Source organism: Larus michahellis, unplaced genomic scaffold (genome assembly GCF_964199755.1).
Source record: "Larus michahellis unplaced genomic scaffold, bLarMic1.1 SCAFFOLD_159, whole genome shotgun sequence".
Lineage (NCBI taxonomy): Eukaryota > Metazoa > Chordata > Aves > Charadriiformes > Laridae > Larus > Larus michahellis.
Genome location: NW_027436126.1, coordinates 160 through 139379, shown reverse-complemented (window position 1 = coordinate 139379; position 139220 = coordinate 160). Strand labels below are relative to the sequence as shown.

The 139220-nt window shown below is 55.5% G+C and overlaps 4 protein-coding genes, 1 long non-coding RNA gene and 2 pseudogenes across 5 annotated transcripts; 4 read left to right on the top strand and 3 right to left on the bottom strand.

The window, feature by feature from the left end:
* Window positions 1-39078: 39078 nt before the first annotated feature.
* On the top strand, window positions 39079-41562 carry LOC141737057 (olfactory receptor 14J1-like). Its single transcript, XM_074571669.1, has 2 exons — window positions 39079-39118; window positions 40607-41562. Exons 1-2 carry the CDS (start codon window positions 39079-39081, stop codon window positions 41560-41562), a joined length of 996 nt encoding a protein of 331 aa, XP_074427770.1.
* Window positions 41563-60317: 18755 nt separating this feature from the next.
* On the bottom strand, window positions 60318-61229 carry LOC141737056 (olfactory receptor 14J1-like; annotated as a pseudogene).
* A 7452-nt stretch (window positions 61230-68681) lies between these two features.
* On the bottom strand, window positions 68682-71690 carry LOC141737055 (olfactory receptor 10AG1-like; annotated as a pseudogene).
* A 3004-nt stretch (window positions 71691-74694) lies between these two features.
* On the top strand, window positions 74695-75609 carry LOC141737061 (olfactory receptor 14J1-like). The gene has a single exon (XM_074571673.1). It carries the CDS (start codon window positions 74695-74697, stop codon window positions 75607-75609), a length of 915 nt encoding a protein of 304 aa, XP_074427774.1.
* Window positions 75610-100882: 25273 nt separating this feature from the next.
* On the bottom strand, window positions 100883-116245 carry LOC141737063 (uncharacterized). Its single transcript, XR_012585132.1, has 6 exons — window positions 116142-116245; window positions 103024-103125; window positions 102260-102292; window positions 102102-102134; window positions 101498-101566; window positions 100883-101016 (listed from the first exon to the last, which is right to left on the bottom strand). It is a non-coding gene; the product is annotated as an uncharacterized LOC141737063 (long non-coding RNA).
* An 86-nt stretch (window positions 116246-116331) lies between these two features.
* On the top strand, window positions 116332-119442 carry LOC141737054 (adenylate cyclase type 10-like). Its single transcript, XM_074571667.1, has 6 exons — window positions 116332-116367; window positions 116429-116526; window positions 117214-117272; window positions 118253-118291; window positions 118693-118836; window positions 119162-119442. The coding sequence occupies exons 1-6, from the start codon at window positions 116332-116334 to the stop codon at window positions 119440-119442; spliced, it is 657 nt and encodes a 218-aa protein (XP_074427768.1).
* Window positions 119443-120238: 796 nt separating this feature from the next.
* On the top strand, window positions 120239-125133 carry LOC141737059 (adenylate cyclase type 10-like). Its single transcript, XM_074571672.1, has 6 exons — window positions 120239-120284; window positions 120867-121021; window positions 121135-121256; window positions 121850-121926; window positions 122030-122208; window positions 123283-125133. The coding sequence occupies exons 2-5, from the start codon at window positions 120875-120877 to the stop codon at window positions 122083-122085; spliced, it is 402 nt and encodes a 133-aa protein (XP_074427773.1). The 5' UTR covers window positions 120239-120284; window positions 120867-120874; the 3' UTR covers window positions 122086-122208; window positions 123283-125133.
* The last annotated feature ends 14087 nt before the right edge of the window (window positions 125134-139220 follow it).

Below are 139220 nucleotides of genomic sequence, written 5' to 3'. Positions count from 1 at the left end.
GCTTGAAGCTGTCCCGTGGGCAGAATTCTGTTGGTGCTGCTCCGGCAACGGGGTTTTCCACATTACCCCTTGGAAGGATTTTCAAGCTCAGCCCAGCAGAGGTGTGAGAGGGCTTTGTGTTTCGGCTGCTGGTGGCCCATGGGAGGAACTGTTTTTTGCTCCTCCTTTGGTGGAGGATCCCTCCCCGTGCCCCCCAGGTACACTGCCCGCTACAACTTGTAATGGAAAAACAGGAGAGAAAAGGCCCTATCGAAGCTACTCTAAGCCCCCCACCCCTAAACACATCCCCACATCTCTCAAAATGCATTACCCCACCTCCAAATGCACCACCCTCCCCCAAACACACCACCCCCCCAGACACAATCCCCTCCCTTAAATCTGCCCCCCTCCCCTAAATACAACCCTCCCCCACATCCCAGCTGCACCCCCCCTCTGCCCCCCATCATCTCTGTCTCCTCACTGGGGTGGTCTCTTCCCCCCTGCCACCTCCGGGCAGCCTGCCAGAGCCCTGCGCTTGCTGGGTGGTGGTGATGGGGGGCTCGGCCCCCGCTTTGTCCCCCGCTTCTCCGCCACGGTGGGCTGGGCCGGCAGTAGCTCCATCCCCACGTCCCCGCACAGTTCCTGGGACTCTGTCCCACAGAGGGATTCTTCTAGGATGCGGATGGCCTCCAGGGTCTCCTCCACGCTGTAGTACTCGAAAGGCACCTTCTGGGGCACTGCAAGGTGGCCGTCCTTGTCCCCGAGGGCTTGGCTGTGGGGGACAGCAGAGGCGCTGCTGGGGACATCTTTCTCCCAGGAGATGTCACTCTCGGAGAGGTTGTCGCTGCTCCAGAAGGTGTCACTCTTTAGGGAGATGATGTTGCGGTCTGAGCTGTTGTCTTCTGAGGAGATGTCGCTTTTTGGGGAGAAATTGTGCTCTGGGGAGGTGTTCCTCTTGGAGGAGGTGTTGTGCTCTGCGGAGATGTGGCGCCCCGAGGAGGTGTCACTCTTTGGAGAGATGTTGTGCCCGGAGATGTCACTCTCAAAGGAGATGTTGAATGCCTCTGGGGAGATGTTGTGCCCCGAGGAGATGTCACTCTTTGGAGAGATGTTGTGCCCTGTGGAGATTTCACCCTCAAAGGAGATGTTGCTCTCTGGGGAGATGTTACGCTCTAAGGAGATGTCGCTCTTTGGGGAGGTGTTGCTCTTTGGGGAGATGTTGAACGCTGAGATGATGTTGCTTTTTGGGGAGATGTCACGCTCTGAGGAGGTGTCGCTTTCTGAGGAGATGTTGCTGCCCAGGGCTGTCTGCGTGGGGGAGGCCCTGCTGGAGCCATTGGTCACTGAAGAGCATTCCTCGGTGTTTTCAGAGGCAGGGATGGAGGTTGGCAGCTGGGTGGGTGCTGGGGCCACCGCTCTCCCCTCTCTGCTGGCGCCACTGCGTTCCCCAGGTGTGGGGACAGCGGTGTCAGGGTCCTGGCCGACCTGCACTGCGTCTGGGGAGGAACCAAAGAGCCTGAGGGCGTCTTGCAGGAGCATCTCCTCGGTCACTTCAATGTTGGCATCCAGGTCGATAGGAGCTTCTTTGTGGGGGGCTGCAATGGGTCTGGAGGAGACGCAGGTGCCCGTGGGGATGCGGCTGGCAGTGGGTGTGTGCACAGGTATGGCCGTGCCGGAGCTGTTGGTGCCTGCAGGCTGTCCCTTGAGGTGCTGGCATCCAGGGATGGAGGTGAGCAGCAGCGTGGGGGCTGCGGGCACCGCTGTGCCCTGGTGGCCGTAGTCTGGGAGCTGCGTCATGTGGGGCAGTGGGTGTATTCCCTGGGGGGTGCCAGGGGCTGCCCAGGCCGGGAGGGTCCCGCAGCCCCCGGGGCCCCACAGGGCAGCGCCTGGTGGAGCAGCAGCGGCGTGGCTGATGGTGGCGGTGGCCGGCACAGACACATTGTTGACCGTCCGCTCGATGTGGACGAAGCGTGGGTCGACGCTGTAGCCACCGCGTGGGGCCCTGTACAGCCCTGTGTGGGTAGAATGGAGCCGTGCTGGGCCGTGGGCACCCCCCGGGGCACCCGCCGAACCGCCCCCCATGGCCATCAGGGCGCTGATGGTGTCAGGGTGGCAGAGGGGACAGGGGTGCCATACCTGGTGGTGGGACCTGTGGGGCTGCCCCCACTGGGGGCGCCCAGGCTGCAGGGAATGGCTGCTGCTGCCCGGGCAGTGGGAACAGGGTGGCTGCGCCTGGAAGAGAGACAGGAGCCACGGTCACCTCCTGCGCTCTTGGCCCCGAGAGCATCCCCGGGCTGTGGGTCGGGGTCGTTCCCTGCCTTGGGGGTAGAAGGTTTGTGGGAGCACGAAAGCCTGATGGCCCTGGGGGGCCGGGGGGGTGCGGGGGCCGCGCAGTGGGCGCCACCGAGGTGGCAGCGCCATGGTGGGTCCCCTCAGTCTCTCGGCTGCTAAGGACTCTTTGGCGTCTCCAGGATGGAATGTTGGGGCTCCCTGTGCTCCGCCCCCTCCCAACGGCCCCCCAACAGCCCCCCCAGCTCCTGCTGGGGAGGGAAGGGGCTCGGGGGGGCTGAGGGCCTGCAGCCCCTACGGGCAGCTACCTGGGGGCTGTGGGTGCAAGTGCCTTTGGCTGGAGCCTTGGTGCGTTCCCAGAGCTGGGGTGTCCTTGGGGTGAGTGGGGCTCGGTGGGGTGGTCCCACAGCTGCGGGGCTGCGCTGGAGGTGCTGGGCTGTATCAGGGGGGTGGCAGGGCAAGGGTGGAGGGGTCGCACTGTACCCAAGGGAGAGGTTTGATGGTCCAGCCACGATGGTGCAGTGGGGGTCTGCGACCCATCGCCCAGCCAGGATGCCGGCACTGAGGCCGTGAGTCTCTGAATCTCTAGGGGATGAGGAGACACCTCTGTGTCAGGAGCCCTTCTCCTTATGGCAGATTTCGTCTTCCCAGACAGCATCTGGGAAGCCCCTGGTGCTGTGAGGAGCAGGGCTGGGCAGTTCCTGCAGTCTGTGGGAGATGGGAACTTCTTGTCGGCAGCGCTCAGGGGCCATCGAGGAAAGATGCCCTGCGAGACATGGTGGTTGTGAGCAGAGAAGGACTCGTGGGAGACGGGAAGGTCTTGGCTGCAGACATCATGAAATGGTTGAGTTTCAAATTGTCAGAAAAAGGGCGGGCAGAGTTGCTCCCCTGGATTTTGGGAGGTGAATGCCCCATTAGGAAGGTTGCTGGTGATCCGAAAGTGAGAGGTGCTGTTGAGTCTGTTGAGGGCCAAGAGGCCTTGCAGAAGGCTCTAGATGGCTTGGAGCGTTGGGCAATCCTGAGCGGCGTGAAATTGAACCAGTCCAAGTGCCGCGTTCTGCAGGTGGGAGGGAGGGAGTAACAGCGGCACCAGTGGGAATGGGGAGGGGGCGTCTGGGGAGCAGCCCTGCAGAAAGGGGTGTGGGGGTGGTGAGCAGCTCAGGAGGAGCCAGCAGCGTCCCCTGGCACCAAGAGGGGACCAAGAGGGCAAGCGCATCGTGGGGGGCATCAAAGACAGTAGAAGCAGGCGGCCAAGGGAAGGGATTGTCCCGCTGTGTTCAGCGCTGGCGCGGCTTCACCTGGAGCACTGTGTGCGGTGCTGGGCAGCCCTGCAGTTAACTCGTGGTCAGCCCTGCAGTTTGGGTTCTGGTCTTTCTCTTCCCTTTTCCTCCTTCTCTGGCGCAGAGCAGCTCCCCGCGGCCCCCGGGAGCTGCGGGCAGTGGCGGTGCAGCTGCTGCAGGGGACGGGAGTTTTGGGTGCAGGAGGGTGCTCGGGGCGGGGGGTTGGGAGGCCGGACGCGGAGCAGCAGCGGTGCTGGGAGCTGCGCCGGGCCGTGCCGAGGCCAAGGGGACTGCGCCCGCCCGGGGCCCGCAGCTACTCCCCCTCCCCCGGCGGCGTCACTCAGGCAGGGGCTCAGCCCCCGACGTTGGGGGTGCCCCGACGGGGAACAGGGACCTCCCCCCGCACCTTCTGCGCGCCGGACCCACAGAGGGGCGGCCGCTGCCCGAAGGCGCCCTTGGCTGCGTTGGCCCCGGGCTGTGGAGCTGGGAGGGGGAACGGGCAATAGAGAGCTGGGGTTTCCAGGCATTTTTGGCCCCTGCCGTGATTTCTTTATTTCTTTCCTTATTTCCCCCCCCACACTGCTGGTGTCGGGGCTGCCCAAGGTGCAGGCAGAGAAGGGGAGGAGGGTCCCTGCCTGGCCGGCAGCTCCCCCCTGGCCGTTGTGGGGTGATTTGGGGTGATTGGGCAGCGCAGGGAGGCAAAGCCGGGCTGTGGAGCCGCAGACGGGGGTGATTGTGCCGAGGCTTTGGGGGCTTTGCCCCGAGCCCTGTCCCCGCGGGAGGGGACGCTGGCCGGGGTCCAGCCGATGGCCTGGCAGCCCCTGTGGTCGTGTATGTCCGTCCCCTCCCACTCCCCAAGGTCTGTCCTTGTCCCGGGGGCTCCGTGCTGCTTTCTGCGTGGGGCCGTGTCCGTGGGTCCGGCGGGGACCCGTCTGTCCTGGCTGCCCCTGGGGAAGGGGACAGGGGAGTCCCCTCCGCCACTGTCACCCCACTGGCTTTGACTCGGCCCTGGGGGCGGCTCGGTGCCCTTCGGGGTCCCATGTGGGGCTGTGGCACCTGGTGGGGGCCGATTCCCGCTGTCCCCCGCACTCCCTCCCCTCCCAGACAGGCACGGAGCGGGGCTGGAGAAACAACTTTTAATGGAAAAACACGAGAGAAAAGGTCCTATCGAAGCTACCCTAACCCCCCCTCCCCTAAACATATCCCTCCCCCCAAATACACTGTCCACCACAACCTTTAATGGAAAAACACAGCAGAAAAGGTCCTGTCGAAGCTACTCTAACCCCCCCTCCCCTAAACTCACTCCCCGCATCTCTCAAAATACACTACCCCACCTTTAAATGTACCCGCCTCCCCTAAACACACCCACCTCCCCAAACACACTGCCCGCTACAACTTTTAATGGAAAAACACGAGAGAAAAGGTCCTATCGAAGGTACTCTAACCCCCCCTCCCCTAAACATGTCCCTCTCCCCACGCCCCCCAAACACACGCCCCCCCCCCGATACAGTCCCCTCCCTTAAATCTGCCCCCTGTGAGAAACAAGTTCCGGTCCGAATGAAATAGGCTCAGGCAGCATCCTCTGTGAAGCACATTTTTATTCACGTTCTTGCAAGAGCGGGTGACCTAGCAAGTAGGCACACTTCCAGTTCTTGAAACACACCTTTTTATTCCCTAATCCCGGCCGAATTTTTCCCTCCCCTGTTTCCCATTGGTTGGGTACTCCAGGGTTCACAGTCTGTCCGAGGTGCCTAAAATTCTTCCCACATGTCCTGCCTCTGTTTACTTCTCTTTATGCTACACCTAAAGGGATTATCTGACTAGTTTATTTCTTTCCTTTTTGGTAAAAGATTGCTCAATGTCATTAGCCCTGGTTAAATGTTTGACTCCCCTTCTAGACACTAATCCAGGAGGAATCAGTTTGTCCTTTTGTCTGTGTGATAAGAGATGTTCTACAAGCCTTTGCTGGAGCCTCTTTGTCTTAGTCATTCCCTTATCGTGTCACCTCTGATGGAAACGGCTTTTCTCCTCTGCAAAAGCAATACCTGCCTTTCTTACACTTACTGTTAAACAAGCATGTACTTTTGGATTACTAGACTGGATTTTCGACTGTTACTGGGGTAGTTATTCTAAATCAATGTCAGCCACATACACTATTTCAACTAATTCCCATGAATCAAAAGTACTTACTTTGGCAAAAAGAATTTGCTCTCCCAAGATGCATACAGCTTCTATAACTCCGGCACGCTATCCTCTGTGATACTCGATGCATTGATTAGGAATACACTCCCGAACTGCAAATTAGCAGTTCACAGAATCACAGACTGGCAGGGGTTGGAAGGGGCCCTCTGGAGATCATCTCCTCCAAGCCCCGGCCAGAGCAGGGTCACCCAGAGCAGGTGGCACAGGAACGCGTCCAGGCGGGTTTGGGATGTTTCCAGAGTTGGAGACTCCCCCACCTCTCTGGGCAGCCTGTGCCAGGGCTCTGACACCCTCAGGGTAGAAGTTCCTCCTCGTGTTGAGATGGAACTTCCTATGGTCAAGTTTGTGCCCATTACCTCTTGTCCTGTCGCCGGGCACCACTGGAAAGAGCCTGGCCCCATCCTCCTGACGCCCCGCCTTGAAGTATTTATAAGTGTTGATAAGATCCCCCCTCAGTCGTCTTTTTTCCAGACCGAAGAGACCCAAATCCCTCAGCCTTTCTTCAGAAGAGAGATGTTCCAGGCCCCTCAGCATCTCTCCAGCACTTCCCTGTCCTTCTTGAACTGGGGAGCCCAGAACTGGACACAGTCCTTTTGTCAATGTTGGAGGCAGGTCCATGCCCTGTAGCAATCTGGTACTTCTCCCAGGCAGCTTTGGAGTGTTTTGACCTTGGCTGGAGACTGCTGAAGTCCTGGATAACAGCCACGTACGACTCCTCTCTATGTAGTTATCTGAAAGGTTTTCTTCATGTGTAAGGCGGGTCCAGACTCAAAAGAGGCATTAACACATCAAGCGGCCATTTGCTGTGGAGAGGAGCTTCAGGGCAGGTAAGTCTGCTCAGGGGAAGCGATCTGAAGCCAAAAGGGCCGTCAAAAATCTCTTTTGGGGGCTCTTAGAAGCTGGGAGAAGCGGTGTGCCCATGCTGGGGGCCGACCGCTTGTGGGGGGGACCTGCTGAGCTAGTGTGGGCGGGCCCAGCAACACCCACCGCTCATCAGACTATAACAAGACTCTGGGAGGGCAGCAAGTGCTGCCCACAGAGCACCAACTGAGTGTGGGTGCGGTGCTGCAGCTGTTTGCAGCTCGTTGAGCTGTTTCAGCTGCTGTTTGCAGCTCGTTGGGCAGGACACGAGGTGCTGCACTTCACTCAAGTGAAGATTAGTTGTGCTTAGTGAAGGTTAGCCCTGGCGTCCACCCACAAGAAGGTGGTGTGCTCAGCCTCAACCAGAAAGGATGTGGGAACCCAGACGGGGCTCCCCCAGAGACACGAAGCCGTCCAGGTCACCGGGGGCAGGGAGCGCTGGAGCCTTTCGCCGACAACGGGAGGCAGCTGTGGGAACCGCCACGCGTGTTGCGAACAGGTAAGTGATGTGCTCAGCCTGGTGGCAGAGCTGCGAGAGGAAGCTGAAAGGTTAAGAAGCATTGGGGAGGCTGAGGAAGAAATAGACTGGTGGAGCCAGGCTCTGCCCTCCTTCAAACAGCAACAGGAGCACCCAGCAGGAAGCAGCCGGGATCTAGAGGCCCCTGTACCCTGCTCCTGCCACGCAGAAGGCAGAAGCCTAAATGAAGGGAGTGAATGGAGGCGAGTTCATGGTCGGGGCAGTGGGCGAACCCTCTCCTTGCCCCCCCTGTTGTACCCGGTACCTCTGAACAACAGCTATGAGGTACTGAACGAGGAAGGCCAGTCGAGTGAGGGTGTGGATGACGGGCAATCTACACTAGAGACACCTCCACAGTCAGAAAGGCGTACTGCCTGTACTATCACCACAGCCCCAAGAAAGAAAAGAGGGGTTGTAGTCACTGGGGCTTTGGAATCTGAGGGCCAGGCAAATGAGGATGGGGAGGATTGTCCATCTAGTGAGTCACACAGGGCTAATCACTCACCCCCATGACTCAGGACCTCCTCAACCAAGAAAAAAAGGAAGGCAATTGTAGTAGGTCCCCTTCTGAGGGGAACAGAGGGCCCTATCTGTCGACCAGACCCATCCCACAAAGTAGTCAGCTGCCTCCCTGGGGCCAGGATCAAGGACATGGAGGAAACTCCCTACCCTGGTTCGGCCCTCAGATTATTATCCACTACTGATATTTCAAGTAGGTAATGATGAGATAGCTACCAGAAGTCTAAGGGCAATGAAGAGAGACTTCAGAGGCCTGGGACGGCTGGTTAAGGGATCAGGAGCACAAGTAGTGTTCTCCTCTATCCCACCAGTTGCAGGGATTGATGAGGGGATAAACAGGAAGAGTCAGGAGATTAACTCCTGTCTCAGAGACTGGTGCAACCGACAGAACTTTGGTTACTTTGACCATGGGTTGATGTACAGGACACCAGGCATGCTGGCAACAGGTGGGGAAAGCCTAACCCAACGGGGAAGAAGGATTCTAGGACAGGAGTTAGCAGGACTCATTGAAAGGGCTTTAAACTAGGTTTGCAGGGGGGCGGGGATGTAACCAGAGTGACTAAAGCGGTGCCTGGGAGCAGCACGCCAGCGCCGGTGGGTAAAAGTGCTAGCAAGGTCTTGCAGCCTGTTGTTGCAGTGGAGGTGGGAGATGATGACCCACGTGCTAGCAAAGACATGAGGAGTAGTGATGGGTTGGCACCTGCAGAAATGTCTGAGCATGGACAGGTGGGAATAAGGGCTTGTCCCCCCAGTCAAGTGACAAGGCAATTAGGCCAGCTGAAGTGCATCTACAGGAATGCACGCAGCATGGGCAACAAACAGGAAGAGTTGGAGGCCATTGTACAGCAGGGAAAGTATGACATAATTGCCATCACAGAAACGTGGTGGGAAGACACGCACAACTGGAGTGCGGTGACTGACGGCTACCAACTCTTCAGAAGGGCTAGGCAAGGAAGGAGAGGTGGTGGGGTGGCCCTCTAGGTCAGGGGCAGTCTTGAATGCCAAGAACTTAACAATGTGCATGACGACATTGTTGAGCATTTATGGATGAGAATCAAGGGGAAGGCCAATAAGCCGGACACCGTGGTGGGAGTTTGTTATAGACTCCCCAACCAGGATGTAGAGGCTGATGAAATATTCTATAAGCAGCTGGCAGAGGTCTCACGATCGCTCACCCTTGTTCTTGTGGGGGACTTCAACTTCCCAGATGTCTGCTGGAAATATAACACAGCAGAGAGGGAACAGTCCCGGAGGTTCCTGGAGTGTGTGGAAGACAACTTCCTAACACAGCTGGTGAAGGAGCCAATTAGGGAAAGTGCCCTACTGGACCTGCTGCTTGTTAACAGAGAAGGTGTGGTGGTGTGCTCTCCCCTTTCCCCCCCCCCCGGCTCCTGCTCAAGCCATGGCCATCAGCGGGAGTTGTGATGAGTCGCACTTGAACTGTGGGAGATGGCTGGCAACATAACCAAAACCCTGTCTGGAGTGGGAACCTGGGTATCTTGTTCCCATGAGAATATGACTGTAGGTCAATTCTCCTACTCCATAAACAGTGGACAGCCCAAGAGCCCTTTGAGCTCTCCTGCACGGCAGCGGCTGCACGACAGGATCTCCTCTGGAGTGGGGACGCTCGCTTAAGGTTCTTCTCCTCGAGGTTGAGAGATTCCTTGCCGCAACAGATTCTCGGTAAGTGACTAATAGCATGCTAAACTTTGAAATCTTAGCTAAGGGATCTAAGGATTGATTGCGCATATAGAATCCTTTAGACATAAACCGTCGACCAAGTCTGGGACTAGGATTGGATCCAGCCGCAGCCAGACTCCTCTCTGAGAAGGAGTTTAGAAAGCCAGGGGGTCCTTTCTGAACCTCGGGACTCAACGGGAGGGTCTCCCTGAGAGCTTGTCTGACCCCGGCCTCTATGCAGTAAATAATCAAGTGTGCCCTGGCATCGAATCTCGTAAAACACTGTCGCATTCACTGCTAACTTTGTTAAATCACTGTTTTATGTTAATAAACATTTCACTACTCTCTTACAAGTGAAGTTATTCACTCCGCCCGCGACAGCAGATCCTAAAATGATGTTAGCCAGTTCCATTGGGATCAGATCTATCCTTCCTTAAGACTTCAGCTATTTCACCCTTTGGAACACACATTGTATTTTCAGTGCAGAGCCATTTTCTTTACAGTCAAGGAGGCTTACCTTATTTCCTGGAGGCTGCTTCAACACAGCATCACTACAACTTTCCATAAGACATGTCAGAGAGAGAGTGGCCCAGCAGGGCACAGAACAGCACAGCAAGAGCCTGAATCTGCAGCCCAGAAGCAGAAATGGAGTGTGCTCAGAGAACCCTGCTCCTGGTTAGCGTCTCCTTCAAATGAGAGTTAAGGAATAAACCTAAATTGCTTTGAAATGTTGAGTTCTTACAGCTATAAATGTCTGTTACCTGGCACTGTAAAGACCACAGGTTACAAAGCTTCGTGCAGCCTAATGCAGGCGGGTTCCGCCTGGAAAATGACAGTTAAGAATTTGGATCCCACTCGATGTACTGGTAACGTGGTTTCAGGCAGCTGTTGCCAGCACTGACCAAAGGGATGAGGATTGGCAAAACCAGAGAAGGCCGTAGCCATGCTCTATTTCTGCTAATCTCTGTTTCCCTGAGACGCGAAATAGCAGCTGGCTGCTCCCCAGCTCTCCTTTTAGCTGCCTTTGAGCTTGCAAAGTCATTTCAAGCCAGTGCCTGAGGACTCGTAGGAGTGGAGAAAACCAGTTTCCTGCACTGTGTTGTGTGAACTCAGAAATCGGGTAATGAAAAATGGGGAAAACGCTCAGCTCTCCTAACCTGGGGATGGGCACCGCTTCCTGCTTGGCATCTCAAGACTTGCAGCACCTCAAGACTTGCAGAAAAGGGTCCAAGTCCAAATAAAACCCCACAGCCCCTTCCCTTCCAACTTCTGCCTGCTGCCAGGGAGACACAGCTCACCATTCCCTGCTCCTGGATCAGCTTATTTGCCTTCTCGCTGAGGTCTAGTGCCCATAAATGAACCGGGAGCTCTGGATCAGATTGGCAGGAGCAGATCGGGTAACAGGAGATGAGGCAAAAGACAAGCATCTATTGAAGGAGGGAAAATGCGCTTCAGAACGTCTTCTTACCTTCTTGTAGACCAGGTCAATGCGACACCCGACATTGATGTCCACAAAGTCCACTTCAATTGTCTGGTTCGGGAGCTCTGCGCATTTGATCATCGTATCTGGATGGAGGAGCCATGGGACAAAGTCACCTTCCCTCTGGGGGCTGGGGTCGTTCTCTGACATGGGCTGTAGCCAGCACAAAGCTCACTGCAGATGTTTGGTGCTGCCACACGTTCCTGGTGGGTGTATGAAGGAGGCTGTGCTGCTAATGCAGCGAGCAAGGGCTGGTGCTCGTGAGAGCGGCCGGAGTGCAAAGTCTGTCCTTGTGTTTGGTGTGTGGGTGGGAGTTCAGACTGAAAGACAGAGTGATGTGACAAGTGTGGGGTGCTTGGTGTGAGATGGCACTCGCTGACCTCTGCTTCCTGCCCTCTAGCTGCCACATCTTCCCCATGTGTTTGGGACCCCGGTTGCAGCCTCTCCAGCTCCATAGTCATAGAATCGGGTCATACGGAGGTTGGAAGCGTGTCCAGGGGAGCGAGGAGCTGTGAATCCTGTGTTGCGGCTGCCTGAGCTGGAAGGCTTTCATGGGCGAGTACAGTGCTTGGATCGCCAGAGCTGTCGCTTCAACATCCTTCAGCAGCACTAAAGCAGCTTTGAAGAAAACCACTAGCCAAGAACTCGCTGGGAAAGGCCAAGTCAGGAGAAAAGGAAAGGCTGATTGCAGGAGAGTGTGATGTGTATACAGGGAGAAGTAAGTCAGAAAAAGTTGAGCTGCTTGAACGTCCAGGTTAAACAAGGGACAGGTATGAATGAAAATACCCTTTCAGCGGGGCTGTGGCACCTGGTGGGGGCCCATTCCCGCTGACCCCCCCGTGCTCCCTCCCCTCCCAGACAGGCACGGAACGGGGCTGGAGAAAGAGCTTTTAATGGAAAAACACAAGAGAAAATGTCCTAAGAAAGCCACTCTAAGCCCCCCTCCCCTAAACACATCCCTCCCCCCACCCTCCCCAAATACACTCCCCCCCGCCCCCCCAAATACACACTGGTCCTCTAAACACATCCCTCCCCGTGCCCCCCAGGTACACTGCCCGCTACAACTTGTAATGGAAAAACAGGAGAGAAAAGGCCCTATCGAAGCTACTCTAAGCCCCCCACCCCTAAACACATCCCCCCATCTCTCAAAATGTATTATCCCACCTCCAAATGCACCACCCTCCCCCAAACACACCACCCCCCCAGATACAATCCCCTCCCTTAAATCTGCCCCCCTCCCCTAAATACAACCCTCCCCCACATCCCAGCTGCACCCCCCCTCTGCCCCCCATCATCTCTGTCTCCTCACTGGGGTGGTCTCTTCCCCCCTGCCACCTCCGGGCAGCCTGCCAGAGCCCTGCGCTTGCTGGGTGGTGGTGATAGGGGGCTCGGCCCCCGCTTTGTCCCCCGCTTCTCCGCCACGGTGGGCTGGGCTGGCAGTAGCTCCATCCCCACGTCCCCGCACAGTTCCTGGGACTCTGTCCCATAGAGGGATTCTTCTAGGATGCGGATGGCCTCCAGGGTCTCCTCCACGCTGTAGTACTCGAAAGGCACCTTCTGGGGCACTGCAAGGTGGCCGTCCTTGTCCCCGAGGGCTTGGCTGTGGGGGACAGCAGAGGCGCTGCTGGGGACATCTTTCTCCCAGGAGATGTCACTCTCGCAGGGGTTGTCGCTGCTCCAGAAGGTGTCACTCTTTAGGGAGATGATGTTGCGGTCTGAGCTGTTGTCTTCTGAGGAGATGTCGCTTTTTGGGGAGAAATTGTGCTCTGGGGAGGTGTCGCTCTTGGAGGAGTTGTTGTGCTCTGCGGAGATGTGGCGCCCCGAGGAGGTGTCACTCTTTGGAGAGATGTTGTGGCCTGAGATGTCACTCTCAAAGGAGATGTTGCTCTTTGGGGAGATGTTGAACGCAGAGATGTTGCTCTTTGGGGAGATGTCACTCTTTGGGGATAAACTGTGTTGTGGGTAGATGTTGCGCTCTGGGGAGATGTTGTGCCCCGAGGAGATGTCACTCTTTGGAGAGATGTTGCGCCCTGAGGAGATTTCACGCTCAAAGGAGATGTCGCTCTTTGGGGAGGTGTTGCTCTTTGGGGAGATGTTGAACGCTGAGATGATGTTGCTTTTTGGGGAGATGTCACGCTCTGAGGAGGTGTCGCTTTCTGAGGAGATGTTGCTGCCCAGGGCTGTCTGCGTGGGGGAGGCCCTGCTGGAGCCATTGGTCACTGAAGAGCATTCCTCGGTGTTTTCAGAGGCAGGGATGGAGGTTGGCAGCTGGGTGGGTGCTGGGGCCACCGCTCTCCCCTCTCTGCTGGCGCCACTGCGTTCCCCAGGTGTGGGGACAGCGGTGTCAGGGTCCTGGCCGACCTGCACTGCGTCTGGGGAGGAACCAAAGAGCCTGAGGGCGTCTTGCAGGAGCATCTCCTCGGTCACTTCAATGTTGGCATCCAGGTCGATAGGAGCTTCTTTGTGGGGGGCTGCAATGGGTCTGGAGGAGACGCAGGTGCCCGTGGGGATGCGGCTGGCAGTGGGTGTGTGCACAGGTATGGCCGTGCCGGAGCTGTTGGTGCCTGCAGGCTGTCCCTTGAGGTGCTGGCATCCGGGGATGGAGGTGAGCAGCAGCGTGGGGGCTGCGGGCACCGCTGTGCCCTGGTGGCCGTAGTCTGGGAGCTGCGTCATGTGGGGCAGTGGGTGTATTCCCTGGGGGGTGCCAGGGGCTGCCCAGGCCGGGAGGGTCCCGCAGCCCCCGGGGCCCCACAGGGCAGCGCCTGGTGGAGCAGCAGCGGCGTGGCTGAGGGTGGCGGTGGCCGGCACAGACACATTGTTGACCGTCCGCTCGATGTGGACGAAGCGTGGGTCGACGCTGTAGCCACCGCGTGGGGCCCTGTACAGCCCTGTGTGGGTAGAATGGAGCCGTGCTGGGCCGTGGGCACCCCCCGGGGCACCCGCCGAACCGCCCCCCATGGCCATCAGGGCGCTGATGGTGTCACGGTGGCAGAGGGGACAGGGGTGCCATACCTGGTGGTGGGGCCTGTGGGGCTGCCCCCACTGGGGGTGCCCAGGCTGCAGGGAATGGCTGCTGCTGCCCGGGCGGTGGGAACAGGGTGGCTGCGCCTGGAAGAGAGACAGGAGCCATGGCCGGCGGTCACCTCCTGCGCTCTCGTCCCCAACAGGTGGCCCCAGGTATTGGGGAAATTCTCAGGAGCTGGGATTCACTGGGCAGGCGAGGGCAGGGACACTCAGCCGGGCTTGCTGAGCCCCCGTGCCAGAACTGCCGGGGGGGGAACAGGGGAGGTGGGATGGTGAAGGTGACCATGGAGAGGGGAGGGGGAGGCTGAAGGTGCCCAGGGTTCTTGGGTGCCAAAAGGTGTTGGGGTGGCCGAGGGGACAGGGGTGCCATACCTGGTGGTGGGACCTGTGGGGCTGCCCCCACTGGGGGCGCCCAGGCTGCGGGGAATGGCTGCTGCTGCCCGGGCAGTGGGAACAGGGTGGCTGCGCCTGGAAGAGAGACAGGAGCCACGGTCACCTCCTGCGCTCTTGGCCCCGAGAGCGTCCCCGGGCTGTGGGTCGGGGTCGTTCCCTGCCTTGGGGGTAGAAGGTTTGTGGGAGCACGAAAGCCTGAAGGCTCTGGGGGGCCTGGGGGGTGCGGGGGCCGCGCAGTGGGCGCCACCGAGGTGGCAGCGCCATGGTGGGTCCCCTCAGTCTCTCGGCTGCTAAGGACTCTTTGGCGTCTCCAGGATGGAATGTTGGGGCTCCCTGTGCTCCGCCCCCTCCCAACGGCCCCCCAACAGCCCCCCCAGCTCCTGCTGGGGAGGGAAGGGGCTCGGGGGGGCTGAGGGCCTGCAGCCCCTACGGGCAGCTACCTGGGGGCTGTGGGTGCAAGTGCCTTTGGCTGGAGCCTTGGTGCGTTCCCAGAGCTGGGGTGTCCTCGGGGTGAGTGCGGCTCGGTGGGACGCTCCCACAGCTGCGGGGCCGCACTGGAGGTGCTGGGCTGTGCGGGGGGGTGGCAGGGCAAGGGTGGAGGGGTCGCACCGTCCCCAAGGGAGAGGTTTGATGGTCCAGCCACGATGGTGCAGTGGGGGTCTGCGACCCATCGCCCAGCCAGGATGCCGGCACTGAGGCCGTGAGTCTCTGAATCTCTAGGGGATGAGGAGACACCTCTGTGTCAGGAGCCCTTCTCCTTATGGCAGATTTCGTCTTCCCAGACAGCATCTGGGAAGCCCCTGGTGCTGTGAGGAGCAGGGCTGGGCAGTTCCTGCAGTCTGTGGGAGATGGGAACTTCTTGTCGGCAGCGCTCGGGGGCCATCGAGGAAAGATGCCCTGCGAGACATGGTGGTTGTGAGCGGAGAAGGACTCGTGGGAGACGGGAAGGTCTTGGCTGCAGACATCATGAAATGGTTGAGTTTCAAATTGTCAGAAAAAGGGCGGACAGAGTTGCTCCCCTGATTTTTGGAGCTGAATGCCCCATTAGGAAGGTTGCTGGTGATCCCAAACTGGGAGGTGCTGTTGAATGTGTTGAGGGCCAAGAGGCCTTGCAGAAGGCTCTAGATGGCTTGGAGCGTTGGGCAATCCTGAGCGGTGTGAAATTGAACCAGTCCAAGTGCCGCGTTCTGCAGGTGGGAGGGAGGGAGTAACAGCGGCACCAGTGGGAATGGGGAGGGGGCGTCTGGGGAGCAGCCCTGCAGAAAGGGGTGTGGGGGTGGTGAGCAGCTCAGGAGGAGCCAACAGTGTCCCCTGGCACCAAGAGGGGACCAAGAGGGCAAGCGCATCGTGGGGGGCATCAAAGACAGTAGAAGCAGGCGGCCAAGGGAGGGGATTGTCCCGCTGTGTTCAGCGCTGGCGCGGCTTCACCTGGAGCACTGTGTGCGGTGCTGGGCAGCCCTGCAGTTAACTCGTGGTCAGCCCTGCAGTTTGGGTTCTGGTCTTTCTCTTCCCTTTTCCTCCTTCTCTGGCGCAGAGCAGCTCCCCGCGGCCCCCGGGAGCTGCGGGCAGTGGCGGTGCAGCTGCTGCAGGGGACGGGAGTTTTGGGTGCAGGAGGGTGCTCGGGGCGGGGGGTTGGGAGGCCGGACACGGAGCAGCAGCGGTGCCGGGAGCTGCGCCGGGCCCTGCCGAGGCCAAGGGGACTGCGCCCGCCCGGGGCCCGCAGCGGCGCCCCCCAACGCTGGGGGTGCCGCGGCGGGGACCGGGGCCTCCCCCCGCACCTTCTGCGCACCGTACCTGCAGAGGGGCGGCCGCTGCCCAAAGGCGCCCTTGGCTGCGTTGGCCCCGGGCTGTGGAGCTGGGAGGGGGAACGGGCAATAGAGAGCTGGGGTTTCCAGGCATTTTTGGCCCCTGCCGTGATTTCTTTATTTCTTTCCTTATTTCCCCCCCCACTGCTGGTGTCGGGGCTGCCCAAGGTGCAGGCAGAGAAGGGGAGGAGGGTCCCTGCCTGGCCGGCAGCTCCCCCCTGGCCGTTGTGGGGTGATTTGGGGTGATTGGGCAGCGCAGGGAGGCAAAGCCGGGCTGTGGAGCCGCAGACGGGGGTGATTGTGCCGAGGCTTTGGGGGCTTTGCCCCGAGCCCTGTCCCCGCGGGAGGGGACGCTGGCCGGGGTCCAGCCAAAGGCCTGGCAGCCCCTGTGGTCGTGTATGTCCATCCCCTCCTGCTCCCCAAGGTCTGTCCTTGTCCCGGGGGCTCCGTGCTGCTTTCTGCGTGGGGCCGTGTCCGTGGGTCCTGCAGGGACCCGTCTGTCCTGGCTGCCCCGGGGAAGGGGACAGGGGAGTCCCCCCCGCCACTGTCACCCCACTGGTGGTGACTCAGCCCTGGGGCCGGCTCGGTGCCCTTCGGGGTCCCATGTGGGGCTGTGGCACCTGGTGGGGGCCGATTCCCGCTGTCCCCCGCACTCCCTCCCCTCCCAGACAGGCACGGAGCGGGGCTGGAGAAACAACTTTTAATGGAAAAACACGAGAGAAAAGGTCCTATCGAAGCTACTCTAACCCCCCCTCCCTCAAATGCGCCCCCCTCCCCTAAACACATCCCTCCCCCCAAATACATTGCTCACCGCAACCTCTTATGGAAAAACACAGGAGAAAAGGTCCTATCTAAGGTACTCTAACCCCCCCTCAAATGCACCCCCCTCCCGTAAACCCACCTCCCCATCTCTCAAAATACACTACTCCCCCTTTAAATATACCTGCCTCCCCTAAACACACCCACCTCCCCAAACACACTGCCCGCTACAACTTTTAATGGAAAAACAGGAGAGAAAAGACCCTATTGAAGCTACTCTAACCCCCCCTCCCCTAAACATGTCCCTCTCCCCAATCCCCCCCAAACACACCACCCCCCCAGATACAGTACCCTCCCTTAAATCTGCCCCCCACCCCCCTCCCCTAAATACAACCCTCCCCCCACCCCCAAAATGCACCCCCCCACACACGCCCCTTCATCTGCGTCTCCTCGCTGGGGGGCGTCTCTTCCCCCCCGCCACCCCCGGCCTGTCCGCCAGAGCCCTGCACTTCCTGGGTGGCAGCAACGGGGAGCTCGTCCCCCGCTTCGTCCCCTGCTTCTCCGCCATGGTGGACTGGGCTGGCGGCAGCTCCATCCCCGTGTCCCCGCACGACTCCTGGGACTTTGTCCTGGAGAAGATATCTTCTAGGTCAACAATGGCCTTCCGGGTCGCCTCCACACCGAAGTACTTGACGGGCACCTCCTGGGGCACTGCAAGGTGGCTGGCCGCGTCCCCAAGGGCTTGGCTGTGGGGGACAGTAGAGGGGCTCCTGGGGACATTGCTCTCAAGGTGGCCGGCCACGTCCCTGAGGGCTTGGCTGTGGGCGACTGCAGAGGAGCTACTGGGGACGTTGCTCTCTGTCCCATAGAGGAATTCTTGCAGGATGCGGGCACCCTCCAGGAGCTCCTCCATGCTGCAATCAAGCATGAGCAGATCCTCGGGCAGTGAGAGGGAGTCGATGTCGCAGACAGGGGCGGCTTCACCGATGCCACCATGGTCACAGTCCAAGAGCCTCAGGGCCTCCTTGAGAGACCCCGCGTGGGGCACAGCAAGGTGGCCGGCCACGTCCCCGAGGGCTTGGCTGTGGGGGACAGCAGAGGGGCTGGTGGGGACGTTGCTCTCCCAGGAGATGTCGCTGCTCGAGGAGGTGTCACTCTTTAGAGAGATGATGTCGTACTCTGAGATGTCCTGCTCTAAGTAAGTGATGTTCTTTGGGGAGAAGGTGAGCTCTGGGAAGATGTCGCTCTCGGAGGAGATGTCGCTCCTTGGAGAGATGTTGCTCTTTGGGGAGCTGATGGTGCTCCAGGAGATGTTGCTGCCCAGGGGTGTCTGCGCGGGGGAGGCCCTGCTGGAGCTGTTGATCTCTGAAGACCATTCCTTGGTGTTCTCGAAGGCAGAGATGGATGTTGGCAGCTCAGTGGGTGCTTGGGCCACCGCTCTCCCCTCTCTGACGGTGCCACCGGGGTCCCCAGGTGTGGTGATGCTGGTGTCAGGGTCCTGGGCGACCTCCACTGCATCCAAGGTTGAACCAAAGAGCCTGAGGGGCTCTTGGAGGAGCATCTCCTCAGTCACATCAATGTTGGCACCCAGGCCGCCAGGAGCTTCATTGTCGGGGACAGCAGCGGTTCTGGGGGGGACACAGGTGCCCATGGTGACACAGCTGGCAGGGGGTAGCCCCACGGTGGTGGCCGTGCCGGAGATGTTGGTGCCTTCAGGCTGTCCCTTGAGGTGCTGGCGTCCGGGGATGGAGGTGAGCAGCAGCGTGGGGGCTGTGGGCACCGCTGTGCCCTGGTGGCCATAGGCTGGGAGCTGCGTCGCTTGGGGAGGTGGGTGTTGTCCCTGGGGTGTGCCAGGGGCTGCCCAGGCCGGGAGGGTCCCGCAGCCCCCAGGGCCCCACAGGGCAGCGCCTGGTGGAGCAGCGGCGCCGTGGCCGAGGATGGCAGTGGCTTGCGCAGGCCCGTTGGTGGTGGTCCATTCGATGTGGAAGAAGCGTGGGTCGAAGCAGCAGCAGCCACATGGGGCCCTGTGCAGCCCTGTGTGGGTAGAATGGAGCCGTGCTGGGCCAGGGGCACCCTCCAGGGCACCCGCCGAGCCGCCCCCCATGGCCATCAGGGTGCTCATGGTGTCAGGGTGGCAGAGGGGACAGGGGTGCCATACCTGGTGGTGGGGCCTGTGGGACCTGTGGGGCTGCCCCCACTGGGGGTGCCCAGGCCATGGGGAAGAGCAGCTGCTGCTTGGGCGGTGGGACCAGGGTGGCTGCGCCTGGAAGAGAGACAGGAGCCACGGTCACCTCCTGCGCTCTTGGCCCCGAGAGCGTCCCCGGGCTGTGGGTCGGGGTCGTTCCCTGCCTTGGGGGTAGAAGGTTTGTGGGAGCACGAAAGCCTGATGGCTCTGGGGCGCCGGGGGGATGCGGGGGCCGCGCTGTGGGAGCCACCGGGGCGGCAGCGCCATGGTGGGTCCCCTCAGTCTCTCGGCTGCTAAGGACTCTTTGGCGTCTCCAGGATGGAATGTTGGGGCTCCCTGTGCTCCGCCCCCTCCCAGCGGCCCCCCCAACAGCCCCCCCAGCTCCTGCTGGGGAGGGAAGGGGCTCGGGGGGGCTGGGTGTCCCCGGATCCCACCATGGGCTCTGTGTGCAAGTGCTTTTTGCTTTCAACAGTATTTTTCAGGGGGCGAAAGGACCAAGTTGGTTCAGCCGAGCTTTGTGGGGACGAAGCTGCACCCGCAGCCTCCTTGTGCCACACGGCAAATGCCTCTGTGACTGTCGCCTGTGCTGCGCTGCCTGGAGTGACGCAGAGACAGGAACAAGGACCTGGAGGGTGCGAGGGAAGGTCACGCAGCATCCCTCGGTGGCACGCTCCCCTGCCCAGCCCTCCCTCAAATCCTGCGCTCGGGTCTTTTAGTCTCCTCATTGGGAAACAAGCAGCTCTGGGTCCCCCTCGGAGGGGGCTGCACTTCCCCTGGGTGCGTGACACCGGGAGGAGACGGTACCCACCGCTGCATGCTCCCAGAAAAGGCCGGGATTCTGCACAACATCCGATGACGAGATGCTGGGTCTCTCTGTGCTCTGCAGGACCCCAGGGACTGGGTTAGTTCATCCCCTCCTGGCACTGGGGAGGATTTGGCACTACCAAGGACACCCCGGTAGGAACACAGGCCTCTCACTCCCGCTACGTGAACAGCGTGTGGCGTGGGGGAGCCGGGACAACTGCCGTGAGCTGGAGGCCAGAGATCCCTCCTGGCCTGTATCCTGTTCATTAAACAGATTGCTCTCTGTTAGCGAGGCACCTCTGGCTGCAAGATCGTGTGAGACCATCTGCTGTGTAACTTGTGGCAGGGACCGATGCTGGGGGCGTGAAGGCAACTTCTAAAAAACATAAAACTTTCATTTCATTTCAGAGCGCAGCTGAACAACCCCGTTCCTCGACACGCATCGTCCTAATGCCTCCTATTGACCTGACGCCACGGGAAAGGGCCTCCTCAGCCCTATCTGTAGGAATTTGCCGTGTGTTTAGGCAGGAAGGTGAAGTTGGTAGCTACGGCTCCCAGAAGCAGCTCACTAGAAGAAAGAACAAAAACAAAGCAAAAAAAAGCCAAGGAGAGGTTTGTGTCCAGTACAATAGAGCCACCGGTACCCGTTGCGTCGCCCTGTGGCTCTACAGCGAAGGTGATGGCAGTCAGATGTGTCAAACCAAGCCTCTACCCTCCTGAAAATTTAGGGCTGCTGCACAAAACCGCCTCCGGTGCTGAGCTTTAACCTGCTCCTGTCATGATATAATGACAGCCTGCGGAGGCATAATTTAGCCCTGACCTGAAGACGTCTGCTTTAAGGTTAAAAAGTCCTCCCAGCTAAAATTTATCCAACAGCAGCAATGAAAAAATCAACTTGTCTGGTATTAATTTGGGTTCCTCTCGTTAAGGTAGCCACGCAGGATCACAGCCCGGAGGGTCCGTCTTTGCTTTATCCCAACTTCCCATATCCACTGCAAGGTTTAATTGGTTTGATGGCACCGGATCCCAACAAGGATTTAAAATGATCCGGTTGCTAACAGACCTGGTTGCTTTAACCCTGAACCCCAGCACTGGAGGGACGCAGCCTCCCGATAAGGACAATGCCCCTGTTGCTGGGCAGTCACCCAGAACCGATGCCAAAACGGGTTCTGAAGTTTGGTGACCTGAAGACCAGCCTCACCCCTGGCAATGCCATGCCGAAAGTCAGCAGGAGCCACTGAAAAGCTCCTCCCCACCTCTCGCCGTGCCTGTGCAGAGCCAAAACCCTGCCAGTGCCAGTAGGCATTAAGGGCAGATGTGGCGGTGTGCTCTTCCCTTTTTCCCCCCCGGCTCCTGCTCAAGCCATGGCCATCAGTGGGAGTTGTGATGAGTCGCACTTGAACTGTGGGAGATGGCTGGCAACATAACCAAAACCCTGTCTGGAGTGGGAACCTGGGTATCTTGTTCCCATGAGAATATGACTGTAGGTCAATTCTCCTACTCCATAAACAGTGGACAGCCCAAGAGCCCTTTGAGCTCTCCTGCACGGCAGCGGCTGCACGACAGGATCTCCTCTGGAGTGGGGACGCTCACTTAAGGTTCTTCTCCTCGAGGCTGAGAGATTCCTTGCCGCAACAGATTCTCGGTAAGTGACTAATAGCATGCTAAACTTTGAAATCTTAGCTAAGGGATCTAAGGATTGATTGCGCATATAGAATCCTTTAGACATAAACCGTTGACCAAGTCTGGGACTAGGATTGGATCCAGCCGCAGCCAGACTCCTCTCTGAGAAGGAGTTTAGAAAGCCAGGGGGTCCTTTCTGAACCTCGGGACTCAACGGGAGGGTCTCCCTGAGAGCTTGTCTGACCCCGGCCTCTATGCAGTAAATAATCAAGTGTGCCCTGGCATCGAATCTCGTAAAACACTGTCGCATTCACTGCTAACTTTGTTAAATCACTGTTTTATGTTAATAAACATTTCACTACTCTCTTACAAGTGAAGTTATTCACTCCGCCCGCGACAGCAGATCCTAAAATGATGTTAGCCAGTTCCATTGGGATCAGATCTATCCTTCCTTAAGACTTCAGCTATTTCACCCTTTGGAACACACATTGTATTTTCAGTGCAGAGCCATTTTCTTTACAGTCAAGGAGGCTTACCTTATTTCCTGGAGGCTGCTTCAACACAGCATCACTACAACTTTCCATAAGACATGTCAGAGAGAGAGTGGCCCAGCAGGGCACAGAACAGCACAGCAAGAGCCTGAATCTGCAGCCCAGAAGCAGAAATGGAGTGTGCTCAGAGAACCCTGCTCCTGGTTAGCGTCTCCTTCAAATGAGAGTTAAGGAATAAACCTAAATTGCTTTGAAATGTTGAGTTCTTACAGCTATAAATGTCTGTTACCTGGCACTGTAAAGACCACAGGTTACAAAGCTTCGTGCAGCCTAATGCAGGCGGGTTCCGCCTGGAAAATGACAGTTAAGAATTTGGATCCCACTCGATGTACTGGTAACGTGGTTTCAGGCAGCTGTTGCCAGCACTGACCAAAGGGATGAGGACTGGCAAAACCAGAGAAGGCCGTAGCCATGCTCTATTTCTGCTAATCTCTGTTTCCCTGAGACGCGAAATAGCAGCTGGCTGCTCCCCAGCTCTCCTTTTAGCTGCCTTTGAGCTTGCAAAGTCATTTCAAGCCAGTGCCTGAGGACTCGTAGGAGTGGAGAAAACCAGTTTCCTGCACTGTGTTGTGTGAACTCAGAAATCGGGTAATGAAAAATGGGGAAAACGCTCAGCTCTCCTAACCTGGGGATGGGCACCGCTTCCTGCTTGGCATCTCAAGACTTGCAGCACCTCAAGACTTGCAGGGATCAAAAAAAACTCAAAGGGACTCAAAAAAAACCCCACAGCCCCTTCCCTTCCAACTTCTGCCTGCTGCCAGGGAGACACAGCTCACCATTCCCTGCTCCTGGATCAGCTTATTTGCCTTCTCGCTGAGGTCTAGTGCCCATAAATGGACTGGGAGCTCTGGATCAGACTGGCAGGAGCAGATCGGGTAACAGGAGATGAGGCAAAAGACAAGCATCTATTGAAGGAGGGAAAATGCGCTTCAGAACGTCTTCTTACCTTCTTGTAGACCAGGTCAATGCGACACCCGACATTGATGTTCACAAAGTCCACTTCAGTTGTCTGGTTCGGGAGCTCTGCGCATTTGGTCATCGTGTCTGGAAACGCTCCCTCCGGCTGCCAGAGGGGGACAGGCTGCATGAATTCAAGCAGCAGCTTTTCTCCTCAGAAGCGAGTTATCATTTCTTTGGTTCTCAAGATGACAGCACCCACCCGCACCCCAAAAATTACCTTCGGTGTGATGCCGTTTGAGGAGAGCCCACTGGGAGGACTGGCCCTGAAGCAGGTTTGTGCACGCAGCCGTCTCTCCACAGGTGACGTCTGCCCCAAAGCGCTCGCATCGCCTTCGGAAAGGGAGGTTACCGCCCTGAAAGAGACAGCAGAGAGATGGTTTGTCAGGAGATTTGCTCTGTTCCAGATGTGGCAATGGCAAATTTGGACAAAAGGAGAGAATTATCCACCTACCGTGGTCAGCGGAGCCCAGTAGAGCTTGCCTTGGATTTCCAGCTGGAAAGCAAGAAGGATGGAGGAGCACGTCAGGAGAGCTGAAGCAGCAGTGGTTAAACAGAAGGATATTCCAGGTAGCAATTGTAGCACTTGCCTTGGCTAAACGTCAGTGGGAAACCCAGGAAATCACTGGTTTTTCTTTGAGATCCCCAACTATTCCAAGAGAATGTATCACTTGGAGAAAAGAACCAGAAACTGGAACCGCTCCGTTTGTTTTCAGTGCTCACCTTGGAGAAAACTCAAAGCAGTTACAGATCTAGAGGGATGCAAGACTGGCTAAAGGATGAACGCGGAGAGGGGCCAGAACTGCTCCAAGCACCCGTCGCTCCCCGGGTGATGTTGGGTGCCCCACGAAACGCTCCCAGGAAGCCGACTGCTGTAACGTGCCGCAGAAGGGCAGTGACGTACCCACTTGAGGGGACATTTTAGCACTAGCGCTTCAGGGAAGCTGAAGCTTTACTTGTCCCGCTCAGCTCATCCTGCTTCACCCTCTCCCAGGCAGCCAACGGAGCTGGTTTTGTCAGCGCAGCCCCCTGCTACGCGCTCCCTGCTGGGAGCCTGCCCTGGTGCGTCTCTCTCTTCAGTGTGCTTCCCTAGACTTCCAAATCAATGCAGCCCTGGAGGGATCACCGGGGTCCCAAATCCCCCACCCCAGAGCAGCGCAGAGCAGGGCCCCCGCACCCTACCTGCGTTACCCACGGGCACAGCCTGCTCTGCTCGTAGTGCTTGGGCTTCGTACACGGCCTGCTCTTCTTCTGCCTCCGGGCCCGCTTCCGCTCCACGGGCTCCTTCTCTGCTGCTCCACCATCCTCTCGGCTTTCCCCGTCCTGACCGAGGTCCTCTGACTTCACTCGTTTGACGGGGGGCTCGCTCTGGCAGCTGCCGACCTCCTCCTCCTCCTTGACCTTCTCTTCCTCCTCCTCCTCCTCCTCCTCCTCGCCCCCGCCGCTGGGCTCGCCCCGGGCCCGCAGGTAGGCATGGAACTGCTCCTTGGAGGCGAGGAACCTACAGAAACATCCCACCCCTGTCACCCCAGCCATGGGGGGCGCGGTGTGACAGGGCCATGGGGGACAGGGGGCTGCTGGGGGGACAGCGGGGCCGGGCATGTACTGGGGGGGCAGTGCAGAGGCTTGGCATGTACCGGGAGGGGGTTATGGGGGGGCCGTACACGTAGTGGGGGGGTTATGGAGGGCCCTGGCCCCTACCAGGGGGATTATGGAAGGGCCATACCTGTACCCGGGGGGTTATGGGGAGGTCTGCGCATGTACTGTGGCGGTTGGGGGGGGGCCTGGCACGTACCGAGGGGGGTTAGGAGGGGGCCCGGGCACGTACCGGGGGGCGGCCGGGGCCGGGGCCGTCGTGGGCCCGCACTCACCGGGGGCCGCCGCCGCCATGCTGCCGCACGCGGGGATGAGGGCAGGGGCCGGGCGGGCCACGTGACGGGGGCGCGTGCGCGGGGCGGGTATAAAAGGCCCGGCGGCAGCCAGGCTGCCTCAGAGCGGCGGCGGGGCCGGGGTTTGTGTGTGCCCGGGCCGGGGGCGGCGGCCGGGCGGGCTCTGTGAGGGGTCGCAGCGCCGCTGAGGTCAGTGTCCGTCCGGCTGTGGGAGGCTCTGAGTGCTCTGCGGGGGAGCAGGGCCTGTGGGCTGGGGGCGGCCCTCAGGAAGGGCCTGGCCGTGGGGGCAGGAGCCCCGGGGGAGGGGCTGTCCGTGTGGGGAGGGGCGGCGCGGCCGGTGTGTGGGCCTTGCACCGGGGAGAGGTGTCGTCCCGTGTTGTGGCTCCCGAGGGCCTGTGTTTTGGGGCACCTCCTGGGTGCTGACCTGCGAGGCGTTCGGGATGAGCAGCAGCTGCCGTGCCGGGGGAGCAGGGCTCATCCTGGCTCGAGGGACAGAACAACCCCCCTAGAGGCCCCCATCTGGTGACCTCTGAGGGGTTCTGTGCTTTGGGGCTTTGGCTCTTCTGCCTCTTGCTGGCTGTCAGCTGGAGAAGGTGGAGCTCTCTGCAGAGATGCAGGGCGCTTGGTGTGGGCTTTTTTAATGTGGGGTTTTTTGAAGCAGTAAATGCAAGGCCTGGTTGCTCAGGGCTCAGCTGTCTCCCATTGCACAGAGGTGTAAATCTGCTTGAAGCTGTCCCGTGGGCAGAATTCTGTTGGTGCTGCTCCGGCAACGGGGTTTTCCACATTACCCCTTGGAAGGATTTTCAAGCTCAGCCCAGCAGAGGTGTGAGAGGGCTTTGTGTTTCGGCTGCTGGTGGCCCATGGGAGGAACTGTTTTTTGCTCCTCCTTTGGTGGAGGATCCCTCCCCGTGCCCCCCAGGTACACTGCCCGCTACAACTTGTAATGGAAAAACAGGAGAGAAAAGGCCCTATCGAAGCTACTCTAAGCCCCCCACCCCTAAACACATCCCCACATCTCTCAAAATGCATTACCCCACCTCCAAATGCACCACCCTCCCCCAAACACACCACCCCCCCAGACACAATCCCCTCCCTTAAATCTGCCCCCCTCCCCTAAATACAACCCTCCCCCACATCCCAGCTGCACCCCCCCTCTGCCCCCCATCATCTCTGTCTCCTCACTGGGGTGGTCTCTTCCCCCCTGCCACCTCCGGGCAGCCTGCCAGAGCCCTGCGCTTGCTGGGTGGTGGTGATGGGGGGCTCGGCCCCCGCTTTGTCCCCCGCTTCTCCGCCACGGTGGGCTGGGCCGGCAGTAGCTCCATCCCCACGTCCCCGCACAGTTCCTGGGACTCTGTCCCACAGAGGGATTCTTCTAGGATGCGGATGGCCTCCAGGGTCTCCTCCACGCTGTAGTACTCGAAAGGCACCTTCTGGGGCACTGCAAGGTGGCCGTCCTTGTCCCCGAGGGCTTGGCTGTGGGGGACAGCAGAGGCGCTGCTGGGGACATCTTTCTCCCAGGAGATGTCACTCTCGGAGAGGTTGTCGCTGCTCCAGAAGGTGTCACTCTTTAGGGAGATGATGTTGCGGTCTGAGCTGTTGTCTTCTGAGGAGATGTCGCTTTTTGGGGAGAAATTGTGCTCTGGGGAGGTGTTCCTCTTGGAGGAGGTGTTGTGCTCTGCGGAGATGTGGCGCCCCGAGGAGGTGTCACTCTTTGGAGAGATGTTGTGCCCGGAGATGTCACTCTCAAAGGAGATGTTGAATGCCTCTGGGGAGATGTTGTGCCCCGAGGAGATGTCACTCTTTGGAGAGATGTTGTGCCCTGTGGAGATTTCACCCTCAAAGGAGATGTTGCTCTCTGGGGAGATGTTACGCTCTAAGGAGATGTCGCTCTTTGGGGAGGTGTTGCTCTTTGGGGAGATGTTGAACGCTGAGATGATGTTGCTTTTTGGGGAGATGTCACGCTCTGAGGAGGTGTCGCTTTCTGAGGAGATGTTGCTGCCCAGGGCTGTCTGCGTGGGGGAGGCCCTGCTGGAGCCATTGGTCACTGAAGAGCATTCCTCGGTGTTTTCAGAGGCAGGGATGGAGGTTGGCAGCTGGGTGGGTGCTGGGGCCACCGCTCTCCCCTCTCTGCTGGCGCCACTGCGTTCCCCAGGTGTGGGGACAGCGGTGTCAGGGTCCTGGCCGACCTGCACTGCGTCTGGGGAGGAACCAAAGAGCCTGAGGGCGTCTTGCAGGAGCATCTCCTCGGTCACTTCAATGTTGGCATCCAGGTCGATAGGAGCTTCTTTGTGGGGGGCTGCAATGGGTCTGGAGGAGACGCAGGTGCCCGTGGGGATGCGGCTGGCAGTGGGTGTGTGCACAGGTATGGCCGTGCCGGAGCTGTTGGTGCCTGCAGGCTGTCCCTTGAGGTGCTGGCATCCAGGGATGGAGGTGAGCAGCAGCGTGGGGGCTGCGGGCACCGCTGTGCCCTGGTGGCCGTAGTCTGGGAGCTGCGTCATGTGGGGCAGTGGGTGTATTCCCTGGGGGGTGCCAGGGGCTGCCCAGGCCGGGAGGGTCCCGCAGCCCCCGGGGCCCCACAGGGCAGCGCCTGGTGGAGCAGCAGCGGCGTGGCTGATGGTGGCGGTGGCCGGCACAGACACATTGTTGACCGTCCGCTCGATGTGGACGAAGCGTGGGTCGACGCTGTAGCCACCGCGTGGGGCCCTGTACAGCCCTGTGTGGGTAGAATGGAGCCGTGCTGGGCCGTGGGCACCCCCCGGGGCACCCGCCGAACCGCCCCCCATGGCCATCAGGGCGCTGATGGTGTCAGGGTGGCAGAGGGGACAGGGGTGCCATACCTGGTGGTGGGACCTGTGGGGCTGCCCCCACTGGGGGCGCCCAGGCTGCAGGGAATGGCTGCTGCTGCCCGGGCAGTGGGAACAGGGTGGCTGCGCCTGGAAGAGAGACAGGAGCCACGGTCACCTCCTGCGCTCTTGGCCCCGAGAGCATCCCCGGGCTGTGGGTCGGGGTCGTTCCCTGCCTTGGGGGTAGAAGGTTTGTGGGAGCACGAAAGCCTGATGGCCCTGGGGGGCCGGGGGGGTGCGGGGGCCGCGCAGTGGGCGCCACCGAGGTGGCAGCGCCATGGTGGGTCCCCTCAGTCTCTCGGCTGCTAAGGACTCTTTGGCGTCTCCAGGATGGAATGTTGGGGCTCCCTGTGCTCCGCCCCCTCCCAACGGCCCCCCAACAGCCCCCCCAGCTCCTGCTGGGGAGGGAAGGGGCTCGGGGGGGCTGAGGGCCTGCAGCCCCTACGGGCAGCTACCTGGGGGCTGTGGGTGCAAGTGCCTTTGGCTGGAGCCTTGGTGCGTTCCCAGAGCTGGGGTGTCCTTGGGGTGAGTGGGGCTCGGTGGGGTGGTCCCACAGCTGCGGGGCTGCGCTGGAGGTGCTGGGCTGTATCAGGGGGGTGGCAGGGCAAGGGTGGAGGGGTCGCACTGTACCCAAGGGAGAGGTTTGATGGTCCAGCCACGATGGTGCAGTGGGGGTCTGCGACCCATCGCCCAGCCAGGATGCCGGCACTGAGGCCGTGAGTCTCTGAATCTCTAGGGGATGAGGAGACACCTCTGTGTCAGGAGCCCTTCTCCTTATGGCAGATTTCGTCTTCCCAGACAGCATCTGGGAAGCCCCTGGTGCTGTGAGGAGCAGGGCTGGGCAGTTCCTGCAGTCTGTGGGAGATGGGAACTTCTTGTCGGCAGCGCTCAGGGGCCATCGAGGAAAGATGCCCTGCGAGACATGGTGGTTGTGAGCAGAGAAGGACTCGTGGGAGACGGGAAGGTCTTGGCTGCAGACATCATGAAATGGTTGAGTTTCAAATTGTCAGAAAAAGGGCGGGCAGAGTTGCTCCCCTGGATTTTGGGAGGTGAATGCCCCATTAGGAAGGTTGCTGGTGATCCGAAAGTGAGAGGTGCTGTTGAGTCTGTTGAGGGCCAAGAGGCCTTGCAGAAGGCTCTAGATGGCTTGGAGCGTTGGGCAATCCTGAGCGGCGTGAAATTGAACCAGTCCAAGTGCCGCGTTCTGCAGGTGGGAGGGAGGGAGTAACAGCGGCACCAGTGGGAATGGGGAGGGGGCGTCTGGGGAGCAGCCCTGCAGAAAGGGGTGTGGGGGTGGTGAGCAGCTCAGGAGGAGCCAGCAGCGTCCCCTGGCACCAAGAGGGGACCAAGAGGGCAAGCGCATCGTGGGGGGCATCAAAGACAGTAGAAGCAGGCGGCCAAGGGAAGGGATTGTCCCGCTGTGTTCAGCGCTGGCGCGGCTTCACCTGGAGCACTGTGTGCGGTGCTGGGCAGCCCTGCAGTTAACTCGTGGTCAGCCCTGCAGTTTGGGTTCTGGTCTTTCTCTTCCCTTTTCCTCCTTCTCTGGCGCAGAGCAGCTCCCCGCGGCCCCCGGGAGCTGCGGGCAGTGGCGGTGCAGCTGCTGCAGGGGACGGGAGTTTTGGGTGCAGGAGGGTGCTCGGGGCGGGGGGTTGGGAGGCCGGACGCGGAGCAGCAGCGGTGCTGGGAGCTGCGCCGGGCCGTGCCGAGGCCAAGGGGACTGCGCCCGCCCGGGGCCCGCAGCTACTCCCCCTCCCCCGGCGGCGTCACTCAGGCAGGGGCTCAGCCCCCGACGTTGGGGGTGCCCCGACGGGGAACAGGGACCTCCCCCCGCACCTTCTGCGCGCCGGACCCACAGAGGGGCGGCCGCTGCCCGAAGGCGCCCTTGGCTGCGTTGGCCCCGGGCTGTGGAGCTGGGAGGGGGAACGGGCAATAGAGAGCTGGGGTTTCCAGGCATTTTTGGCCCCTGCCGTGATTTCTTTATTTCTTTCCTTATTTCCCCCCCCACACTGCTGGTGTCGGGGCTGCCCAAGGTGCAGGCAGAGAAGGGGAGGAGGGTCCCTGCCTGGCCGGCAGCTCCCCCCTGGCCGTTGTGGGGTGATTTGGGGTGATTGGGCAGCGCAGGGAGGCAAAGCCGGGCTGTGGAGCCGCAGACGGGGGTGATTGTGCCGAGGCTTTGGGGGCTTTGCCCCGAGCCCTGTCCCCGCGGGAGGGGACGCTGGCCGGGGTCCAGCCGATGGCCTGGCAGCCCCTGTGGTCGTGTATGTCCGTCCCCTCCCACTCCCCAAGGTCTGTCCTTGTCCCGGGGGCTCCGTGCTGCTTTCTGCGTGGGGCCGTGTCCGTGGGTCCGGCGGGGACCCGTCTGTCCTGGCTGCCCCTGGGGAAGGGGACAGGGGAGTCCCCTCCGCCACTGTCACCCCACTGGCTTTGACTCGGCCCTGGGGGCGGCTCGGTGCCCTTCGGGGTCCCATGTGGGGCTGTGGCACCTGGTGGGGGCCGATTCCCGCTGTCCCCCGCACTCCCTCCCCTCCCAGACAGGCACGGAGCGGGGCTGGAGAAACAACTTTTAATGGAAAAACACGAGAGAAAAGGTCCTATCGAAGCTACCCTAACCCCCCCTCCCCTAAACATATCCCTCCCCCCAAATACACTGTCCACCACAACCTTTAATGGAAAAACACAGCAGAAAAGGTCCTGTCGAAGCTACTCTAACCCCCCCTCCCCTAAACTCACTCCCCGCATCTCTCAAAATACACTACCCCACCTTTAAATGTACCCGCCTCCCCTAAACACACCCACCTCCCCAAACACACTGCCCGCTACAACTTTTAATGGAAAAACACGAGAGAAAAGGTCCTATCGAAGGTACTCTAACCCCCCCTCCCCTAAACATGTCCCTCTCCCCACGCCCCCCAAACACACGCCCCCCCCCCGATACAGTCCCCTCCCTTAAATCTGCCCCCTGTGAGAAACAAGTTCCGGTCCGAATGAAATAGGCTCAGGCAGCATCCTCTGTGAAGCACATTTTTATTCACGTTCTTGCAAGAGCGGGTGACCTAGCAAGTAGGCACACTTCCAGTTCTTGAAACACACCTTTTTATTCCCTAATCCCGGCCGAATTTTTCCCTCCCCTGTTTCCCATTGGTTGGGTACTCCAGGGTTCACAGTCTGTCCGAGGTGCCTAAAATTCTTCCCACATGTCCTGCCTCTGTTTACTTCTCTTTATGCTACACCTAAAGGGATTATCTGACTAGTTTATTTCTTTCCTTTTTGGTAAAAGATTGCTCAATGTCATTAGCCCTGGTTAAATGTTTGACTCCCCTTCTAGACACTAATCCAGGAGGAATCAGTTTGTCCTTTTGTCTGTGTGATAAGAGATGTTCTACAAGCCTTTGCTGGAGCCTCTTTGTCTTAGTCATTCCCTTATCGTGTCACCTCTGATGGAAACGGCTTTTCTCCTCTGCAAAAGCAATACCTGCCTTTCTTACACTTACTGTTAAACAAGCATGTACTTTTGGATTACTAGACTGGATTTTCGACTGTTACTGGGGTAGTTATTCTAAATCAATGTCAGCCACATACACTATTTCAACTAATTCCCATGAATCAAAAGTACTTACTTTGGCAAAAAGAATTTGCTCTCCCAAGATGCATACAGCTTCTATAACTCCGGCACGCTATCCTCTGTGATACTCGATGCATTGATTAGGAATACACTCCCGAACTGCAAATTAGCAGTTCACAGAATCACAGACTGGCAGGGGTTGGAAGGGGCCCTCTGGAGATCATCTCCTCCAAGCCCCGGCCAGAGCAGGGTCACCCAGAGCAGGTGGCACAGGAACGCGTCCAGGCGGGTTTGGGATGTTTCCAGAGTTGGAGACTCCCCCACCTCTCTGGGCAGCCTGTGCCAGGGCTCTGACACCCTCAGGGTAGAAGTTCCTCCTCGTGTTGAGATGGAACTTCCTATGGTCAAGTTTGTGCCCATTACCTCTTGTCCTGTCGCCGGGCACCACTGGAAAGAGCCTGGCCCCATCCTCCTGACGCCCCGCCTTGAAGTATTTATAAGTGTTGATAAGATCCCCCCTCAGTCGTCTTTTTTCCAGACCGAAGAGACCCAAATCCCTCAGCCTTTCTTCAGAAGAGAGATGTTCCAGGCCCCTCAGCATCTCTCCAGCACTTCCCTGTCCTTCTTGAACTGGGGAGCCCAGAACTGGACACAGTCCTTTTGTCAATGTTGGAGGCAGGTCCATGCCCTGTAGCAATCTGGTACTTCTCCCAGGCAGCTTTGGAGTGTTTTGACCTTGGCTGGAGACTGCTGAAGTCCTGGATAACAGCCACGTACGACTCCTCTCTATGTAGTTATCTGAAAGGTTTTCTTCATGTGTAAGGCGGGTCCAGACTCAAAAGAGGCATTAACACATCAAGCGGCCATTTGCTGTGGAGAGGAGCTTCAGGGCAGGTAAGTCTGCTCAGGGGAAGCGATCTGAAGCCAAAAGGGCCGTCAAAAATCTCTTTTGGGGGCTCTTAGAAGCTGGGAGAAGCGGTGTGCCCATGCTGGGGGCCGACCGCTTGTGGGGGGGACCTGCTGAGCTAGTGTGGGCGGGCCCAGCAACACCCACCGCTCATCAGACTATAACAAGACTCTGGGAGGGCAGCAAGTGCTGCCCACAGAGCACCAACTGAGTGTGGGTGCGGTGCTGCAGCTGTTTGCAGCTCGTTGAGCTGTTTCAGCTGCTGTTTGCAGCTCGTTGGGCAGGACACGAGGTGCTGCACTTCACTCAAGTGAAGATTAGTTGTGCTTAGTGAAGGTTAGCCCTGGCGTCCACCCACAAGAAGGTGGTGTGCTCAGCCTCAACCAGAAAGGATGTGGGAACCCAGACGGGGCTCCCCCAGAGACACGAAGCCGTCCAGGTCACCGGGGGCAGGGAGCGCTGGAGCCTTTCGCCGACAACGGGAGGCAGCTGTGGGAACCGCCACGCGTGTTGCGAACAGGTAAGTGATGTGCTCAGCCTGGTGGCAGAGCTGCGAGAGGAAGCTGAAAGGTTAAGAAGCATTGGGGAGGCTGAGGAAGAAATAGACTGGTGGAGCCAGGCTCTGCCCTCCTTCAAACAGCAACAGGAGCACCCAGCAGGAAGCAGCCGGGATCTAGAGGCCCCTGTACCCTGCTCCTGCCACGCAGAAGGCAGAAGCCTAAATGAAGGGAGTGAATGGAGGCGAGTTCATGGTCGGGGCAGTGGGCGAACCCTCTCCTTGCCCCCCCTGTTGTACCCGGTACCTCTGAACAACAGCTATGAGGTACTGAACGAGGAAGGCCAGTCGAGTGAGGGTGTGGATGACGGGCAATCTACACTAGAGACACCTCCACAGTCAGAAAGGCGTACTGCCTGTACTATCACCACAGCCCCAAGAAAGAAAAGAGGGGTTGTAGTCACTGGGGCTTTGGAATCTGAGGGCCAGGCAAATGAGGATGGGGAGGATTGTCCATCTAGTGAGTCACACAGGGCTAATCACTCACCCCCATGACTCAGGACCTCCTCAACCAAGAAAAAAAGGAAGGCAATTGTAGTAGGTCCCCTTCTGAGGGGAACAGAGGGCCCTATCTGTCGACCAGACCCATCCCACAAAGTAGTCAGCTGCCTCCCTGGGGCCAGGATCAAGGACATGGAGGAAACTCCCTACCCTGGTTCGGCCCTCAGATTATTATCCACTACTGATATTTCAAGTAGGTAATGATGAGATAGCTACCAGAAGTCTAAGGGCAATGAAGAGAGACTTCAGAGGCCTGGGACGGCTGGTTAAGGGATCAGGAGCACAAGTAGTGTTCTCCTCTATCCCACCAGTTGCAGGGATTGATGAGGGGATAAACAGGAAGAGTCAGGAGATTAACTCCTGTCTCAGAGACTGGTGCAACCGACAGAACTTTGGTTACTTTGACCATGGGTTGATGTACAGGACACCAGGCATGCTGGCAACAGGTGGGGAAAGCCTAACCCAACGGGGAAGAAGGATTCTAGGACAGGAGTTAGCAGGACTCATTGAAAGGGCTTTAAACTAGGTTTGCAGGGGGGCGGGGATGTAACCAGAGTGACTAAAGCGGTGCCTGGGAGCAGCACGCCAGCGCCGGTGGGTAAAAGTGCTAGCAAGGTCTTGCAGCCTGTTGTTGCAGTGGAGGTGGGAGATGATGACCCACGTGCTAGCAAAGACATGAGGAGTAGTGATGGGTTGGCACCTGCAGAAATGTCTGAGCATGGACAGGTGGGAATAAGGGCTTGTCCCCCCAGTCAAGTGACAAGGCAATTAGGCCAGCTGAAGTGCATCTACAGGAATGCACGCAGCATGGGCAACAAACAGGAAGAGTTGGAGGCCATTGTACAGCAGGGAAAGTATGACATAATTGCCATCACAGAAACGTGGTGGGAAGACACGCACAACTGGAGTGCGGTGACTGACGGCTACCAACTCTTCAGAAGGGCTAGGCAAGGAAGGAGAGGTGGTGGGGTGGCCCTCTAGGTCAGGGGCAGTCTTGAATGCCAAGAACTTAACAATGTGCATGACGACATTGTTGAGCATTTATGGATGAGAATCAAGGGGAAGGCCAATAAGCCGGACACCGTGGTGGGAGTTTGTTATAGACTCCCCAACCAGGATGTAGAGGCTGATGAAATATTCTATAAGCAGCTGGCAGAGGTCTCACGATCGCTCACCCTTGTTCTTGTGGGGGACTTCAACTTCCCAGATGTCTGCTGGAAATATAACACAGCAGAGAGGGAACAGTCCCGGAGGTTCCTGGAGTGTGTGGAAGACAACTTCCTAACACAGCTGGTGAAGGAGCCAATTAGGGAAAGTGCCCTACTGGACCTGCTGCTTGTTAACAGAGAAGGTGTGGTGGTGTGCTCTCCCCTTTCCCCCCCCCGGCTCCTGCTCAAGCCATGGCCATCAGCGGGAGTTGTGATGAGTCGCACTTGAACTGTGGGAGATGGCTGGCAACATAACCAAAACCCTGTCTGGAGTGGGAACCTGGGTATCTTGTTCCCATGAGAATATGACTGTAGGTCAATTCTCCTACTCCATAAACAGTGGACAGCCCAAGAGCCCTTTGAGCTCTCCTGCACGGCAGCGGCTGCACGACAGGATCTCCTCTGGAGTGGGGACGCTCGCTTAAGGTTCTTCTCCTCGAGGCTGAGAGATTCCTTGCCGCAACAGATTCTCGGTAAGTGACTAATAGCATGCTAAACTTTGAAATCTTAGCTAAGGGATCTAAGGATTGATTGCGCATATAGAATCCTTTAGACATAAACCGTTGACCAAGTCTGGGACTAGGATTGGATCCAGCCGCAGCCAGACTCCTCTCTGAGAAGGAGTTTAGAAAGCCAGGGGGTCCTTTCTGAACCTCGGGACTCAACGGGAGGGTCTCCCTGAGAGCTTGTCTGACCCCGGCCTCTATGCAGTAAATAATCAAGTGTGCCCTGGCATCGAACCTCATAAAACACTGTCGCATTCACTGCTAACTTTGTTAAATCACTGTTTTATGTTAATAAACATTTCACTACTCTCTTACAAGTGAAGTTATTCACTCCGCCCGCAACAGAAGGTCTTGTAGGGGATGTAAAGATTGGAGGTCGTCTCGGGCAGAGTGACCGTGAAATGATAGAATTTTCGATTCTTGGTGAAGCAAGGCGGGGAGCCAGCAGAACTGCCACCTTGGATTTCCAAAGGGCAAACTTTGGCCTGCTTAGGAGCATGGTCGAGTGTGTCCCTTGGGGGACAGTCCTGAAGGGCAAAGGTGCCCAGGAAGGCTGGTCTTACTTCAAGGAGGAACTCTTAAAAGCTCAGGAGAAGGCCATCCCCAAGTCCCAAAAAATGAGCAGACAGGGAAGAAGACCAGCCTAGCTAAATAGAGCGCTTTGGCTGAACCTCAGGAAAAAAAAGAAAGTTTATGATCTTTGGAAAAGGGGGTTGGCTGCTTATGGAAAATACCAAGTAGTGAAGCTCTGCAGGGCAAAAATTAGAAGGGCCAAAGCTCAAGCGGAACTCATCTTGGCCACCACAATTAAAGATAACAAGAAGAGGTTCTTTCAGTATACCAATAGAAAAAGGAAAAGTAGGGAAAATGTAGGCCCACTGATGAATGAGATGGGCGCCCTAGTGGTGGAAGTCACAGAGAAGGCAGAGCTACTGAATGCCTTCTTTGCTTCAGTCTTCACTGCTAAAGCTGTCCCTCATGAATCCCAGGCCCTGGAGGCAAGGGGGAAGGTCTGGAGAGAGGAAGAGTTTTCCCCAGTAGAGGAAGATCAGGTTAGAGACCATTTGTCCAATCCAGACATCCGTAAGTCCATGGGCCCTGATGAGATGCAGCCACGAGTGCTGAGAGAGCTGGCAGATGTTATTGCTTGGCCACTCTCCATCATCTTTGAAAGGTCATGGAGGACAGGAGAGGTGCCTGAGGACTGGAGGAAGGCCAATATCACTCCAGCCTTCAAAAAGAGCAGGAAGGAGGAGCCAGGGAACTACAGACCGGTTAGTCTCACCTCTGTCCCTGGGAAGGTAATGGAGCGACTCATTCTGGTTGTCGTATGCAAGCATCTTCAAGAGCAGGAAGTTATTGAAAGTGGTCAACATGGATTTACCAAGGGCAAATCATGCTTGACCAATCTCACAGCCTTCTATGATGTTATAACTGGTTGGCTGGATGAGGGCAGAGCAGCAGATGTCATCTACCTTGACTTCAGCAGGGCTTTCGACACTGTCTCTCATAACATCCTCCTTAGGAAACTGAGGAAGTGTGGACTAGGCGAGAGGACAGTGAGGTGGACCGAGAGCTGGCTGTGTGACAGGACTCAGAGGGTTGTGATTAATGGAGCAGGGTCGAGTTGGAGGCCTGTAACCAGTGGTGTCCCCCAGGGGTCGATACTTGGACTGGTATTGTTTAACGTATTCATCAACGACCTGGAATAGGGGACAGAGAGTATGCTCAGCAGGTTCACTGATGATACCAAACTGGGTGGGGTGGCTGACACCCCAGAGGGCTGAGCTGCCATCCAGCGTGACCTGGACAGGCTGGAGAACTGGGCAGAGAAGAACCTCATGAGGTTCAACAAGGACAAGTGTAGGGTCCTCCACCTGGGGAGGAAGAATGTCAGGCACCAGTATAGGTTAGGGGTGGACCTGCTGGAAAGCAGCTCTGAAAAAAAGGATCTGGAGGTCTTGGTAGACACTAAATTATCCATGAGCCAGCAATGTGCCCTTGTCGCCAAGAAGGCCGATGGAATTGTGGGCTGCACAGGGAAGAGTGTGGCCAGCAGGTCAAGGGAGGTCATTCTCCCCCTCTGCTCTGCACTGGTGAGGCCACAACTGGAATACTGCATCCAGTTCTGGGCTCCCCAGTTCAAGAGAGAGAGGGAACTGCTGGAGAGAGTCCAGTGTAGGGCAACAAAGATGACTGAGGGATTGGAGCATCTCCCTTAGGAGAAAAGGCTGAAAGAGCTGTGACTCTTCAGCCTGGAGAAGAGAAGGCTGAGGGTAGACCTTATTAATGTTCACAAGTGTGTAGAGGGTGGGTTTAAGGAGGATGGAGCCAGACACTTTTCAGTGGTTCCCAGTAACAGGACGAGGGGTAACAGGCACAAGCTGGAACATAGGAAGTTCCGATCAAATATGAGAAAAAAACTTCTTTACGGTGAGAGTGACAGTGCACTGGAACAGGCTGCCCAGGGAGGTTCTGGAGTCCCCTTCTCTGTAGATTTTCAAGACCTGCTTGGATGCAGTCCTGAGTAACATGCTCCAGGCAATCCTGCTTTGGCAGGATTAGTTGGTTGGACTAGGTGATCTCTAGAGGTCCCTTCCAACCCTGAAAATTCCATGATTCTGTGATTCCAAGACATCAGGGAAAAAAGACAGCCTGGCTGAACAGAGAGATATGGTTACAACTCAGGGAAAAAAGGAGAGTTTATGGTCTTTGGTAGAAGGCCACTCAGGAAGGCTACAGGGATGTTGTAAGGCTATGTAGGGAGAAAATTAGCAGGGCCAAAGCCCAACTAGAACTTAAACTGGCTTTGGATGTTAAGAACAAGAAGAAAAGTTCCTATAAACACACTAGTAACAAAAGGAGGACTCGGGAGAATCTCCATCCTTTATCCGATGAAGGCAGTAACATAGTGACAAAGGATGAGGAAAAGGCTGAGGTACTTAGTGCCTTCTTTGACTCCTTCTTTAGTAGTAGAGTGGGTTGTTCCCTGAGTACCCAGACCCCTGAGCTTGTAGACAGGGGCAGGGAGCAGAACAAAGCCCCCATAATCCAAAGGGAGATGGTGAGGGACCTGCTCCAACAGCTAGACATACACAAGTCTATGGGGCTAGGTGGCCTCCACACGAGGGTACTGAAGGAGCTGGCAGAAGTACTCACCGAGCGACTTTCCATCATTTGCCAGCAGTCCTTGTGAACCGGGGAGGTCCCAGTTCACTGGAGGTTACCCCACTTTGCTGGGTAAAAACCAGCGCGATGGCCAGGCCCAACGAGTGGTGGTGAATGGAATTCAATCCAGTTGGCAGCTGGTCACAAGTGGTGTTCCCCAGGGCTCGGTATCGGGGCCAGTTCTCTTTAATGTCTTTATCAATGATTTGGACGAGGGGATTGAGTGCACCCTCAGTAAGTTTGCAGACGACAGCAGGTTGGGTGGGATTGTCGACCTGCTTGAGGGTAGGATGGCTCCAGAGGCAGATCTGGGCAGGCTGTACCGATGGGCCGAGGCCAACGGTATGAGGTTCCTCAAGGCCAAGTGCCAGGTCCCGCACCTGGGTCACAACAACCCCATGCAGCGATACAGGCTGGGGGAAGAGTGTCTGGAGAGCTGCCTGGCAAAAAAGGACCTGGGGGTGTCAGTTGACAGCTGGCTGGATGTGAGCCAGCAGCATGCCCAGCGTGGCTGAGAAGGACAATAGCATCCTGGCCTGTATCAGGAATAACGTGGCCGGCAGGACTCGAGAGGCTGAGGGCCCTGGGCTCAGTGGTGCAGAGACTGAGGACAGTACAGGAGTAGCCTGAGTGTGCTTGAGGGCTGCTGGTGGAGCCGGTGGAGCTTTCCTTTGTAGTGGAAAACAGCATGAGAAAGAAATAATGCCCCAACATGCAGCTGGGGAGGTGCAGACTGGACACCAGGAGAAAGAAATGTCATTCCAAGGGCAGTGCTGTGGTGCAACACGCCACCCAGAAAGAGTCTGGATCAGCCCAAGGCTTTGTGTTTCAGGGAAGAGCCAGGGAGGATGGAGAGATCTCAGCAAAGGAAGGTGGCAGCAAGGTGGGGCAGCCGGGTGGATGACTGCAGCCTGCAGGGAAAGAGGCAGAGGTGATGGGACACCGTAGGACAGCCTGTGGTGGAGATGACACAGGGATGTGGCAAAGCTGAAAGGCCCCTAACAGAGTCAACCTCTTCATGTCTTGGGCTATGGCTGTTGTCTCTGCTACTGATGCCTACGAGGAGTCAAGTTATCCTTCCAGCACTGGGGTCTCATTGCCTCCTCGTCCATACTTCAGAGGCTGGGAGGTGTCGTACCATAGCGCTGGCCGTGGCATTGCACATCTCCACACCACACTGTGCCAGGAAGAGCCCTGAGGAAGGAGTGAGGGACAGGATCTCCCTTCCTGGGGGCTGGGGGTCAGGCCTTGGCCCTTTGGGTGATGGGGTCAGGCCTTTGCCCTTTGCACTAATGAAACACATCCAGGGTTACTCAGCACCAGAGCCACCTTCACCTTGCTTTTCTCAACCTGTCATCACTGCCTCCAGTTTTCTGCTCTAACCGGACCCTGGGGACAACATCTCAGTGGTGTCCCTCAGTGGGACCTATTAACACTCCAAGAAACTTTGGAGTTTGAACCTGACTTTGACTTCTTGAGAGGTTTTTTCAGCTTCCTCTCAGTGTCTGGGGTTCATGGACTGGGCATCAAACCCACCAGAGGGGTCATTAAAACTCCTTGGGCTGGTTCTCTGCGTCTGAGCTGGGCTGGGCTCCTGGGATGGAGGGAGCTCATGGCAAGCGGGCAACGCCTCAGAGAGACAGCTCTGCCCAGGAGCAGCTCCTCTGCCAAGCGCAGCAGGTCTGAGGGCAGTGCCTGGGTGTCTCAGGGAGATGAGCGAGGCAGAGAGAGAGCTTAAAGGTGTCAGGATTGGGAGGACGACTGAGAGCTCACTGGAGGAGAAATCCTTGCAGCCCTTGGCACAGTAAGCCTCTGGGTGCAGGGCACTGCAGGTGGAGTTCCTGGAGGCATCTCCTAAAGCTGGCACAGCCGCAGCTTATGGGATCTGTAAGGAGGCGGAGGGGGAGGAAGGGTCTTGTTATGAAATGTGAATAGCCGTGAAGCCAGGGTGTGCAGGCAGGGGTGCCCAGGGCTGTCCTTGAGCAGGGTCCCTGCACCCCGTGGGTCTGTGTGCCGGGGCAGGGACTCTGCCGGCTGCCAGGGTCAGCTCTCAGCCTGCCCCGGGAGACCCCCACGGGCATGTGGGGAGAAGCTTTGGAGAAAGAGCAACCGCTGGCAGGGGAGGGTCCTGCTGTTGAGAGGGTGCTGCGTGGGTGAGGGCTGCTCACAGCTGCAGATCACTGCAGGACGTTCCCTGGAGATTTTTCAAGAAGCACAGCACGGCAGGGGCTACCTGCAAGGGAAGGATCCTGTTCTTCCAATCTTCTGCTCCGGGTTGTCTGGGTGGGCGATGGGTCTCAGTTGAGGAGGGGGCACTGAAATTCCAAATCTGTTTCTCTTAGAAGTGAATAATCCAGGGAGGATTGGAAATCAACAACTGAATCTCTGTCCCTGCAACGATACTGCTCTCAGCAGCACAAAGCTGATCTCGCAAAAAGATATGAATGAAATTATTCTGAGGAAAGAGAAGTCATTTTGGGGAAAATTTTGGGAAATGGAATAGGATGGGCCCAAAGAAGTCTTCCTTAACTTGCCAAGGTCTTCTCCTCTTTCAACAGTCCCTCATGCCCAGAGTGAACAAATGTCCAATGGCAGCTCCATCACCCAGTTCCTCCTCCTGCCATTGGCAGACACAAGGGAGCTGCAGCTCTTGCACTTCGGGCTCTTCCTGGGCACCTACCTGGCTGCCCTCCTGGCCAACGGCCTCATCATCACCACCATCGCCTGTGACCACCGCCTCCACACCCCCATGTACTTCTTCCTCCTCAGCCTCGCCCTCCTTGACCTGGGCTCCATCTCCACCACTGTCCCCAAAGCCATGGCCAATTCCTTCTGGGACACAAGGGCCATCTCCTATGCAGGATGTGTTGCACAGGTCTTTTTCTTTGTTTTCTGTGCTGCAACAGAGTTTTATCTTCTCACTGTCATGTCCTATGACCGCTACGTTGCCATCTGCAAAGCCCTGCACTACGGGACCCTCCTGGGCAGCAGAGCTTGTGTCCACATGGCAGCAGCTGCCTGGGGCAGTGGGTTTCTCACTGCTCTCCTGCACACGGCCAGTACATTTTCCCTACCCCTCTGCCAGGGCAATGCTGTGGGCCAGTTCTTCTGTGAAATCCCCCAGATCCTCAAGCTCTCCTGTTCAGACTACTACTTCAGGGAAGCCGGGCTTTTTGTGGTTGGTGTCTGTTTAGGCTTTGGTTGTTTTGTTTTCATTGTGCTGTCCTATGTGCAGATCTTCAGGACCGTGCTGAGGATCCCCTCTGAGCAGGGACGGCACAAAGCCTTTTCCACATGCCTCCCTCACCTGGCCGTGGTCTCCCTGTTTGTCAGCACTGCCACGTTTGCCTACCTGAAGCCCCCCTCCATCTCCTCCACAGTTCTAAATCTGGTGGTGGCAGTGCTGTACTCAGTGGTGCCTCCAGCAGTGAACCCCCTCATCTACAGCATGAGGAACCAGGAGCTCAAGGATGCCCTAAGGAAACTGGCTCAGTGGAAGTTCTTTTTCCAATAATAACCTGTCTCCCTTCTCCGCAAGTTTCCTAGACTTTATGTTAGGCAATACGCCTCCTTTTTTCTCTTGCAATAATCCTGCTTATATATAATTTTCCGGGTTTGTACTACTTGTCTTGAGGTTTGATCCAGTTGTTTCTGACCCTTGCACAACACTGTGTCAAAGGTGACCTGTCTAATAGCAGCTCTTGAGTAAAAAGGCATCTCCCAGGTGCAGTGCCTGGAGGCTAGGTGCTTCCTCCAAAGGTGCTGCCAATAAAACGTCCAAGGAACTGGTCTTTCAAAGAGTCTCTTCTCCCTGTGTTCTCCCTGTGTTTGGGGTTAAGCTCACTGTACTATTGGGTTCCGTTGGACCAAATGTTCTGGTTTTAAAGGCTCTCTTCTTGTGTCCACTGGTAGTGGAGATGGCGCATGAGCTCCTTATTAACTCCTCAGACTGCTTCATATGTGTCAGGACCTGCAGCATACAGCAGATTCTATGGAAATGAATTTGGATGTGTGAGGAGAGGATGGGGACTTGCCCCGTGCCCTGAGCTGTGGGTGAATGAAGACACAGAAGGTGAAACGCCCACAGAGGTGAAGTCGCCCACAAGCAAAACACTAAATTGAGGTATGCACAAACAAGAACTCTGCAGTCCCCTGAAAGTCAGTGGGGACCCAGTAGGCATGGGAAAGGGAGAGGTGTGGGAGCTGCCCGAGGACCCCCAGGGCCAGGAGTGTCGTGCTGTCCTGGGGAGTGGGGCTGATGGGAGCAGAGGAGGGGGCAAATTCAGTCAGGGTTGTGGGTTCACCTAAATAGGATAGCAGGAGGGGCAGAGAGTGACTAGCCTGTTTAAATTGTTCCCTTGGGGCCAGCACTGGCCTGGGGCTGATGGGGAGGCTGAGCTCCTTGTCTGCCCCACAGGAGCTGCTGTGCCCTTCAGAGGAGCTGGGGCTGGGGATGAGCGCCAAGAGCTCTGCAGCAACTGTGGTGGGCACTGCCATGGGACCAGCCCAGACCGGGCAGCTGTGCTTGGCTGGGCAGAGGAGGGGGCAAGGGGTCTGGGGAGAGCCGAGGAACAGCTAGGATGGGCTGGTAAAAGCCTGGGAGAGGAAAACATCAGTGTAGAGCTAAGTTGTGCAGGGCGTGGGCACTCCAGGTGTGGCCTCACCAGAGCCGAGTAGAGGGGAAGGGTCACCTCCCTCCATCTGCCAGCAATGCTTTTCCTAAACAGCCCAGGAGGCTGTTGGCCTTTGCCACGGGGGCGCGTTGCTGGCTCATGCTCAGCTGCTTGTCCTCCAGGACCCCAGGGTCCTTCTCTGCAGAGCCACTATCTAGCCAGTCAGCGCCCAGGACGATGTCCACTGTGTGGCTAGATCACAAGCTGTCCTCCCCCAGGGACTTTCTCAGCAGCACCTTGGCCTTCTTGGAGATGAGCTCCACCTCTGTCACAGGTCCCACAGAGCTTCAGAGAAACCTGGGACAGCAAACCCCTCTCCTGCCAGGGCTGCGCAGCCAAGGCCTGTTTCTCTCTGGCCTCAGGGACTGCAGCTTCTACTCTAGTTGTGGGAACCCCATTCATCACTTTGTGTCCACCTGACATCCACTCCAGCATGCCTCTCCAGGTTTTCTGGTAGGACGTGCGGCTTGTGGGGGACCCACACTGGAGCAGTCCGTGCCTGAAGGACTGTACCCCATGGAAAGGATCCACGCTGGAGCAGTTTGTGGAGAACTGCAGTCAGTGGGAAGGAGCCACATTTGGGGAAGCTCAGAAACAAAGTGTTATGAACTGACTGCAACTCCCATTCCACAAACCCCTGTGCCACTTGGGGCAAAGGCAGAAGAGTTAGGAATGAAGTTGAGCCTGGGAAGAAGGGAGGGAGGGGGGAAGGTGGTTTTAGTTGTGTTTTATTTCTCACTGTCATTTTTAATTAATTTCCCCAAGTTGGGTCTGTTTTGCACATGACAGCAACCGGTAAATTAAGAACATGGTGAGAGTTCCCCTCACACAAAAGTGCAGTTATTTCATCATGAAGGCAATTAGATTGGCAAGGCATGATTTCATAAAATCGTAGAATGGTTTTAGTTGGAAGGGACCTTAAAGATCATCTAGTTCACATACCCCTGCCCTGGGCAGGGACACCTCCCACCAGCCCAGGCTGCTCCAAGCCCCGTCCAGCCTGGCCTTGAACCCTTCCAGGGATGGGGCAGCCACAGCTTCTCTGGGCAACTGGGCCAGGGTCTCACCACCCTCAGAGTGAAGTTTCTTCCTGATATCTAATCTAAATCTACCCTCTTCCAGTTTGAAACCATTACCCCTCGTCCTATCAATTCATGCCCTTGTAAAAAGTCCCTCTCCAGCTTTCGTGTAGGCCCACTTCAGATACTGGAAGGCTGCTATAAGGTCTCCACATAGCCTTCTCTTCTCCAGGCTGAACAACCCCAGTTCCAACAGGTCCATGTCCTTCCTATGTTGAGGACTCCAGAGCTGGACGCAGTACTTCAGGTGGGGTCTCACCAGAGCACAGCAGAGGGGCAGAATCCCCCCCCCCCCCTGCTGGCCACGCTTTTGATGCAGCCCAGGATGCGGATGGCTCTCAGGGCTGCGAGTGCACATCACTGGCTCATGTTGAGCTTCTTATCCACCAGCACCCCCAAGTCTTTCTCCTCAGGGCTGCTCTCAAGCCATTCTCCACACAACCTGTATTTGTGCTTGGGATTGTCCCGACCCGTGTGCAGGACCTTGCACTTGGCCTGGTTGAACCTCATGAGGTTTACAGAGGTCCATCTCTCAAGCCTGTCAAGGTCCCCCTGGATGGCATCCCTTCCCTCCAGCTTGTCAACTGCTCCACAGCTTGGTGTCGTCGGCGACCTTGCTGAGGGTGCACTCAATCCCAATGTTCATGTCGCCAACAAAGATGTTAAATAGCACTGGTTCCAGTACTAGCCCCTGAGGAACACCACTGGTCACTGCTCACCACTTGGACATCGAGCCATTGACTGCAACCCTTTGAGTGCAACCATCTAGCCAGATTTTTGTCCAACAAGTGGTTCATTGGTCAAATCCATGTTTTTCCAATTTAGAGACCAGGATGTCGTGCGGGACAATGTCAAATGTTTTGCACAAGTCCAGGCAGATGATGTTAGTTGCTCTTCCCTTATCCACCAATGCTATAACCTGGTCATTGAAGGCCATCAAATTTGCCAGACACAATTTGTTCTTGGTGAAGCCATGTTGGCTGTAACCAATGACCTCCTTATTTTGCAGGTGCCTTAGCATAGTTTCCAAGATGATCTGCTCCGTGATTTGCCAGGCACAGAGGTGAGACTGACTGGCCTGTAGTTGGCTGGATCTTCCTTTTTTCCCTTTTTGAAAATCAGCTTTCTTGTTGCCCTTGATGCCTCTGGCCAGATTTGACTTTATCTGGGCTTTGGCTTTCCTAACATGATCCATGGCTGCTTAGACACTTTCTCTGTATTCCTCCCAGGCTACCTGTCCTTGCTTCCACCTTCTGTAGGCTTCCTTTTTCTTTGATTTACTCGTGGTAAGTTGTCGTGGTTTAGCCTCAGATGGCAACAAAGAACCACGTGCCGCTCGCACGTGCCTTCCTAATACAGGAAGGATCGTAAGAAAAGGCAAGACTCTTGGGTTGGGACAAAGGCAGTTTAACAGGACAGTAAAGGGAACAGACAAACAACAACAACACCACCACGGATAGGGGAATATACAAACGCGATTACGGAACCGCCGCTCCCCGCCGCTCGCCGACCGGCCCAGACCTGGGACGCCCCAGCCCGCTTTTAAGCAGCAACTTCCTGCCCCCTCCCCCGGCAGCTCAGGGTGGGCGTGGCTCACATGGCATGGAATACCAGGAAAAGTTAACCCTATCCCCACCGGAACCAGGACATTATCCACCCCTTATTCCATACCATCTATGCCATGCCCAGCAGGTTCCAATGAATTGCCACCACTTTCCCCTGTTATATATATATATATATACACACATATAATGCCCTTAGTTTATGGGTCATCCCTCCAAAGTGTCCATTGAGTTCTTTTAATCCACGGCTTTGGGCTCCATCTGTTAGAACAGTCTCTCAGGGCAGGTGAGATGCTGGGTGGTGCTGGTCTGTTGCATGCTGTATTTTTTGGAGCTTGTGACTGGTGCACCTGGTGTGGCTCATGCACGCAGTCCGTGGGCTGAAGATGTAGATCTTGAGGAAACTGCTGGGCGCCAGCTGCTTATCCCATCATCCCTGTGCCTTACTTGTAGTACAACTGATAGCAATTATAGCAATGAGGACATACAGTGACAGTGTTACTTATCAATTAACAGCACACAATCTGATTCATTGGCTATTCTCGCCCAAAATCAGATCCCCATGAGGTACACATCGGACTTCCCCATCCTGCCGCATCACCCACCAAGTGCACCCAGGTCCTTGGGCAAAAGCAATCCCACGGATGGGTTTGCCTTTGCCTGAGGCAGGACTAACCCAGACTGTCTTCCCTAGCATATTCTTCATATGCACTACGGGGACTTTATCCCCTTCTACAGTACGTGGAAGTTTTGATTGGGCAGGGCCAGCCCGATTGTTAGATCCCCTGGTGTTAACTAGCCAGGTAGCTTTTGCTAAATGTGTATCCCAGTGTTTGAAAGTCCCACCACCCATTGCTCTCAGTGTAGTTTTTAACAGTCCATTGTATCGTTCTATCTTCCCAGAGGCTGGTGCGTGACAGGGGATGTGATACACCCACTCGATACCATGCTCTTTGGCCCAGGTGTCTATGAGGCTGTTTCGGAAATGAGTCCCATTGTCTGACTCAATTCTCTCTGGGGTACCATGTCGCCACAGGACTTGTTTTTCAAGGCCCAGGATAGTGTTCCGGGCAGTGGCATGGGGCGCAGGGTATGTTTCCAGCCATCCAGTGGTTGCTTCCACCATTGTGAGCACATAGCGCTTGCCTTGACGGGTTTGTGGCAGTGTGATATAATCAATCTGCCAGGCCTCCCCATATTTGTATTTCAGCCATCGCCCTCCATACCAAAGAGGCTTCAAACGCTTGGCTTGTTTGATCGCAGCGCATGTCTCACATTCATGGATGACCTGTGCAATAGTGTCCATGGTCAAGTCCACCCCTCGGTCACGAGCCCATCTATATGTCGCATCTCTCCCTTGATGGCCTGAGGAGTCATGGGCCCACCGAGCTATGAATAGTTCACCCTTATGTTGCCAGTCCAGATCCACCTGAGCCACTTCAATCCTAGCGGCCCGATCCACCTGCTGGTTGTTCTGATGTTCCTCCGTGGCCCGATTCTTCGGTACATGGGCATCTACATGGCGTACTTTCACAACCAGCTTCTCTATCCGGGCAGCAATATCTTGCCATAGGTCAGCAGCCCAGATGGGTTTGCCTCTGCGCTGCCAGTTGCCCTGCTTCCACTGCTGTAACCACCCCCACAGAGCATTTGCCACCATCCATGAGTCAGTGTAGAGATAAAGTACTGGCCATTTTTCTCGCTCAGCAATGTCCAAAGCCAGCTGAATAGCCTTCACCTCTGCAAACTGGCTCGATTCACCCTGTCCCTCACTGGCTTCTGCAACCCGTCGTGTAGGACTCCACACAGCAGCCTTCCACTTTCGATGCTTTCCCACAATACGGCAGGACCCATCAGTGAACAGGGCATATTTCTTCTCATTTTCTGGCAGTTTATTATATGGTGGGGCCTCTTCTGCACGCGTCACCTCCTCCTCTGGTGACATTCCGAAATCCTTGCCTTCTGGCCAGTCCATGATCACTTCCAGAATTCCTGGGCGACTGGGGTTTCCCATTCGGGTTCGCTGCGTGATCAGTGCAATCCACTTACTCCATGTAGCATCGGTTGCATGACGTGTGGTGGGGACCCTTTCTTTGAACATCCAACCCAGCACCGGCAGTCGAGGTGCTAAGAGGAGCTGTGCTTCTGTACCAACTACTTCCGAAGCAGCTCGAACCCCTTCATATGCTGCCAATATCTCTTTTTCTGTTGGAGTGTAGCGGGCTTCGGATCCTCTGTATCCACGACTCCAAAACCCTAGGGGTCGACCTCGAGTCTCCCCTGGTGCTTTCTGCCAGAGGCTCCAGGTAGGGCCGTTCTCCCCGGCTGCGGTATAGAGCACATTTTTAACATCTTGTCCTGCCCGGACTGGCCCCAGGGCCACTGCATGGACTATTTCCTGTTTGATTTGTTCAAAAGCTTGTCGTTGCTCAGGACCCCATTTAAAATCATTCTTCTTCCGGGTTACTTGATACAGAGGGCTTACAATTTGACTGTAATCTGGGATATGCATTCTCCAAAAACCCACAATACCTAAGAAAGCCTGTGTTTCCTTTTTACTAGTTGGTGGAGACATAGCTGCTATTTTGTTGATCACATCCATTGGAATCTGACGGCGTCCATCTTGCCATTTTATTCCTAAAAACTGGATCTCCTGCGCAGGTCCCTTGACCTTACTTCGCTTTATAGCAAAACCAGCGTTCAGAAGGATTTGGACTATTTTACTCCCTTTCTCAAAAACTTCTTCTGCTGTGTTTCCCCATACAATGATGTCATCAATGTACTGCAGATGTTCTGGAGCTTCACCCTGTTCCAGTGCAGTCTGGATCAGTCCATGGCAAATGGTGGGGCTGTGTTTCCACCCCTGGGGCAGTCGATTCCAGGTGTATTGGACGCCCCTCCAAGTGAAAGCAAACTGTGGCCTGCACTCTGCTGCCAAAGGGATTGAGAAGAATGCATTCACGATATCAATCGTGGCATACCACTTGGCTGCCTTGGACTCCAGTTCGTACTGGAGTTCTAGCATGTCCGGCACGGCAGCACTCAGCGGTGGCGTGACTTCATTCAGACCACGATAGTCTACAGTTAGCCTCCACTCTCCATCAGATTTTCGCACCGGCCATATGGGACTGTTAAAGGGTGAGCGAGTCTTGCTGATCACTCCTTGAACCTCTAGTTGACGAATCAGCTCATGGATGGGAATCAGAGAGTCTCGGTTAGTGCGATACTGCCGCCGATGCACCGTTGTGGTAGCAATCGGCACCTGTTGTTCTTTGACCCTCAACAACCCCACAACAGAAGAATCCTCCGAGAGACCAGGCAAGGCAGACAACTGTTTAACTTCCTCTGTCTCCAAAGCAGCTATGCCAAAGGCCCAGCGGTACCCTTTTGGGTCCTTAAAATACCCTCTCCTGAGGTAATCTATACCAAGGATGCATGGAGCCTCTGGGCCAGTCACAATGGGATGCTTTTGCCACTCATTCCCAGTTAGGCTCACTTCTGCCTCCAGTACAGTCAACTCTTGGGATCCCCCTGTCACCCCAGAAATACGAATGGGTTCTGCCCCTCTATAGCTTGATGGTATTAAAGTACACTGCGCACCCGTGTCCACTAGAGCCTTATACTCCTGTGGGTCTGATGTGCCAGGGCATCGAATCCACACCGTCCAATAAACCCGGTTGTCCCTTTCCTCCACCTGGCCGGAGGCAGGGCCCCCCTAATACTCGTCATAGTATCCATTACTCACTTCTTGCATAAATGACTTGGAAGTTCCTTCAAGAGGATCAGAAGCAAGATCAGGCCTTCTGCTTTGTCTGGGGAACGGCCCACTGGAAACTGGGGCGGCACTTTTCCTGGAGGGATCCCCTTTTGTGGTTGTCCTTCCTTGCAACTCCTGTACCCGTGTCCGCAGGATCAAAGTAGGTTGTCCATCCCACTTCCTCATGTCCTCTCCGTGGTCCCGCAGGTAGAACCACAGGGTGCCTCGTGGTGTGTACCCTCTGTACTCTCTCTCTTGAGTGGGGAAATGCCTGCTTCTAATAGCTGAGATGCTGGCCCGTGCAGGTGGGGAGTAGAACATATTCTCTTCAAGTTGCTGGACCTTCCGCGACAGTTTCTCCACAGCTGAGACAAGGGGGGAAGAGAGACTTTCTTCATATCGCCGGAGCCGGCCAGCTACCTCATCCACCGTTGGTCCCTCTTCACCTTTCCATTCCATTACTGCCAGGGAGTTGGCATATGACGATGGTGCGCTCCGTACAAACTTCCGCCACATGGGCCTTGTGCATCGCACCTCATCAGGGTCTGTGGGTAAGTCGGCATTGTCCAAGTCATAATAAATCATCTCCCGCACGGCTAATTCTCTCAGGTACTGGATACCTCTTTCCATGGTAGTCCACTTGCTTGGCTGACATACAACATCCTCACTGAAGGGGTACCTCTCCCTCACGCCTAACAGGAGTCGTTTCCAGAGGCTGAGGGCTTGGGTCTTTTTCCCAATCGCCTTGTCAATGCCGCCTTCCCTAGACAGGGATCCCAGCTGCCTGGCCTCCCTACCCTCTAATTCCAGGCTACTGGCCCCATTATCCCAGCACTGGAGCAGCCAGGTGACAATGTGCTCGCCTGAAAGTCGGCTGAAATCTTTTCGCATATCCCGCAGCTCACTCAAGGATAGGGATCGAGTAATTATCTCTGGTTCTGCCTCTTCCTCCTGCTCTCGTGATGGCCCTGGTTCATCATCATCTCTTACTAAGCGAACTGATTTCTTTGTGTACTTCTTCTTCTGTATGGGGGCAACTGATACCGGCACGGGTTGGTTCCCTGGTTCAGTGGCAGTGGCTACCACGGGGGTTGCAGTAGCCGCAGTGTCTGCCGCAGGGGTTGCAGTAGCCGCAGTGTCTGCCGCAGGGGCCGCCGCAGGGGCTGCAGCAGCCGCAGGGGCCGCCGGTCTGGTTTCCATCTCTTCCCCTTGAGGGTGCTGCATAATTCTGAGCAGTGCCTGGTAGATACTGGCCAGGGCCCAGCACAGCACGGTGAGTTGTGCCTCTCTAGAATAGCCACAGCATTTTCCCTTCAAATATTCTACCACTTTATCAGGGTCCTGTAATTGTTCAGGGGTGAAGTCCCAGACCATTGGAGGTGAGTAGTTCTCTAGGTACCTGCCCATGCTCTCCCACATGCCATGCCACCCCTGACTATCCAGCCTCGGAGCAGATCTCCGGGTGGTAGTCTTAAATAGTCGCTTAACCCTAAACAAGACCTGGAACGTATTCAGGAGACATAGCACTAGGAACACACTAGTTTGAGTATCCCAAGGATATTCAAGATTCTCAAAAGCTGTCATACCTGACCCGAAGGAGAAAAGGGAGGCAAAAGGGCTGGGGAAACTATTAACAAATTCTGAGAGACGGTGTCCAATGTACGGACAGGACAACAAAACCACATAAACACCCCAAAATAGCCGTCTGAACAGTGATGTTATCATATCATAAACAGATATCGCACAGGACAGCAGAATGATAATCCTCATCCCTCTTCCAGACATGGTAAACAGCATCGCAGGGAGTACATAAGCCATATAGGAATTTATGTAACACAGCCATGAGAACAAACCAAGCAACATGATGACCAGTGACTACTTACCTAATAAAATAAATGCATACAAGAAAAAAAAAAAACAAAACCGTTTTTTCCACGTTCTAGTTGGATTCTGTCGTTATCTCAACCCTTCAAGCCCCACGTTGGGCGCCAAAAAGGACTGTCGTGGTTTAGCCTCAGATAGCAACAAAGAACCACGTGCCGCTCGCACGTGCCTTCCTAATACAGGAAGGATCGTAAGAAAAGGCAAGACTCTTGGGTTGGGACAAAGGCAGTTTAACAGGACAGTAAAGGGAACAGGCAAACAACAACAACAACACCACGGATAGGGGAATATACAAACGCGATTACGGAACCGCCGCTCCCCGCCGCTCGCCGACCGGCCCAGACCTGGGACGCCCCAGCCCGCTTTTAAGCAGCAACTTCCTGCCCCCTCCCCCGGCAGCTCAGGGTGGGCGTGGCTCACATGGCATGGAATACCAGGAAAAGTTAACCCTATCCCCACCGGAACCAGGGCATAAGTCCATGCTGATGGTTTTTAGCACAGCTGCCAAATGGGCCACACAGTCTGAGGCACAAGTGGAGCTGGTACTCCCAAAAGAGGAAGAGCTGGTCAGAGATGTGAAGACCAGTCTCAGCCTTGACTGTAGTGACCATAAAATTGTGGTCTCCCAGATCTCCAGGGAAACAGGGAAGGAGAGCAGCAGAGCACAGACCCTGGACAGTAGGGAAGGAGGCCTACTGAGGGCACTGGCAGGTGGGTTCCCATGGAAACAGTGACAGGGCCCTGAAAACATCCACAGGCCTTCATGGCCCTGACCAGCTTCACCTGGGGCCTCCACCCCCACCTCTGTCCATCAGCCCAGGAGTCCCTTTAAGCCCAGGCCTGAGGTTCAGCCCCAGCTTGATCTATGCTGTAGGTGTAAAGGTCTCCAGACACAGCCTTGCCTGTCCATGGACCTTGTTGGTTTGGTCTTGCAGGCTGACTTCCCAGCTTGATTCTTTACCTGGTGTACCATGAAATAACTGACATTCACTGAACGGCCCTCCGAGTGCCAGACCCCAGCTAATTCACAGAGGCCTAGGGCCTTTCTGCTTGCTTTCTCCATATCACTTGGTCAGGTTTTGGGAGGAGAGGAAGAAAAGCACTTGAGGTTTCTGGGTGCCAATGATTGAAAGTGGGAAGCAGAACCATCCCATGTGAAATGATTTAAAGGCTAGGCTAGTTCAACACTCTTATTTTCAACTCCTTTCTTGGCCCTGAAAACCTCCCCGTGGGGACAGACCGGCTGGTATGAGGTCCTCCAGACCTTCCCTTCTCCAGGCTAAACAAGGCCCTTCCCCTTCAGCCCCTAAGCATCTTGGTGGCCAACCGCTGAACTCGCTCCCAGCTATCAGAAACTTCCTTGCTGTGGTGGGTTGACTCTGGCCAATAGCCAACAGCCCAGCAGCCACACAGTCACTCACACTTTCTTCCCCCTTCCCGAGTGGGACAAGGAAGACATGAAGTGTGAAAAGTTTGTGGTTGACACAATAACAGTTTAATAAGTGAAGAGATTAAGAAAACCTCAACAAGCGAAACACAGGCCATCGCTCACCACCTCCCACAAGTAAACTGATGGCCAGCCAGTCTCCAAGCAGCAGGCTCCTTGAACAACAAAAACTTCACCGTCTTCTTCCTCTGTCTCAAGCCTTTATTCCTGAGCATGAGGTCATATGGTATGGAATATGCCTCTGGTCAGCTTGGATCGGCGGTCCTGGCTGGGTCCCCTTTCAACTTCTTTCTCACCTCCCACCTACTCACTGGAGGGAGCAGAGTGAGAACTAGAGAAGGCCTTGACACCGTGCAAACTCTGTTCAGCAATACCCAAAACACTGGAGTATTATCAACACTGAGTTTTCTCAAGTCCCATGGGCAAAGGAAACAGCCGTCCTCCGGGACTTCTTGTGGTCTGGTCCAGAAGAGAAGCCGTGCTGGGCTGGCCTTTTTCCTGTAGGAGAGTTAGACCTGCAGCCCATGGAGGACCCCGGTGGAGCAGGCTCCTGGCAGGAACTGCTGCCCAAGGAGAGGAGCCCATGCTGGAGCAGGTTTTGCAGCAGGACCTGTGGCCTGTGGGGGACCCACACTGGAGCAGTCCGTGCCTGAAGGACTCTACCCCATGGAAAGGATCCACGCTGGAGCAGTTTGTGGAGAACTGCAGTCAGTGGGAAGGAGCCACATTTGGGGAAGCTCAGAAACAAAGTGTTATGAACTGACTGCAGCTCCCATTCCACAACCCCCCTGTGCCACTCGGGGCAAAGGTAGAAGAGTTAGGAATGAAGTTGAGCCTGGGAAGAAGGGAGGGAGGGGGGAAGGTGTTTTTAGTTGTGTTTTCTTTCTCACTGTCCTATTCTGTTACAATCAATTGGAAATAAATTTAATGAATTTTCCCAAGTTGGGCCTGTTTTGCCTGTGTTGAGAATTGGTAAATTAACTGGTAAACAAACGATCCTCCCAATTTATTGCTATTGACAAACGTGGCGAGAGTTGCCCTCATGCACAAAGGCAGTTACTTCATCGTGAAGTCAATCAGGTTGGCGAGGCATGATTTATCCTTGGTAAGTCCATGCTGATGGGTTTTGGACACGTTCTGTTGGTGGTGCCCAGAAATGTCACCCAAAAGGACTCGAACTGATGGCCCTCTCCTCACCGATGTGAGCCTGTGCAGCCTGGGGTTCCCTGGGGTGCACTTTTGGATTCTTCCAAAGACGGGTGCACCACTTGCTTGTCCTCTCTCACAAGAGACCTCTGCCAATCCCATGACCTCTCAGAAAGGATATTCCAAAGAAATATTGATCTTCCCTGTGACGCCATTACAACTATTCTCCCTGTTACACAGTGCAGTCAGTTTCTCTGATTGTTCATATACTTGTCCTGATACAGTGACCATTTCTAAAGTCACCTTTTCAGATCCAGACTGTCTAGGCAAAGGCCCTTTCCATAATTCTTCAGTTTTCTTCTCCATTTACTCTTTGTTCATTCAGATACCTCTCACCTATGCTGCTGCTTTCACCTTCAGAGACTGAACAGCTTGACTATCGTTCATCAGTCTAATGGTCTCCTTATCCAGATCTTTAATTATGTTTATATCTATCTTTTTTTTGTCTAACTACCTAAAATATTTCTGCTAAGATTATCCCTTGTAGAAAAGCAACCTCATTAGTGGTAGCTTGTACTTAGCGTGTGATTACAGAATACGATTTATTATTTATGAAAACTGATTGTGCTTTACTTTTCTGAAGAATGGGAAAAACTCTCCTGTGCCTGAGTGCAGCCATGTCTCTAAGGAGCTCAGGTGGGAGATGGTGCAATGGAGCTGTAACCTCCAGCTGCAGAGATCAGTGGAGAAGTCTGGTGCAAGGAGCAGTGATGTAAGTCCCAGGTGGCCATTGTCAGAAATGGGGAGGTTGGGGAGGTGAGGAGCAAGGCTGTCCATGCAGCGATGGACGTCAAGGGACTACTTTTCCTTTCTGCCCAGACTTCCTGAGCAAACACTCTGCATCAGTATCAATCAGAGAATGCTTCTATCACCTCTTCTTTAAAGTGAAAAGTAATAAAATATATCCTTCAACATAAAAGATGCATCTTTGAAATCTTCCTACTTAATTACGCTATGAAACCTCTCTAATTAGCTGTACAAGTCTTGAAGACTTGAAGAAAATTACAAAAGGAGAAATACCTTGTTAAGGCTTTCTGTCTTTTAATGAGCCCCATGGTGTATTTGCTGCTGAGTCCATAGACCTCAGGTAAGGAGAGAAGGTTGAACAAAGTGCTCAAGAAATCAGAAGCCAAACTCAAAGTACCTGGAAGCGTTAATGAGCCCCACTGAGGGCCATTCCTGACAAAGCCTCCCCAGGGACTCGTTAGAGCAGATAGCTGGAGGCTGTGATTGCAGGTGGGCAAAGGCAGAGTGCAGGTGGCTGGAAAGCTGAAGAAACCCTTGGTTTGTTTGATGCAGCAGAAAGGCCAAGCCCTCAGCCCCAGGCCCTGGCAAGGCAGATCCTGTCCCTCACTTGTGGCTTAGGGCTCTTCCTGGGACAGAGGGATGTGAGGGGGAGCAATGACAAGTGTAGGAAAATTCTGTGACACCTCCTGGCCTCCCAAAGAACGGGCGAGGATGAAACAGAGTCCTGAGGTTCAAAAGAATCACAGGCGCATGGAATCAATTATGTTGGAAAGGATCTTTAACATCATTGAGTCCAACTGTAAACCTAACACTGCCAGGTCCACCACTAAACCACACCCCTGCATGCCACATCTTGTGGTGCTGTGCTCTCCCCCTTCCCTGCCCCTCTGGCTCCTGCTCAAGCCATAACCATCAGTGGGAGTTGTGATGAGTTGCACTTTGGGGGATGGCTGGTAACAGTCAAAACACTGTCTGGAGTGGGGGCCTAGATATTTTGTTCCCATGCGAATATGACGATAGGTCAATTCTCTTACTCTATAAACAGTGGACAGAGCAAGAGCCCTTTGAGCTCTCCTGCACGGCAGCGGCTGCACGACAGGCTCTCCCCTTCAGCAGGGACGCTCACTTAAGGTTCATCTCCTCGAGATTGAGAGATTCCTTGCCGCAACAGATTCTCGGTAAGTGACTAATAGCATGCTAAACTTTGAAATCTTAGCTAAGTGATGTAAAGGATTGATTGCGCATATATAACCCTTCAGACATAAACCATTAACCAAGTTTGGGACTAGGATTGGATCCAGCCGCAGCCAGACTCCTCTCTGAGAAGGAGTTTAGAAAGCCAGGGGGTCCTTTCTGAACCTCGGGACTCAACGGGAGGGTCTCCCTGAGAGCTTGTCTGACCCCGGCCTCTATGCAGTAAATAATCAGGTGTACCTTGTCATCGAACCTCATAAAACACTGTCGCATTCACTGCTAACTTTGTTGAATCACTGTTTTCTATTAATAAATATTTCACTATTCATGACCAGGCACCTTGGCTCTGTCGGATGCCTTACCAGTGAGCCCAGAAACCTCAACCCAGGGAAGAGAAATGCTGAGACATTTCACTGCTGAGAAAGTAAAAGCTGGCAGAAGCCTTGGGACCATTAGTGTGGACGTCCCACCACCTACAGAAGAGTCCAGAAAGTTTCCAGGAAGAAGAGACCTCCGAGGCACCTAACACAGCCACAAGCCTCATACTGCCCTAAAAAGGTATGCAGAAGGAAATGACTTCACACACACAGATCCCAGTTGTGAGCCTGCTGATGGACAATCATGTGCCCAGGCCGCAGTGATCCCACAAGCAACCTCTAGCTGCTGGCATGTTCCATACGTGCTGGCGTGTTCCATACTGTGTGTTGCATTCATACTCACGCTGCTGGCATGTCCCGTACTTGGGACCTCACAAGAACCAAGGCCGGTCATCACCCCTCTGCTGGCCTAAGGGGTGCTCTGGAACACAGGGCTTCAAACACCTCTGACCTTGCTCATGGTCTCTCAGGTCCTCAGGCAGCAGCACCCTCACAACTGGCATTCAGGCCATACGCCTGCTGCGGGGCTATCAAGGACTCAGGCAGAAGTGACCTCCCAAGCACCGAGCTCATCCATGAGGCTGGTGCTGGCCTATCGGGCACTCAGACAGCAGTGACCTCCAAAGCAGTATCAGAGAGATCTGCCTGTTTCTGGTCTATCAGAGATTCTGGCAGCACTGACCTCATAACCAACATCCACACCATGTGCCTGCTGCTGGCCTGTCAGGTACTCATGGAGAAAGGACCTCGTAGGCACCGAACCCAGCCTTGAGCCTGGGGTTGGCCTGCCACCTGCAGAGACAGGGGTGACCCCAAAATGAGCATCCAAAGCAGATGCCCGCTGTTATAGCAGCAGTGACCTCACAATCAACATGCCAGACCTTGGCCTGCTGCTGGACTGGGGTTCTCAGGCAGAAGGAACCTCACAAGCATCTACTCTAATCATAAAGCCTTTTGCTGGACTGCCATGTCCTCACAGAATCATGTAGATTGAAAGGGATCTTTGGAGATCATCTAGATCAATCCCATCACGTAAGAAGATGTCCAGGCTGGTTTTAAGTATCTCCACGAATGGACACTCCACAGCCTCTCAGGGCAGCCTGTGCCAGGGTCATGCGCCCTTGATGCCGAAACATGTTTTCTTGAGTTCAGTTGGAATTTCTTGGTTTTGAGGATTGGGGCCTAGCACATAAGCCCTGTGTGGGGACGGTGAGGGACATGGGCTTCTTCAACCTGGTGAACCTCCTCCAGTGAGGGTCGTCATCCAAAAGGGATAACCTCACTCGAAGTATGGGGGAGAGGTGGGTGGGACAGGATAGATATAAACACATGGAAGGATTTTGCTGAAGAGATTATTAGCCTGCTGAAAGACCAGGGCATTCTTCCAACTGCCTGAAGCTCAAAGCAGCACCTGGGTAGTTTAGAGGGATGTGACTGAGCGAGGAGTAAGTGACGGGGAAACTGGAGAGCAATGGGGAGGCTGGCCCTGCTGCCCCCTTAATGGTTCGATGGGCCCACCATGCTGGAACCCCATGGGACAGGTGCGCTCGAGGGTGGGGAGACATCCCCCCGGCAAAGTACCCTGGCAGCCCTCAGGGCTCTGTCCCCCTCAGCCTGCCTGTTTTTGTGGCCTCCCCCAGTGCCTGGGCCACAGATGGTCTGTGTCCCCTCAGTGCCAGCCCCTCTCCCCAGGCCAGCACAGGAGTCCTGGTCCAGGCACAGAGCAGCCTGTCCAGAGTGGGGGCCTGCAGGAAGAGGTTTCTCCTTCTCAAGGATTCCTCCCTGCAAGCACAGAAATGCTCCCTTGCTCTTCTCCAGGGACACCCCTTCTCCCCAGAGAGCCTTTCCCCAGGTGAGCGTGTCCAGGCTGGCCTGGCTGGACATTCCTGGTTCCCACTGCGTGCTCCCTACAGGGCCCTGAGCTGGTGTTTCTGCTCTGCAGAGGGAGGGGGCTGTGGTGCCCTGAGGCCATGGGGTGACCCTGCACTGGCCATGCTGGTCGGGGTGAGGAGCAGAACTTGCCAGAAAGGGATTACTGCTGCTAAGCCCCCTTCCATCTTCCCTCATTGCTCAGTAGCCAAGGACAGCGCTTGGCAGGACCAAGGGGTGTCTTCAGTTTCACAAAGGGCAGGGAAGGGCTGCACTAGATCAATCCCGCAGGGTTTCCAGGACAGTGGACTGAACCATTGTTTAGTCTTATGTCCCTTTCGCCTGCTGCCTCCTGGCATTGCAGGGGCCTCGTTAGCCCATGGGCTCTTCAGGTTCACCTTTCCTTCAAGGACACTCCACCTTGGATGGTCAGTCATTTTATGAGGTGCCACTCGTTGCTCACCCAGACTCACATACTTTTCTGGGAGATCCCCTGAGCTCTGCTGGCAACTCCAAGTTCCTCTCTAGGATAGCATTGGCCATCAGCCGCACCACAAGTGGGACAGTACCAGGAAGGACAATCAAAAACCATTTGCACTCTTCTTGGACATGTGCCACCAATATCTTTATCAAAGATCTGAATGAGGGGATTGAGTGCACCCTCAGTAAGTTTGCAGATGACACCAAGCTAGGTGGGAGTGTTGATCTGCTGGAGGGTAGGAAGGCTCTCCAGAGGGACCTGGACAGGCTGGATCGATGGGCCAAGGCCAACTGTATGAGCTTTAATAAGGCCAAGTGCCAGGTCCTGCATTTTGGTCACAACAACCCCAAGCAACGCTACAGGCTTGGGGCAGAGTGGCTGGAAAGCTGCCCAGCAGAAAAGGACCTGGGGGTGCTGGTGGACGGCCAGCTTCACATGAGCCAGCAGTGTGCCCAGGTGGCCAAGAAGGACAACAGCATTCTGGCTTGTATCAGGAACAGTGTGGCCAGCAGGAGTAGGGAAGTGATGGTGCCTCTGTACTCGGCACTGGTGAGGCCTCACCTCGAGTGCTGTGTTCAGTTCTGGGCCCCTCTGTACAAGAGGGACATTGAGGTGCTGGAGCGTGTCCAGAGGAGAGCTACCAGGCTGGTGAGGGGTCTGGAGACCAGGGCATATGAGGAGAGGCTGAGGGAGCTGGGCATGTTTAGCTTGGAGAAGAGGAGGCTGAGGGGAGACCTCATTGCCCTCTACAACTCCCTGAAAGGAGGTTGGAGAGAGGTGGGTGTTGGCCTCTTCTCCCAGGTGAATAATGACAGGACCAGAGGAAATGGTCTGAAGCTGCGGCAGGGGAGGTTTAGATTAGATATCAGGAAGAATGACTTTACTGAAAGAGTGGTCAGGCACTGGAACAGCCTGCCCAGGGAGGTGGTTGAGTCACCATCCCTAGAGGTATTTAAGAAATGTCTACATTTGGCACTTCAGGGCATGCTCTGAAGGGCAGAGATTGTAGGTTGTTTGTTTGCGGGTTGGTTTTTTTTTTGGTGTGTGTATGGTTGGACTCGATGATCTCAAAGGTCCTTTCCAACCATGAAGATTCTATGATTACATGATTCTATGATTCTAGGCCCAGCCCTCGGTCCCTAACAGATTCCCCTGCAACTCTGACCCTGTCCCCCTGAGTCTGTGGAGAGCCCCAGAACACCAAGAGGGCTTTTCATGGAACAGTTCCTTGGGTGCGTTCCTGATACCAGCTTTGGAAGAGCCATCCAACCTCTACCGCTGCCTTGAGGAGTCCCGTTAGTGAGAGTGGTGCCAGTAGGAAGGCCCCCTCTGACACAGTGGTTCACATGGCCTGTTGCTGCCTGCAGCCACAGGGATGCCGCTGTAGAGACATCAGGACGGTCACAAGGTACACGAGACCTTAGGGGGAACACAAAGGCAAGGGCACAGCAGGACAGTGGGGGTGTGAGGAGAAACCAGCACTGGAAATGCCACATCCTGCTGCTGTCCTTGGCCATGGCTCCAGGGAAGCAGCAGCCCCGACTCGCAGACAGCAGAGGCAGAGTGCCCAGCGAGGCAGCCGGGGCAGCCCCAAGGGCCCCCAGGGCAGATCCTCCATGGAGCAGATGGGCATTTTCCTCCCGAACCCCTCCTGCATGCTGGGGCTGCTCGGACAGCTCCAGAGGAGAAGTGAAGAGATGGAAGCAGAAACTAATAATTTTCTGCTGGCTTCTTTATTGAGTTTATCTAACCAGGGAGCCCAGATCCATACATACCTTAGGTATTTGGGTCAAGAGAAAAACATGTAGGAGACCAAGAAGAAAATCACAGGTATAAAGCAAACAAACAAACAAAACAACAACAACAAAACATTAAAAAACCACAACGAAATAAGAAAGACAAATATGAAGAATAGTTAGTCCTGCTTTTTCCTGATGTACAGTTGGAGCCGTAGTGGTATAATGGCCACCTTATTAATCTGAAGTAGACACCATTAAAATAGTTTCAAAACTTCATCCTTGACTTCCTTGTTCCTCATGCTGTAGATGAGGGGGTTCACTGCTGGAGGCACCACTGAGTACAGCACTGTGATCACCAGATCCAGGGATGGGAAGGAGACGGAGGGGGGCTTCAGGTAAGCAAACATGGCAGTGCTGACAAACAGGGAGACCATGGCCAGGTGAGGGAGGCATGTGGAAAAGGCTTTGTGCCGTCCCTGCTCAGAGGGAATCCTCAGCACAGCCCTGAAGATCTGCACATAGGACAGCACAATGAAAACAAAACACACAAAAGCTAAAAAGCAACTTAATATGAGAAGCCCAGCTTCCCTGAGTTAGGCATCTGAGCAGGAGAGCTTGAGGATCTGGGGGATTTCACAGAAGAACTGGCCCACAGCATTGCCCTGGCAGAGGGGTAGGGAAAATGTACTGGCCGTGTGCAGGAGAGCAGTGAGAAACCCACTGCCCCAGGCAGCTGCTGCCATGTGGACACAAGCTCTGCTGCCCAGGAGGGTCCCGTAGTGCAGGGCTTTGCAGATGGCAACGTAGCGGTCATAGGACATGACAGTGAGAAGATAAAACTCTGTTGCAGCACAGAAAACAAAGAAAAAGACCTGTGCAACACATCCCAAGTAGGAAATATCACTGATGTCCCAGAGAGAATTGGCCATGGCTTTGGGGACAGTGGTGGAGATGGAGCCCAGGTCAAGGAGGGCGAGGCTGAGGAGGAAGAAGTACATGGGGGTGTGGAGGCGGTGGTCACAGGCGATGGTGGTGATGATGAGGCCGTTGGCCAGGAGGGCAGCCAGGTAGGTGCCCAGGAAGAGCCCGAAGTGCAAGAGCTGCAGCTCCCTTGTGTCTGCCAATGGCAGGAGGAGGAACTGGGTGATGGAGCTGCCATTGGACATTTGTTCACTCTGGGCATGAGGGACTGTTGAAAGAGGAGAAGACCTTGGCAAGTTAAGGCAGACTTCTTTGGGCCCATCCTATTCCATTTCCCAAAATTTTCCCCAAAATGACTTCTCTTTCCTCAGAATAATTTCATTCATATCTTTTTGCGAGATCAGCTTTGTGCTGCTGAGAGCAGTATCGTTGCAGGGGCAGAGATTCAGTTGTTGATTTCCAATCCTCCCTGGATTATTCACTTCTAAGAGAAACAGATTTGGAATTTCAGTGCCCCCTCCTCAACTGAGAGATGAATTTCTCTGTCCCATCGCCCACCCAGACAACCCGGAGCAGAAGATTGGAAGAACAGGATCCTTCCCTTGCAGGTAGCCCCTGCCGTGCTGTGCTTCTTGAAAAATCTCCAGGGAACGTCCTGCAGTGATCTGCAGCTGTGAGCAGCCCTCACCCACGCAGCACCCTCTCAACAGCAGGACCCTCCCCTGCCAGCGGTTGCTCTTTCTCCAAAGCTTCTCCCCACATGCCCGTGGGGGTCTCCCGGGGCAGGCTGAGAGCTGACCCTGGCAGCCGGCAGAGTCCCTGCCCCGGCACACAGACCCACGGGGTGCAGGGACCCTGCTCAAGGACAGCCCTGGGCACCCCTGCCTGCACACCCTGGCTTCACGGCTATTCACATTTCATAACAAGACCCTTCCTCCCCCTCCGCCTCCTTACAGATCCCATAAGCTGCGGCTGTGCCAGCTTTAGGAGATGCCTCCAGGAACTCCACCTGCAGTGCCCTGCACCCAGAGGCTTACTGTGCCAAGGGCTGCAAGGATTTCTCCTCCAGTGAGCTCTCAGTCGTCCTCCCAATCCTGACACCTTTAAGCTCTCTCTCTGCCTCGCTCATCTCCCTGAGACACCCAGGCACTGCCCTCAGACCTGCTGCGCTTGGCAGAGGAGCTGCTCCTGGGCAGAGCTGTCTCTCTGAGGCGTTGCCCGCTTGCCATGAGCTCCCTCCATCCCAGGAGCCCAGCCCAGCTCAGACGCAGAGAACCAGCCCAAGGAGTTTTAATGACCCCTCTGGTGGGTTTGATGCCCAGTCCATGAACCCCAGACACTGAGAGGAAGCTGAAAAAACCTCTCAAGAAGTCAAAGTCAGGTTCAAACTCCAAAGTTTCTTGGAGTGTTAATAGGTCCCACTGAGGGACACCACTGAGATGTTGTCCCCAGGGTCCGGTTAGAGCAGAAAACTGGAGGCAGTGATGACAGGTTGAGAAAAGCAAGGTGAAGGTGGCTCTGGTGCTGAGTAACCCTGGATGTGTTTCATTAGTGCAAAGGGCAAAGGCCTGACCCCATCACCCAAAGGGCCAAGGCCTGACCCCCAGCCCCCAGGAAGGGAGATCCTGTCCCTCACTCCTTCCTCAGGGCTCTTCCTGGCACAGTGTGGTGTGGAGATGTGCAATGCCACGGCCAGCGCTATGGTACGACACCTCCCAGCCTCTGAAGTATGGACGAGGAGGCAATGAGACCCCAGTGCTGGAAGGATAACTTGACTCCTCGTAGGCATCAGTAGCAGAGACAACAGCCATAGCCCAAGACATGAAGAGGTTGACTCTGTTAGGGGCCTTTCAGCTTTGCCACATCCCTGTGTCATCTCCACCACAGGCTGTCCTACGGTGTCCCATCACCTCTGCCTCTTTCCCTGCAGGCTGCAGTCATCCACCCGGCTGCCCCACCTTGCTGCCACCTTCCTTTGCTGAGATCTCTCCATCCTCCCTGGCTCTTCCCTGAAACACAAAGCCTTGGGCTGATCCAGACTCTTTCTGGGTGGCGTGTTGCACCACAGCACTGCCCTTGGAATGACATTTCTTTCTCCTGGTGTCCAGTCTGCACCTCCCCAGCTGCATGTTGGGGCATTATTTCTTTCTCATGCTGTTTTCCACTACAAAGGAAAGCTCCACCGGCTCCACCAGCAGCCCTCAAGCACACTCAGGCTACTCCTGTACTGTCCTCAGTCTCTGCACCACTGAGCCCAGGGCCCTCAGCCTCTCGAGTCCTGCCGGCCACGTTATTCCTGATACAGGCCAGGATGCTATTGTCCTTCTCAGCCACGCTGGGCATGCTGCTGGCTCACATCCAGCCAGCTGTCAACTGACACCCCCAGGTCCTTTTTTGCCAGGCAGCTCTCCAGACACTCTTCCCCCAGCCTGTATCGCTGCATGGGGTTGTTGTGACCCAGGTGCGGGACCTGGCACTTGGCCTTGAGGAACCTCATACCGTTGGCCTCGGCCCATCGGTACAGCCTGCCCAGATCTGCCTCTGGAGCCATCCTACCCTCAAGCAGGTCGACAATCCCACCCAACCTGCTGTCGTCTGCAAACTTACTGAGGGTGCACTCAATCCCCTCGTCCAAATCATTGATAAAGACATTAAAGAGAACTGGCCCCGATACCGAGCCCTGGGGAACACCACTTGTGACCAGCTGCCAACTGGATTGAATTCCATTCACCACCACTCGTTGGGCCTGGCCATCGCCCTGTTTTTTACCCAGCAAAGCGTACACCTGTCCAAGCCATGGGCAGCCAGTTTCTCCAGGAGAATGCTGTGGGAAACATTGTCAAAGGCTTTACTAGCCTCCAGGTAAACAACATCCACAGCCTTTCCTTCATCCACCAAGCGGGTCACCCTGTCATAGAAGGAGATCAGGTTTGTCAGGCAGGACCTGCCTTTCATGAACCCATGCTGACTGGGCCTGATCACCTGGTTGTCCTTCATGTGCCACATAATGGCACTCAGCATGATCTGTTCCATGACCTTCCCAGGCACTGAGGTCAGACTGACAGGCCCGTACTTCCCCAAATCTTCCTTCCGTCCTTTCTTGTGGATGGGCATCACATTTTCTAACCTCCAGTGAACTGGGACCTCCCCAGTTCACCAGGACTGCTGGTAAATGATGGAAAGTCGCTCGGTGAGTACTTCTGCCAGCTCCTTCAGTACCCTCGCGTGGAGGCCACCTAGCCCCATAGACTTGTGTATGTCTAGCTGTTGGAGCAGGTCCCTCACCATCTCCCTTTGGATTATGGGGGCTTTGTTCTGCTCCCTGCCCCTGTCTACAAGCTCAGGGGTCTGGGTACTCAGGGAACAACCCACTCTACTACTAAAGAAGGAGTCAAAGAAGGCACTAAGTACCTCAGCCTTTTCCTCATCCTTTGTCACTATGTTACTGCCTTCATCGGATAAAGGATGGAGATTCTCCCGAGTCCTCCTTTTGTTACTAGTGTGTTTATAGGAACTTTTCTTCTTGTTCTTAACATCCAAAGCCAGTTTAAGTTCTAGTTGGGCTTTGGCCCTGCTAATTTTCTCCCTACATAGCCTTACAACATCCTTGTAGCCTTCCTGAGTGGCCTTCTTCCAAAGACCATAAACTCTCCTTTTTTCCCTGAGTTGTAACCGTAGCGCTCTGTTCAGCCAGGCTGTCTTTTTTCCCTGATGTCTCATTTTACATCACATGGGGACAGCCTGCTCCTGCACCTTTAAGACTTTCGTCTTGAAAAATGTCCAGCCTTCCTGGACTCCTTTGCCCTTCAGGACTGCCTGCCAAGTGGCTCTGTCAAGCAGCCTCCTGGAAAGACCAAAGTCTGCCCTCTGGAAGTCCATGGTGGCAGTTCTGCTGATCACCCTCCTTGCTCCTCTGAGAATTGAAAATAATTTCATGGTCACTATGCCCAAGATGGCCTCCAGCTGTCACATCCCCCACAAGTCTTTCTCCATTTACAAACAACAGGTCCGGCAGGGCTCTTTCCCTTGTCAGCTCCCTCACCAGCTGTGTCAGGAAGTTCTCCGCAACACACTCCAGGAGCTTCCTAGGCTGTTCCCTCTCAGCCGTATTGTGCTCCCAGCTGGTATCAGGTAGGTTGAAGTCTCCCACCAGGGCAAGGGCCAGCGATCATGAGATTTCTCCCAGCTGCTTGTACGATATTTCATCCACCTCTGCATCCTGGTTGGGCAGTGTATAACAGACTCCCACCATGATATCTGTCTTATTGGCCCTCCCCCTGATTCTCACCCATAAACACTCAACCCTATTGTCACCATCATTAAGCTCTTGACATTCCTAACACTCCCTCACATACAAAGTCACCCCACCTCCTCTCCTTCCTTGCCCGTCCCTTCTGAAGAGTCTGTAGCCATCTAATGCAGCACTGGTTGTGCGACTCATCCCACCACATTTCTGTGATGGCGACTACATCATAGTTTTCCTGCTGCACAATGGCTTCCAGCTCCTCCTGTTTGTTGCCCATGCTGCGTGCATTAGTGTAAACGTGTTATGTTTTCAGAAAACCCATAACAATTTCTTGTCATTTAGACAACTATTCTATCGCCCAGTGACCCCTCCCCACGCAGAAAGGGGAATCACGAAAAGCAAGGAAACATGAGGGTTGAAATATAAGTAGATTTAATAGGACAAGACTAAATAATTAACAACAATATTAAAGCACCAGTATTAATCCCAATACTAATATAAGATGTACAAGAATTATACTCAGCCAATTCTATCAGTAGGAAGCTGTGCACTCCCAGCAGGGGAGAGTAAATGTCGGACACTGCAAGAGCAACGGCTTCAGGAGGGAGGGAAGGGCTCAGGGGTCCGGCACCGGGGCAAGGACTTTCTCTGCACCACAGCCATCAAGGGAGAGAGAAACGACGCAGCAAACTTTCTCATTTGTATCGAATGTGACGTTCATGGTATGAAATAATCCTGTTCGCCAGCCTGGGTCAAATGCCCAGGCCTCGCTCCTCCTCGTACCTGCACCTGCCAAGGCTTGAAAACACCGAGGCCTTGAATCCCACGTAGCCTAGCTGGCTATAAAGCAAATATTTTCACGAATTCAGACACTAGAATCTTCTAAGAATGACGTTTTCCCAGACATTAGAAGATAAATTAGTCCTGTGTTGCTCAACCCAGGACAAGAAGCACTTCAGCTGGGCTACTGGTCCTGCCACCTTTTTGCTGGAAGAAGGCTTGACTTCTACCTGACCATTCCCAGGCGCAGCCATAGTTTCTAAGCCATCAAAGACCCTTGCCTCTCTGCTGCTGGATTCATCCCCTTTCCCCTTCAAATCTAGTTTAAAGCCCATTTGATGAGCCCTGCCAACTCCTGTGCAAGGATCCTTTTCCCCTTTTGAGACAGGCGTACCCCGTCTGTCTCCAGCAGGCCTGGTGTCATGTAAACCATCCTGTGATCAAAAAAAATAAAGTCCTGCCACTGGCACCAGGCTCAGAGCCAAGTATTGATCTTCCAGCTCTTCCTGTTGCTTTCCTCATCTTTCCCTGTGACTGGGAGGACCAAGGAGAACATGACTTGCAGTCCTGACCCTTTAACCAGTCATCCCAAGGCCCAGAAGTCTCTCTTGATCGCACTTGTGTTTCTTGTTAACAGATCATCTCTGCCTGTCTGAAAAATTAGTAGTGGGTAATAATCTGAGGGTCTTACCAGGGAGGGAAGTTTTCTTTTTATATCTTTAACCTGGGCCCCAGGGAGGCAGCAGACTTCCCTGAGAAGTGGGTCTGTTCTGCATATTGGGCCTTCCGTTCCCTTCAGGAGGGAGTCACCTACAACAATGACCGGTCTTTTTTCCTTAACTGAAGATGTTTTGATGGGAGGCGTAGTCTGATTTAACTGTGGTGACACCTCTGTGGACACTGAATTATCCTCCTCGTCATGATTGAGTTCCCCTTGCAGAGCCTCATACTTATTTTTAAGGGTACCTGGGAAGGTGGGGGAGTTAGTGGGGAGACACACCTGCTTCGCTGGGCAGAAACACGTTCCTACAGCCCCCTCTCCTCTAAGTTACCTTGTTCAGCTAGGCAGAGAGAGGACAGGGAATCGTCTGTCCATCATGTGGACTTGTGTACGTTCAGGTTCCTCAGGTGGCGGAATGCTCAGTGTTAATCTGCCTTTGACCCCGATCTGTGCATTCTTGGCTCCAGACCTGGAATCCAGTTCCTGTCCGTCATTGAGTCCAGTCTGGGACTTCCCCAGTGCCTGACAGTGACATCATCCTTGGAGCTTGATACAGTTTTCTAGATATTGTATCTATTTCATTATTTCCTTTTTATTTTATTACGAGTATTTCATTAAAGTAGATTAGTTCCTTCTAAACTCATAAATCTCTTTCTTTCCTTCCTCTCCTCGGAGTGAGAGCTGGGGGAGAGCATCTGTTGTCCGTCATTGGCCAACTCGGCCTAAACCAGGACAATACGGAAACACACTTCAGTGCTGCATATGCATTTGGGCTAAAAACCCCCACTGGGCTAGTTTTTCAGAGACAGTTTCAGAGTGGCAAAGCAGATTCGGCACATAAATGCTTGTTTTTGCTGGGATAGAGTTGATTTTCTTCACAGTAGCTGGTATGGGGCTGTGTTTTGGATTTGTGCTGGAAACAGTGTTGATAAGACAGAGATGTTTCCATTATTGCTGAGCAGCGCTTACACAGCACCATGGCCTTTTCTGCTCCTCACACCACCCCACCAGCAAGTAGGCTGGGAGTGCACGAGAAGTTGGGAGGGGACACAGCTGGGACAGTGGACCCCGACCAAAGGGATATCCCGTACCATGTAGCATCATGCTCAACCATATAAATCTGGGGGAAGAAGAAGGAAGGGAGGGATGCTTGGAGTTACAGCGTTTTGTCTTCCCAAGTAACCATTACGTGGTATGGAGCCCTGCCTTCCTGGAGGTGGCCGAACACCTGCCTGCCGATGGGAAGTAGTGAATTAATTCCTTGTTTTGCTTTGCTTAAGTGTGCGGCTTTTGCTTTACCAATTAAATTGCTTGATCTCAGCCCCGGAGTTTGCTCACTTTTACCCTTCTGATTCTCTCTCCCATCCCACTGGCGGGAAGTGAGTGAGCGACTGTGTAGTGCTTAGTTGCCGGCTGGTGTTAAACCACAACAAACAGAAACTCCACCATTCTCTGGGACCCCATTCCAGTGCTTGACTGTCCTCCTGGTGACCTTTTTATCTTTTATTTTTATGTCAGGTTAGTCAAGAATTACACAACTCAGAGCAAGACATCATAGCAGGGGGAGATGCTTTGAAGCCCTTCATATCTTTGAACACTTTTAAGGCGATTCCATGCAGGGATGCTATAGAAGATAGCCCGTGGGGTCTAGCAAGCGATTTCTCAAATGTGAGGCTGGTCGTCTCTTCACCACTTGTCTCACTTTCTGGGCATCAATGGCTACTGACCATGCTTTGACTATTTCCCTTTAACATTATTTGGTCAGACACAGCTTGAAGTAGCTGTTTGCATTAAACTACTCAGAGGTGCTGAAGATGCTCTAGAGTACAAAGATATCAAGGTGGGACACAACATAGGAGGAATGCCTCAGGACACCTTTCCCCTTCTTGAGGAGGATGAAAGCCAGGCCGGACACATGGTTTTGTTTCAGCAGGTATGAGATGCCTTTCTTCAGGCAACCATGTAGCCCAGTGGGACTTTTTGGGGACTATTTGAGAGGATTTTACGTACTCTGTAGTACCACTTTGTCCGTAGGAGTCTCTTCAAGGCAATTCTCACTTCCTTATTCCTCAGGCTATAGATGACAGGGTTAAACACTGGGGTAAAAATTGTGTAAAACAGGGCAAGGTATTTGTCGGTGTCTACGGAATCCCTTGACCGTTGCTTTAGGTAGACGACTGTGGCCGAGCCATAGAAGTGTCACCACCACAAGCTGTGAGGAACAGGTGGAAAAGGCTTTGTGTCTGCCCAGAACTGAAGGTATTTTCAGAATTGCCCTGATAATTTTAATGTAAGAAATAACTATTAAGGAGAAGGGAAAGATTGCAAATACCAGGATGATGGTGTACAGTGTCACTTGGTTCCAGAACGTGTCTGCACAGGCCAGCTCCAGCAGAGGGGGGACATCACAAAAAAAGTGATGAAGGTCATGGGATGCACAGAGGGCAAAGTGAACACCTGGTAGGTCTGTCCTACTTGCACTGGTACAACAGCCACCCACGACCCCACCACCAGTCTGATGCAGAGACCCCTCCTCATGATGAGGGGGTAGTGCAGGGGGTCACAGATGGCTATGTAGCGGTCATAGGCCATGACAGCCAGAAGAAGGCACTTGATGCTGCCCAGCAACACCAGGAAATACAGCTGGGCAGCATAGCCAAGGAAGGAGGTCCTGCCATCCTCCAGCAGGAAAACCACCAGCATTTTTGGCAGAGTGACTGATGTGTAGCAGATACATGGGGCTGTGGAGGCTTGAGTCCACTACTGTGATGAGTGCAATCAGGCTGTTCCCTGTGAGGACCATGAGGTAGATGACCAGGAATACTGTGAAGCACAAGCCCTGCAGGCTGGACTGGTCAGAAAATCCCAGAAGAATGAATCCAGATCCACCGGTGTGATTCTCCAGGCCTTTTCTTTGGGGCATTTTTCCTGCACAGAGCAATTCAAACAACAGGCTCTCAGAGGATGCTGGTGGCCTGTCCACCATCACAGACACTTCAAGCCTAGAGAAAGACTACAAACATCAGCATACACGCGATTGCAGGATTAGGAGAGCTCGACCAAGATAGGCATGAATGTTTGGAAATCTAACGTGGGTCGCTTGCAGAGGAGAGGTTTGTAAAGAGAGAGAACAGAGTCCTTGAGCCTGAATAACTGGGGGGTTTATTGTCATATGGGTAAAAGAAACTTGACTTTCTCTTTTAGAGGTGATTTTATTAAATAGAATACCTATTGAAAGATGAGAGAAAAGGAAGAAAAGAGACAAATACTAGTGCCTTTAAGGACAGCCTTACTTACGTTCCTTGTCCAGATCTCATCAGAGGTGTATTTAATGTAAGAACATTAAGAAGGAATAGGGTTAAAAGGGGGGAAGGATGAAAAAGGGGAAGACAAAGAAAGGCAAGGCTAGGCAAGGAGAGGCAAACAAGCCAAAGCAAGGCAAGGTATGACTTGATGCTTAGACCTTAGTGAGAGAGATTAATCCCAGCTCTCCTCACATGGGAGAGCTCATCCCCTGACGCTGCGTCCACACACAAAGATCTGGGAGACTATCTTAGATCTGAATCATCAGTTTTTGCCTAGTGAAGGGTGAATCCCGTCAGAAGTAACACAGGCTTCTCTCCGCCAAAGAATCCAGTGACACTGATGCATCCATGGCACATTTAAACAAGACAGAGAAGCAGCAGGTTATGCTTAAATTACCAGTTTTCAGGGTGCTAAAAGACATTTTTGTGCAAGCAAGAAAACTGGTTTATGCAGGTTTCAATCATACGGAGAAGAAAGTGATTAAAAGCGTGTGATATCCCCATGACACCCATTTTTCCCGCACAGGTCAGGCATCTATAACTTTTGAATAAGTCCCAAATCATTCAGCGTTCCCAAACCTGCTGCTCTGTCGCTTGGATTTCTGACAGCTTACAAATGCAGCCGAGGGCCCATTCGCTCTGATCCCAACCCTGCAAGCCCTCACAGAAGCAGAGCAGTGCTCTTGCTGCCTGGGGAGCTCAGCCTTCCCTTCACATTGCCCCCCTTCCCAGAGCAGAAGGGCTTCTTGCTGGGCACACCTGAAGGGTGTCAGCTACAATCTAGCAGCACCACAACAGCAGGTGGCTTCTTATGGAGAAGGGACTCAGCTGAGAGATGTTTAAGAATCTCAGTTTGAGGTGGGGTCAAGTGGTCATTGCATGAGGAATATGCCATCTGCAGCCTGGATATCTAGGTAACTCAGCTCTTGTCAGAGTCAATGGAGAAACAAGGAACACAGTATATGAGAACTGAAAAACAGCTCATCTGACCCAAGGGTCTGACTTGGGTGACACACAGTGGTGCGTCCAGATCATGAGGAAGCGAAAGGCGACTGCTCAGGCCTTGAGACAGCACTGACAAGGTGATACCAGCTTGTCTGTCCATCCCAGTTGTGCTCCCACTATGCTCAAGTTTGTTTCTTTTGTGACAAACTTACCATGGTAATCATTGCCTGATAGGATGATACAGATTTCATTACATACGTGCTGTTGGGTTAAGATAAGTGTTAGGTCAGGGTTAGTTAAGGTTCATGTTCACGCTTAAATTAGAGCTAGAGTTCATGTGGTTTAGGGTTAGATTTCAAATAGGTTGCGGTTTGGTTAGGGTAAGGGTAAGGTTGGGGTGCGGGTTACAGTTAGAGTCAAGGGTTATGACCTGGGGTTGGGGTAGAGCTAGGGTCAGGCAATGATTAGGGTTAGGATTAAGATAAGGTCAGGGTTATGTTCAGAGCAGGGTTAGGTTACGGTTCGGGCAGGGTAGGGTTAGGGTTAGATACCTGCTGGACAGTGTGCGTCTTGCTGTGCTCCTCTTCCAGTGCGTGCCACGGTCATTAAAATCCCCAATAAGACCTGGCAATTCTTTGGGTTTCTTGAATAAGCCTTTCTCCGCTTCCTTATCCTGATTGCAGGTGCTTTGTCTCCCACACTAAGAGGCCTCTCCTCTGATCCTCACCCACAAAGGACTCACCCAACCTCTTGCACATCCCATAGAGGAGCTCCATAAGAAAAGACAGCAGGAAAAGATGAAGAGTTCACCAATCCCAGTTTCAGCATTGAGACAGCCAAAACTCAGGGGAGGTCTTGTAGGAGCAACCTCCTGTAAATCCACCCCCATCATACTCGTCTTCCTCCCCTTTTATGTTTGCCGAATTAGCACAGCCCGCCCCACTCATTATGGGGTAGTTCCATCTCAGATGTCTCCTCCTCCTGGCTGATGTGTAGCATCATTTGGGTGGGAAGAGAACTATAGTCATACATGTTTAGCATGATCTCTATAATCTTCATTATCATATGCAGGGGTGTGCGTGCTTTCATATGTATTTCATGGATAATGAAGCAAAGGTCACTTCTCAGACACAATGGCCTTGAGAACTGAGAACTAGCAAGCTCACCACACGAGTGGCAGAGCTATCTTGTCTTCACAAGACGGTTCTCCCACACTTTCCGGTGCTAGAACTGTGAGCCTTATCAGTTCTTTGAAGGCCAGGCCTGCATTATTTATTTCCTTGCGAGTGTTGGAGGCTTTCCATTGAAGGCTTGGAGGGCCTTCTGCCCCTTGTCAGGGAATTTACAGTCTGTCTCTTACAACTAGCAGCTGGAGCTTTCCCAGCACTCCTCGCCATTTCTTCCACCAGTATCAAAACTCTGTGGTAGTACATGGGACTCCAGCTCCTCCGCTCTGTGCCCCAGGCTGAGGGTGTTGGTGCACTTTTGGTGCACTGCATCACTTTGGCTGGAGCACTGGGGCCACGCTCAGCCTTGTCACTAAGTACCAAGTCCCCAAGACCCAGTATGTGCAATGCTTTGCTTGAGATCAGAGACATGCTGGAGTGGACGGAGGGCAGCAATGTGAAAGCACCAAAAGTGAAAATCCTGTTCACCCAGAGGCCAGAAAAGCAGGGCTGGGCTCTGTAGCCCTGCCAGGAAAAGGCTTTGATGCTCCCAAAGAGCTGTGCTGGAGGGAAAGTTGATCTCCAGGAGGACAAGCTGCTGCTGAAAATGTCCTTGGGTGTGGAGATGCTGTGATCGAGGAGCACTGTGACAATCAGTCGCCTCTTCGTTGGTTATATCACCGAGGGGCTCAGCAAAGGATTGTTGGAAGAAGACTCAGCAGAGTCTGGGAGCAGCCAAATGAGTTGAGCCCTCCGTGTGATGGGCTTCTTGTTCATGACCTGGTCTGCGTCAACTGGGTGGAGATGGGTCAGACTGGGCCTCACTGCAGTGGTGGGTTTCGGTTGCTGATGGACAGAAACCAAACCTGCCTGGGCTGCCACATAGGCTTGCCCAAAGGAACCAAATCTGGCCGCAGTGCTCTCTGGGGTGTCTGTCAAGCATCTGCTCTGATCAGGAATGGCTTTCCCGTAGGTGCTGTGCTGTCCCTGCCAGCAACCTGCAGTTGTTCTGGGGGGCGCTGGCATCTCAGGTGGCACAACAAGCCGAATATGGCCACTGAGGAGCTGTCCTGAATTAGGTTGAGCAATGGGGGAATGTCCACGAGACACCTGCCACTACAGTCAGCAGAGATCTAGGAAATACACCTGGTGGAGAAGAGAAAGAGAGGGACTTAGCTGCATTTGGTCAGATGACCACCTCTGTAGGTGCTGTGGATGTAGGGAATATTGAAGGTTTTATCTGTCCAAAATGTAACATCTACTTTCATTTCCATCTGCCAAAGAAATTCCTCACCAGGCTCCATGATGTTGCCCCCAGATGCTGTCTTGTGTCTCAGCATTGCTGCATTAGGGCTTGCAGTCACCTGCACATATCCTGGGCAAACTCTGGTGTCACCTCAAATGTCACCAGGTGTTCCCACCTGAACAACTCCCTCACTCTCCATTAATTAGCAAGGGAGTGGACACAAACAGCTCACTTGCAGGTGCTCATCTTGTGCACGCCTGAACGGAGGCAAGAAGAATCCCACCTCCTGCGGGTTTGTGGCAGGCACGGGAGAGAGCTGAGTCCCCTTCCGGCCCCAGGGCTACAGAGCCGGGATGAGACGCCTTGATTGACTCGGCTGAATTCCTTCCCTCAGCAGGAGGGATAAAGGCGATTACTCCCTATCCCTGTCTGGGTGTCCTGACAAATGATGGGATGAGAAAATAGGATTCTTGAGACTCACTGTTTTCCTGATACACGAAATGACAGTGCAGGAAGGAAGAGCCTCTCCCCAGCTTAGTGATTGCTTCATCCTGTTTCCTAGCAGGTTCCCTGGAGCCCCAGGGACACCTGGAGGGATCCCCGAGGGGGCAGAGAAAGGGCTGCCTTGGGCTGGTCCTCTGCTGCTGAGCTGGGCTGGGCTCCTGGCATGGAGCGTAGGATGGGCTCTGGGAGCAGGGCTGGGCTCCTGGCATCCAGCGCGTAGGATGGGCTCTGGGAGCAGGGACAGGGAGGAGACGTGGGCACAGAGAAGCAGCTCCTGGCAGGGGCAGCTCCAGGCAGCAGAGAGCCACGCCAGCCGGCTGCATCCCTCTCTGCTCCGCTGCACAGGGAAAGAGAAACCAGATGGGAGAAACCGACTTTGAAACTGGATCCTTCCCCAAACAGTAACAGTAGTCCATTTTCTTCTTCAAGGACATTGTCAGGGGGACCATTGTCCAATGGAGGTGTAAGCACAGGACACTTGGGTGGTGCCCGGCAGGTCACTGGTGTGCAGAGCAGCTCTCCTGACTCTGCACTAGGGCACAGAGAGCCCTTTTGTCCCTCAGGGCTCAGCAGTGTTCAGGCGAAAGGCAATGGGAAAAAGAAGGATTTCTGCCCCTGCAAGGAAAGTGCCCTCAGTAGCACAAACCTGATCTCCAAAAAGGAGCTGAACGAAATTATTACAAAGGAGAAGTCATCGCGGGGAGATTTTTGGGGAAAAAAAGAATGGGATTGGCTCAGTCTGCCTGAATTTGTCAATGTCTTCTCTTTCAACAGTCCCCCACACTGAAGGTGAACAAATGTCCAATGGCAGCTCCATCACCCAGTTCGTCCTCCTGCCATTGGCAGACACACGGGAGCTGCAGCTCTTGCACTTCGGGCTCTTCCTGGGCACCTACCTGGCTGCCCTCCTGGCCAACGGCCTCATCATCACCACCATCGCCTGTGACCACCGCCTCCACACCCCCATGTACTTCTTCCTCCTCAACCTCTCTGTTCTTGACCTGGGCTCCATCTCCACCACTGTCCCCAAATCCATGGCCAATTCCCTTTGGGACACTGGAGCCATCTCCTACACAGGATGTGCTTCACAGGTATTTTTTTTCTTTTTCTGTGCTGTAGCAGAGGTTTATCTTCTCACTGTCATGTCCTATGACCGCTACGTTGCCATCTGCAAAGCCCTGCACTACGGGACCCTCCTGGGCAGCAGAGCTTGTGTCCACATGGCAGCAGCTGCCTGGGGCGGTGGGTTTCTCACTGCCCTGCTGCACACAGCCAATACGTTTTCACTGCCCCTTTGCCAGGGCAATGCTGTGGGCCAGTTCTGTGAAGTCCCCCAAATCCTCAAGCTCTCCTGCTCAGATGCCTACCTCAGGGAATTTGGGCTTATTGTGGTTAGTGCCTTATTCTCTTTTGGTTGTTTTGTTTTCATTGTGCTGTCCTACGTGCAGATCTTCAGGGTCGTGCTGAGGATCCCCTCTGAGCAGGGACGGCACAAAGCCTTTTCCATGTGCCTCCCTCACCTGGCCGTGGTCTCCCTCTTTCTCAGCGCTGCCATGTTTGCCTCCCTGAAGCCTTCCTCCATCTCCTCCCCATCTCTGGAACTGGTGGTGGCAGTGCTGTACTTGGTGGTGCCTCCAGCAGTGAACACCCTCATCTACAGCATGAGGAAGCAGGAGCTCAAGGATGCATTGCAAAAATTGATGACCAGATGATTTTCAAAAGCAATAAAATTTGTCTTCTGCAAATCACTCATAACGTAACTCATTAGAGGCCAAGTCCATCTCCTGTAGGTTTGTTGGGTATGGTTGTGGTTTTGGGGTTTTTTTGCTTTGCTTTACTTCTTATACTGATGGCCACAAAGAAATTTTGTCATTTGTGCTGTTCCTAATGAGGCATCTTTCCAAATTTGTGAGGCCCGCAGACTACGTAAATGAGGCCCTGTGCTCTCTGTCTATTTGAAAGAAATAAAGAACTTTCCAGTGACTTGTTTGCTCAAAATCCTTCCTATGAAGCCCCCTCTGGAGCCGTAGGGCAATGCCTGTGTGCAGAGGCGAAGGGGAAAGAAGAGGAGAGAGGAGAGGGAGGAAGAGGAGGGAGAACCAGCCTTGGTCTTCTCAGAGCTGCTTTCTTTCCGTTTCCACATTTTCCATTCTGATCCTTTGCCTTCTTGGAAGGCCCGATTGCTCTGGCAGCTCTCTCACACTGCTGATGGTGTGGCGGCCCTGTGAGCACAGGCAGGGGCAGGGACTGGTCAATTCTCTGACAGAGCTGGCCTCCCTAACAGCAGGGAATGTCCTCAGGGCAGTGCCTGAAGGTCCTCAGGCAAAAAGACGTTTGGAAGGGCTTCTCCAAGAGTTGCTGTCAAGAATACGCCCAGGGAAGTTCCCCACAAATGACACCACCAGTGTAGAACTTAATTGCGTAAAGTGTGCAGGGTGGGGACAAGCAGCAGCTCCCTTGCTCAGCCAGGGCTCCTGGGCAGGACGTGAAGGACCAGCAGAGCAGGTTCTGGTCAGGTCCTGTGTGTGCTGGACACCCCAGGGAAGCTGCCACAGGGCAATGGCCACACACCTGGCTAATAACAACCACAGGCATGAGCATGATGTGCGTGTGGTGAGATTAACCTGAGTGAGCACAAACACCATCAGCTGTTGCTGGGGCCTCCATGAAGGCCTGTGGGACAGACAGTGGCTGGAGGTCACTTCACTCGGAGAGTAACGTCCCCTGGGAAACCCCCTGAATGCAGCCCTGGGGTGGGCTTCCTTGACCCCAGGTCCCTGTGTCCATTCCTCACGCCGTGGGGCACCTCAGAGAGGTGCCGAGCAGGGAGACACAGCACGGGGCTGAGGTGCTGCCGGCCTCCGGGAGTGGCAACAGGAGGCCATGGAGTCTGCTGCAGGGCCTCTGCCCGTGCCAGGGAAGGACTCGTGTCTCTGAACAGCCCTGCCAGAGCCCTGATAGTGCTGGGTGTGTCTCCAGGAACAGCCTGTGTGCTACCTCACCCTCCCCTCTCTTCATGGCCTGTCCCTTTGACTACACGGTGTGACAGAAGCGCCTCTGTGGGGCATCTCACCTGTGCAGTCAGAAAGGGTTCTGCAGGCGTGAGTGGCATCGCCCTCTAGAAGATGGCATTTCTCACCTTTCACAAAGCACAGACCATGTCTAGGGAGTAGGAATGTAGCCGGAGGCACACACCCTCCATGTTTCACCTCTCTGAACGTCGATCACAGGTTTTTTTTAAGCACCTAACAGGGAAGCAAATGCCCTAAGTAATAGATGTCCTCAACCTTCAGAAAAAGTCTCTTCCTCCTCTCTTTCTCATGACCTACCCCATGACTGGGGTTGGGAACACCCTCCTCGTCATGTTGATGCTGCTGGAAAACTTGGAAACCTGCTCCAGCTCCAGCATCCTGACTGTCCCCCGACTGGGGACAGCACAATCTCTGCTCACAGCAATGGTTAGTGCTCTTTCCTGCACCTTTGGCGTGTACGCAGTGTTTCCTGCTGGTGGCCACATCCTACGAGGAGTACTGGGCTATATGCCGCCCCCTGCTCTCTGCAAGGCTCGTGAACTGGAAGGGTTGTCTCCAGAAGAAGGCTGCACCTTGGCTAGGGGGATTCTGTCATCTACAGCAATCATTTCCTTCTTGTCCCAGGTACATGTTGTGTTCCCCACGTACTGGACCACTTCTTCTTGTGCGGGTGAAACACTGAAACAGGTCTCCTGGAGAGGTTGTATGTACCCAGTCTCTGGAGACATTCAAGGTCAGCTTGGACAGGGCTCTGAGCAACCTGTCTCATTGGAGATGTCCCTGTTCACTGCAAGGGGGGTTGGACAAGATGACCTTTAAAGGTCCCTTAAAACCCAAGCCTGTTTATGACTCTATGATTCGGTGGGTTTGCACCAATGCTGAAACTCTCCTGACGTGAAACCATGACACTCATGGACTTTGTTTTCATAACCTGCTTTTTAGACCCATTCTTGCCGTTCCTGTTCATGCTGGTATCCTGTGAGTGCATCAGAGCTGCACTTGGGGGCAGCTCTCCTGCCCAGCAGGGGCAGGCAGAAGGCCTTCTCCACCGGTTCCTCTCATCTCCCTGGAGCCACTCCTTTCTGCGGCACCCTCCTCACTGTCAGTGGGATGCCCAGAACAGCCCTCTGGAGAGAGTTTAACAAAGCCCTCTTTCAACACGCACCTCACCCCTGCTCAATCCTCTCATCTCCAGCCTGAGGAGAAGAAAGGATTGGGGGTCGGGAGGAACTGACAAAAACAGCTTAGGAAAGCTGTCAGCTGCAGAGAGATGCCGTTGGAGTTGTGGGCTTGTTGGAAGAAATCCCTTATGGTTCTCTTTTGAAGTGGCCCCAAGGGCCTGGACAGGTTAGAATTGTGTCCTGGGCACTCCTCTGGCAGCGTGTCATAGTGAGAAGGCTGTTGGTGTCAGGGAGATGGAGAAGGCTGGCCAGTGTCATTGTGACACCTCTTTCCAACACCTTGGAAAGGCCAGAGCTGTCAGAGAGGTTCCTGGGGCCTTGGAGAAGGCAGACAGTTTTCAAAAAGGCAGGAAGGAGGATGGGGATGATCACAGACTGGTCAGCCTCACCAGGGAAGGTGATATGACAAGTCCTCCTGCAGCCATCTGCAGGCATTTGAAGGACAAGAAAGGGATCTCAGAAGACATGTGGGAGGGAAAAGAAGGGGATGTTGTGTACCCAGACTTTAGCAAGGCCTTTGACGTGGTCTTCTGTAGTCTCCTTAGAGTCAGCTTGTTGCCAGCCAGGCTGAAGAAGTGGACGATGTGGTGGGTGGGAAGCTGGCTGATTGCTGAGGAGAGATGTCATCTGTGCTACAAAGTCCTCCTGGCGGCCAATTCCTGTGGCATCCTTCAAAGACCAGCCCTTGACAAGAAGTAGGGAACATTTTTATTATCCCTCTGGATGATGGGAGAAAATGCACTTTCCCCTCCTTTGTGGATGATGCCAAGTTGTGGGGAGCCCTTGCAGAATCTCACCTAGTTAGCACTCTTGGTAGCAGGAGAGTTGGGCAAGATGACTGTGGTGGGTTACACATGGCTGGCCATCAGGTGCACACCAAGCCATGGGAGGTTCTCACCGCTCCTCCTCAGCATGACAAAGGGAGAAAAGAAGGTGAAAACACTCATGGGTAAAGATAAAAGTAGCTTGACAGAGGGGGACAGTCTGTGTGTGTGAGGACAAAAAAAAAAAAGAAGCAAGCGAAAAGCAAAGGCCACACACAGAAGGAGAGGAAAACCAGATGCGATTGTTTCCTCTACTTCCTGTCAGGAGACAATATCAGCTACCTCCTGGGAGGCAACGATTCTATACATATAGCAGTCTCTTTGGAAGACAAATGTGTTAATTACGAATATCATCCCCTTCCCCGTCCTTTCTCTCAGCTTTTCTTGCTGAGCATGATGTCATATGGCACGGAATATCCCTTTGGTCAATTCAGGGCCCAGCCCAACCACTTGCCCACCCCGAGTGTACTACCTTCAGAGGGGGTGGGAGAGACAGCCTTCACATGGCGCGAGCACTGCTCAGCGATAGCCAAAACATTGGTGCAGGACCAACACCCTTCTAGGCACGAGTAGGAAGCGCAGCAGTGTAGGGGCTGCTATGGAGAAAGTTAACTCCCTCCCAGCCAGACCCAGGACAACGCTGTTCAGGGGTCTCTTCCAACCTGCGCCGTCCTAGGATTCGAGGAATCTTTTCCTTGGAGAGCTCTTTGAAGACAGAACAGACGGAGGAAGAAGAAGAAACAGGCAGAAGGTGAGATACAAAATGCACCAGTATAAATACAGCAGCTCCTCTGAGGAACGTTTCTCCCCTCAAACCGTTGGCAGGAAATCTGTGAGATAAATTTGATGAGAGAAGCTCCCTTTTATCTGCTCAGGGACTGGGCCACAAGGAGGGTGATGGGTGGGTACGGGGTCATGGGGTCAATTGTGTCTCAGGAACTCATCCAGGAGGAAGGCAATGGCGGTGAAGGGGCTGTGAGGTCACTTCTGCCTCTGGAGGGGACAGGCTACAGCAGGAATGTGGCTGGGAAAGGGACTGTGAGGTCCCTTCTTTCTGAGAGAGCTGACAAGTCAGCCCTTGGCTCATGGCTGGGCTCTGTGCTTTTAAGCTCACATCTGCCAGTGTCTCTGACAGGCCGGCAGAAGGCCCCTGGGTGGCACATTGACTGGGAGATGCCCTCTGCCGAAGGACCCAGGCTCACTCCAGCAAGGGGACTTATATTTTGGGTCTCATGTCTCTTCTACATTAGTACGTGAAGGGACAGCAGCAGGCACGCAGCTTGGTCATGTCTATACAAGAAGCTGAAAGGCTGGCAGCCTTGGGACATCATGGTGAGCTTGCTTCTGTCTGGTCTGGTGAAAGGCCACCAGAAGGCTGATGGGCTGGGATGGCTGCTTGAAGGTTGTTTCCCAGCTGGTGGAGCTTTCCTTGGAGGTTGGGAACTGCAGGAGAGGGAAACACTGCCACACAGTGCAGCTTGGAAGGTGGAGAGTGGCCATGAGGAAGCAGAAATATCACTCCAAGGGTAGGGCTGTGGTACGAGAAGTCATGCAGAAGGAGTCTGAGATGAGTCCATGTCTTTGTGTGTCATGGAACAAAGTGTGAGGGTGGACAGACGTCGGTGAGTGTCTGGAACTGCCAGGGTGAGAGCAAGGTGGGGAAGCGACATGGGTGTCTCCAGCCGGCAGGGAAAAAGAAGCAGCTGTGGGAGAGCGTAGGACACACTGTGGTGGAGATGGCAAAGGGCACTGGCAAGGCTGGAAGTCACCAAGAGAACCCAAGTCTTTGTCCCCTTGGGCACAGCAATGACACCTCTGCCACCAAGGCCTGTGAGGAGACATGTTGTCCTGAGGCACTGAGGGGGCCTCCTGGCCTCCTTGCACACCCCCAGCGCTGCTGGAATGGTGACTTCAGACATGGTCGGTTTAGTTAGGAGATGTGGAAATTCATGAAAGATGAGGGAGATTAAATGCACGGTCTGAGAGGGAGCACTGAAAAAATGCAAATCAAGTTCTGCTGGTTTGGAAGGTCAATAGCTCTCCGCTTGCTATTCATGCACGTCCAGAAATCTCTTTATTTTCATCGCATGGGAAAACACTGATGACGTCCCCCAGGGATGTCATTGGCTGCCTGCAGCTGAGGCTGCAGTTGAAGGATCAGGAAAAGGTAAAGCGGCTGGAGAAGGACAGAAAGGGCATCCATCTGGAAGCTGCCCCCAGCCGGAGACAAGAGGCCACCGGCCCCTGCGGGTGAGGAAGGGTCCCTGCGAGCAGTCCTCAGCAGGCCAGCTGGCCACCACACACCACAGGGTCTGTAGGTGGAACCAAAGGTGCGGCACGGCCGTGCAGTGTGTGTGCGGGTGTGTGAGGCTGTGTGTCTGGGAAGCCTGACCATCGTAAGAGCTGAGAGAGGCAGAGACAGAAGCGTCTGAACTGTAACATTCTCCTGGCGGCACCAAGAGTGGGAACTGCGTTGAGTCCTGGGGCCTGGGGGCCGTGTCACCCCTCTGCTGCGTGCGGGTCCCTCCCCGTGCCTGTGCCCCCACAGCCTTTGCCTCACTGGTCTCGCTTTTTTGCTTGCCTGTGCCTCTCTTCGGGCTGTTCTTGTATCCTGCTCCCTGCCCCTGCTCTAGTTTCCAAGCCCCTCTCTTTCTCTGCCGTTCTTCCTGTCCCTTTTGTGTTTCCCCTTGCTCTCCCTCTGTCCTGCTCCCTGCTCCTCTTTTTCTCTTCCTCTGTCTCTGTCCTGAAGCACATTGCTGGTTTTCCCTCTGGAATCTTGGGGGGGTTCCTCATATCCTGGGGTGAAGAGGTGGAGGGGCAGCTCTACGTGTGGGGCAGGGGCTGCGTTAACCCCCCCACCTCCCGCTGCACGAATGGCCACAGGTAGAAGCAATGTGAAACAAACATCAAACCTTTAATGACTTAAGAAGGAAAGCGAGACGTGGTAGAGGGCTGGGGCTGGAGTGGCTGGGTGCGGGTCGCATGCCACAGGGATTTGTGCTCCCCACCTTCCCTATCAACCCATCAACAGTGGTCGGGGGGGTGTGGGGCACTTTGCTCATCCCCCAGGGTTCAGGATTGCCTGGTGGGCACGTTGTTGTCATGGCATGCCCTCCTCTTGCTGCTGCCCACGTGCTGCCTGCTGCTACCAGCTGCAGCACCGTCCCCCATCAGCTTTCCCTTGCCCAGGGTTTTTGAGTGTTTGAGCACCTGGCACACCACCATCTTCTTTCTCTTCTTGGGTGGGATATTGTCCCGTGAGGAGGTCTCTTCCATTCTTGGGGTGCCCTCTGGCACGGGGCGCTTCGCCTGCTTTCTGCCCGCCTTCCCCGATCTGGGCACTACCCAGTGGGGGACGATGCCCGGCGGCAGCGGCAGGCAGCTCAAAAGCACCCGGGGCTGCCTGTGCAGTGCCTCCTCCACAGCTGGGCCTTGCGGGGCAGATGGTGCTGGGGGGCAGCTGCGGAGTTCAGCAGAGGACTCTCTGGAGGACCCTCTGGACGATCCTTCACGGGACTCTCCATGGGACTGTCCCCACAAGTCTCTACAGGACAAAGTGGCAGCCAGGTGGGGAGGACCGTTCCCACCCCACCCTGTGTCCCCTTGTGGTCCAGCAAGGGGGACGTTGCCCCCCCTAAGAAGGGGTAGGCCTCTCCCAGCATCGCCACCACCACTTGCTCCTCAGGGCAGTCACCCTCTGCCCCGTACTCGGAGAATTGGCAGGGCTGGTTGGGGAAGGCAGTGCTGGTGAGACTGGTGGAGATGTCGAGGGCATCGGGGATGGTGTCCTCGCCCTCCAGGGTGTCGAGCCAGGCGAGCATGTCGGTGATGTCCACGTTGAACTCCTGAAAGTGCTCGTGCTCATCCTGAAAGTGCAGGTTGTCCCCTGCCAGCTCAGGAAAGGCCTTGGCAAAGCTGTGTGGCCCCAGCTCAGGCAGGACCAGGGGCTTCTCCAGGGTGTCCAGGATGGTCACCCCTGCTGACAGAGCAATCAAAACCAGCCAGACCCCGTGGCAATGCAAGATTTCCTGGGCATGGGATGGCCACCCACGGGCTCTGCCATCCCCCCCAAAACTCACCTTTGGACTTTTTTCTGGTGTCGGGGCCGCTGCCCTTGATGACCACCACGTCATTCTCAGAGGCCTCCAGCGCCTTCTTGATGCTGGTGCTCAGGGTGTGGGCCATAGGAAGGCCCTGCCCCCAATGCTGAGCCATGGTGGACAGGGGTTCCTGGTGGGCCACGGCCCATGGCCCCAACCCCATGGGCTGGTGGGGCACCAGGAGCCCTGTCACCACCTGCTGTCCCCAGCTGCAGGCACGAGGACAGGGAGCAGCCACAGGGGGAAGTGGCACCCCGTGGGGGATGTGCCCCAGCTGCCCTAGGACACCCAGGGGCCCTGGCACCCCCTGCCAGATGCTGGCCTGCGCCAGCTGGTGGGTGCTGGGCTGGGCCTGGGCAGGCTCGGAGTGCCCCGGCTGCATGCTGGCAGTGACCGGTGACAGCGTGGCGGGGGCGGTGAGGCTCACGGTGGGCACTTGCGATGCCATCAGCAGCCGCAGAGGCAACCTCTCTGTTGGGGGAAGCCAAGAGGGGTGATGGGGGGATACTGGCAGGCAGAGCCGGCTGGGGGGTTACCCGCAGGGTAGGAGCACCAGGAGGAGCGGGAGCTGCTGCCGTACCTCGATGGCAGGCAGAAACCCGGCAAGATAGGGTGTGGTGCCAGCTGCCAGCTGGCCTTGGGGAGACCACAGGGTCGTCGTGGAAATGCACAATGACATCCTAGAGGCCGTGGGAACCTTGGGGGTGGAATCTGTGCTGTTGCGTCACCGGGCTGCTCTGGAGCTGGGCATGTCCCGCAGGGCTGTCAGGATATTGGCACCTGGAAAGAAGAGGATGTAGAGTGGATAGTGGAGATTGCACCTCTAACTGAAAGAATTTTCTTGAAGGTTTTCCACAGCTGTGTAGAAGTGACTTTTATGAGAGCCTTGCATCTTCCTGTTTCTTCACACCATCATGAAACTGATGCTTTTTCTTTATTTTTACCTTTTTGTTTGTTTGTTTCTTTTTTTCTTTCCTTGCCATACCCTTGACTCACCCAGCATTTGGAAAATTGTCCATTTGTTTCTAAGCAAGTAATTTTTTCTTTTCGATGAAATATTTGGAAGGCTTTGAGAAGTGCAGACGTTAGCTCACAGGAGAATTCTGTTCCTGCTGTTGTCTACCCTGGAGGTGGTGAACCTTCCTAGCTATGAAGTTGTCAACTGAAATAACTCCTATGACCAGCAGTCAAAAGCCACGTCCCATATGCAGTGGTGAGCTGCAGTACGGAGGAGCTCTGGACAGTCATTTCGGGTGGGGTGAGAGGCAACCCCAGCTTCCTCAAGTTCCTGGTGTTCCTGCTGGAACAACGCTAATTCTTCATTCTCTCCACTTCCTAGCTACCAACAGGAATTGTCCTGAGGATGTAAAGTGCCACATGGCAGCATTGATCTGTATTTCTCTCTGAGAGCAGCTGTTTCCCTGGTTTCCCTCTATGTCCTGCCTTTCAGGGGACCATGTATCAAACCTGTAATGAAGAGTTTTGTTTCCAAGGCTTTCAGATGGTTGTGTCTGTCCAGGACACCTCAGCCTGTGAAGACAAAGTGCTGTCAAGTGTCTTTGTGCTGGAGACAAACTCTTGGCTTCTTTGGGATTGTGATCCCATGCAGCTTCTAGTGCTGAGGACTGAGCACCTTTTTCCAGTGTTTCCAGCCTTTTCTATTGCAGCCAAAAGCTGAGGGAGGGTTTCCAGGGCTTAGTTTGGAGTGACAAGACAAATTGTCCTATGCAAGTAAACATCGCTCATGGAGTGTAGGCATGTGCGAGCCATGAAAACTTGTGTGAAGAGCACAGTGTGCTCGGAGAGCATCCCTCTGTCCTCACTGACGGGAGACACCAGAGCAGATCTGTCGGGGGCGGCTAGCAGAAAAGTACAAGTATGCAAGAAATTCGAGGGCATGCTGACCTTGCAGACCTGAGACAAATAACTCTGAGGAGCCAGGGAACAACTGGCCTTGCAGGTCTGAGATAAATAACCTTGAAGAAGTAGGGAGTAGGCAACAAGTTATCACTGTAGCTTTTAGCACATTCCAAAACTGTAGCTTCTAGCATGTAGCGAAACCGCAAGTAGGAGGGATTATTGTAATGAAACATTTAGAGCTAAGCCAATTAGAAATGATAGAATTTGTGTAATTTATGTAACTGTTAAGTAGCTGTATAAAAAGCTTTCCGACGCGTCTAATAAACCGACATCTTGCTTGCATCAAGCAGCGTCCCGTCTCTCAATCGTGGCAAATTGGTGACCCCGACGTGATGGGGTGGTGAACCGCCTAGCTGAGCGGCTTGCTGCGAGTCCCACGGAACTTTGAATGAGCTGCTGAAAGGAAGCAGGAACTGGCCAGGAATCCCTCTGGATTTAAGAGGTGAGCTGTGGGAAACATGGGGAATCAGATGTCCCCCGCAGAGAGAGACATATATGAAGTTATGAAAACGCTCCTCCGGAAACATAAAAAAGATATTTCCGGGCAGGACTTAAAGATTATGCTTAAGTGGGTACAAATGAAGATCCCCACTGTTACGGCCTCCAGTATTTTTACCCGGGAACTTTGGGACGATGTGGGGGTAAAGTTGTGGGACTCAGCGACGTCAGGGAATGCCGAGGCTCAGCGTTTGCTTCCGTGGTGGAGAGATATCTTTGAGGCTATTAAGGCACAGGAAAGGGGCCATAAAGACTCTCCAGATACTAAGGGGGAACCTTCATCAGCTCAGCCTTTGCTTCCCCCTCCGCTACCTCCGCGACGCGCTAAGTCGCCCGGACCCTTAAAGGTCTGTGCCGCAGGCTACCCTCCTGAGGAAGATCCGCTTGACCCGGCGCCCGTTGATCCCGATAAAGAGCCTGACTTTTACCCCCCTGACCCTCATGATACGTGGGCGAATATTAGACGTCAAGCTTTAAAAGAAGGTGACTTGGAAATAGCGCGAACGATAGTCGCCCCTGTTATTTATCAAGGCCGGGGAGTGCAGTGGGAGGCTTTGTCCTTCCCGGTGATTAAAGAGCTGCGCCGTACCGTCACAGAACACGGGCTCTCTTCCGCATATTTTGCGAGCCTGCTGTCTTCTGTCTTTGATACGTATGTTATGACTCCCCATGATTTAAAATCGCTAGCGCAATTGTTATTAACCCCTTCCCAGTATTCCCTCTGGGAGTCGCATTGGAGGGGGGGCCTTCAAACTCTCCTCACCAGCTACGTGGGTCATAATAATGCTGCTCTTGCTGCACTGACCATGGAGCACCTTATGGGTACGGGTCAGCACTCTGATCCAGCGGCACAGGCTCGAGATTGTCCACGAGAGGCCCTGGAAGCGATCCGCGAAGAAGCAAAAAAGGCTTTACTTAAAATACCCAATTCCGGTAAACCTCAAAAGGCATTCACCTCTATTACGCAGGAACCTCGGGAGCCGTACATGCAATTCATTGATAGACTTAAGCAAGCTCTGGAACGCCAAATAGATAATACCGAAGCTCGAGAGATTTTGCTATTAAAATTAGCAGTTGAAAATGCTAACGCCGACTGTAGAAAATTACTTAAATCTCTCCCTAAACCAGCTCCGACTTTGGTTGAAATGGTAGAGGCTTGTAATCGTATCGGTACTGTGGACCATAAATTTGAAGCGATGGCAGCTGCTTTCGCAGCTATGAGAGGCATGTCTGGGGGAGGAAATTGTTACGGTTGTGGTAAACCAGGCCATATCAAACGAAATTGTCTCGCTTCTAATGGGGCAGCTAAAGCTCAAGCCCCTGGGATCTGTCCCCGATGCAGGAAGGGGCGTCATTATGCTAATCAATGTCGTTCTAAGTATAATTTTCAAGGGCAGCCGATACAGGGAAACCGCTTGCGGAGCGCGGGGCAGCGACGCGCACAGACACAAGTGTCATCACCGGTGAATCGAGCCATGCAGATGGGTGTGACCTTGCCACAAGTCTTCGCTCAGCAACAGCCGGTAGCGCCGGATTGGACCTGGCAACCTCACACGCAGTAACGTTGCTTGATTCCTCTGTTCATTTATTAGCAACTAATGTTTCAGGTCCTTTACCCCCGAAAACACAAGGGCTACTATTAGGGAGATCACCAGTTACCTTAGCCGGACTTTTTGCATTGCCTGGAGTAATTGATGCGGATACCGTTGGGGAAATTAAAATCATGGCCTGGACCCCATTTCCCCCTTGCACAGTACCCAAAGGAAGCCGCATTGCACAATTACTACTGATCCCGCAGAACGCAAGCTCTCTTTCGCCTCACCCACCTCCGCAGCAAAGACAAGGAGGTTTTGGATCTACTGGGGATCCACAGATTCTCTGGGTACAGTCCATTTCCCAGAAGCGACCACTTTGTCAATGTACTCTTATTCACGGCACTCAGCAAGTAATCCTGAATGGGATTATTGACACCGGGGCCGATGTTACTGTAATTTCACAGGCGAAGTGGCCTCCACAATGGCCTTTGGCAGCTGTGCCTCAGGTGCTAGCCGGAATCGGAGGAGTTGGTAGAAGCCACCAATCCTCGGAATTGATCCAAATCAAAGGCCCAGAAGGACGAGTGGCTTCCGTCAAGCCTTTTGTGCTGCCTGTTCCTATGGTCTTATGGGGACGTGATGTGCTGTCACAATGGGGAACTTCCATTCAGTCGCATTTTTAGGAGGGGCCATTAAGGTGCGCGACACCCTGAAACTGACTTGGAAAACTCAGACGCCCATTTGGGTAGATCAATGGCCCCTACCACTCGAAAAGCTTCGCGCTCTCCAAGAACTGGTTACGGAACAATTAGCAAAAGGACATATAGTACCTACTACTAGTCCTTGGAATTCACCTGTCTTTGTTATTAAGAAGCAATCTGGCAAGTGGCGCCTGCTCCATGATCTCAGAAAAATCAATGATGCTATGGTAGATATGGGAGCTCTGCAGCCAGGGCTCCCTTCTCCAACTATGATCCCCCGCAATTGGCATCTCACCGTTATTGACCTTAAGGATTGCTTTTTTAACATTCCACTACACCCTGATGACGCTGCCAAATTTGCTTTTTCAGTCCCAAGTGTCAATATGCAAGCCCCTGTGCAACGATATCAGTGGGTTGTACTGCCACAGGGAATGAAAAATAGCCCGACAATTTGTCAATGGTATGTCGCTAAGGTACTTAGCCCTGTCAGGGTTGCGTTGCCTCAAGTTCTGTTATATCATTATATGCATGATATCTTGATGGCTGCGCCTCACCTTGAGCTCATGGAAAAGGCCGTAGCCCTTGTCACGGCCGCTGCCAATTCGGCAGGCCTCTGTATTGCGCCCGAAAAAGTCCAGAAAATGCCCCCTTGGACCTACTTGGGTTGGCGCATCAGGACCCAGACGATAGTTCCCCAACCTGTGCACATACAGGCAGACATTAAAAATTTGCACGATGTTCAAAAATTATTAGGGACCATTACTTGGGTCCGACCCTTGCTAGGAATCTCCAATTCAGACTTAAGCCCTTTGTTTGAACTCCTCAAGGGAGATTCCGATTTACGCTCCCCTCGTCGTCTGGGTCCTGAAGCCGCTGCCTCATTACAAAAAGTAGCGCAAGCCATCGCCTTACGGCAAGCACACCGCTGTGCGCCTGAATTGCCCTTCAATTTAATTATTTTGAACCCTGCACGTCAGCCATATGCTTTGATTTTTCAATGGGACCCTAACAATCCTGATCCCTTATTAATCATTGAGTGGGTCTTTTTACCCAACCAGCCCACTAAAACAATTTGCACGCAACATGAAATGTTTGCTTCCTTGGTAATTAAAGCACGGCAGTGCTTGCTTGCCCTATCAGGGATGGACTTTGCTTCTATCTCTTTACCTGTAACTAATATGTACCTACAATGGTTATTCCAACAGTCTGATGCTTTCGTGTTTGCCTTAACAGATTATACGGGTCAACTAACCTCACATCCTCCGTCCCACAAGCTTCTACATGCTCATTTTAACTTAATATCCATACCAAAGAGATGTCACCAGCCCCTCCAAGGCCTTACTGTGTTCACCGATGGGTCTGGAAAAACACACAAGTCGGTGATTGTCTGGTGGGATGACCGCTCTCAACAATGGGAGTCGGACGTTGAGACAGTCTCCGGGTCCCCTCAAATCGTAGAGCTTGCCGCTGTTGTTTGAGTTTTTCATAAGTGGTCTACACCACTGAATCTTATTACTGATTCTGCTTATGTTGCAGGCGTCGTCGAACGGGCAGAGGCCTCGGTGCTGCGTCATAATTTGCATGCTGATTTGTTTGCTTTGTTGCAGGAACTTGTTTTCCTTTTAACCTCTCGAACACATCCCTATTTTGTTTTACATGTTAGATCGCACACCTCTTTACCTGGGTTTATTGCAGAGGGCAATCGACGGGCCGATATGCTCACTCTGCCAGTACAAGTTTTACCTGACCGTATTGCACAAGCTAAGCTTAGTCATTCCTTTTTCCATCAGAATGCAGGGGGCCTCAAACATCAGTTTGGCCTCACTTCTCAGCAAGCGGCGAACATTATCGCTGTCTGCCCTGATTGTCAAAAACATTCTTTTCCTACGGCGCCAGGTGGGGTTAATCCCAGAGGCTTACAAAGCCTGCAATTATGGCAGACAGATGTCACACACTATCCAGAATTTGGGAGATTAAAATACGTCCATTCCTCTATTGACACCTTTTCAGGCGCTCTATTTGCCTCCTGCCATGTGGGGGAGGCGGCGAAAGATGTTTGCAGGCATCTGCTGCGTGCTTTTGCTACCTTAGGCATCCCTGCACAAATCAAAACAGACAATGGCCCTGCTTATATCTCGGCTGCACTTAAAACCTTTTTTATCTCTTGGGGGATCACTCACATCACTGGGATCCCGCATTCCCCTACGGGCCAGTCCCTGATTGAACACTCTCATCAGTCTTTAAAGCGCTTGTTACAGCAACAGAAAGGGGGAGTAGGGACAGCCACCCCTGAAGAACGTCTACAGAAAGCCTTGTATGTTTTTAACTTTTTAAATTGTTCTTTAATAGATAACAACCCTCCGATCGTTCGCCACTTTAACACAAACACTTCTTTCGAAGCCAGCGTAAAAGCTCCAGTCCTGATCCGCGACCCTGAGACAGGTAAAGTCTTGGGGCCATACCCCCTTGTCACATGGGGCAGAGGCTATGCTTGTGTTTCCACAGAACGAGGCCCCAGGCGGATCCCAGCGAAGAGCGTGCGACCGTTCCGTGAACCCCTACCACAGTCGGATGGCCACAACACCAATCCACAGCTAGATCATTCCCCTGAACAGCATACCGGAGAACATTCGGAGGACTGATGCAGTGCTCTTATGGACAATAGAGCAGAGACTCCAGTAGAACATATTCATTGCGTCACCTGTGGTAATTGTGACCCTTGGGTTTTATGTGACTGCTATCGCTGTGGTAAGAGATGGTAGCGATGGTTAACATTGGCCAATAGATGGTGTGACAGTTGCCTAATATATGAAATATATACAATTAGCATTGTAAGAATTTAGCATTGAAAAAAAAAAAAAAAAAAGACGAAAAAAAATTCCTTCAAACACCATGATCCTGATCCTGTTAACACTTTTTTGTATATGTGCGGCCTGGACACATGCCAATCCTTTGCCAGGGTGCCACCCTCACCTTTTTGACCCCCATCAAAACGTCTGGGTTACTCTGGCCAGGTCGCTCAATACAACTAGCTTTTGTGCCAGTCTTGCTACGCCCAGCTCGCCCTTCATCACCTGCTTAGTAGGGGTACCACTGAATAACTCGACCTTTTTACTGTTTAATAACTCTATGACAACCTTACGGATGCAGTACAGTATTTCCGGAAGGTTTCCTTTTTCATGGCAAAATCTTAAGGACCTTTTTGAAAAATACGATTATTGGGATGATAAATTGCCAATAGGGCCCGAGCCGCAGGAAATTGACTTAGTAGATTCTCTTAATGCTTCTCATTGTTTGTTTATTGGCCTTAGGTCATGGTCGGGGGCCCAAAAAGAGGGGCGCTTAGTAAAGGATTCTCCACCGACCGCCATTTCACCTATTGGTAATGCTACCCTCTGGCAACAACAATGGTGTTTGAGCATTGCTCGAGACACCACTCACTCAGCCCCCGGTACCATGCTCCCTAGGCGGCTCCCCTTGGGGTTCTTTTTTATTTGCGGAAATAGAGCTTGGTCTGGGATCCCTTCTAACCCTAGAGGAGGCCCGTGTACTATTGGACAGCTTAGTCTTGGCACTCCTCACTATCATCCAAGCCCAAAACAGCGGTTACGTTTTACTCATGACACAACACAAGCATTAGAAAATACTTGCGACGATAATGTTAAGCTATGGAATCGCTGGGAGGTTTTTTTCGCCTCGCTATTTACCCCGGGGTGGCAGCAGCGAGAGCCCACAGAGACTTAGATGCAATTGCCTGTTGGGTTGTTAAGCAAGCAAATGCTACCAGCCGCATACTATCTGAGATGGCTGAAGACTTGTCCACGGTACAACACGCAGTCCTGCAAAACAGAGCCGCTATTGACTTCTTGCTACTGGCCCACGGACATGGCTGTGAGGACTTTGACGGAATGTGCTGCGTGGACTTAGAGGACCACTCTTCTTCGCTACATAAGCAAATTACACAACTCCTCGCACATTCACAAAAGGTGCAATCTGATACGGACTTCTTCGGATTGGGTGCTTTGGGTGATTGGTTTGGGCTAAACGGCTGGCTTAGGAGCCTGGTACAATCTGCGGTGCTCATATTAGTTATCATATTGGTAGGCCTTTTGATTCTAAGCTGCGTTCTTTCCTGTGTCAGGTCTATGGTGACTAAAGTTGTTCGACATACATGGTTTATTCAAAACGGTGATATTCCAAAGATTTACGCTAGTGTTAGTTCTGTCCAGCTCACTGAGTATGATGACCTTTAAACCCGTGCCTCAGTTCTGCCTTTAAAGAAACAAAAAAGGGGGAGATGTCGGGGCAGCTAGCGGAAAAGTACAGGTATGCAAGAAACTCGAGGGCATGCCGACCTTGCAGACCTGGGACAAATAACTCTGAGGAGTCAGGGAACAGCTGGCCTTGCAGGTCCGAGATAAATAACCTTGAAGAAGTAGGGAGTAGGCAACAAGTTATAACTGTAGCTTCTAGCACATAGCAAAACCGTAGCTTCTAGCATGTAGCGAAACCGCAAGTAGGAGGGATTATTGTAATGAAATATTTAGAGCTAAGCCAATTAGAAATGATAGAATTTGTGTAATTTGTGTAACTGTTAAGTAGCTGTATAAAAGGCTTTCCGACGCGTCTAATAAACTGACATTTTGCTTGCATCAAGCAGCGTCCCATCTCTCAATCGCGGCAGAGAAGCAGGGTGCAGAGGGCTGTTTGAGGATCTCCTCTTCACGCTCCACAATGGCCCGCCTTGACATTCAGAAAGGAAGGCGTGGATGAGAAAGAAGCTCCTGACAAAACCCAAGCCTGAAGAGGAAGCACAGAGGAGGTGGAAGCTGGCTGCCTGCCAGCCTCAGGGGTTTTGTGTTTCCATACTGGAGACACGCATTTGTGTGTGCGTGTGCTTGTTTATGTTGGGGGGGAACTGAGGGATGAGGAGATCCTGGGGCCGGCTTCTAGATAGAGCATCTACAACCAGCTCCTGGAGGGATCCATTTTCTCTGTGTGTCTATACAGGTCTATATTTTCCACTAACGCAGTCTGACATACAGGCAGCGCACCATACCAGTACCCTCACTGGTATTTTGGTGATGGTTGTCACGGTACTTCCTACTTGAGGCGGCAATTCTATTGAACTAGTACCTCCTTTAATTGTGTATTGTGGCCTGCAACTCCTCATGTTATCTTGTGAGAGACAGCACCACCAGGGTGAGCCATCAGCATAGAAACATGAACAGCTGAGCAAATGGATCTTCATTCCAGGGCAATGGAGCTTCACTTCAGGGGAACCTTGAGAAACTCTGGGATATGGCCAAAAGCAACCTCTAGAAGTTTACAAGTAGAAGCATCCAGTCCTGCACTGAGGGGGAGGAAGGAATAACCAGGTGCATCAGAGCCCGCTGGGACCTAACGTGCTGAGCAGTGATCCTGAGGAGAAGGTGCTGGGAACTGGAGTGGCCCCCCAAAGAAAAGTGTCCCCCTGTGTGCAGCTCCCCATTTTGGAGGAGTGGGGAGGAACTGGAGAGTGCCCAGAGGAGGTCTGCCCAGCTGTGGTTCAGTGTATAGTGCACATGCGCTGCGTGGGGAGGCTGAGGAATGTGGGCTTCTTTGACCCTTTGGCCCCATGGTGGAGGGGCTCTGGGCAGGACAGGGGTTGCTCGAAGGACAGTTTCAGAGATAACGGGGCTTTTCTTCTTCGTGGGAGACCGCATGAGAAAGAAATAATGCCAGAACTTGTAGCTTGGGAGGTTTAAACAGGAAATGGGAGAAAGAAACGTCACTCCAAGGGCAGTGCTGTGGAAAAGGCGGCCAACCAGAAAGAATGTGGATCAGCCCGTGGCTTTGTGTTTATTAAAGACATATCCCCGAAGGATGGCGAGACTTCATAAAGCTTAGTGAGTTGCTCAGGTGAGAGCAAGGTGGAGAAGCAGGGGAGATGTCTGCAGCCTGCAGGGAACATGCCCAGGTGTGGAACACAATAGGACAGCCTGCGGTGGTTTCAACAGTGTGGGGCTGTTGAAATGTGAAAAGCCCCCAAGAGATCCAAGGTCTTAATCTCCGTGTCTGTGACTGTTATCTCTGCCACTGATGCCTATAAGGAGTACAAGAGCCTGATGGCCTCCTTGTCCCCACCTGGGAGCCTGGGAGGTGTCCTGCTGTCATTCTGCACGTGTCATTGCACCTCCCTTCCCACATCATCCGCATGGAAGAGCAACTTGGAAGACATCATCCTGATTATGGAACAGGTCATCCTGAGTGCCATTATGTGGCACATGAAGAACAACCAGGCGATAAGGTGCAGTCAGCATGGGTTCACGAAAGGCAGGTTGTGCTTGACAACCCTGATCTCCTTCTAAAATAAGGTGACCCGCTGAGTGGATGAGGGAAAGGCTGTGGATGTTGTTTATGTGGAGTTTAGTAAAGCTTTTTGACACAGTTTCCCACAGTGTTCTCCTGGAGAAATTGGCTGCCCATGGCTTGGATGGGCGTACACTTCGCTGGGTGAAAAACGTCTGGGACAGCCGGGCCCAATGAGTGATGGTGAATGGAGTTCAATCCAGTTGGTGGCCGGTCACGAGTGGTGTTCCCCAGGGCTCAGTACTGGGGCCGATTCTCTTTAAAATCTTTATCAATGATCTGGACAATGGGATCGAGTGCACCCCAAGTAAGTTCACAGATGACACCAAGTTGGGTGCGTGTGTCAACCTGCTCGAGGGTAGGAGGGTGTTGCAGAGGGACCTGGACAGGCTGGATCGATGGGCCGAGGCCAAGGGCATGAGGTTCAACAAGGCCAAGTGCCAGGTCCTGCACTTGGGTCACAACAACCCCATGCATCGCTACAGGCTTGGGGAGGAGTGACTGGAGAGCTGCCTGGCAGGAAAGGACCTGGGGGTTTTTTGGTTGACAGGCATCTGAATATGACCCAGCAGTGTGCCCAGGTGGCCAACAGCATCCTGGCCTCTATCAGGAACAGTGTGGTGAATTGGACCATGGAAGTAATCGTCCCTAGTCACTAGTTCAGGTTGCTCCAAGCTCCTGACCTTGGACACGTCCAGGCATGGGGCATCCGCAACTGCAAGCCATTGCCCCTTGTTCTGCTATTACAGGCCTTGGTAAAAAGTCTCACTCCATCTTTCTTGGCCTATGACCACTGTGATTTCACCTGCAAACACTGTGGAGAGAGCCCAGAGATCTCCCAAGACAGGGTTTGGAGGCCTCAAGCACTTGACCAGTATCTAGAGGCTGAGAGCCCTGGGCTCAGTGGTGTGGAGACTGAGGACGGTATAGGAGGAGCCTGAGCGTGCTGGAAGGGTGCTTTCAGAGCTGGTGGAGCTTTTCTTCGTAGTGGAAAACAGCATGAAACAGTGGAAAACAGAAAGAAATATTGCCACGATGGGCAAGTAGGGAGGTGCAGGCTGGCCACGAGGAGAAAGAAACATCACTCCAAGGGCAGTGCTGTGGTGCAACGCGCCACCCAGAAGGACTCTGGATCAGCCCAAGGCTTTGTGTTTCAAGGAAGAGTCAGGGAGGATGGAGAGATCTCAGCAAAGGAAGGTGGCAGCAAGGTGGGGCAGCCGGGTGGATGACTGCAGCCTGCAGGGAAAGAGGCAGAGGTGATGGGACGCCGTAGGACAGCCTGTGGTGTAGAAGACACAGGGATGTGGCAAAGCTGAAAGGCCCCTAACAGAGCCAGCCTCTTCGTGTCTTGGGCTATGGCTGTTGTCTCTGCCACTGATGCCTATGAGACAACCAGTCCTTCCAGCACTGCGGTCTTGTTGCCTCCTTGTCCACACTCAGGAGCCTGGGAGGTGTCGTACCCTAGTCCTGCCCTTGGCACTGCATATCTCCACATCCCACTGTGCCAGGAAGAGCCCTGAGGAAGGAGTGAGGGAGAGGATCTCCCTTCCTGGGGGCTGGGGGTCAGGCCTTGGCCCTTTGGGCGATGGAGTCAGGCCTTGGCCCTTTGCACTAATGAAACACATCCAGGTTTACCCAGCATCAGAGTCACCTTCAACTTGCTTTTCCCGACCTGTCGTCACTGCCTCCAGTTTTCTGCTCTAACCAGACCCGGGGGGCAATTCCTCAGTGGTGTCCCTCAGTGGGACCCATCAACAACACAAGAAACTTTGGAGTTTGAACCCGACTTTGACTCCTTGAGAGGTTCCTTCAGCTTCCTCACAGTGTCTGACATTCACGGACTCGGCCTCGAACCCACCGGAGGGGGTCTCTCCAGTTGCTGCCCCCCCAGAGAATCACAGAAGATGCCGAGTTGGAAGGGACCCACAAGGCTCAAGTCCAACTCCCAGCTCCTCACGGAAGCACCTGAAACTGAACCATATGACAAAGACCGATGTCCAGATGCTCCTTGACCTCTGGCAGGCTGGGTGCCGGGACCACTCCCCTGGGGAGCCAGCGACTGACCACCCTCTCAGTGAAGAGCCTTTGTCTCACATCCAGGCGGAATTTCCCCCGATGCAGCTTCGTTCCATTTCTTCGTGTCCTGCTGCTGGTCACCAGAGAGAGCAGATCAGCACCTCCCCCTCCGCTCGTGTCCACACGCGTGTCCATTCACCTCCCCACCTGTCTACACGTGTCCACACACCCCCACAGGCATCTATGCGTCTCTGCACACGTGTCCACACACCTCCACATGCCTCCACTCCCAACCACATGCCTCCACACGTGTCCACTTGCATGTCCGCACACCCCCACAGGCTTCCACGCGGGTCTGCACATGTGTCCACATGCCTCCACATGTGTCCACATGTGTGTCCACATGCCACCACTCCTGTCTCCACACGTGTCCACACACCCACATGGGCTTCCACACGTGTCCACATGTGTCCACACACCTCCACACGTGTCCACTCGTGTCCACACACCTCCACACATGTCCACTCTTGACCACAGGCCTCCACACGTGTCCACACGCGTGTCCACACACCCCCACAGGCTTCCACTCCGTTCTCCACACGTGCCCACACGCATCCACACGTGCCCACACACCTCCAGACGCCTCCACACCCCACCGTGCGTGGCCACACACATGTTCACACACCTCCACATGCCTCAGACCGACCCCCCCACACCATCTTGGTGCCCCCCCCACGTCCCCTCCTGTCCCCCGTGGGGCGGCCCCCTCCCTGACCCACCCGTGTCCCCACTGGGGGGGATCTCCGTGTGTCCCCCCCCGCCTCCTGTCCCCACCCACTAGGGTGTATCCCTGCCCCCCCCCCCACGGGTATCTCAGTGTCCCCCGTGTCCCCAGTGGGGGTCCCCGTATTTGTCCCCCCCTCTCCGTGTCCCCCCCCAAAAGGGTCTCCCCCTGCCCCCCCCCCCCGGGTATCTCAGTGCCCCCCGTGTCCCCAGTGGGGGTCCCCATGTTTGTCCCACCCTCCGCCTGTCCCCCCCAAAAGGGTCTCCCCCTGCCTCCCCCCCCCCGGGTATCTCGGTGCCCACCGTGTTCCCCGCGGGGGGGGGGGGGGTGTCCCTGTGCCCCCCCCGACCCCCCCTGTGTCCCTGCAGGCTGAAGGGGGCTTTTGGGGGGGCCCTGGGGCTGCTGGGGGTCGAGTTTGTCGGGTTCTTCTCAGCAGTCTCCATGTTCCGGCCCAGGCAGAGCCTCCTCTGTATCTTGGGGGGGCCCCAAAACCCGGGGGGGGACACCCTAAAAATGGGGGGGCCCTAAAACTGGCGGGGAGGGGCCTAAAACTGGAGGGGGGGGAGGGGCCTTAAATGGGGCAGGGGGGAGATGCCCTGAAATGGGGGGGGGGGGACCCAATAAGGCGGGGGAGGCCCTGAAACGGGGGGGGACCCCGAAATGGGGGACACACACACACAAAACATAGGGGGTGACCCTGAAACACGGGGGGGGCCTAAAATATGGGGGGGGACGAAACATAAGGGGGGACAGGGCCCAACATGGGAAGGGGGCCAAAAACGGGGGGGGAACCCAAAAGGTGTGTGCGGGGGTCCGAAATGAGGGGGGGATCCCTGAAATGGGGGGCGAGACACCCCAAAACCGGGCGGGCTGCCATCAGGGAGGTTCCTCCCCCCGTCCAAAGGTCACAGGGGGGCCCTGCCAGGCCCGGGGGGAGGCGGGTTTCGCCCAATTCTGCCCTGTGGGGGAGTGCCCGGGGGGGGAGGGGCCGCCCCCCCCCATTTTTGGGGTGATTTTCCCTGACGTGGGGCAGCGCTGGGGGCCCACGTGGCGGCTGCCCTGGGCCTGGCCCTGGCCCTGCTGGAGGACTGGGACGGCGGCTCCTTCTGGCTCCTCTTCGGCCTCTGCAGGTGGGTCGGGGGGGGAGGGGGTCTTTGTTGGGGTGTCCCCCCCCGCTTACACCTGACTGACACCCCCCATTCCCCCCCCCGCCCCGCAGTGTCCCTCCCGCTGTCACCGAGGCGCTGCTGCTGGTCTCCATTCTGGGGTGCAGGAGAAGAGCCCTCTGAGCCCCGGGGAGGGGGTGTGTCGGTGTCCGTACCCCCCCCCCCCCCGAGGGTCCCCAATATGCGCTGACCCCCCGGCGTGCCCCCGAACCCCCCCTTCCCCCCCACCCCCAACTTCCACCGCCGTGTTGAGAAATTAAAGGGTTTAGCGCGGGAAAGCGCCAGCTCGCCACGGCTTTGGCGCAGAAAGACGGGGCGGTCGCCCCGCTCCTCATGCAAATGAGAGCCGCGGGGCAGGCTGGGAGCGCGCGGGAGAGAGGAAGGAGGGGTTTTTTGGGGATCGGGAGGGGGATGAGGGAAGGGGATGGGGGGAGACGGCGGGGGGCGTCAGGGGAGTGCGAGGGGGGCGGAGGGAGGGGGGTAGGGCGGGTCGCCGTTGGGTGGGGGTGGTGGCGGATGCCCGCCCCGGCGGGGGAGGATGAGGTAGTGTTAGCGCGGTGCAGTCTGATTCCTGTTTTGTGGGCGGTATGTGCTGAGTGTGGCGCGATGAGGTGTGATTACACGTCCGTGAGAGGAGCGGGGCTGGGCCAAGCCCAGTAACCAGTCGCGCCCCCGCGGTGTCTGGCTGTGGATGTGGTGGGGGTCAGCGGTGTGTACCGTGAATGGCCGCCTGTGCGCGTAAGGGGGCAGTGCGCCCGGGGCGTGCAGCGTCGGAGGTGCGCAAGAGCTGCGTGTGTGAGGGGGCTGCGGGCACGAGGGGCACTCCTTGTGCCCCATACATCCCCCACCCCATGGACATCTGCTCTGCCCCATAGGTCCCCCCTTGCCCCATACGCCCCTCCTTGTGCCCTCCACTCTCCGCACTGGGACCCCACTCACCTGGTCTCTGGTTTCTCCCGTTTCTCCCAGTTTCCCAGTTGGCAGCTCCCAGCCCCGCAACGCTGGGAGTCCCCCCCCCCCTCCCCGGGGACCCTCCGGTGCCCCCCGGGAATGATCCCCCCACAGCCAACCCCCCTGAAGACGGGAAATCTTGGAATCCTGGAATCATTTGGGTTGGAAAAGATGTTGAAGATCCTCAAAGGAGGATATTTGTGACCGTTCCTCAATAGCTACGGGGCGGGGGGCAGGAGGACGGGGCCCAGTGACAGGACAAGGGGCAATGGGGACAAACCGGAATACGGCAAACAAGGAAAATTTCGCTTGGAGGGAGATGGAGCCTAGGGACACGGTGCCTAGAGAGTGTCCTTCTCCGGAGATATCCCAACCCTGCCTGGAGCGGTCCTGGCCCACCTGCCCCGGGTGACCCTGCTGTGGTGGGGGCTGGATGATGGTCGCCGAAGGAGACGGAGGAGAGGGAAGTGGGGGGGTGAGGGCATGGGAAAGGGCCCATGGGAAGGAGGGGGACGTGGGGTTTTGGGGACCTGGGTTTTGGGGATGTGAGGTTTTGGGGACATAGGGTTTGGGGGACGTGGGTTTTTAGGGACGTGGGTTTTAGGGGCAGATTTTGATGGATATGGGGTTTTGGGGACGTGGGGTTTTGGGCCATAGATTTTGATGGATGTGGGGGTTTGGGGACGTGGGGGTTTGGGGACATGGAATAGTGATGGATTTGGCAGTTTTGGTCCATGGTTGGCCTCGATGATGTGAAAGGTCCCTTCCGACCTGGGCAATTCCGTGGTTCTCTGGGGCGGAAGAAGCTGTTTCTGCAGCGGCCCCCAGCCAGGCAGGAGTGTGTCTCCCCTCCTCGGCGTTGGCGGGGGCTGGATGATGGTCTCCAAAGGAGATGGAGGAGAGGGAAGGGTGTGGGTGAGGGCATGGGAAAGGGTCCACGGGAAGGAGGGGGATGTGGGGTTTGGGGACGTTGGTTTTTGGGGACATGGGCTTTAGGGACATCGATTTGTTATGGATATGGGGTATTGGGGGACATGGGGTTTTGAGGGACGTGGGTCTCTGGGGACTCCTCCAATGGTTGGGGCTCTCTCCGGAACCCAGATGCCATTTGTCCTTCCTCTCGTGGCGTGTCGACACCGAGGCTTTTCCCTGGGGAATGCTGGCTCCAAGGTGCCGTCCCCGAGCCAGAGGTGGCGGATGGGCAGCGCCGGGGACAGGTGCGGGGCCACCACAGCCCAGGGAGAAGAGCTGCCTCGGGGACTAGCGGGAGAGACCCAGCGAACGCCAGCCCTTCCTGGGCCCCCCCCTCCAAAAGGAGGGAATTTCCCCCCAAAATGGTAGGGAATTCCCAGGAGAGGTTGTGAGCTCAGCCTCCAGCATCGCGCGGAGCCGAGGGGTGAGTTCCAGCCCGGCTCCCATGGAGCTCTCTCCCAAGGGGGACCCATGACGAGCCCGCGCCAGCGTTTCCGTCCTGTGCCCCCCATCTCTCCCCGGCCCCCTCCTCTCCCAAGACGGTCTGTCCCAGTTGGCCACTTCCAGCGCCCCCGGGGGCTCCTTGGAGCAGCCTTTTTGGGGCGGTTCCGACCGCAGCCAGCGCCAAACCCCGCTCCCGGACATCGGAGGAGCCCCCCGGCGGGGACAGAGCTGGGTCACAAATCCCTGGGGGATTCTCCGTGTTCCCGAGGCTCCTCCCCAACCCGCGATGCCCCAGAGAAGGGGGTGGGCTGGGGGGGGGGGGCGGTTCGGGAAGGCAGGTGGCCAGGCGTGGGGCTCCGAAATGGCCTGGGAACCCCCCAGAGGGCTGAGTCCGTGGGGCAGGAGCCCAGAGGTCCGGGCCGTCCCTCCACGCTCCTCTCCTGCCCCACACCATGGGGAGAGGGGCCACGGAGCGGGGGCCACGCGCAGGCAGACGCGGAGCGAAGCTTTGCTGAAGGAGTTTATTGATGGCGAGAGGGCAACGGTCCGGGGCTCCCGGGGGTCGGGGGGGGCCATCCAGGGATGATCATCTCCTCGTGCTGCTGCGGGGGGACGGGACGAGGGTGTCACCGCTGGTTCCAGTCCTGGAAGGCAGAGCCCGGTGTGAGACCCTCCCGGCGTGTGCCGGGCCAGGAGAGCGGCCGCGTCCCCCCCGTCTCCCCACAGAGCCCTGGGGACGGAGAAGGGACCCGGAGCCCCCCACGCACCCAGGGCAGGACCTGGCTCTCCTGAGCCCCCCGGGGCACCCCCAGCCCCTCGCCCGGCGTGGCCTTACCCGGGGACGCCCCGAAACCTCCCCGAGCCCCGCCCGGCCCCCGCGGGCATCCTGGGGGGCACCAGAGCCCCCCGCCCGGCCGCAGCGGGGCCCCGGGCAGTCCGTGCAACCCCCCCCGGGCGCGGGGACCGGCAGGGCAGCGGCTGCGTCCCGCTGGCCCGGGACACGCGTCGCCGCCGTCCCCTCGTCGTCCCGCTCCTGCGGCCCCAGCAGTCCCAGCCCCGAGGGCTCGGGGACCCCCTGGGGCCCAGGACCCTCCGTGGGGCTGGAGCGGCCGGGACGTCACTCACCTAGGCCTCGGCCGCCTCAGCCATGCGTCTCTGGCGCGCCAGCTCCAGCAGCTTCTCAGCCCGGGGGGCCTGGGGAGACGGGGGGGTCAGGGAGGCGCTGGGAAAGCCCTGGGGGGGCTGGGGGCGAGTGGGCTCCCAGTGCGGGCACTGAGGGGGAGTGGGCTCCCAGTGCAGGCACTGGGGGGGAGTGGGGCCCCAGTGCAGGTACTGGGGGGGGAGTGGGGTCCCAGTGGAAATACTGGTGGGAGGGGGTGGCTTCCCAGCACAGATACTGGGGGGGTGAGTGAGGTCCCAGCGCAGATACTGGTGGGAGGGTGTGGGGTCCCAGTGCGGATAGTGGGGGGCGAGTGGGGTCTCAGTGCAGGTACTGGGGGGCAAGTGGGGTCCCAGTGGAGATACTGGTGGGAGGGGGTGGGGTCCCTGTGCAGGTACTGGGGGGGCGAGTGGGGTCCCAGTGCAGATACTGGGAGGGAGTGGGGTCCCAGTGCAGACACTGGAGAGTCGAGTGGGGTCCCAGTGCAGGTACTGGGGTGCACTGGGATGCTCTGGAGCGCGGTGCCCGTGGGAGGGAGGGTCTGGGGGCAGCAGAGCTGGCTGTACCTACCGCAGCCCTCTTCACTCGCCCGAAGATTCCCCCCTGTGGAGAGACCGTGGGGTCGCCCGGGTCACTGGGATGTCCCCAGCCCCGGCGAGCAACGGGGGGACCGAGCGGCCCCCCCAGTTCCGCAGACTGGGCGCCCTCCCAGCCCAGCCGCCGCTTACCCCAATGCAGTAACCTCCGCTTGCTTCGAAGGCCTGGGGAGAAAGAGCGCAGCAGGGGCTGGAGGGGACCATGGTGGGGCCGGGGGGGACAACACAGGCTCCCCTCGGCCCCAAGGCTTCCCAGGAAAAGGCCTTCTGCTGCCCCCCAGCACCATCTCCCCCCCAGGTTTCACCTCACACGAGGACCAGGGGTGAGGACGGAGATGAAGGAACCACGGGGAGTTCAGGAGCCCCAGAGAGGACGGGGGCGGGGGGTGGTGGGGATGCAGCGATGGGGCGCGGGGGCAGTCGGCGGGACCCCCGAGGGCCGGGGCCGGGGGCTCTGGAAGGCCGGGGGGGCGTGGGACGGACAGGAGAGGGAAGGAGCCCAAGCGGAGGGGCCGTGGGGGCTCCGAGGCGGTGGCTGGTGGAGGCAGAGGGGGGAGGAGAGCGGAGGAGCACAACGAGGGGACGGCGCAGGGAGACGGTGGGGTCGGGCAGGGGCTGCAGGGACACCGCTGGCGGGGAAAGGGGGGAAGGCGAAGGGCTGAGGGGGATGAGGGGAAGAAAGACCTCGGCAGCGACGGAGAGGTGGGACACGGAGCGTGTCGCCGGGGGGAGATGGCAGCGGGGCCCAAAAGGACAGGACTCGGGGGTGCCGGGGGGGGATGGGACGGATGTGGGGGCGCCGAGACGAGAGGCCAAGCCAAGGGCTTTCGTGCCCCCCGCTGCGGCGGAGCCGGCGTCCCCCAGCCCGGCCCCGGCCCGCGGCCCTGGGGACCCACCTGGGCATCCTCCAGGGTGCAGAGCAGGACGGCGAAGAGCAGGGCCAGGCTGAGCACCGCCACCTTCATCTTCCTCTGCCGTGCGGAGAGTCCCGGCTGCAGCTGGGGAAGGTGAAGGGGCAGATTTATCCCCCCCGGGACTCCTGCTCCTCCCTCCCCGCCCCGAGAGCCCCTGGGGCAAAGCTGGCCTTGGCAGAGACACCGGCCCTGGCCACCAGCCCAGCCCCGGCACAGAGTCATCTCCGTCCCGGCACCGGTCCAGCGTGGGCATGGGGCAGCTGGGCAGGGAAGGGCCCCGGCACCGGGGGGCGGCTGGAGGGGGCGGCCGGAGCCTCCCGACAGCCGGACGCCCGACAGCCGTGACCCACTGCTCCATCATGAGACCGGCCTCCAACAGCCCCTAAAGCCAGAACCCCCCAGCTCCCCGTGTCCGTCACCCCCAGACCCCCATCTCCCCACGTCCCTCACCCCCAGACCCCCATCTCCCCACATCCCTCACCCCCAGCTCCCCGTGTCCCTCACCCCCAGAGCCCCATCTCCCCACATCTCTCACCCCCAGACCCCCATCTCCCCACGTCCCTCACCCCCAGACCCACATCTCCCCACATCTCTCACCTCCAGACCCCCATCTCCCCACGTCCCTCACCCCCAGACCCCCATCTCCCCGTACCCCTCACCCCCAGACCAGCCTTTCCCTCCAGGGCCCCCCAGGGGTGACAGCACCCTCCAACCAGGGCTCTCAGGGCAGAAATACCTCTGCCTCGTCCCCAGCCCCTCGGGTAAAGGGGGGGCTGGAACCGGCCCCTCTTCTTCTGCACCGGGGACCCCGGGAGGAGGGAACGTGGGAGGGGGGAGGACGGCTGGGGGCAGGGGCCACGGGGCCGGCAGGAGACTGGGGCCTTCAGGCACTGGGGGACACTGGTGGGTGCTGGGCGTGGAGAGGGGAAGGCTCGGCGTGGGGGACGTGCTGGGGGGCGGCCGTGCCCGGCTCCAGCCCCCACTGTTCCCCAGGCTCCGCGGGACCCAAACCGGTGCCGTTCCCAGCCACGGCCCCCCCTGGCAGAGGGGGCTGGCCCCTGCCCTGGCCCTCGCCCCGCCGCCGCCTGGGGACACCCCGTCCCCCCACATCCCTGGGGTCCCCCGGGCAGAGCCGGCCCCGAGAGCGGGTCCCAGCGCCCCGGCCCCGGTGCAGCGCTGGCTCCGGTTCCCACTGGGGCTCGGCCACCGCTCGCCAAAGCCCTCGTCCCCTCCGGTGTCCTCGGCCTCTGCTGGCCCCGGACGCGGCCGTTCAGAGGGACGCGACGAAGCCTCGGCTCATCCCCGGGCAGCCCCTCGGCGCTGATGGCGGGCACGGAGCCCCCCCGGTGAGAGGAGGGACGTCTGTCCCGCGGCACCTCTGACACCTGCCTGCGCCCCGCGGCACACAGGGCCCTCCAGCCCCCCCGGGGCTTCCCCAGAGCCCGCTCGGGGGCAGAACGGTGGGGGCGATGGCAGCCGGGGCGCCCTCCAGCCCCGCCAGCGGGCAGAGCCCCCTCAGGAGGGCGGTGCTGGGGGGAGCGGGGAGCAGCGGGTCCTGGGGCGCCCCAGCGCCGTGGTCCCTCCTTCCCCGGGGACAGGCCGGCGCCCAGAGGCGGGGGATCTCCCTTTCCCCCTTCCTTCCCCCCGGCTCCTGCCCCAGCCACAGCCATCGGTGGGAGGTGTCCTGAGGCGCACCCCGGCCTTGGGGGGGGGCTGCCCGCACCCGAGCGCTGTCTGGGGCGGGGACTGAGGGGTTTTGTCCCCTTGCGAATATGGCCGTGGGTCACTTCTCCTACCCCGTGAAGAGCGCACAGCCCAGGAGCCCTCGGGGCTCTCCTGCGCGGTGGCGCCTGCGCCCCAGGATCTCTCCTGGAGCGGGGACGCTCGCTTGAGGTTCTGCTCCTCGGGGCCGGCAGATTCCTCACCGCAAGAGGCTCTCGGCGGCGTGCTGACCCCTGAAGTCTTGGCTAAGTGACGTAAGGGTTGATGGCGTGGCTATAATCCCTTAGACGTGAACCCTTGGCCAAGCCTGGGGCTCGGATTGGATCCAGCTGCACCTTGACTCCTCTCGGAGAAGGAGTTCGGAAAGCTGGGGGGTCCTTACCGAGCCCCGGGACCCAACGGGAGGGTCTCCCTCGCGGATCGCCTGGCCCTGGCCCCCCTGCGGTAAATAACCGGGTGCCCCTTGCCATCGAATCCCGTAAAACACTGTCGCCTTCACTGCCGGCTTTGGTAAATGGTGTTTGCTGTTCATCACTATTTCACTGCTGCTCTCTTAGGAGTGAAGCTAATCCCTACGCCGGCGACGGGGCGGTGCTGGGGGAGCAGCCGGACAGCCGGGGGGGCTGCTCTCCTTGGGGGAGCCCAGGGGTCCAAGCAGCCAGGGTGATGGAGCTGCCTCCCCAGGGGCGCCGTGTCCTTTTCCCTCTCCTCCCCCTGCCCCGCGCTGGCCCTGGCTCTCCAGCTTGGTTTCCTTCACCCCCAGCCCGACCACCGCCACCCTGGGGGCCCTGGGCAGCCCCCTCGGGGCGCTGTGGGGCAGGGACGGCATGGGGCTGGTAGTAAGCGGTGCAGGGCTCCACTCCCAGCAGGGAGAGCCGCCGGGGGAAGCCGCACAAGCCGAGCCAGACCTTTTCCAGCAAGCCGGCGCCAACGGAGCTGCTCTCTGCAGTCGTGACGCTCCCGCAATCGGCCCCGGCTGCTCTCTTCAAGGGCGCAAGTGCCCCGAAGGGCAGAGGGAACGGCCGGGACCTCTCCCAACAGGGACAGCTTCAGGGCGGACATGGGCATTTTTGGCTCGAGGAGCTCAGGCACCCCGGGTTTTCCCCCCTGCAGACGCACACAGCTCTCAGGGGAGACAAAGAGCAGCACAGAGAGCAACTGATTGGCTTCTGCATAACGAGGAGACCAGCCCTTCGATGGCATGAGCCACCACTGGGAGGACATGGGACCGGCAAGGTCTCCATCGGGAGGCGCAGCACGGATCGACGGGTCTCTCTGGGTGGCAGAAGGAACCACCCGTAACGACCAGCAAATCCACTGGCCGCGCCGAGCAATGGCGGCATCGAACGCCTTGGACTCGCCGCCTGCGCTGAGTTCCCGGGATGGCGGCGTTATCCCAGCAATCCCGCGGGTGCTCTGTAAGGCCGGTGCGTTCCTCTGTAAGCTCGTCCTCTGTTCCCTGCCACAGGAATTCCAGCCACCGCGCTGCGCTGCCCAAGGGCTGTTCACCCCCTAACCCAACCAGTGGCCCACAGCCCAGAGCTGAAAGTAAAACAGCGCTCAATTGGAGTCCGTGGCCCCTGGGGTTGGGGGGGTGGTTTGTGTTTGTAGGAGACGTGGGGTGGGAGTCAAAGGCCGGTGGGAAAAATCTGGACAGGGCTTTGCAAGTCGGCTGGGAGGTTTGCCCGAGTTTCAGCGACACTGAGGTGTCGCTGGTCGTGTCCCCGTGACGGGACAGGCTCCTGTCCTGGCTCAGAAGAAACCCTGTCTGGGGTCATCTGCCCGAGAAGAGGGAAACGAGGGTGCGCTGAGAAGTCAGACACGAGAACCGTCAACGGCTCAGGGCCCTCGTTGACATTAGATGGCATTTCCGAGGGTTAGGGATAAGGTCGTGTTTTCACGAGGCACTAACTCTAAATAAGGGATCTCTTGTGGCTCGGTCGTGAAAAGATTGAAGGCGCCTGACTGGAATATTTGCTTTGGAAATGCCCAAAGAGCAGGCAGCCACCTGGCAGATGTTCATTTTGACGGCTTCTGCTTTCTGCGTTATCTGTTGGACAGACAAGTCACCCAGCGCGGAATCATGCACCGCATTTAAACACGCTGTGGTGTTTTTTGCGTTCCGGGCCTGTTTTGAAAAGAATCGACGAATCGTAGGCGCTGACACCATTGAGGAATATGGGATTAGGAGCGGCTGATGAGAGAAACGCAGACCAGCGGGCGGCACTGGATGCCCCTTGACATTCATGGTGGTGTTCGGGGAGGTTCCCTCTGCTGGCTCAGTGGTGGCGACGACGACGCGCTCGGGTGGTTGTGATCGTGAGCCACACATTGAAAAAGGTAAATGTCAGCAGTTGGCCGGTTTGACCAAGGGCTGGACAAGAGCCTCCTCAGGGTTGCTCTGAAGGGTGGCTGATCCTACCCGTGCTGTCCCCCCGCCACCTCCTCAGGGGGAGCGCAAGGCCTGTGGCTTTGACAGTTCGTGTCCCAGACAAAACCCCACCGACGCTTCCGAGCACCCCGAAGTGCCAACAGAAACCAGCTTTTAACAAGCCCAACAAAAAGGGGCGCAGGGCACAGATCTGGAGGTGACTCCCGTTGAGCGCGAAGGAGAAGTGTCCTGTCAAGGAAAGGTCTTGCCAATCCCCAAATGAGTGGACCACCGTTGAGGGCAGCACCCAGAGGGAACCTCCCATGGGGCCAAGAGCACGTCTGTACCTTTCTCTCTTTTTCCTACAGTCCCTTCTGGGAGGCAGTTGGAGTTTTACCACATTTTATTTTCCAAATAAATTTTTATCAGGGTTGTTCTCCTCAGGCTCTGACCCGCAGTGAGGCGTCCCGCCGTTTTACAGAGGGAAAGGGGAGGGAAAATGCATGTACCGCTTCTTCTTTGGTGGGAACACTTGGTTCAGTGCTCATCGTGCACACTCGGATGGCGCTGGAGCCTGAGCCACGACCCCAGCTCTGCCCTCGGCTGGTTGGAGATGGATCTTCCCCAGGGATGGAGGCGGGAGCGAGTCTGTCTGGGGTCAACGCCTGGCACATCAACCCCATGGGAGTGTGAAGCTCTGGTGGACTCTGGTGCAATGTTTGCCTTTTTCCAGTCACCGGGGACTTCACCTGACTGCCATGGCTTTTCAAATATCATGGAGAGTGGCTTGGCAACTCCACCATCCAGTTCCCTCAGGACTCTGGGAGGCATCTTGTCAGCCCCCATAGACTCCTGCATGCTCAGGTTCCTCAGGTGGTCACAAACCTCATCTTTTGCCACAGTGGGGGGGACTTGGCCCCTCAAGTCCCTACCTTGAGGTCCACCCACTCAAGAGGTGTGGGAAGAGAGGTTGGCAGGGAAGACTGAGGCAAAACTGTTGTTGAGTACCTCAGCCTTCTCCTCGTCCATTGTTACCAGTTTGCCAGTCTTGCTCATCAGGAGGGGTACGCTTTCTTTGACCTTCCTTTTCTGGCTGACATATCTATAGAAGCCCTTCTTATTATCCTTTGCCTCCCTTGGCAAGTTCATCTCCAGCTGCGCCTTGGCCTTCCTGACCCCATCCCTACACACCTGGGCAACATCCCCATGCTCTTCCCAGGGTACCTCTCCCTGCTTCCACTGCCTGTGCATTTCCTTCTTGCCTTTTAGTTTGACCAGCAGGTCTCTACTCAGCCATGCACATTGCTCAAGGCTTTATCCATGGGGATTATCTCCACCCCAGCCATCCCCAATGCACTGAATCTCCCCTTCCATGTTATTCCTGGTCGCTTCTCTGTCTCATTCCCTGTCCATTGCAGACCAACCATCTGCAATATAAATGTGGGCACCAGATGAACTCCTCCTGGGGCCTTTGACAAGCACTTAGACCTCAAAGAGCAGAGAGGTGCCTCTAGGAGGTCCTCCTCTTCCCGAGATATGCTTCCTCTACTGGTGTCTTTAGGATGCATGAGTGGTAAATGGAGAAACATGGTCAGCCCCCGAGAGCTTGTTAACGTTTCAGTTAGTGGTGAGGCAGTGATTGGTAGTGGGTAGGGATGCCAGAGAGGGCAGAGGAAACTCAGTGACAAACAATTCTTATGAGGAGTGGCTGAGGGAACTGGGATTGTTTAGTCTGGAGAAAAGGAGGCTGAGGGAGACCTTATCGCTCTCTACAGCCACCTGAAAGGAGATTGTAGAGGGGTGGGGGTCGGTCTCTTCTCCCAAGTAACAGGCAATAAGAGAAGGGGAAGCGGCCTCAAGTTGCGCCAGGGGAGGTTTAGACTGGATATTAGGAAAAACATTGTACTCTGAAAGGCTTATTAAGCATTGGACGAGGCTGCCCAGGGAAGTGCAGCCATCCCTGGAGGTATTCAAAAGACGGGTAGACACAGTGCTTAGAGATATGCTTTAGTGATGGTTTTTGTCAGAGTTAGGTTGGTGGTTGGACTCGATGATCTGAAAGGTCTCTTCCAACTTAGGCAATGCTATGATTCTATGCACCCCAGAATGCAGGTTGCCCTCTTGGCTGCCAGGGCACACTCCTGACTCGTATTAGCCCAGCTGCCAACCAGCGTCCCCAGATCCCTTTCTGCAGGGCTGCTTTCTAGCCACTCCTCTTCCAGCCTATACTTGTGGCCACCATTATTTCATCCCAGGTGTAGATTGCAGCGTTTGTTCTTGTTAAACATGCTGAGAGTTGCCTTCTCTGGGTCACGGACACAGGTGCTAAACTGAACAGGGCCCAGGAGCCAGCATCCCTGTGCTGCCCCACAATGCCCCAGCATGTCCCAGTACGTACCCTCCGTAAGTCCATGCTGACTGCATTTGAAGACAAATTTCTCTTTTTGGTGCCCAGAAATGTCACCCAAGAGGAGACTAACTGGTGGCACACTGCTCACCAATGTGAGCTTGTACAGCCAGTGAGTTGTTCCCTGAGTTGCATTTTTGGCCTCGTTCAGAGCTGGGTGCAACACTTGCTTGTCCTCTCTCACAAGAGACCTCTGCTAACCCAATGACTTTTCAAAAGGGATATTCCAAAGAAATGTCAATCTTGTTCTGTAACTTCACTACCACTATTTTGCCTGTTATATGATGGATTTCATTTCTCTAATCTTTCATATGTTTTCACCTGTCCTGATACAATGACCATGTCTAAAGTCATCTTTCCAGGTGCAGACTGTCTAGACAAGGGCCTTTTCTATTATACTCCCGTTTTCTCCTTCCCTTACTCTTTCTTCATTCAGGTTCCTGTCACCCATCCAGCTGCTGCTTTGAGCTTCACATGGTTAAAAGTTTCCCTGTCTTTCAGTAGTCTAATTGTCTCCTGTAGCCAACTCTTTAACTATGTTTATATCTACCTTTCTGTACCTATCCATCCAAAGCATTTCTCATAAGATTACCCCTTGCAGAAAAGCAACCTCATTAGAGGCAGCATGTACTTAGCATATGGCCGCAGAGGGTGTTTTATTGTTTACCAAACATGATCCGACATGATCAGGCTTTACTTTTCTTTGCTTGCAAAGAGGAGAAACCCTTCTGTGCCCGGGCGCAGCCAGGTCTCTAAGGAGCTCAGGTGGGAGCTGGTGCAATGGAGCTGTAACATCCAGCTGCAGAGACCAGTGGAGAAGTCTGATGGAAGGACACTGATGTAAATCCCAACTGGGCAATGACAGACATGGTGGGGTTGGGGTGGGGGCGGTGAGGAGCAGCATTGTCCATACAGTGTCAGACCTCAAGGGACTGCATTTCCTAGCCATCCAGACCTCCTGAGGAGACCCTCTGGACCAATATCAGTTGCAGAAGACTTCTATCACCTCTTCTCTAGACTGAAAAGTAAAGTAAAACAAACCCTTTAAAAAAAAAACTTATTGGGTTTTCTTTGAAACCTTCCTTCTTAACTACAGTATGAAAGAGCTCCAATTCACTGTAGAAGCCTTGAAGACTTGAAGGAAATTAAAGGAAGAGAAACAGCTTGTTAGGGCTTTCTGTACTTTAATGAGCCCCATGGCGTATTTAGCTCTGAGTCCACGAACCTCAGATACTGAGAGAAGATTGAAAAAACTGTTCCAGAAGTCAGAAGCAAAACTCAAAGTACCTTGAAGCATTAATGGGCCCCACTGAGGGCCACTGCTGACAAAGTCTCCCCATGGACTCGTTAGAGGAGGTAGCTGGAGGCTGGGATTGCAGGTAGGCAAAGGCACTGTGCAGGTGGCTGTAATGTGGAGAAAACTGTTGCTTTGTTTGATGAAGCAGAAAGGCCAAACCTGACCCTTAGGCCCTGGGAAGGCAGATCCTGCCCCTCAGGTGTGGCTCAGGGCTCTTCCTGGGGGTAGTGGGGTGTGAGGGTGAGCAAGGCCAAGGGTAGGGGGGCTGTGCAACACCTCCTGGCTTCCTCATGCAAGAGTGAAGCAGAAACCAAGCCCAGAGCTTCAAAATAAAGTTTTTTCTAGTAGGCGTTGGTGGCAGAGGCAACTGCCATAGCCAAGGGGACAATGAGCTTGGTGCTGTTGGGCTTTTTAACCTTGTCAGAGCCCTAGGCCACCTCTACTGCAGGCTGTCCATCACTGTCCCATGCCTGCACCTCTTTCCTTGCAGGCTGCAGACACCCATGATGCTTTCCCACATCGCTCTCACCCCAGCATTTCCATATATTTTCTGATGTCTCTCCACTCTCACCGGCTGTTCCTTGAAACACAAAGCCATGGGCTAATACAGACTCCCTCTGGGTGACCTCTTGCACCACAGTGCAACCCTTTGAGTGAGATTTCTTTTTCCTCACATGCAGTCCGACCCTTCCAAGCTGCGCTTTGTTGAGGTTTCCTTCTCTTCCCACTACCAAGAAAATCTCCATGATCTCTGAAGCCACCCTTCAAGCAGGTGCAGGCTACTGCTAGAGAGCCCTGGGCCTCCACTTCAATAGGTACAGAAGCCCAGCTCCCTCAGCTTCTCCACACAGGCCCCAAGCCCCATCCTGGCCAGTGTCCTTTGGAGCTTCTCCAGTTCCTCCTCCTTCCTTCAGAACAGAGAGCCCCACACACAGACACACTAGACCAGATGTGGCCACACCAGTGCTGCGTCAAGGGGGATGATAATCACAGGATCTTCGTGGTTGGAAGGGACCTTTCAGATCATTGAGTCCAACCATACACACATGAAAAAAAGCCCTACAATCTCCACACTAGAGCATGCCCTGAAGTGCCACATCTAGACATTTCTTAAACACCTCTAGGGATGGGCACTCAACCACCTCCCTGGGCAGGCTGTTCCAGTGCCTGACCACTCTTTCAGTAAAGTCATTCTTCCTAATATCTAACCTAAACCTCCCCTGCCGCAACTTCGCACCATTTCCTCTGGTCCTGTCATTATTCACCCGGGAGAAGAGGCCAACCCCCAGCTCTCTACACCCTCCTTTCAGGGAGTTGTAGAGGGCAATGAGGTCTCCCCTCAGTCTCCTCTTCTCCAAGCTAAACATGCGCAGCTCCCTCAGCCTCTCCTCATATGCCCTGGTCTCCAGACCCCTCACCAGCCTGGTAGCTCTCCTCTGGACACGCTCCAGCACCTCAATGTCCCTCTTGTACAGAGGGGCCCAGAACTGAACACAGTGCTCGAGGTGAGGCCTCACCAGTGCCGAGTACAGAGGCACCATCACTTCCCTGCTCCTGCTGGCCACGCTGTTCCTGATAGAAGCCAGAATGCTGTTGGCCCTCTTGGCCACCTGGGCACACTGCTGGCTCATGTGAAGCTGGCCGTCCACCAGCACCCCCAGGTCCTTTTCTGCTGGGCAGCTTTCCAGCCACTCTGCCCCAAGCCTGTAGCGTTGCTTGGGGTTGTTGTGACCGAAATGCAGGACCCGGCACTTGGCCTTATTAAACCTCATACAGTTGGCCTTGGCCCATCGATCCAGCCTGTCCAGGGCCCTCTGGAGAGCCTTGCTACCCTCCAGCAGATCAACACTCCCACCTAGCTTGGTGTCATCTGCAAACTTACTGAGGGTGCACTCAATCCCCTCATCCAGATCATCGATAAAGATATTAAACAAAACCGGCCCCAAAACTGAGCCCTGAGGGACACCACTGATGACCGGCTGCCAAGAGGATTTCACCCCATTAATCACAACTCTCTGGGCACGGCCATCCAGACAGTTTTTAATCCAGCAAAGAGTACACTTGTCTATGCCAGGATTTGCCAGCTTCTCCAGGAGAATGCTGTGGGGGACGGTGTCAAAGGCCTTGCCAAAGTCCAGATAGACAACGTCCACAGCCTTCCCCGCATCCAGAAGGCGGGTGACATGGTCATAGAAAGAGATCAGGTTGGTTAAGCAGCACCTCCCTTTCCTAAAGCCATGCTGGCTGGCCCTGATCCCTTGGCTGCCCTGCGCTTGCCGTGAGAGCTCACTCAAGATGATCCTCTCCATGATCTTTCCTGGTACCGAGGTCAGGCTGACAGGCCTGTAGTTCCCCGGATCCTCCTTCCGACCCTTCTTGTAGATGAGCGTCACATTAGCCACCCTCCAGTCATCTGGTACCTCCCCTGTTGACCAGGATTGTTGATAAATGATGGAGAAAGGCTTGGTGAGCTCTCCCGCCAGCTCCCTGAGTACTCTTGGGTGAATCCCATCCAGCCCCATAGACTTATGTGCGTCTGGGTGCAGAAGCAGATCATTGACTACTTCCTCCTGGATTATGGGTGGGTTGTTCTGCTCTCCACCCTTACCTTCCAGCTCAGGAGGCTGAACACCCTGGGGATAGCTGGTCTGACTATTGAAGACGGAGGCAAAGAAGGCATTAAGTATCTCAGCCTTCTCCTCGTCATTGGTTGCAACTTTCCCCCCCGCATCCAGTAAGGGATGGAGATTCTCCCTGGCTCTCTTTTTGTTGATGTATTTATAAAAGCTTTTTCTGTTGTCCTTAATGTTAGTGGCCACGTTGAGCTCCAGCTGGGCTTTTGCCTTCCTAATCTTCTCTCTGTATAACCTAAAAGATCTCTGTACTCCTGAGTTGCCTGTCCCTTCTTCCAAAGGTGGTAAACCCTCCTTTTATTCCTACGTCCCATCCGAAGTTCCTTATTATAGAATCATAGAATCATTTAGGTTGGAAAAGACCCTTGCGATCATCGAGTCCAACCATCATCTCCACTCTACAAAGTTCTCCCTTACACCATATCCCTTAACACCACATCTAAAGGAGTCTTAAACACATCCAGGGATGGTGACTCCACCACCTCCCTGGGCAGCCTATTCTAGTGTCTGACCACTCTTTCTGTGAAGAATTTTTTCCTTATGTCCAGCCTAAACCTACCCTGTTGCAGCTTGAAGCCATTCCCTCTTCTTCTATCGCTAATTACCTGTGAGAAGAGACCAGCACCAACCTCTCTACAATGGCCTTTCAAGTAGTTGTAGAGAGCGATGAGGTCTCCCCTCAGCCTCCTCTTCCTCAAACTAAACAGTCCCAGCTCCTTCAATCGCTCCTCATAAGATTTATTCTCCAGGCCCTTCACCAGCTTCGTTGCCCTCCTCTGCCCTCGCTCCAGCACCTCGATATCTCTCTCGGATTGAGGTGCCCAGAACTGGACACAATACTCCAGGTGTGGCCTCACCAGTGCTGAGTACAGGGGGACAATCACCTCCCTCCTTCTGCTGGTCACACTAGTTCTAATACAAGCCAGGATGGCATTGGCCCTCTTGGCCACCTGGGCACACTGCTGGCTCATGTTCAGCCCCTTGTCAATTAGAACCCCCAGGTCCTTTTCTGCCAGGCAGCTCTCCAGCCACACTGCCCCAAGCCTGTAGCGATGCATGGGGTTGTTGTGGCCCAAGTGCAGGACCTGGCACTTGGCCTTGTTGAAGCTCATACCGTTAGCATTGGCCCATCGGTCCAATCTGTCCAAGTCTCTCTGTAGAGCCTCCCTATCCTCATGTAGATCAACACTCCCGCCTAGCTTCGTGTCATCTGCAAACTTGCCGATGATACACTCTATGTCCTTATCAAGGTCGTCAATAAAGATGTTAAACAGAAATGGTCCCAACGCTGAGCCCTGAGGGACACCACTTGTGACCGGCCGCTGGCTGGATTTAACTCCATTGACCACCACTCTTTGGGACCGCCCGTCCAGCCAGTGCTTGATCCAGCAGATCGTATGCTCATCCAGGCCGTGAGCTGCCAGTTTTTCCATGAGAATTCTATGGGGGACAGTGTCAAATGCTTTTCGAAAGTCTAGGTAGACAATGTCCACAGCCTTTCCCTCATCCAATAATCGGGTCATCTTGTCATAGAAGGAGATCAGGTTCGTCAGGCAGGACCTGCCTTTCATAAACCCATGCTGACTAGGCCTGATCCCCTGCCTGTCCATTATATGACTTGTAATGGCACTCAAGATGATTTGCTCCATGACCTTCCCTGCTACCGAGGTCAGACTGACAGGCCTATAGTTTCCTGGATCCTCCTTTCTGCCTTTCTTATACACGGGTGCTACATTTGCTACCCTCCAGCCCATTGGGACCTCCCCAGTTAGCCATGACTTCAGGTAGACCGTGGAGAGTGGCTTGGCGAGCATGTCTGCCAACTCTTTCAGCACTCTTGGATGTAACCCATCCGGTCCCATAGACTTGTGCGCATCCAAGCTGTGTAGCAGGTCACTGATCACTTCCTCTTTCATTGCGATGACCTCGTCCAGCTTCCCCTCCCTGTCTCCTAGCTCATGAGGCTGGGTGCCCAGGGAACAGTTAGTTCCACTGCTAAAGACTGAGGCAAAGTAGGCATTGAGCACCTCAGCCTTTTCCTCATCCTTTGGGACTATGTTTCCCTCTGCATCCAGTAAGGGAGGGAGATTTTCCCCAATCCTCCCTTTGTTGTTAATGAATTTATAGAAACATTTTTTTGTTATCCTTAACAGCTGTAGCTAGGTTGAGCTCGAGCTGCGCTTTGGCTCTCCTAATTTTCTCCCTGCATAGCTTCGCTATATCCTTATAGTCTTCATGAGAGACCTGCCCCCTCTTCCAGAGGTCATAGACTCTCCTTTTGTTCTTGAGGTCCAGCCAAAGGTCCCCATTTAGCCAGGCCGGTCTCCTTCCCCGCCTACTTGTTTTTCGGCACACAGGGACAGCCTCCTCCTGTGCCTTTAAGACTTCTCTCTTGAAGTATGTCCAGCCTTCCTGGGCTCCTGTATCCTTCACGGCAGCCTCCCAAGGGACTTTGTCCAGCAGTCTTCTGAACAGGTCAAAATTTGCCCTCCGGAAGTCTAAGGTGGCAGTTTTACTAACCCTTCTCCTTGTTTCCCCAAGAATTAGAAATTCAATCATCTCATGATCACTGTGCCCTAGACGGCCACCAACCTTTACTTCTCCTACAAGTTCTTCCCTGTTCACAAGAAGCAGGTCCAGGAGGGCACCTTCCCTGGTCGGATCACTTACCAGCTGTGTGAGGAAGTTATCTTCCACACATTCCAGGAGCCTCCTGGATTGTTCCCTCTCAGCTGTGTTGTATTCCCAGCAGATATCCGGGAGGTTAAAGTCCCCAGCTGTGTTGTATTCCCAGCAGATATCCGGGAGGTTAAAGTCCCCCACAAGAACAACGGCAAGGATTGACGGCTGGAGCGGGCCAATGGAGCGGCACTGCCCAAGGAGGAGGGGGTGGGTGGTGGGGCGGCAGCGGCCAATGGGCGCCCGCCGTGGGCGAGCTGGCCTGGGGGAAATGGCAGGCGGCTGGAAATGGGAGTGCGGTGGTCCTGGCGGAAAGCGGGGCCCGGCGGGCGGGTGGTGGGTCGGGCCGGGCCCATGGGGCCGCTGCAAGCACATGGTGAGGCAGCTGGACTGCGCAGAGGGGAGTGGGCGGCCCCGAGGGATGATGGGGGGTGCAGGAGGGCCCTGAGTGGGGCTGGGGGAATGGGAGGGTTGAGGGGGGGCATTGACGGGTGGGAGGGGGGTGGCTGGTCACAGCTCCCCGCGGGGTCCCTTGATCCTGGGGGGTTTGGGGTGCGGTGCTGGAGATGCCGGAGGAATGAAGCCCGTCAGGGTGGTAAGAAAGCGGTGCCCGGGCCGTGCTGGTGCCGCCCCAGAGGGACGCGGGGCCGGGCCCTCCACTGTTCGCCAGCGCTCCCCGCAAAGTGTCGGTGGGGCCCTGGGGGTGTCGGGCTGTGGGGTGGCTGCGGTCCCTCAACGTCGCCCAGGGGGGCTGCAGAGGGGTGAAGGAAGCAGAGAGGGGGAGCCGGTTTGTGGCCCGACCCTGAGAGCGGGACTCCTGCTGCCAGGGCTGGCAAAGGGGCTGTCATGGCTGGTTTTGGGGCTGAGAAAGAGAGGGAGTTGTGTGACTTTGGGCTGAGGAAGAGGGCTCGAGATGAAATCCGCGCCAGGCCCCCTCTTTCTGCATGGAGGGTCCGTGCCGGCCCTGCTCCCGAGGGGGCAGAGGTGGGGTGGGGGTCCCCCGGCTCACCGCCCTTGGCTGGGTGTGACAACCAGGCTCATTTCTCTGCTCGTCTTTTCTCAGGGTCATCTTCTGCGGCACGGCAAGAAAATCCTGCACGGCTGATTCCGCTCGCTGGTCAGGTAGTCGCACGCCTGGGGCGAGACACCTTTGTGAGTTCAGGGATGCTACAGATCCTCCCCATCAAAGCCGCAGAAAAGGCAAATTTACTGCCAGTGGAGAAAAGCTGGCGAGGAGTTTTGCGCTTGTTTTTGTGTGGATATTTAGTCGTTTGAGGGCCGGAGCCCTCCAAGAGAAGCGTTATAAAAAAAGGTGTTTTTATTAATACTAAAGTGAGAAGTGTAGAGGAACGCAAGGAATGAAGTCCGTGCTTTTTATTAGTGCCGACAGCTCTAGATTCTCCAATAACAGCACTTCAAAAGTGCTTACATCCAGAGCGCTCTGAAAACCATTAATTGATTAATCCAGCGCCAAAGGTTGAGAAATCATTTCAGGAGCTCAAGTCTTGGGATGTTTAATAATGTGAGATGGAGCCTTTCGCTTGGCTTCTGGGCCGGGCTCGTGCCCGGGTCAGCGATAATCCAAAGGGGAACCGCTCGCTCCATCGGAAATAACTGGTGTGAGTGGAAATAATGAGCGTCTCGTCAGCCGTGGGAGGGAAAAGGGAGATCAAGAGTCCGCCTAAACAAACCTCGCGCCGTTAAGAGATCATTCTCTGGGGAGTCACTGCCAAGATTATGTTTCGGGGAAGATCGTCTTACCGAGCAATGTGCTGCATCCGGTTTGGAGACTAAATATCTCCAAAGTTTGGGGTTGATTAAGTGCTTCTTGGTTATTAGTTGGATATCTTGGTGGTTTTTTTTTCCCTATTTACCACCTTTGACTGCTAAACGAACTGCAGAGATTTCCCAAGTAGGCACGAAACAGCGGATCAAACGCTGAGTGTGGTCACCGTGAGCCTGGGAGAGAGGCCGGAGCGGTGCTTTCCTGAGCTGTCCCCCACGGTGCACCCTTGCCCCGGTGCTCCTCCCCAGGCAGAGGGCCTTTCTCTGTGGCTTCTGGAAGAAGGTGTCCACATGACTCTTCTTCCCTCTGTCCGCAGAGTTCCTGATTTTTGGAGGAGACATCTTGAAGTTTGCTGGTAGGTTCGTGGGACGACGATGACCTTGGGCACTGAGCTGCAGCATTTAACTCCTGTGGCGGCCATTTGCTGTGCTCTCCTTCTCAAGAGGCTCTGCGCAGTGCCTTGAGCCAGCTCTTTGGCCACACACGCACCCCTCTGGCAGTGCCCTCTCTGCAGTGCTGCAGCTGCAGAGGAGCGCTCGGGGCAGGGGGTGCCACCGCTGCTGGCCGGCTGCTGCTGTGGCTTGCCCAGGAGAGGAGAGGTGTCCCGGTGCCCAGGACATGGTCCTCCAGGATGATGGCCTCCCACAAGCCCATCTTCCTCCGCACGGCGGCTGGTTTCTGCTGTCCCTGCTGCTGAGCGTAGGTCGGGGAGAGTCAGGTCTCGACTGAGCCTTTACCTTCCCTCCCTTTCCCCAGGAGACGCTGTGCTGGTGCTGTGGAGAACACCAGCCCAGGAGGTGGCCAGGACCATCAGCCTGGTGCTGCACTGTAGCCGACAGATCCAGAAGAAGTACGGAAGGCGTGACACGGATGTAGGGCAGAAGGTCCAGCTGAAGATAGGTACGGGCGCTGTGCCAGACGCAGATGCGTGGCACTCTTCCGTGTCACAGGGTGCTTCTGGTTTGCTGGGCTTCTGGGGCAGGCAGCTGGGGATGACGCCCAGCATTCTCAACACATTCTCAATGTCGACTTGGTTTGTCTATTTCTAGACGCCCATTTCAGGGACTCATGTCAGCATCTCCCCGAGGAGGAGGGAGGATGCTCTGCCCCTCCGTAATGCCCGTCTCCCCGCTGGGCTTCAGATGAGCTTCTGAGCAGCCGAGATGCTGGGGGCTGTAGAGTTCCAAATGTTCCCTGTGTCAGTTCTGCTTCTCCCTCTCCCCAGGGATCTCTGCAGGGCCCATGAGCCTCCTGATTTTCTGGCAACACTTCTGCATTTTTGGCCCGTGCCTGGCTGAAGTTCGTGACGCCGAACAGGTTGCGGGTGCAGGTGAAGTTGTCCTCTCGGCAGCCTGCTGGGAGCTCTGTGAGAAGCACCGGCTGAGGACCAAGCGTCTTGCAGGCGCAAGACCTGTGCAGGCAGGTGGATGGGATGGCCTCGAGAGCCATTCTGAGGGCCTGGGCCTGGCCATGAAGGAGGGAGGTGTCGGAAGGCTGAGGGGATGAATGTGGAGAGAGTTGTAGGTGGGAAAGCGGGCAGGCAGCCGAAGCTCTTGTCCTCCCATCTCAGGGGTGACCATGGTCTGGGCTTGCTTGCTTTGAGGGGTCGGGAGGCACTGGGAGGGTTTGAGCCCCAGCAGCAATGTCCTCTGTGGGCCATGGAGCTGTGGTTGCTTGGAGATGGGCATGCTTGGAGAACGGCTGCCCAGCTCCGGTGCTTCTGAGGAAGCACTGCTGTCCCATCCAGCCAGGTGGGCTCCTTCTCCCCTTCTCTGGGCAGTGATGGTGGAGGGCAGGCTCTTTCCCCTGGGACTCCTGGGGAGGCCAGTGGCAGTGCTTTCATTCTGTGTGTCTTCAGGTGACGGGCATGGATCCGATGCCTTGGTCCAAATGCCAAGACGCCTTTACACAAGCTTGTACAAGACCCAGTGAGCCACCGCTCAAAAAGGGAAGGTGAGTGCCCACTTCCCCTTGCTCTGTGATTGTCCCGAAAGGTGGGGCTTTGCTGCTTCAGGGGCCAGAGAGGAACCACCTCCTCCCTCTTCCCTCTGTCCGTTAGCACTCATGCTGTTGGGCCTCCCAGGGCGGTGGCTGCTGCCGCCTCCTCCTTCCAGGGGAGAGCTCTGCCCTCAGCATCTGGAGGTGGCAACGTGAGCAAGCGCAGAAGACTCTTTCTCCTTCGATTCCAGGGCCAGGCCCTGCTTTGCAACAGCTCGTAGTCCCGTCTGCCCAGTGACCACCTGCATTTTCTCTCCTCAGGTGCCATGAGACCTGCTCTTCCCTTGCCCAGTGACCTGAATGCCGAGGATGTGCTTAGGAAGTACATACCAGTCGCTGCTCTCGGGAAGGTACAGCAAGGCCACCGCTGTGGGGACTGCATTTTTGGAGGGCAGAAGAAGTGGTGCCCTGCAGAGATGGAGTTCTCACGGGAACAGACCAATCAAAGAAACTGCACCCTGAGACAACAACGTTGGGGGGGGGAACTGAGCCCAGGGGCACTGGTGCTGCACCATTGTCTGCGTTGTCCTCAGAGAGACATGGGTGGCGGGAGGACGACTCCTGTCTCTCTGTCTTTTGCGTGGCTATGGTTCTGGATGTGCTGTGCACACGACGGTGGGATAAAGGGGAGATTCCCCTGAAGTCCCTGGAGCATCCCTGAGGGTCTCCCCTCATGTCCGTACGGGTCCCCAGATGGCGTGTTAATGGAGCAGCCTTCTCTCCTTTGTCATTTGTGTTCTGACTCGGCATCTGGCTGCTGCAGGCTGGGCGGCCTGCCCGCCCTTTGCACTGAGAAGAGGATTTGTCCCTTTCTCTGCTAGTGCCCGCTATCGCCAGCACGCCTGCTCTCCCTCGGTACCGGTGTGGGCAGTAAGAGCCCGGGAGAGCAGGCTGGTGAAGCCGTCATGCTCTTGTCTTCCAGCTCGATGCAGGACTGCCCATGGACCTCCTCTCTGAGCTACGGCCAGTCACCTGCATCTTTGTCCAGCTGCATCTCAGCACCATCCTCAAGGAGGCCAGCGGGGTGATGCTAGAAATCCTCTCTCCTCACGAGGGTCACATCAACAAAGTCCTCCTGTGTGATAAAGTGAGCGAGGGGGAACGGTCACCTCCCCCAGCACCAGAGGGTGGGCAGTGAGCGCGATGGAGAGACTCCCTCTTAGGCGCTGTAGCAACGCGTTCCACATCTGTCCTGGGCAGGGCTGCATGTTCCTCTGCGTGCTGGGACTCCCTGCAAACAAGCTGCCCTGCGAGAGCCTTCACGCCTTGCAGAGCGCTCTGGAGATCTTCAACTCGTGCTTCACCATGCTCGAGGAAATAGAGTGAGTGTGCGGTGGGGGTTGGCGGGGTGCGTGCTGCCTGGGACGGCGCAAGGGGGCTTCCCAGAAAGAGATGTGCCTTCTAGTTTGCCCTCCCGTGTCCCTGGCAGGAAGGAGGCAGTGCCCTGAGAAGGTGGCAGGCAACCCCTGGGCTCAGCCCACGGCAGCCAGATGGAGTCCCTCCAAGCACGCTCTGCTGGCCACTGCGCTGGGAAGAGCCCTCGTGAGGGCCAGAGGCCCCTGTGGCTAGAGGCAGGCCCTTCTGGACCACTGGCCCATGAATGGGGATGGGGCCCAGCCACCTGATCCCAAGTGGCTGTCATCTCCAGGCGGTGACATGGCGGGCGCCTTCTTCTCTCTCTCTTTGTTCACGAGAGGGCTGTGGCCCTGCACGTGCTCTGCCTCTGCCCCTTGTCCCTTGCAACCTGCAGATGTTGCACCCCTGAGCTCTCCACGTCCCCGAGACCCACGCTGGCAGGGCAGGACAGCTGGTGGCCCAGGCTGGCACCGAGGGGAGGTGAGGGAAGGGATGAAGCCAGGCGGGCAGGACTGCACCTGGGGCGCTGCTCAAGCCCTGCTGTTTCTCTGTGTGCCAGGACAATGTCTGTGGCAGTTACCAGAGGGACGATGTTCTGCGGAGTCACTGGCCACCCGCTGAGACACGAATACACAGGTATTGGCCTGGAAGGGTGCCGCGGGGCTGGTGGCGCAGGCCACACCAATGCGTGCTCTCTCTCTGTAACGCGTGCCCTCTCTCTTTGGCGGTCCTTGGCCAGAAGGTGAACTTGGCTGCCCGGATGATGGTGCACTACCCTGGGCTGGTGTCCTGTGATGCAGTGACCTACGCCGCCTCCCGGCTGCCCACTTCCTACTTCAAGGAGCTGCTGGAGAGAGAGATGAAAGTCCTCAGCCAGCCTGGCCCTGTCTATCAATACGTGGGGGTCACCGAGGAGAGGTGAGTGTCCTCTGAGACAGTGGGAAGCCCTGGCGCGGCAGGCTTTTTGCCCCTCTCCGCTGCTGTCTCCAGCTGCTGAGAGAGCAGGAGTGAAACCACAGGGATGGGGAAGGTTTGTCTGTCTTGGTAGACACAACCTGGCCTTGTGGGCTCGGTCTAAAGGGCTTTGGGCTGTGCTTTCCGTGCGGGGCTTGCTCCACCACGTGCCCTGGGAATGCTGACGCAAGGAGATTTTTGTCCCAGCTGCTCTGAGCAGGAAGCTTTGGGCATGTCTGGTCCCCATGGGGAAACGTGGACCATCGGGACACTCTTCCTCAGGTCTTCCTGCAGAAATCTCAGCTCTTCTTCTGGGACAGGATTTGACCTTCCCTTCAGAGGGTGGTTTGAAGGTTATCATTGCTGTCTCTTTGAAACTGTGGGAAGACTTGAGCCAAAGGTGCCAGTTGCTTGGCATCCCAACCCCTTCAGGGACCAAGTCCTCCTTTCAAAGACACTTCGTGTTCCTGGCCAACGTGGTAAAGCTGTCTTTTAGCCAACAGCACGCCCTGGCTTCTTTCACTTGTCTTCTCCAATTTCTCTGGGTTTGGCCTCTGGGGATGGACTCTTGATATCTTCTTCTGTCCCACTGTCGCCGTAAAGAAACGCTTGAAGCTGTGGTAGTGTGTTAGCTTGAACTTTGGCTGGGAAAGCGTGCAGGGGATAACAGCCTGCTCCAAAGAAAAGCCTGTAGGAATGTGTTTGAGAGAAAATGATCACGTGAGCCAGCCTCCCTACTATGAGAGATTAGATTAAGAGCAAAACAGGTGGTAGAAGATGGAATTAGTACATGGGAAAAACGGGGACTGAGAAGGTAGAAAACATGTTGTGCTAATGACTAAGCAATTTACTATGTGAATTCTTGTAACCAACCTGATCTGTGAATGAACTGCATGGACAGCGCGTGAACAGAGACTGTAAGCCAATCATATAGCTGCCGCTAGCGCGTGCTCTTATTGCCTGTCTATATATACTCTGTGAAAACTTGAATAAAGGGAGAACGATCATACTCATATTGAGATTCCATCGTTACTCCAGGTCCGTCTCCCACTCCGACATCCTCCGACATCTGGTAGCAGAGGATGGTTCAGCGCGACTGAGTTCTCCGAGACTGCGGTAAGCAGCTAGAGGAGGGGAGTGGGAAACTTCGGCTGGGAGACGTGCTGCTTGGGCGCATCAGCGGGAGCAGACAACGGCGTGAGGTCGCTCCTCACCTCCCAGGCACAGCTATGGAAACAGAAGCTGCGGCCACGCTACTCGCTGGGATCCTCTCTAAGAGAGGGATTGAAACACCAGCGAAACTGTTGCTCAAACTGATTAAGCTGGGGCAGGAGATGGGACAACAAGTAACAAAAGAAGAAGGGGCTATATTAAGACTTCTCCTGCATATCCTCTCTAAGAGAGGGGTGAAATACGATGAGCGTATGCTCCGAAGGTTGTTAACCTGGTGCAGAGAGAACAGATTCGCACCAGAGCCCCAGAGAACTTTTAAACCAGAAATATGGGAGGCTGTTGGAAAAAAACTGTGGGAAGTGATAAGTAAAGGAGACAAAGAGGCATCACCGTTAGCGACGACATGGTGGTTGGTGTTATCGACCTTACAAGATATGAAGGCGGAGCGAGCCACGGCAGCCGGGGCTTTTGCAGCGTTACAACCCACGGGAGGGGGATCGAACAGGCCAGGTCCGAAGGTCTGGGACAATCCCCTGCTGATCCCCTCTGCTCCACCTGAGGCCGATGGAGGAGGCAGAATGTCAGCAGAGAAGGACAGAGCCGGAGCTGTTTGCTCCTGACATTGCCCGCCTCACCCCCTCCCCTCCCCAGTCGTCTCCCTGAGATAAAAGTGCTGGTTTTGTATGTCTGCTGTGTAAGTGTGTGTGGGCGCCGGCTTATACCTGCTGATCAGCATGTGTGCTACTGTTTGCTTTTGTTGTGTGCAGTGTCGTTAGGTGACTCCACTTGAGCAGGCGTTCTGCCCAGTGTGGTACTGTTCTCGTATGCATCTAGGGCTGACACTCCGTAAAGTGAAGAAGTTTGTATATACATAGTGTTTAAACGTAAGGCGAGCGCGCCCCAGGTAGATATACCAGGATGGGCTGTAGAACTGATGGAAGTCCTGAAATATTGGGGGAGTTTTCATGAGCCGACACGTTTACACTCTCGGGAACGGCTCGCCCGTGCAGGGCGTATCACTGGTTCTTTGTTGTTTGTCTATAAGGTCATGGTTGATTGGGAAAAGGAGTTGAGCCAAAATCTATAGGATGCTCTGTATGAAAATGAGAAACTTAAGGAAAAATGAGAAACTGAGCTCTTGTTGCAAAGGCAGACTTTTATGTCAGTCGTAAGTGATGAAAAAAAAGAAAAAAAGAAAAAAAAAGAAAAAAGAGAAAAGAAAAAAAAAGAAAAAAGAAAAATAATAAAAAAAAGAGGAAAAAAAAAGAAAAAAAAAGAGGAAAAAAAAAAAAAAAGAAACCAAACAGGAACAATTAGATGGGAAATGTGCCACGTTAGCACAAAAGTATGCCATAAGCATTACGAGAAAGCATCAGAAAAAGAGAAATAGGACACCTGATTCAAAGTAGTACCACAGAGATATGTTTTTGGTTTTTTCCTATATGTGTCTATGTTATTGCATGCCTTAGTAGATTGCTCTGTGTTATACCCTGCGAGACTAAAATGAACCCAGCAGAAGCGGTCTCTTGAGCAAGGGGGTGGAATATGGGAAAGCAACGGAAAATCGGCGAGGAGGACTGTAAATACATGCAAGGGACTCACACCTGGGTGCTGGAAAACACAGATATCACACCAATTGTTATTCAGTCTCGGGTGCTTGCAAGAAAAACATTTGGATGACATAAGCCTGTAAAGGACTCACAGACACCTTATCTAGCTGCTTGAGAATCTTGGCCTGTTGTGGAAGAAGATCAAAGCACAGTACCAGCAAGAACAGGGAGTCCGCATGCGCTCTTGCTAACAAGGACTCTTTTGCTGCCAAGGATTCGTGATAACAAGGACTCTCTTGCTGCCAAGGATAAGTTTAACAATGCTACTAGTACCGCTATTTCTGAGTTATTGCTAGATGTAGATAGTATTCGATATGCGATGTTGCAAAACAGAACAGCTACTGATTTTTTGCTTTCAGCTCACAGACATGGTTGTCAAGATTTTAAAGGACTGTATTGTATGAATCTAAGTGACCACTCCAAATCCATCCATGTCCAGTTGCAGGAACTGCACCGACCGAACCAGCAACTTGTGGAGACCACTTTTGAAAATCTTTTTGCTGGATGGACTTGGGGGTGGGGTTGGTTGAAGCAAATTATACTCATCGCCTGTGTGGAAGGAATTTGTCTATTATGTTTAGTATGCTGTTTGCCGTGTTTAATAAGCATTATATGATCAGCTGTAAATGCTGCTTTGCATCGTACCCTTGTACGAGTTGTAGAATATGTTGCTGTAAAAACTATGTGTGTATCCATGAGAACCTGACCTTCACAGAAGAAGATAACAAGAAGGGATTACAACAATGTAGTCACGTATCAGACAGCCGCTGTCAGCAAAGCTGGATCATGAGTTTGGTGAGACTCGCTGCATACGCTGGCCACGCGTGCAGCGACTCTGGCCTGTACTTTTCTACTCGATCCAGCGCAGGAGAGTCTGGTGGGACTCGCTGCGTGCACTGGCCATGCATGCAGCGACTCTAGCCTGGACTTCTCCAGTCAATCCAGTGCAGGATAGAAGGAGGCTGTCTCAGGTCAGAGAGGGGGAGAGAGACATGAGCGCACTTTGAAGGTACAGGGGATGCCCTGAAGTACTGTGTCTGCCCCCGCCCCCCCCCCCCCCCAAGTTCTATGTTCATTAACCCCAACAGCTCTGAAGGCATTACAGTATGTTGCAAGATAAGATATAGTCTACTACTGCTGCAAGACGCACTGAACACCTTCCTACAAGAATTTCAACTTTATGCCCTGATAGGACAGTGGGATGATGCACTCGCAAAGAGCCTGACTGCGTTAGAGTGGGTATTTTTGCCACATACCTTTTCAAAACCAGTAACTATGATGATCGAAATGTTACCACGATTGTTTTTCCAGGGTCGCTTGTGCTGTCAGCAACCGCAATGTATTTGAAATATTACAAAAGGATTTCTCGTGGGTAAATCCAAAGAAATTGGCTTTCTGGGCTAAATTTAGGAATCTGGGTATTTATTGCCTTAGCAGGGTTCTTTTTGATTCTGTTTTTAATTGTGTTTAGTATATAACCTGCTAAGAGCGTCACAACAAGGATAACATGTCCAAATTAAAAGTGGTCAAAAATGGTTTCGATGATTGGTCAAACTCATGAGGTATAACGGGATGGTTATCAGACTTACTAAAACAAGGGCTCATGCTACTGTTGGTTATATTATTATTGATTATGGTAGCCTTGTGTGTTCTCCGCAAAGTGACTGACATGATAGAAAATGCCATGCATAAGGTCTGGCTGGCTCAAGAAGAAAAAGGGGGTATTGTAGGAATGTGTCTGAGAGAAAATGATCACATGAGCCAGCCTCCCTACTATGAGAGATTAGATTAAGAGCAAAACAGGTGGTAGAAGATGGAATTAGTACATGGGAAAAACGGGGACTGAGAAGGTAGAAAACATGTTGTGCTAATGACTAAGCAATTTACTATGTGAATTCTTGTAACCAACCTGATCTGTGAATGAACTGCATGGACAGCGCGTGAACAGAGACTGTAAGCCAATCATATAGCTGCCGCTAGCGCGTGCTCTTATTGCCTGTCTATATATACTCTGTGAAAACTTGAATAAAGGGAGAACGATCATACTCATATTGAGACTCCATCGTTACTCCGGGTCCGTCTCCCACTCCGACATCCTCCGACAAAAGCCAGTACCCGAGGAGCACCTCCTTCCCTGCCACGCCAGGCTGCTCCTCTAGGTCCCCTGGCTTCTCACCAGATCATTGACTTGTCTTGTCGTTTCCCCTGCTTCTAGCATCTTTGGCGTGGGTCTTACCAAGAAGAGGTGGGAGTACGTCCCCTTGCTGGGTAGGTGGAGAATGCCTCGCTTTTTTGAAGCCCAGGTTCTTCCCCTTGGTGACTTTTAGTGCCTTGCTGGGAAGGGAGAGGCTTTTACCAGGGATGGTGTTGCCTGCAGCAGCCCTAAGGAAGCGTCACCTGTCTTGGCCTCTGCTTGCTTGATATTTTTGGGGTGGAAAGCGAGGTGGGGCGCCTGCTGCTCCCTGTCGTCTTCCAGACCTGGTAGGAAGGTTCCTTTCAACTGTGGAGCTGCTCATAGCCTGGGGGCTAAACTGATCCCTGTCTTTGGGGTCAGGAAAGAGATTTCCTTCTGCCAAACCGATGGAGAGTTTTGGCGGTGGGTTCTCCTCCTTGTACTGCTCAGAGTTCCTTTCTTGGCAGCATCTGGGCGAAGACATGGGAATGTCAGGATGCAGGGGATGCCTGTATTCACTCGGTGTCTTGCCGAATGTTTTGGGCCCTGTTGTGGGTTAACCCTGCTTGGCAGCTCAGCCCCACAGAGCCGCTTGCTCCCCACAGTGGTATGGCGAAGAGAATCGGAAGGGTTAAAGTGAGAACACTGTTGTGATGAGATACAGACAGCTTAATAGGGAAAGCAAAAGCTGTGCACGCACGCAAAGCAAAACAGGCATTCATTCACTGCTTCCCATGGGCGGGCAGGCGTCTCGCCATTTCCAGGAAAGCAAGGCTTCATCACGTGTGACAGTGACTTGGGAATACAAATGCCATCACTCCGAACGTCCCCCCCTTCCTCCTTTCCCCCGGATTTTCTTGCTGAGCACGGCGTCATATGGTCTGGAATAGGCCTTTGGGCAGTTGGGGTCAGCTGTGGCGGCTGTGCCCCCTCCCAGCTTCTTGTGCACCCCCAGACTGCTTGCCAGCGGGGCGGCGTGAGCCACGGAAAAGGCCTCGACGCTGCGCAGGCGCTCTTCAACCATAACTAAAGCATCGTTGTGTTATCAACAGCAATGTTTTGTCACAAATCCAAAACATAGACCTGTACGAGCTATTGCCGAAGAAAATTAACTCCAGCCCAGCCCAAACCAGTACGGTCCAGATGACACTGCCTTAGCTACTGGGAGGTGCTGTGGGGCGCACGGCACAGCGAGGAGATGCTTTGAGTCTGTTTGGTACGCAGCTGCCTGAACTGGCTGCAGTCCTCCCTTCCAGCCTTGTGCTGGATCTCTGCGGGGAGTCGCGTGGGGCCGGCGGAATCCCTGTGCCTGTGGGAGAGGGCAGAGGGCGAGGGGGCTGCGCTGTGGGGCAGGGGGCCAGGTGGCCCTGTGAGCGCTCTGAGGAAGGCAGAGGTGCCCAAGCATGGACGAGCGGGTGGGAAGGAGGCCTGGGTGCCGGCAGGCTGGCCAATGTGGTGGCGGGGAGGGAAGCTGCGGTGGAGGGTGCCCACAAAAGGGATGGCTCTTTGCTTTTCAGCACGCTCCCAGCAGCTCGTTTTCTGGTTTGTCTTCGCAGGTCGGAAGCAGGAGACTGACCTCTTTGTCAGCTGCTCGAGTGCCTACAGGGATTCAGGCCAAAGGAACATCCTGGCGTTTGAGGACACGATGGGCTGTGGAAAGAGCCACTTACTTGCTGATCGGGCCTCTTTAGGCCAGGATGCTGGCCACAGATACAGGTTTTCCACCTGTAGCTTTGGGACGCTGCCCCTGCCCATCCCCTGACAGCCGTGGAACGCTCCAGCCCCTCTGCCAGGGCACCTGGCCCTTGGACTGCAGCCTCCCGACAGAGCCTCCTGGAGACACTGCCTGGGAGCACCTGCGTGCTGCGCTCCCGCCTCTGCCTCTTTGGGGAGTTGGAGGTGGCTTCTGGAGCCACGGCCTTTCCTCCTTCACCCCTGGGTCAGGCGCGGATAGAATGAAAGAGCCCAAGCTCAGTGCTTTTCATCCCACTCCAGACCCAAGAGACAGCAGGGCTGCCTGTCTCGGAAGTCCTGCTCGCCCTCGGCCTGTTTCCCAGAAGGAGCACGGGGGCCTGTGCTCTGGCAGGCGGACCGATACGGTCTGGAGCCCAAAGGCAAAGCTTCCAAGCAGGAAAGTGGCTGGGGAGAGACTTCATAGCATTCCCTCAAGAGACGGAGGCTAAATCTCGTCCCCTGGAAGACAGTTGAGAATCCACTGGATTCCCCTCAGAGCAACCTGCTTTTTTTTCAGACCCTTACAGGAGATTTTGGCATATTTGTCATCGACAATGCCCATTTCATCGACCCTGACTCCTGGTTCATCACGTTACCCGTGCTCCAAAAAGTCTCCCTCTTCACAGTCATGAGCTTAGCCCCGGGCTACGAGATAACAGAGAGCTTTCGCAAAGCCGCAGCAGACAACGCCATGTCCTAGAAAATCACTTATTTTTATCTGGACAAGCTGAAAGCTTCAGCTGTTATGCAGAAGGTCTGCAAGGACCTCGGAGTGGTCAGCATCCCCAGGGATCTGGTGAGGTAAGTTGGAGGCAGGGGAGCTCTTCCTGAGGGCCTGAACCTCTGCCGACGGTGGTAGGGAATCAGCCCCCCAGGCAAGGGAGCGCAGGGCCGCTAGAAGCATCCCGGGCTCTAGCGAGTGCCAGGCGTGGGCGGCTTGTTATGCCTCACCCTGGTGGGTGTGCGCTGAGAGCGGGCAACTCCCGAGACACCCAGCCTGGGAGGTGTCAGCCTTGGCTGCCGCACAGGGAGGAAGGGAGGAAGAGTCCTGAGCCCAGCCGTGTCTGCGTGTGAACAGAAAAGGCCTTGGTCTGGGTGGCTGGGCTGTGGGGGAGATTCCCCGGGGCAGAGGTCCATCCTCTCCAGGCTCCTGAGGAGAAGAAAGGCAGGGATCACTGCTCTGTGCTTTGGGCATTGTCCACAGTTCTTTTCCCATGGACTTCAGCAAAGGCTGGAGGTTCAGGGGGCACAAAAGCCCAAGGCAGCGGGAGGACGATCCCTTTCCAAAGTGAGGTGTAGCTGTGATGAAGGTGCTGGCTACCCTGGTATGCCTGAGTGACTGGCCGCCCACCTGAACCGTGTTTCACCTTACTTTCCTTGTGCTGGTCCCCAACAGGTCTGCTCCTGTGCAGGTTCCTGATCCGAACCAGCTCAGGGATCCCATATTACTGTGAGGAGCTGCTGCGCTGCCTTCGTGCCAACAGCGTGCTCCAGTTCTGCACCCGGAGGCAGTCTGGAAAAGCAAAGGACAACTGGGAGAGCCTGATCAGTAAGCACCTTGGCTGCGACTAGTGAGTTGCTGTGGCGCGTTCTCCACAGCAGAGTCTTGCCCCGTTGTTCTCCCATGGCTCTGGGCAGGGTCAGATCTTGGTCTGGCGGAGGTGTGGGCTCCTGCGTGCCTTGCTGTTGGGGCAGCCAAAGCAGGGGCAGTGAGTTCTGGTGGCTCGGAGGGACCTACATTCTTGGGGCGGGGGTTGCGGGGTTAAAACATGGGGGAAATCATTCTGGAGCGCATGTGTTTGTGGTGTTTCTTAGGCATTCCAATGGGCATGTAGTTTAACTTGGCCAAAGGCTAGCTCACTTGAGAACAAACCCCAGCTTGAGGTGAGGGATGAGCTCGGGAAACTTGAATCCCAAACCGTAAATCCCTACAAGGGTGCCGGTAGTGGAAGAAGACGGTGGTGATGCCATCCGAGAGAGCAATGCCAGCCAGAGTGCCACGGCCTGGGGAAGAGCCAGGACTGAGGCCACATCTTGCGTTAGCACCAGCAGTTTCCCTGGCTGTGGAGGCGGCGCTGTCAGAGGCAGCAATGCTGCTGCTTTCTGCCCCGGGGCATTCCGTCGTCCCCTGGGGAGTCGGGAAGCTTTGACGGAAGGACTGTGTGGGAAAGCTGGCGTGAAGGCAGAACATCTTTGGGAGGGCTATGCCAAGAAATGCTTGCGGTGGGAACTGTTTTGCTCTGCTTCATGACCACCACATTCAGGGCAGGCACTGGACCATGTCAGAGGGGACTTGTCCCATCCCAAGTGAATCGTGAAGTGCCCGCGAGCTGTGAGTCGCTTTGCAAACTGCCTTATCGGTGCTCTCTTGCTCCGCCCAGCATCAGCAGTCGAGGCTTCATCCCTCGCAGCAACTTGGAGCCCCGAGGCGGGGAATGACGGCAGGGTCTGCCTCCTCAGGCCAGGCGTGACCCTGGAGAACACCGCGCTGCCCGTCCCCTTGAAAGGTGAGGGGCCGAGCGCCGCTCTGCCGGCTGGCGGCTGTGCTGGGGCCCCTTCCCGGGGCAGGGGCTGGAGGGAGGCCGGGCATCTGTGTGCTGCAGAGTCACCCTCTGTGGAATAATTACTAAATTGACTAAAAATACAAAATACAGCATTGTTCACACATTAAGGAAAAATATAAAATCAAGAGGCTTCTGAGGTAGAAAATAGCTGCAGCTGACATGAAGAATACAACATCTGTGGTTCCCTGATAAGGATGCTTGTGAAGCTACATGAGGTACGGGGTGGGATGCCATTATTCTGCAGCTTTGCCTTATGATGTATGGCAGATATGGGAATGGGATGATAGCGTGAAAGAGATAAGCTGCTGTTGGAGGAGTTTTAGTACAAAGGGGTCATCCTGTGAACACTCCAAGCACCAAAGAACTATGTAGGCTTTGTAAGTTTGAAGGTTATGTGAAAACATTGTAGGGATGTTAGAAATGCTGAGACCAACAAGACATGAGAAAGTGTGCTGAACTCAGCGTGCAAAATGCAGAACTTCACCCAGGATATCGGAGGGGTGATTGTCCGCGTGGACAGATGCTTTAAGCCAATTATAATGTGTTGCTTACCGCATGCACAGCTCGTGCAGCCAATCGGCAAAGTGTCGGCGCGTGATGCGGAACCGGAACGTCTGTAATAACTGAGCTATCTGTGCAATAAAGTGGCATTAACCTGATCACGTTGGTCGTTGTGTTATTGTCCGAGCCTTCCGCGTCAACAGGATTTTTTTGGGTTGGATTTGGGGATTTTTGGGCAGAGTCTTTGCCTGTCATCGCCCACTGCTGCCTGGAAGGACACAAGGAGAGAGGTCACCTGAGGACGTGATGGGTCTGGGGGTCTCATCCTGCTTCCCCTCCATGAGCCACGTGTCTCTTGGCGCAGCCGCCGGCAGCTCAGGTGAGGAAACCCCCTGAGCTGGGACCCTCGGCTGATACACGACTTGTCCCCATGTCCCCAGCCCACGCTGGGACTCTCCTGAAGGTCTGGAGAAGATCCATCACAGTGAAATTGGGGGTCCCATCAGGCCCCCCCCACCACCCCACCCCTCTGGGCGCTGCCCCCGCCACTGTTGGGTGGTGACGAACGATGAGCATTCGGGGCTGGGGAAGGGGCTCTTGCTGGGTGGGAAAACCATAGAGGCGCAGAATGGTTTGGGATGGAAGAGGCCTTTAAAGGTCCATCAAGTCCAGGGAGATCTTCAACCAGACCAGGATGAAGAGAGCAACCAAGCCCCATCCAACCTGACCTTGAACCCTTCCCATCACAGACTCGTGGAATGGTTTGAGATTGGAAGGGACCTTTGAAGGTCCATCTGGTCCAACCCTCCCCCTTCAATGAGCAGGGAGATCTTCAACCCGATGAGGTTCCTCAGAGCCCCGTCCAACCTGGCCTTGAATATCTCCAGGGATGGGGCATCTCCCACCTCTCTGGGCAAAACGTCCCTGTGGGGACACCGGGATGGAGCCTTCAGCCTCACCTTGACACAGACCTTTTCCTCTTCTTCTTCTTATTCTTCTTGTTGTTCTTCTCCTTCTCTGCGGCTTCATTTGGAGTCGCGTTTGGATTCCCAGGAAAACCCCCTGGAACTGGAAAGGAGGGACCTCGTTGGAAGAGCATCGTCGTCACGCTGCCGCCCCCGGCGACGCGTGGAGGGGTTGGGGGTGGGGTGGGGGGGTTGCGCTCAGGCCTCGTCCCAAAATGGCCGAAAGGGGGACGTTCCGCTCCCCTTGCAGCCGTCCTCCCCGGCACCCGCTTCCCCGTTTCCAACGTGGTTTTCCAACAGCGTACCCAGCTCCGGGGTTGGGAAGGGAGGAGCCGGCGGGGCGGGGGACGGACAGGGGAGGAGAAGACCTGGGGTCACCACCCTCCCACCGTACCCTTGGGCACAACCTACCCCGGGGCTCCGTTTTGGGTGAAGCCGCCACCGAGTCGTTAGGACCAAAGGCCGTGAGGAGTTGGCCCGAAGCCTGGAGCCTTTTGACGCTCGACGCCGGGCCACGTCCCTGCCAGATGGCGGAAGTTGGTCGCCCCGCCCCGCCGGGAAAGGAACCAGGAGCTGCTTTACCGTCTGGCCCGAGAGGTGGAGAACCCTCTTTGGTCAGATGCTCCCCTTGTTTAGGGCTCTTGGGAAGAAGCCCAGGAGGAGATTTGGCCACGCGCTCCATTATGAACCTGGAAAAGAGGAGGAGACACCCGCCGTGACCCATGGCGGCGCCGCCTCCACCGTTCACCGCCATCAGGTAGAGTTTGGCCTTGATGTAAAAGCTGTTGTTGTCCCAACTCCACCCTGACCCGTCCCCGAGGACAGTCCTGGGAAACGGAGTCACCTGGCAAAGATGTCCAGGCCACCATGGGAAGAAACATTGCCTAAATTCCTCCCCCTTTTCCCATCAGACCCGCCTTACGGGAGCCACCAGGGCTCGGGGACATCAACAAGGGGCGCCGCCTGGTTATCCCCATGGGAGGACACCCGTGGTGGCAGGAGGAGCAGATGTCACCGTGGGAATCGGCATCAAACGGCGGCTACAGCCACCAACGTACTCACTCAGGAAAGAGGATGACGCGGCCGGAGAAAGTCAGTGAGGCGACGGGTACGATGGGGGACACCATCACATCCAGCAGCCTGGGGACCTGCAGTGGAGGAGCCCAAAGATGGTAGAACCTCCTCAACGTGGTTGAAACACTCAAGGTTGGAGGACCCCGAAGATGGCAGGACGTCCTCAACGTGGTTGAAACAGTCAAGGTTGGAGGAGCCCAAAGATGGTAGAACCTCCTCTGCATGGAGGAGCTCAACGTCGGAGGAGCTCAAGAGTTGGTAGGACCATACCAAGTGGCCGGCCACGTCCTGATGGACCCCACACCAGCGGTGCCGGGCTGCCGCCGTGGGATCGCCCGCGTCCCTGAGCAACCGGCTCTCTCACCTTAAAAATAACCTTTTCCAAGTTCTCTTTGCCGGATAATTTCTCCAAGAAGTGGTGGTAGAACTTCATTCGGACCTTGGTGCCCTCGATGAGGAGCAGCCCCACGTCCTTCAGCGTGAGGGCCACGTTCTCCCCCTTCCCCAGGCAGTGGGAGAGGAGGGACGTGGTCCCTTGAATACAATCCTCCGCTTTCCGACGGGGGACGGAAGTGACGGCGGCCACTTTGGAATACCCGAGAGGTTCCAGCTCCTTGTTACCTGGGGAAAAAAAAACCCACAGGAGAGGAGAAGGACGAAGGCGTTCACCCAAACGTCACCTGTCACCGTCCTCCCCATCGTGTCCCCGTCCCCCCCCCGCCCCACCCAAAAAAACAAAAAACCCAACCCATTTTTGGATCCCGTTCTTCATCTCGGCCCCACGGAAGGGACGACCGAGCGAGACGACCATCTTACTGGGCAGGAAGGTTTTGTCGTCCGTCAGGTTGTGGATGAGGGCGAGGTTCCTGGCCAAGTGAAAAACCGGTTTCCGGAGGGTCACGATTTCGTCTCCCACCAGGATTTGTTGGGAAACGGCGTCGAAGGAACCGAGGGTGGGAATTCGAAGCCCCTGCGAGTGGAAGAGAAGAGTTCGGAGGGTGAGGAACGGGGGCGGAGGGAAGCGCTGGAGGCGGCTGCACCATCCAGGGGGTTGGGGCTTTGTCTGAGGAGGATTTTTTGTGGAGGTTGCATTTTTTGGGGGTGGATTTTTTGGGGTCAGATTTTGAGGTTGGATTTTTTGGGGTCGGATTTTTTGGGGGTCGGATTTTTTGGAGATTGGATTTTGAGGTTGGATTTTTTGGGGTCGGATATTTTGGGGTTGGATTTTGAGGGGGGGGGCGGGGTGTGTTGGGTCGAATTTCGCGTTGGATTTTTTGGGGGGATTGGATTTTTTTGGGGGGTTGGCTTTTAGGGCTGGGGTGTCCCCCAGGGCCCTCCATCCTCCCGCCCTCTTCCGCTGCGGCCGCCTGAAGCCACCCAAATCCCGTTCCATTTGGCTGAAAATAAAAGTAATTTTTTTAATCACTATTAATTATAATAATAATTATTATTATTATCGTCACCTTTATCTCAATTAGTATCATTAGTATCAATATTGTAATTGTTGTTGTTATTGCTATTGGGTTTATATGCTATTTTTTAATTTTATTTTATTATATTTTATTTCATTATATTTTATTTTATTTTATTTTATTTTATTTTATTTTATTTTATTTTATTTTATTTTATTATTTTATTTTATTTTATTTTATATTATTTTATTTCACTTTCTTTTACTTTCGGGCTTTTATCCCAACCCCCCTCCCCCCAAAGGCCCCCTCAAAGGAGCCCCCCCCACCAAATCCCATCCCCCCTCCCAAAAGAGCCCCCCCCCAGCCCCTAAATCCCATCCCCCACCCCATGACTCCTCCCCCCGCCCCAAAGGAGCCCCCCCATCCCAGCGCCCCCCCCAAATCGCATTCCAAACTCCCCCAAAGACGAGCCCCCACCCCCGTGGGAAAAGCCACTTTATTGCACACACACCATCACCCCCCAAGTTTTTTTTTGCGGGGGGGGGGGGGCGTGGCAGGGAGGGGGCGGGGCCACGCTTCACCCCGCCCCACTGGAAGCGCTGCAATTGATTGGGGGGAGGATGAGGGGCAAGGGGGCGGGGTTTGTGCTTCAGAGGCTCCGCCCCCTCCCCGGGATTGGGGGTGGAGAAGGGGCGGGATTATTGCTATCGATTACCATTGGCTCCTTCCCCCGGCTGGCTCCGCCCCCTCCTCAGTCAACCAATGGGCAGAGGCGGGGCAAGGCAGAGACCACGCCCCCCCCTCCCCCTCCCACGCTCTGCACACGGCCCTGTCGGTGGGGGGGTGGTGGGCGGGGGCGAGGGGGCGTGGCCTGGGGAGGGGAGGGGGCAGGGCTCGTGCAGGAGTCAGCCAATGGGAGGGGAGGGGCGGGGCTTAGGGCGGCACCGCCTCCCCCAGCAGCGTTTCGAGCTCCTGCAGCGTCGCGGGGCCGAGCTGGGGCAGCACCTGGTGCGGGGGGGGGGACACGGAATTGGGGGGGGACCCTGGTGTTTGGGGGGGACCCAGGGTTTGGGGGGGGCCCTGGGGTTCGGGGGGGGCCCAAGGATTTGGGGGGGGGGGGGGCAGGAGTTCGGGGGGGGCTCTGGAGTTCGGGGGGGGCCGAAGGATTTGGGGGGGGGGGGCAGGAGTTCGGGGGGGGGCTCTGGAGTTTGGGGTGGACCCAGGAGTTGGGGGTACGACCCTGGAGTTCAGGGGGGACCCAGCGTTTGGGGGGAACCCAAGGGATTGGGGGGGGGGGGGCAGGAGTTCGGGGCGGACCCTGGTGTTTCGGGGGGACCCTGGAGTGGGGGGGGAGGACACCCAAGGGATCGGGGGGATCGGAGCCATCTCCAGACATATGGAAATTTTGGAGGCCGGGGCGGCGCCAAGTGGGAAAGGGTGGTTTTGAGGCTGAAGGCGGGGCGGGGAGGGGGATGGGGGGCACAGGGGTCAGGATGGGGGGGGACAAGGATGGGGGGGTCAGGGATGGGGGGTCAGGGATGTGTATGGGGGGGGTCAGGGATGGGGGGCACTGGGGGGGCAGGATGGGGGTGTCAGAGATGTGGATGGGGGGGCAGAATGGGGGGGACAAGGATGGGGGGGTCAGGGTTCAGGATGTGGGGGACGGGGATAGGGGGCACTGGGGGGGGCAGGATCGGGGGGGGAAATGAAGCTGGGGGGGTCAGGGGTGTGGGGGGGTCAGGGATGTGGATGGGGGGACAGGGATGGGGGGAACGCGGGGGACGGGATGGGGGGTGGGTCAGGGACCGGGATGGGGGCCACAGGGGTCAGGATGGGGGGTGCAAGGATGGGTGGGTCAGGGATGTGGATGGGGGGGGGTCAGGGATGGGGGGCACTGGGGGGCCAGGATGGGGGGGGATGAGGATGGGGGGGGTCAGGGATGTGCATGGGGGGGATGGGGATGGGGGCACAGGGGTCAGGATGGGGGGGGTCAAGGATGGGGGGGTCAGGGATGGGGGGGTCAGGCATGTGGATGGGGGGGGTCAGGGGTGGGGGGCACTTGGGGGGGCAAGGATGGGGGGGCAAGGCTGGAACGATGGGGAGCAGGGGAACAAGGGGACAACGTGGGCTCGTCCTCACCTCCCAGGGGGGAGCCGCTTTGGCCGCCATGTTAGTTGTGGGGTGCCAGGCTTTGCTGGCCGTGCAGGCCCAGGCCCCAGCGCCACAATGGCAGCCGAGAATCTTGAACGGCCGGGCCTTGCGCCCTGGTGAAGGAGCCGGGGGGGACAAGCCAGGCTCGTCCTCACTCCCCAGGGGGGAGCCGCTTCGGCCGCCATGTTAGTCGCGGGGGCGCCAGGCTTTGCTGGCCACGCAGGCCCCAGGCCCCAGCACCAAAATGGCGGCCGAGAATCCCAACCGGCCGGGCCTGGCCTCCCCGGGGTTTGCGAACAGGCCCAGGTGTGGAATAATTACTGAACGGGCTCAAAATACGCAAGCACGGCGTCGTTCGCCCGTTATGGTGAAGCGTAAAATCAGGAGGCTCCTGAGGGAGAAAACAGCCGCGGCCGGCGTGAAAAATGCCCCGTCGTCGATCCCCCGAGGAGGAGGACGCTCGCGAGGCTACGTGAGGTGCGGGGCGGGATGCGGTTATCCTGCGGCTTTACCTGACGATTGTGGCGGATACGGGAACGGGGCGACACCGTGAAACGGGGCGGCTGCCAGTTTAGCCGCCCGCTCGTTACTGGGAGCCGGCGTTTCGCCCAATTTTGAGGCAATGCCGCCCTTCGGGCGCACTTCGCTCCTCCTCGAGCCTGCGCCCCGAATTCCTCGTATAAAAATAGCCCGAGAGACGGGGGGAGGTTGGATCCCCAGGGAAGACACCGCGGTGAAGAATCCCGTCGCCGATTATCGGGATAGCGCTGGCCGCTCTCGGCGGAACCAAACCATCCGTAGTTTAATACGTACGAAACGCGACGGGTCTGAGCCCGGCGGCGGAATTGGGGGATGTGTCCGGACAGAGATGGGTGATGAGTGGTGACGCTGGGGGGTCCCTACTGGGACCAGCACTGTTCGATATCTTCCCCAGGGACGTGGACAGTGGGACCGAGGGCTCCCCCGGCAAGTTTCGACGATGCCACCGAGATGAGTGGCCTTGGGTGGAAGCTCAGGTGGCCTCCACTGCCGCAGGTAAGACCCCTCTGGGCCTCTCATCCTCTCCTTCCTCCTCCAGGGACGCCCAGATCTTCCCTACGTGGCTCCGAGCCACCCCGTTGCCCACTCTTGCCCCCAAAATCAGGTTCTTCTACTTAGCGGCCACGGAAAAGGTCCCTCAGGCGGCCCCCGGCTTCCAGGCCCAGCCACGGCCAACTCTCCAACCCTTCTTCCCCGTTCCAATTGTGACCGATTATAAAAGTCCACGCTCTTCTGCAACATCCTCCCGCTACGTTTTTATTCAACTCTTTCCTAACGACTCTATCTGAGGTCTCCCCGGCCTCCCGGGGAGTGCTGGTTGGGTGCCGGGGTGGTGTTGAGCTGGTCCCCTCGGCCCTTGGTTGTCCGTCGAGGGGCTCCATGTCTATAATCCGCTCTCCTGAGGTTATTCCAGCGCCGGCTGGGATTTCTCAGGATTCCGCCTCATTTGTTTTTCTTTTTCCGTCTCGGCAGTGGCTGTCTGAGCGCCTCGGTGGCTTCCTCGTCCGGGCTGGCCTCGGAGCTCGCTGACGATAATACGGCCACTACGGGTGTTACGAAGGTCAAGGCACCTCTTCCCG

Bases quoted from the DNA above. Each gene is read 5' to 3' on its own strand.
- LOC141737057 (XM_074571669.1), top strand. From the start codon at position 39,079: ATGGCTGTTGTCTCTGCTACTGATGCCTACGAGGAGTCAA. The intron at 39,119-40,606 runs GTTATCCTTCCA...CTCTTTCAACAG, and splicing joins TGATGCCTACGAGGAGTCAA to TCCCTCATGCCCAGAGTGAA.
- LOC141737061 (XM_074571673.1), top strand. From the start codon at position 74,695: ATGTCCAATGGCAGCTCCATCACCCAGTTCGTCCTCCTGCCATTGGCA.
- LOC141737054 (XM_074571667.1), top strand. From the start codon at position 116,332: ATGGAGCGGCACTGCCCAAGGAGGAGGGGGTGGGTG. The intron at 116,527-117,213 runs GTGAGGCAGCTG...GTCTTTTCTCAG, and splicing joins GGGGCCGCTGCAAGCACATG to GGTCATCTTCTGCGGCACGG. The intron at 118,292-118,692 runs GTAGGTTCGTGG...CCCTTTCCCCAG, and splicing joins AGACATCTTGAAGTTTGCTG to GAGACGCTGTGCTGGTGCTG.
- LOC141737059 (XM_074571672.1), top strand. From the start codon at position 120,875: ATGGACCTCCTCTCTGAGCTACGGCCAGTCACCTGCATCTTTGTCCAG. The intron at 121,022-121,134 runs GTGAGCGAGGGG...TGTCCTGGGCAG, and splicing joins AAGTCCTCCTGTGTGATAAA to GGCTGCATGTTCCTCTGCGT. The intron at 121,927-122,029 runs GTATTGGCCTGG...GTCCTTGGCCAG, and splicing joins GCTGAGACACGAATACACAG to AAGGTGAACTTGGCTGCCCG.